This window comes from Saccostrea echinata, unplaced genomic scaffold (assembly GCF_033153115.1).
Source record: "Saccostrea echinata isolate AGI-Se365-2 ecotype Australia unplaced genomic scaffold, CSIRO_AGI_Sech_v1 ptg000054l, whole genome shotgun sequence".
In the NCBI taxonomy this organism is placed as follows: Eukaryota; Metazoa; Mollusca; class Bivalvia; order Ostreida; family Ostreidae; genus Saccostrea; species Saccostrea echinata.
Genome location: NW_026889803.1, coordinates 68,260,538 through 68,403,425, shown reverse-complemented (window position 1 = coordinate 68,403,425; position 142,888 = coordinate 68,260,538). Strand labels below are relative to the sequence as shown.

At 34.5% G+C, this 142,888-nt stretch overlaps 6 protein-coding genes and 1 long non-coding RNA gene across 11 annotated transcripts; 3 read left to right on the top strand and 4 right to left on the bottom strand.

The window, feature by feature from the left end:
• Positions 1-10,746: 10,746 nt before the first annotated feature.
• LOC133171575 (uncharacterized) lies at positions 10,747-29,387 on the top strand. 3 transcript variants are annotated; one of them, XR_009718819.1, is made up of 5 exons: positions 10,747-10,791; positions 17,277-17,382; positions 17,596-17,693; positions 25,057-25,129; positions 27,056-29,387. It is a non-coding gene; the product is annotated as an uncharacterized LOC133171575 (long non-coding RNA). The 3 variants fall into 3 exon arrangements; XR_009718820.1 differs by lacking the exon at positions 27,056-29,387 and adding an exon at positions 25,266-25,795; XR_009718818.1 differs by lacking the exon at positions 25,057-25,129.
• A 7,895-nt stretch (positions 29,388-37,282) lies between these two features.
• Positions 37,283-48,349, bottom strand: LOC133205857 (uncharacterized). 3 transcript variants are annotated; one of them, XM_061341742.1, is made up of 12 exons: positions 47,572-48,349; positions 47,173-47,374; positions 46,787-46,993; positions 46,393-46,437; positions 46,005-46,156; positions 45,081-45,267; positions 44,060-44,305; positions 43,631-43,854; positions 42,942-43,065; positions 39,991-40,173; positions 38,506-38,666; positions 37,283-37,809 (listed from the first exon to the last, which is right to left on the bottom strand). In XM_061341742.1, the coding sequence occupies exons 1-12, from the start codon at positions 48,316-48,318 to the stop codon at positions 37,645-37,647; spliced, it is 2,643 nt and encodes an 880-aa protein (XP_061197726.1). In that variant the 5' UTR covers positions 48,319-48,349; the 3' UTR covers positions 37,283-37,644. The 3 variants fall into 3 exon arrangements, with proteins under 3 accessions (XP_061197726.1, XP_061197728.1, XP_061197727.1); XM_061341744.1 differs by having other exon boundaries at positions 46,005-46,147; XM_061341743.1 differs by lacking the exon at positions 39,991-40,173 and adding an exon at positions 42,319-42,495 and having other exon boundaries at positions 37,284-37,809.
• A 10,282-nt stretch (positions 48,350-58,631) lies between these two features.
• Positions 58,632-63,238, top strand: LOC133205510 (DNA-directed RNA polymerase II subunit RPB11-a-like). The gene is made up of 4 exons (XM_061341339.1): positions 58,632-58,708; positions 59,028-59,117; positions 60,887-61,061; positions 62,504-63,238. Exons 1-4 carry the CDS (start codon positions 58,656-58,658, stop codon positions 62,540-62,542), a joined length of 357 nt encoding a protein of 118 aa, XP_061197323.1. The 5' UTR covers positions 58,632-58,655; the 3' UTR covers positions 62,543-63,238.
• An 18,241-nt stretch (positions 63,239-81,479) lies between these two features.
• LOC133206415 (uncharacterized) lies at positions 81,480-83,822 on the bottom strand. Its single transcript, XM_061342396.1, has 2 exons — positions 83,653-83,822; positions 81,480-82,296 (listed from the first exon to the last, which is right to left on the bottom strand). Exon 2 carries the CDS (start codon positions 82,294-82,296, stop codon positions 81,742-81,744), a length of 555 nt encoding a protein of 184 aa, XP_061198380.1. The 5' UTR covers positions 83,653-83,822; the 3' UTR covers positions 81,480-81,741.
• A 394-nt stretch (positions 83,823-84,216) lies between these two features.
• Positions 84,217-93,395, bottom strand: LOC133171573 (UPF0764 protein C16orf89 homolog). The gene is made up of 7 exons (XM_061306343.1): positions 93,190-93,395; positions 89,483-89,792; positions 89,242-89,353; positions 86,970-87,123; positions 86,630-86,888; positions 85,851-85,903; positions 84,217-84,297 (listed from the first exon to the last, which is right to left on the bottom strand). Exons 1-7 carry the CDS (start codon positions 93,365-93,367, stop codon positions 84,218-84,220), a joined length of 1,146 nt encoding a protein of 381 aa, XP_061162327.1. The 5' UTR covers positions 93,368-93,395; the 3' UTR covers position 84,217.
• A 3,898-nt stretch (positions 93,396-97,293) lies between these two features.
• Positions 97,294-142,133, bottom strand: LOC133171567 (transcription elongation factor SPT6-like). Its single transcript, XM_061306332.1, has 34 exons — positions 141,934-142,133; positions 140,113-140,303; positions 139,514-139,706; positions 139,166-139,250; positions 138,693-138,786; positions 137,441-137,527; positions 136,973-137,161; positions 136,511-136,612; positions 136,044-136,133; positions 135,714-135,853; positions 135,139-135,365; positions 134,814-134,943; positions 134,502-134,652; positions 133,729-133,824; positions 133,521-133,619; positions 132,821-132,964; positions 131,816-132,058; positions 130,936-131,148; positions 130,585-130,722; positions 130,038-130,333; positions 129,560-129,767; positions 129,127-129,274; positions 128,589-128,737; positions 128,245-128,385; positions 128,036-128,142; positions 127,558-127,646; positions 125,848-125,963; positions 116,752-116,874; positions 116,404-116,564; positions 116,003-116,193; positions 115,539-115,607; positions 115,034-115,200; positions 99,007-99,166; positions 97,294-98,007 (listed from the first exon to the last, which is right to left on the bottom strand). The coding sequence occupies exons 1-34, from the start codon at positions 142,115-142,117 to the stop codon at positions 97,778-97,780; spliced, it is 5,151 nt and encodes a 1,716-aa protein (XP_061162316.1). The 5' UTR covers positions 142,118-142,133; the 3' UTR covers positions 97,294-97,777.
• Positions 122,560-124,389, top strand: LOC133206342 (uncharacterized). Its single transcript, XM_061342296.1, has 2 exons — positions 122,560-122,642; positions 123,537-124,389. Exon 2 carries the CDS (start codon positions 123,541-123,543, stop codon positions 124,069-124,071), a length of 531 nt encoding a protein of 176 aa, XP_061198280.1. The 5' UTR covers positions 122,560-122,642; positions 123,537-123,540; the 3' UTR covers positions 124,072-124,389.
• Positions 142,134-142,888: the final 755 nt, after the last annotated feature.

Below are 142,888 nucleotides of genomic sequence, written 5' to 3'. Positions count from 1 at the left end.
TTCTTCTCTTCTCTCTTCTCTTCAATGGTTGAACTAATATTAATTAACAAATTTTGGTAGATAGCAAAGAAACAACATAGAACAAAGGGAACAAATTCATGGCCTTTAATTGGGCCAGAGGGTTGTAGCTAAAACCTTAAAAAAAATGAAAAATTAATGCAATCTTCAAAAGTATTAAGTCATGGATATCTAAAAGGCAAACCGTTTGTATGATTATAAAAACTAACGAGCCCTTTATTAAAATTGTAAAATTGAACTGGCTAAATTGGTCTTTGAAAATGCCTCGTATCTTTAAAATTATCTTCTTTACTCAAGGACATCTAGCAGGCAAACTGTTAGCATGGCTATTTTTAATATATATATATATATATATATATATATATATATATATATATATATATATATATATATATATATATATATATATATATATATATATATATATATATATATGAATTTCGTGGCCACTGGGTCATTAGCTTTAACCCTTGGTCATATGTTGAAGAAATATTATATATTTGAATATCTTCTCTACTCAAATTATTTTTATCATTTAAATAAACACTGAAAGTATATCACACCTCTGAAAATCTTCATTTGGTAATGGACATTAAGCAGGCAAATTATTTGCATGATTGTAATAAGCGTCTAACCCTTAACAAACTATACCTAATTCGTGTACCCCAATCCAGGAGTCAGGCCTAAGGTTAGGCATAAATTGATCATACATGTATAATAAAATTCATCATACAGCTTGTTTTCTTTATTACTATTTATAGAAGACAAGCTGTCTGATATAATAATAATGATTGTAAAGTCCTTAACAAATTGTAAAAATTTTGTCAGGAGTCGAAAGTTTCAGTTCCGGGTAGAGCCAAATGGCCATAGGTTGAGAAACTCCTGATAGAGGAGATCGATTGTCAAGGCCCATGGGCCTCCTCCTCTAAGTATGTAACCAGTCATTTAAGAGTGAACTTAAAAGTAATGAACACACTATTTCAGGAAAGAATACCAGTAAAATGGGCAGCTCCGGAATGTTTGATTTCATTGAAATCCGCCACAAGTAAAAGTGATGTATGGTCCTTTGGAGTTGTTTTGTGGGAAGTGTTTAGTTTGGGTACGTAAGAATTATAATCATATTTTAAAATCTCAACCTAGCGTATGACATGTTTGTGTCTAAATTAAGAAACCATACACCCCCCCCCCCTCCCCGCTTTTGAATCTTGAAATTTTGTACTTGACCTTGAAATCACCACAGTCTCTTTTAATTTTGCCGTTAAAACTTCAATATTCTAAGACATTTTATGCACATACAGGTATATTGATAGGAAAATTAATAACTTTGATCAAGACCTTTGACTTAATTGCCTTAAAATCCTCAGGTGTCTTTGTTTAATTTTTATTTCATGAAACTGTACTACTTTCAAATCAGAACAGTTAACTTCTTCATCACCTAAGTGTTAAATATATGTATCAATAATTGTAACTGTGTTCAATATATGTATCAATAATTGCAACTCTCTGGTTTTCAACTTTGTAAGTTATTGATAAATTTAATATCCGTTTTCAGTTAACTATTCTTTATGTAATTACTAAATAGGTTGTGTCTATAAATTAAATAGATAATTGTTTATAATAATTAAGTCAAATAAATACAGGTAATCCGAACTTCTTTTTTTTTTGCTTCCAAGATTTTTTCCAAAAATATGTAGTTATGATGAATTTTGTACTTCACAAATTTTTAAAGTAATTGCATCACATTGGCCTTATCAATAATCTTTACATCAGAATCTGGATCTGACCTTTGACCAAGTGACCCTCAAAATTAATTGATGTCTTTAACATCCTCTTTGAAGTAAAAGGCGTTGAATTCGTATGCTTTTTTGCACCACATTGAAGTATAATTGTCATAGCACTTATAAATCTCCTTGACTTTTAACCAAATGATCCCAAAATCTGTTGGTGACTTCATGTAAATAATACACAAAGTGTTGCATTTCATATGTTAGAAAGACAGACAGACAGGTCGACATTGTGATTACTGAAGAGCGTCTCGGTGAGGTTCTAATGGTTTGATTAATTTTTAATTCAAGGGAAACTCCGGTATGCGCAGTAGAGATGTACAAACTGAAGTCAGAAATGGCCATCGAATGAAGAGACCAGAGTTTGCAAATGATTTGTAAGTCCAGAACATTGTTATTTTTGAAAAAGCATGCCATTCTTAATGTACTAGTATCCATAATTATTTCTCTTTCTATTCCTTATAAAGTTCTTTTCTCTCCCTAATTATTCCTTTTTTCCATTTCTTATAACGTTGCTTTCTCTCCATAATTATTCCTCTTTCTATTTCTTATAACGTTGCTTTCTCTCCATAATTACTCCTCGTTCTATTTCTTATAACGTTGTTTTCTCTCCATAATTATTCCTCTTTCTATTCCTTATAACGTTGCTTTCTCTCCATAATTATTCCTCTTTCTATTCTTTATAACGTTGTTTTCTCTCCATAATTATTCCTCTTTCTATTCCTTATAACGTTGCTTTCTCTCCCTAATTATTCCTCTTTCTATTTCTTATAACGTTGTTTTCTCTCCATATTATTCCTCTTTCTTTTTCTTATAACGTTGTTTTCTCTCCATAATTATTCCTCTTTCTATTTCTTATAACGTTGTTTTATCTCCATGTAGCTTTTACGGAGTCATGACTAGATGCTGGAAAACAAAGCCGAAACACAGACCCAGTTTTAAGGATCTCTCCACGGAGATTGGGAATACCTTCAACGCTGCTCCGTCAGATGAATTCTACTAAGTACTACTCTAAACAATAAAATCAGTTATCTGTACATGTATATCGTCTCTGATGGTATTTCGATAAGTGTTTAAAATTTCAGTTCACCATATGTATGTAATCTGTAACCTTCAGCATTCTGTTAAAAACGTTGAGTGAACTTCTTGTGCATTAAATGACGAGATTTTATTTTCTCTGAAAAGTTCTATCATCTGTCGTGTACATTTGATAAATACATAATACATGTTCTAGAGAACATAATGTGTTTCGTATATAAGCGATGTAAATGTGAGAAACATTTTAAAGTTATGAAAATGAAATTATGAACAAACCTTCAGCATTCTATTGAGAACGTTGAGTTAACTTCTTAAATGACGAGATTTTATAGTCTCTGAAAAGTTCTATCATCTGTCGTGTCATTTGATAAATACATTACATATAAATAAAAATGGAAATAGTTTTCTTTTCTTTCTCGTCTAATGATAGTAATTGTCAGAGGTTGATTTGGTCTTGACTTCAATTTTTGTCTACTTTATTTTAAAATTAAATTCATTGTTCTGCCCAGTCAAGGTACTAGCAACACTTTTATAACTTTTGGTATTGACATTAACGACGATATAGATAGATAGAGAGATATTCTGATTTTGAAGTATTTAAATATATATCGTCCATAATATTGCGTAAATCAAACTCTTGCACTCCTTAATGTTGCCCCATTATAGGACAAATAACCTTTGAAGGAGAAACATGATTTTAAGGTCACCTGAGTCACTCAGGTGACCTATTGATATCTGTTTTTGTCTGTCGAGTGTTAACATTTGAACATTTTCAGCTTCCTCTCTGGAACCGTTGAACCAATTTCAACCGATTTAGGAATACTGCACATATATGGGGACAGGGGAACAAAAATGCAATCTTCAAAAAATCTTCCTCATTACTCCTGGACATCAGTCAAACTGTTGGCATGATTGTACATGTAATAAGCATTGAGCCCTCTACCAAACTGTGAAATTAATAGCCCGAGGGTCAGGAGTTCTGGATTTAAGATGGGGCTCTATTGACCATATAGTAAAAATGGATGAATTCTTTAAAAATCTTTCTGTCCCTTGGTTGTGCCTGGTTATGATGAGGAAGGATACTTCTTTCAAAATTGTGAAATTCGTAGCCCGTGGGTCAGGGGTTCTTGTTTTGGTAAGGCTCTATTATTTATTGAAACTGCATTATTATTATTATTATTTTTTAAAACCTCTTTTCTCTGCTACTGGATATTAAGCAAACAAACTAAGTGCATAGTTATAATGAGCAAAGGTTCCTCTTCCTAAATTCTCCGCTCCTGGGTATTTAGCAGATAAACTAAGTGCATGATTATGATAAGCAAGGGTGCCTTTATCAAATTTGTGAAATTCCTTGCCCCTGAGTTAGGAATTCTAGTGTTAGGGCGGGACTCTATTGATTATATGTTGAAATGCATTTTAAATTATTCTCTGCTCAGGGTTGTATTATACTCAGGTAACCGTTAAAGCCCTTGGGCTCTTTTTTTTAATTATGAAAAAGCAGAAAGTTCGGAAATTATAGAGAGGCTTTTATGACATTGTGTTCAGTACGTCTTAAGTCGTGTTCTTGAGGCAAAAAGTATAAAAAAATGATTATAAGCTAGTGCCTATTTATTACCAGTATGTGTCAATGTATTTATGCATTCAACAAAAACAAATAAAATACATGTATAGAATAAACAAGACCAAAAAAAAGATTGTAAAAAATTTAAATTCTGGCAAGGCAACGCTGGGTTTTAGATGGAGCGGAGTGTAAGAAACGCCTGTGTATCGATTACAAACCCGTGTTTTTGCTGTGTGCATGGTAGTAATCAACACAACTTTATATATATCCAATGTCACTTGACGTCATATTCGTGTAGAAATACAATTAAATGGGTGGATTCTATATAATCCAAATCAAAAATAAATATATTCTATATGAAAGAGGGTCTGTTGAAAACTATGCAGACTAAGCACGCTAACTCTTTTCCCGCCTACACATGCACATATCGAATTTTAAAAAACCCAAAAAATTTGTAAAAAGAAAAAAAAAAGAAGGAAAATTGTCCCAACGCAAACCTATCTCATGGTGGTGATGGTGGAATGGGTGGGGTGGGTCGAGGGGTGGACACTTCTCATGGACAAGCCTTTTCGCTTGCATTCATAGATATGATTCTTACCAATTTACGAGGGGTCCGTATACGCCTGACAAAATAAAAAAATACTATAATTAGAAAACTACAGTTTACTATACATGTTAACTATAGTTTACAATAGTATAATTTTTTATAGTAGCTGAATGTCTTTTTTTAATGAATTTTTATTGGGTTTTTTTCATTTTTTTTTTCAATTCTTACATGCAAATATTTGGTATTAAAAGGTAGTACAGATGTACTTGTATAACCTCCACCCCCACCCCCTCCGGATCCGCTACTGATTCTTATACCTGTGTCAATTTATTGATTTTAATTTAACCTCTTTTTGATAAGGGTATAAATTTTGTCGATGGAAACAAGGCATTTATAAAATGTCACCGAATTTTAAACTACTATAAGATATGGGTAAATAACCATTTAAAATTTTTCAATTTACATTTTAAAAAATGCTCAATCGATTTATTTGATCCTTTATATCAAAATGCGTCAGATGATCCTTTATAAGCATTCGGTCACAGAAAGTCGTTTTCTTCGGACAGTACACTATCATCTTAGTTCATTTTTATTCTATTCTTCTTTTCTCTTATGTTCGATTTTATACAAGGACTAATCTTTATACATTGTATATAATCTATAAATAAATAAATAAATAAATAAATAAATAATATATATATATATATATATATATATATATATATATATATATATATATATATATATATATATATATATATATATGACATATGGCTTTAGGAGACCAAGGAGGATATATTTTCTGGCTTAGGGAGACCACTGGATTAAGGCGACCTTTTTCGGTCTCCCTATTATTTTGACCTCATCAGTATTGCAAATGTCTTTTTATGGATAAACAAACAGTCTGCCATTAAATTTTATTAATCTTTAACTCTGTTATTTAACATTCAAAAGTTGTCTAATTTCTATCATCTTCCCTAAAAAAGAAAAGAATTTATAACCTACGTATAATTTCAAAGGATAATTTTTCTGCATTTTGGAGACCATGAAAAACATGCAATTAAACAAAAAATCTAGCATATATATTTTTTCCGCTTTTGATTTGTTCAAATGAGTGTTTCTTTAACTTAGTTTTCCATGTTTTATGTTAAAAGCCTAAAAAGGAAAAATATTGTAAATTTATGAACCATGTTTTGAATTCTTAGCAAGTGCTTTCCGTCATTTGTTCCGAATGCCATCGGAATGCCCCTTCAGTTTTCAGAAAATGACCTCTGAACACCATGGATGTTGAGAAATTTGGGTAAGTAACTAAAATGATACAGTAATAAGTTGTAATTAAGAATACACAAGACAAACATTCGTTTGTTTGTTTGTTTGTTTGTTTGTTTGTTTTTTTTTTGCCTAGTAATTTAGCTTTCAAGAGAAAAAGTATGATTTTAAATAATCGTTAGACTATAGTTCGGTATATAAAATCCTGAAGGAAATTCGAAATAAAGTTAAATGATAGGCCCCTATATTTTTTAATTCTTTTATGCAAGTCCACAAACAAATTAAATATTTAAAGATTAGGCCGAACGTTGAAAAAATAGTCTCGCAAGTTGACGCAGCTATTTCGAGCTTAAAAATTTAAATTAAACTTTCTGTAAACATCATGCAGGACATGATCATCATGATATAGTATAAATGAAACAGACCCTGTAAGAAAAAAATAGCTGTAATTTAATAATTGTTTATTAATATAATGTGATCCTCTGCTAATAGAATATATATGCTGTAAAAAAAAATCTGAATCAGGGTGAAGCAGATTTGATACAATACATGGCTGAAGGAACGGGGGGGGGGGGGGCAGGCCCCCTGTAATTTTGCTGAAATTTAGGTATACTATAGAAAACATTGCTCCTTTATGCTTGGGCCCCCTCAATAATAACCTCTGATGATCTATTTTTCTTTTGCTTTTGGGCCCCCTCAATAATAACCTCTGATAATGTATTTTTCTTTTGCTTATTAAAAAATTTTTGGTTTGTAGCCTCCCCCAACCTGAAACTGAAAAATGTTGTTTGGTTGTGCTCACCCCCCCCCCCCCCCCCTCCAACTAAATTACGTACGGGCCTATTCTCCATCCTTGAGGTTTTCTTTCACCAAAGAAAGACTAATTGGTAACAGTTCAGATATAGCAATATTTATGGAAGGGAATATTCTCGTTTAATTATGAAGATGTGACAGTAACTCAGTCAAAGCCACAGTGAGTGTAACATTTATTTAATATTATTGTTAATGTTTACAAATAGTGAAATACTGATACTGTGAAATTTTAATGGATATATAGAAAATATAAAAGTACAACCATTTATTGTAAATCACATACATGAAAAGCTTCTTTTTTTTCAAGCAATTGGAAATTCTTCATTTTTTCACGAAATTATTTTATTTCGTATGTATGATAATTTATTTCGTATTTTAATTCAGTCAACAAATCATTGTCGCAGCCTAGTTCCCTTCATTATTTTCAGCAGTTCAGTGACAGAGATAAAATGATCATTTGAGGTTTATACCCCCCCTCCCCACCAAATGAAACTGAAAAATGTTTGGTTTTGGTCCCCTTCAACTGAAATTGATTCCTACTTACCATGCTTACAGGCTTAACTATGAAGATGTGACAGGGAGTGTAATAACAATAATTGTTCAGACGGATACATATTAAGCTGATATGCGTATCAAATTTTAATGGATAGATAGAAATTAATAAACAATTACAACCATTTATTATAAACTACATAAAGATAATTTTTCAAGCAATTTGAAATTTTTCATTTTTTTATGATAATATTTTATTTCGTATCCATATGTTTATAGGTTTATTCGTATCAACAAATCTGTGTACGAGTTAATAACGCAGCCTGGTTCCCTGCATTTCAGTGACAGAGAACCAGAATAAGATTGTAGGGAAACAAGCCTTGTTACAAGGTTTGAGGTTTGTTTATTTTATATTTTAATTTACACTTTTTAAAAATTATTATTATTATGCAAAAATCTGTGTGCAGATGAATATTTACATTTTAATGTTATAAGTCGTTTTGTGGTGCATATTTGCGGTGACTGTCACACGTGTGTTTACCTGTTTACATTCACCTACTGACCTAGAGTCTTCAAAATGTACCTTCTGTAAACATGACTGTTGTAATGTTGTTTTTATGTTAGTTTACCGTATGTAACTTAACTGTTGTATAGATTTATAGCGATCACTGCAAGCTTTTAATATTTAGGTGAAGAGAAATTTCAGACTATCAGTATCAATCACAGGCACTTGTTTCATATACGGTGCACCCCTACTTATTTTTACCACAAGGTATCTAACTCAATTTCAGGCACCCCCGCTTCAAGTTCGTATTTTGTTCATGTATCATTATCAATCATTAACCTACTTTAAAATGACATCATTCGCTTCAAGAGACTTTTTTCTTGTCAAATAAATCGTTTCAGACGTCTCTGGTCGAGTCTCTTTATTGAAAGCACTCATTTATTCCATGAAAATTACCTCGATACATTTTAAGACTTTAGATGGGATACAACTTCCAGTTGGGGGTAGAATAAAACCAGAGACTTCCTAGTGTTCCATTCCGAGGTCTCTGGTTTTATCCTTCATTTATAACCCCAACCGCAAATTTGTATTGAAAATTACCTTGATACATTTTAAGACTTTAGATGGGATACAAATTTCATTTTTTTCACAGGTCACGAGGTTTCAACTTAAAAAATAAAAATTCTCACCGTTAAGATATGTTGGAAATTTTAGCTTGATGTGTTGATAATTTGCCAAATTATTATGTAATAAAGGGGACTTTATATGATCACCCGGTGCTGTCGCTTTAGTTCAGTCTTCACAACAATTCTTTTTCAGCACATGCCCTTCGGGCATGTAGACCTATCATTTTTACCCAGCCCATTCAAATTTGTACATGTCCTACTCAAAATTCTTACATTTACCAGTATTGTGCAACAAAAAAAACCCATTAGGTATAAAGGTTTTATATTAATTTTTTCAGCATCGTAAACCAACCATGGCCTGTGATTGCCATTTTCTAAAGCGTTTTTGTTCATAAATAACTTTTGAGTTGCATGCTGGTCATTTGTTGGCCGGTTTAGCTGAACTGAATTTCAGAAATGGGATCATGACTGTAGTGCCACAGTATGTGGCATTGATGAACATCTCGTAATTTAGCAAGCAACTTCAAGAAAACAAATAGGTTAAACTAAACACTTCAATGATTAGATTGACAATCATTTGACAGGTCGTATCGAGAATGTAGACAGGCAATCCATCGACATTACATATAGCAACGTTTAAGCGAATAATGGGGGAAGGACAGAATAAATGGCAAGTAAAGATCGTACAATGAAAGAAGATTCACATATGCCCTCTTCGGACATGTAATTTGGCAATTTTTTCATGCCCGGCTGCAAATTTAACAGGTCCCTGGCATTGGACTCCTGGGTTATTTGGAAGACTGTTAGTTTAGTTTCACGAGGTCCGACAACATTGATTCTCAATGTCTGCTCCCTCTACCCCATACACTTATCTTGATAAAATTATATAAATTATATTATGATATAAATTATATAAACCGGTCTTGTTTATATAATTTTACAATGTCATAAACAGCTGCTTAAGTGCATATAATATTGTAAATGGATTTATATTTAGGATTAGGGAAAGATCCTCACTTGATTATGGCAGCATATTTAGCTTGTAGGAGTTTATTATCTACCACACATGATCAATGTCACTTTTGGACGTGAATGACTTTTGACACCCTAACTTCAGTTCAAATCAACGTTAACTTTATGTGACGTCTCTCTGAATCTTTTTTGGCATGTAACTTGGGTAAAAACAATTAAGTACTCTTGATGCATTTGATTTCTCTTAGCCCGTTTAAACATTTCCAAGGTCTATACCAGTTTTTGCAGGGGCGAAACTATGTAGAAGTTGGAAAAGAAACCCATCCCCTTTTTGACGTATTTGGTTTTCGAGGGGTGAAAATTTTCAATATTACACTCAACTACATGCAATATTTATTATATTATACTGAATGTTTTATACAAATACAAATAATAGTGAACCTTGAGCGCATAAATCTGCGCAGTCACTATTTTTTGGAATATCACCCGTCGTCAAGCAATGTTGACTGTTGCGACACTGGGCGTGGCTTCATTATTCAGCGGATAATAGTGCTTTTTAACAAATGTTTCTTGACGAATCAGATTACTTCATCTAATATACCTGAAAGTACAATATTAATTAATTGTCATCATTTTCCTATATTAGCATTTTTACTGGTAATGGTTTTGAAATGATAGGAACATGCACTGTTCAAAAAGTCTTAAAATGTTGTTTTGGCTCAATTTCTTTGTTAGATTACTGTGTTGAACTAAGGCAGGTCAATTAAAGTAACATGATCCTATAGATTACATGTACATTTAGTTCTGTAAAGTAGACAAATTTATTGTTCTCACAAGTAGTTCTCAAACATTGATTTAAGTTGGTCTCCTGAAGGATGTAATAATGCAATTGGTCTGCTTAAGGTACAGTGTATAATATAGACATGCATATTTTATTTTGAATTTGTATTATGTCAATCATTAGAAATATATGGATCTTAATTAAAAAACATTGTTTTCATTAGAATTTAAGATATGTATAATAGGCATATATTCTTCATGCTTTTCCTTAGTTAAGTCCTTTTTTACAGGGTCTCTGCTAGAATCACGTGGACCCCAGTGTAACAAATCTATAGAAAAGGAGAAAATCTCAGCTCAAGGGTCAACATGTCTTTATTCCAAGAAAGGTAAATTGATAATTTTTTCTGCTAAAATACTCTTTTATAAATTATAATATCAATGCAAAAGAGTGAACAAACAATGTACCTAACAACATTTTGAAAATGAAAGTGCAATAACAGTTAATAATTATGATTAGTCGAATGAATGTTAATAATCCAATCAAAGTCCTTGTTGTATATCATTTTTGCTAGGGCTGTGTATTGAACAAAAAAAAAAGAAAGACATTTTTTAATGCGATATGCAATATATTGAATTCTTTAACAATTCTGTCAAAAAAGTCTTATAAATCATTATGCATGAATTTTATAAAAATAATAATTGTTTTTTACTCATTTTTAATTTTTTGTCTCACCGTCTTTAAAAATAACACTTCAAATTCAAACTTTTCTTGACTGTAAAATCAACATGTTAAGTAAAGTTGTCTATGTATTTTTAGGTCACCTGAGTAAACTCAGGTGACCTATTGCTATCCGTTTTTGTCTGTCGTCGTACGTCGGTCGTAAACTTTTGAACATTTTTAGCTTCTTCTCTGGAACCGCTCAACCAATTCCAACCAAATTTGGTATATAGCATCTATGGGTGAAGGAGAACGAAAATTTTGAATTTCATGGTCCCTGCCCCCCTGGGGCCTGAGGGGTGGGGCTAAAACCACCAAAAATAATGCAATCTTTAAAAATCTTCTTCTTTACTCCTGGACATCAAGCAGTCAAACTGTTGGCATCATTGTAATAAGCATGGAGCCCTCTACCAAAATTGTGAAATTCATGACCCCAGGGTCAGGGGTTCTGGCCCCAGGGTGGGGCTATATAGATCATATAGTGAAAGTGCATTATTTCTTTGAAAATCTTCTTCTCTGCTCCTAGGTATTAAATAAAGGAACTAAGTACATAATTATGATGAGCAAGAGTGCCTCTTCCAAAATTGTGAATTTCATGGCCCCAGGGTCAGGGGTTCTGGTGTTAGGGTGGGGCTCTATTGATTATATAGTGAAAAAGCATTATTTCTTTGAAAATCTTCTTCTTTGCTCCTGGGTATTAAATAAAGTAACTAAGTACATAGTTATGATGAGCAAAAGTGCCTTTTCAAAAATTGTGAATTTCATGGCCCCAGGGTCAGGGGTTCTGGTGTTAGGGCGGGGCTCTATAGATTATATAGTGAAAATGCATTAATTCTTTGAAAATCTTCTTCTTTGCTTCTGGATATTAAATAAAGTAACTAAGTAAATAGTTATGATGAGCAAGAGTACCTCTTCCAAAATTGTGAATTTCATGGCCCCAGGGTCAGGGGTTCTGGTGTTAGGGCGGGACTCTATCGACTATATGGTGAAAATGCATTAATTCTTTGAAAGTCTTTTCCTCTGCTCCTGGGCATTAAGGTGATAAACTAAGTACATAGTTATGAGGAGGAGGTGGGCCTCTTCCAGAATTGTGAAAGCCATGGCCCCTGGGACAGGGGTTCTGCTGTTAGGGCGGGGCTCTATTGATTATATAGTGAAAATGCTTTAATTCTTTGAAAATCTTCTTCTCTGCTCCTGGGTATTATTTAAACAAACTAAGTACATGGTTATGATGCATAAGGATGCCTTTTCAAAAATTGTGAATTTCTTGGCCCCAGGGTCAGGGGTTCTGGTGTTAGGGCGGGGCTCTATTGATTATATAGTGAAAATGCATTGATCCTTTGAAAATCTTCTTCTCTGCTACTGGAGATTATTTAAACAAACTAAGTGCATGGTTATGATGCATAAGGATGCCTTTTCAAAAATTGTGAATTTCATGGCCCAGGGTCAGGGGTTCTGGTGTTAGGGCGGGGCTCTATAGATTATATAGTGAAAATGCATTGATTCTTTGAAAATCTTCTTCTCTGCTACTGGAGATTATATAAACAAACTTAGTGCATGATTATGATAGACAAGGATGCCTCTTCCAAAATTTTTAAATATATGGCCTCAGTTTTGGGGGTTCTTGAGGGGGGGGTGGGCTCTATTGATTATATAGTGAAAAAACATTAATTCTATTAATTATTAATTAATCCTGTCTGCTCCTTAGTGTTGAGCTGATAAATAAATTGCTTAGCTATGTTGAAAATGGGAGCTTTGAACAGAATTTTTAAATCTTGTGGTCCTAGGGTCAGGGGTTCTGGCATAACGGGGGGGGGGGGGGGGGGGCTTTTGATAATATAGTGGAAAAGTGTTAATTCTTTGAAGTCCATAGTTATGATGATGAGGGTAACTCTTCCAAATTTGTAAATTTCTTGACCCTTGGTCTTGGGTTCTGCTGATAGGGTAAGGCTTTGTTGAATCTGTAGTGAAAATGCATTGTACCTGTGAAATTCTACTCTGCTTCTGGGCATATTGGAAGCAAACTGAGTAAAAGTTTAAATGATATGAGTAAGCGTATTTCTACCAGATTTTTAAACATCTGGACCATTGGTCTAAGCATTCTGGTTCTGGGCAGGGCTCTATTAATTTGTATTCTACTGAGAGAAAATATTCCCCTTTTCCATTCACCTTTGATAATTAATCACTCTAAATAATGTATTTGAAAGGTTAATAGAATAAGATAATTATGCAAGAATGTTTATCGTATAATTAAAAAAGTACTTTCTTAGTTTTAATATAGTTTTAATAAACAGGTAGACCTGTAAGTAATAGATAAATAAAAATGAGACAAAAATAACTTATCTTATTAAAAGTTCTTCAAGGACCATAAGAGAGGTCAATGCTAGAGGTCTTAATATGGGTTTATAAATAGTACAGAGTCACTAATAGTTTGTTAATAGTCTGCATAGTGTGAAGTGGGGGACAGATTAGAACTTAATTTATGAGTTGATACTGAATACTAGACTAATTATTTTGTTGATCCTGATCTTCCTACTTCTCTTGCTTTAGGGCAACAAAGCTTCAACTATCAGTGTATTTAACTTCTAAATTGTTGTATTATACTCAGGTGACTGTTAAGGCCCTTGGGCCTCTTGTTATGATTTTGTAATAATCATTAAGATGTGCTACCTCCTTCATGATTATGTCATTTTTGATCAGTTTTAATTCAAAACAGTTACCGGTAAATATAATCTTTGGTGATTGAAATTCCCAAGTTTTTCACAGAATTACATAAAAAAAAACGCCTGCCCAAAATGTATTGGAATTAAGTTATTTTTAGCTCACCTGAGCCAAAGGCTCAAGTGAGCTTTTCTGATCAAAATTTGTCCATTGTCTGTTGTCGTTGTCGTCTTTGTCGTTGTTGTTGTTGTTGTAAACTTTTCACATTTTCATCTTCTTCTCAAGAATCACTGGGCCAATTTCAACCAAACTTGCCACAAAGCATCCTTGGGTAAAGGGGATTCAAGTTTGTTCAAATGAAGGGCCACACCCTCTTTCAAGGGGAGATAATTAAGAATTAGTGAAAATTTAGTGGTATCTTTTAAAAATTTTCTTCTCAAGAACCACTGGGCTGTAAAAGTTGAAACTTAGGTGAGACCTTCATTACATAGTGTAGATTCAAGTTTGTTCAAATCATGACCCCCTGGGGTAGGGTGGAGCCACAATGGGGGATCAAAGTTTTACATAGGAATATGTAGAAAAAAAAATTGATATGGAATTATCCTCAGGTAGTGCAGATTCAAGTTTGTTCAAATCATGACCCCCAGGGGTAGGGTGGGGCCACAATGGGGGATCAAAGTTTTACATAGAAATATGTAGGACAAATCTTGAAATTGTTTTCAAGATGTTGTTAAAAACAACAAAGCCACAATTAGTCATAATTTATATGGAAGCATCCTCAGGTAGTGTAGATTCAAGTTTGTACAAAATCATGACCCCCGGGCAGGGGGGGGGGGCACAATGGGGGATCAAAATTTTACATAGGAATTTATAGAAAAAAAATCTTTAAAAACCTTTCTCTCAAGAACAACAAAGCCACAATTAGTCATATTGATATGGAATCATTCTCAGGTAGTGTAGATTAAATTTTATACAAATCATGACCCCCAGGGGTAGGGTGGGGCCACAATGGGGGATCAAAATTTTACATAGAAATATGTAGAAAAAAATCTTGAAAAATCTTCTTCTCAAGAACAACAAAGTCACAATTAGTCATACTGATGTGGATTCATCCTCAGGTAGTGAAGATTCAAGTTTGTATCAAATCATGACCCCTCGGGGTAGGGTGGGGCTACAAGGGGCGATCAAAGTTTTCCATAGGAATATACAGAAAAAAAAATTGAAAAATCTTCTTCTCAAGAACAGCAAAGCCTTGTTAAGTCATATTGATATGGAAGCATTCTCAGATAGTGTAGATTTAACTTTGTTCAAATCATGACCCCCACGGTTAGGGTGGTGCCACAATGTGGGATCAAAGTTTTACATAGGAATACATAGGAAAAAACTTCAAAAATCTTCTTCTCAAGAACAGCAAAGTCATGTTTTGTCATACTGATATGGAAGCTTCCTCAGGTAGTGTAGATTCAAGTTTTTTTCAAATCATGACCCCTGGGGGTAGGGTGGGGCCACAATGGGGGATCATAGTTTTACATAAGAACATAAGAACATAAGATAAAGATTATAAAGATTTACATAAGAAAAACTTGAAAAATCTTCTTCTCAGGAACAGCAAAGCCATGTTTTGTCATATTGATATGAAAGCATCTTCAGGTAGTGTAGATTCAAGTTTGTTCAAATCATAAACCCCAGGGGTAGGGTGGGGCCACAATGTGGGATCAAATTTTTACATAGGAATATATAGGAAAAAATCTTTTCATCAACAGAAAAGCCATGTTTAATCATATTGATATGGAAGCATCCTCAGGTAGTGTAGATTCAAGTTTGTTCAAATGATAAATGATGGGGGGGGGGGGGGGGTAGGGAGGGTCCACAATGGTGGATCAAATTTTTAACAAGGGAATATATAGGAAAAAAATCTTTAAAAATCTTCTGCTCAAGAACAGTAAAGCCATTTATTATATTGATATGGAAGCATCCTCAGGTAGTGCAAAATCCAAGCCCCCTCCCCTTTAAACTGAAGTGATTTGTGCTTTTTCCTAGCCAATGTGCTCAGGTGAGCGTTGTGGCCCATGGGCCTCTTGTTTTTGATACGATATATTCATTAATCTAGATATGTATCGATATACAGGTAAACTTCGGTATCTCGAACACCGGTATGTCGAATACCATGGATATCTCGAAGTGAATCAATGGTCCCGGCCGTTTTTATTATATTTATGATTTTAAAAAACCCTGGTATCTCGAACACAGAAATCTCGAATACCTCGCTTATCTCGAAGTAGATTTACGGTTCCAAGTGCTATAAACACATGCGTTATCTCAAAGTCCAACAAATTCTCGCTCCGCTGAATTCACACCTTAGTACACAATAATCCCATTATGCTAATTTTACGTTCTGTTGAACGTTTCCGTTAGGTCTAGCACAGGCTTCATGGGACCATTGCTGATAATCACACCTTATTAGTCCCAAGCTGTTGTTTTTGGTAGTTAAATTTAATTACGCAGGCCAGGTGATTTGCAGATTTTAATAAAATGCACTCTCAGAGATACTATGACATGATAATGAAACAGCAGCTTGGGGACGATTACTGTACTAGAAATTTAAATTATCGAAAATACATGCTTATACACATCAGTACATATCAAAGTAAACCCTGAACACATCAAAGTGATATTGAACTCAAGAAATTAAACAATTAAAGACATTATTTTGAGTATAAAAGTCAGTACCAAAAATCAAATCTTCAGTAAATATCATGTCCGATAAGGCAGTCTAACGAATGACCCGGTAGCCAACCAGGGGGGATAGTTAGATTATCTGACCGTGGTGTAAAAAGAAAACTTAAAGTTCATACAATCGAAACAAAGTTTGCTTTTGTTTATTCATATTGGCAATTTCAATAAATTATTGTAGAACGATAATTCCTGTTGTTACATTTAGGCATGTGAGTATATGTACATATCCTGTTAAAGTCTTTGTGTATCACATTATATCATGATATACTTCAGACAAATTAGTACACCCGTAGTTTTGAATACAATTCATACATTGATTTCATTTGCCACAATGGTCTCTTTAATATTGCAATAATGCATTTGGTCTTCCTAATGCATGTATAATGCAGGTACTGTATATACTCTATGTCCAGCTTATAGGTGAGTCATAAAAAGATTAGTATTTTGAAACCAGGTTAAAACATCAGAGCATTGATTTGAAATTGTCAATTGATTCTGGCAAAAAGTTGTACCGATTTATAAGCGGGTCAATAGCAAATCCCTCCAAAATAACCTCAAAAAATACAACTGACTTATAGGTGGACCACCTCATAGGCAAGTATATATATGGTATAGTTTTTGTTGAATTTTGCTAACAGCAAAACACTATGAATAATGAATTTTGGAAAAAAAAGATTATTAAGTTTAATGATGCATGTATGTAGTATAGAAATATTGTTCATATGCCTGTACATGGTACAAATATGCATTTTACAGAGTGTACATATGCCAGAATCATATGGACCGCAGACTGGCCCTGGTGATTCCGTTAAGAAAAAAAGAGGAAAAATCAGTGCTTGTGCTCATTGGTCATTGGACAAAGGTAAATAGATTTATTTCATGAAACTAAACATGTAAATTACTAGGATATTAAAATATCACAATTAAAATACATGTACTGATTTATATATATATGGATATCAGTTGGTCTCCTTGATGGAGTTAAATGCATTTGTTATCCCTTTTAAGTGGATCATTTAAATATTATGCAGTTTATTTAGAAGCTCTTTATTATCTGCACTGTTTACTTTTACAGGGTGTATGCCAGAATTTTTTCAAGAACAGTCTGAATCTGACATGGAAAAAATGAAGAAAAACAGCCTTCCTGTTTATAAATCTACATTCTGACAAAGGGTAATTTTGTTTAGTTCAATTAGAAGTGCACATTTAATTTCAGTTGCTTTCCTTAATGATATATTATAGCATTTTTATTCCCTTATGAACAATATGTATACTTGTAAAGCATGTATCACAAAATCTTCTGCAAACAAAGTTTTGGGTGTATAGTGTTTGTTGTTTAATGTCCCTCTTGAGAATTTTTCACTCATATAGAGACGCCACCACTTGTCGGTGGAGAGCTGCAAATTTTTGTCCTATACTCAGCACTTACAGCCATTGAGCATTGAGGGATCTTTATTGAGCCAGCACCTACTGTGACATGGGACCTCTGTTAATACCTCTGTCTCATTTGAAGAACGGGTCTCCACGTCCCACAGTGGGATTCAAACTCGCGATGTAAGGATCAGCTTCTTTCTCCGCGACTCTAGAGTAGACGCTCTAACCACTGCATCTGCTCTACTTTGGCAACTTTGGGTGTATATAAGCATAGGAATCATCATGTCCATCTGTCTGTTCATGTGTTTGGCCACTTTTATGATTAGTTTTTTTGTTCCAATTCTGGCTGAGATAAATTGATTTAAGTCATCTAGATACAAACAAATTAAGGGAAATTACTATGGTATTGGAATGAACATTTTGGAATACTGTCTAATTGTTCCATTGTAGTTGGTTTCTTTAATGTTGAAATAATGCATCTGGTCTTCCTAATGCATGGCATACACTGTATGCATGTGTAATGTTAAAGTTGGCTGAATGTAAAGCAGTTCTTGCGTTATGACAAAGGTAAATAGATTTAGTTCATGTAACTAAACATGTAAATTATTAGGGTATTAAAATCTCTGTTTTGAATACTGATTTACATGTGGAGAGTAGTTGGTCTCCTTAATGCAGTAATAATACATTTGGTCTCCCTTATGCATACTGTATATTATATAAATTTAATGACTGACATGTACGAGGGTTGATCCAAAAGTTCATGGAATTTCTTCATATTTTATTTATTTATTAGTGAAAGTGGTTGAATACTGATTTACATGTGGATAGTAGTTGGTCTCCTTAATGCAGTAATAATACATTTGGTCTCCCTTATGCATACTGTATATTATATAAATTTAATGACTGACATGTACGAGGGTTGATCCAAAAGTTCGTGGAATTTCTTCTAGTGTTGTACCGATAATCAGAAAACATCGATTGTTGACAAAAAAATGCTACCGATTCCGATGATCGATTATAGTTTTTCATAATCGATCATCGGAAACATACTTCTAATACAATACATTCCAGAATTATCCATTTCTGGTTTAAAATTTATTTCTTCTTAATGAAAGAAAATGGCATCTGCATCTGATACTAGCCAACTAGCATGAAGCAGAGGTGATTAAGAACCGAAGATGCATATATAGGGCCTAAAAAAAATTATTTTTGTTTCCTGTAATAACCCGACCGACTCATTCAATTTACCCCTGGGTGAATTTTTTTTCTGCCAAATCTGCGTTTGCTCTTTGGTTTGATCAATCAGCTGATTCTTTTTATTTAAAAAATATTAATTGTATCTTTTATTTGAGATATAAAATATGCAACCTAGTCAACATTTACCTTAAATATAGATTGATCAATTCCCCCCACAACTTTTTGAAGTTTGTTTTCTGCCACTAGGCAGCCATGTTGGGTGTCCACTGTAAATATTTTTAGGTCTAGAAAGTGTAAAAGAAGCAAAACAACAAAGAAAATAATATATTATGTATTTTATATATTCATGTTAAAGAAATAAATGAAATTATTGTAATAGTCTGCTTTTTGTATACAAAACTATGAAGAAATCCGATTATAATCGGTGAAATCGCATCAGAAGCAGTAACCTATTCCAACCGATGATCGATTATGAAAATTAACTGATGTCTCATCACTAATTTCTTCATATTTTTTTTTATTTATTAGTGAAAGCGGTTGAATACTGATTTACATGTGGAGAGTAGTTGGTCTCCTTAATGCAGTGATAATACAATTGGTCTCCCTTCTGCATACTGTATATTATATAAATTTAATGACTGACATGTATGAGGGTTGATCCAAATGCTCATGGAATTTCTTCATATTTTATTTTTTTATTAGTGAAAGTGGTTGAATACTGATTTACATATGGATAGTGGTTGGTCTCCTTAATGCAGTAATAATACATTTGGTCTCCCTTATGCATACTGTATATTATATAAATTTAATGACTGACATGTACGAGGATTGATCCGAAAGTTCACGGAATTTCTTCTTATTTTATTTATTTATTAGTGAAAGTGGTTGAAAATTACAAATAAGAATATAGACACTTGTTGAATTTTTTTAATAAAAAAATATTTTAAATATTAATGATAGTAACTCTATGGCAGTTGCCATAGCAAAGGATGTTTTAAAATGCAGGGGAGACATTTACTCGTTCATTATCATTTTAATTCTTAATACGTGATATAAGAAAAAACCTGCGCCAAGTGGCAAATAAAATGAGAATTTTGTCATTATTACGATTGCTTGACCACTAATATACCTGTATGTGAGAGTTTTACTGATTTAACTTGATATTTAGATTATTAGTTGATGATTTCTTGTTCATCTTTTAATTGTTACAGAACATCACATTTCAGTCAAGTTATAAGTTTCGTTAAAATCTTAGGAACACTCTGACTTAAAGGGGTATACTACTGATACAGGCTGGAGAAAAATGCATTTAGCAACTGATTTTCCAGTGGCGTGAGAAATTTAAGAACAATAGAACTTCCATGGAGGTTGATTAAAGGTGTGGCTGCTTTTGGAGGGTCTGTTTTTCTCGTAGACAAATTAAGCGTTGATGGATGTTGACCGCTGACGTACTGTGCTTGACTTTGCTACTGAAATTGGAACATCATATGGAAAGATGGGGAGTATTTTTGAAATATGAGTGTAATATAAAGATAAGTCGATTGGTGGATACCCAGGCTTTTCTTGAGAGAAAAAAGGAGAAAAAGGCAGAATATTCTGTAGAATTACTTAGTTGAATGAACATGAGGGTGAGATGCTCCTATAACATGACATGACATACTTAACTTGACGTTACGTCGAAGTCTCCCCCGGATTTTACAACTATCAGTGTTCAGAAAGCTCATGTGACCTTATTGGTAATTGGAACGTGGTGAAATTTTCCAGTATTGTTGCATAATGACTCTATATTATAAATATGCCTATTGTTTGCTTTCATCAAATCACAATAAAATTTTAGAAATAATTAAATTCGATGAACTTTTGGATCAACCCTCGTATTAGAAAAAAGATGGATCTAAGATTGAACAGGTTATAATTCACCTGAGTCATTTAAATTACTTATTGCTATCTGTTCTTGTTCAGTCATCATGTGTCAAGTATTGTCTGTAAACTATTGAACATTTTCAGCTTCTTTTCTGGAACCAGTTTCAACTAATTTCTTGGTTGAAGTACTGTATAGGGGATAATTTCAGGGGTTGTAATTTTCATGTTTTTCTCTCCTCTGACACGATCGCGGTTTGTTGAATTCGCGGAATCGGTATATAACTAAGGTTACATGTACCTCCCTTCAATGTCTATATCCATTTAATCCATAGCATAGCTAGAAGGCATTAATCAGCGTTATGTATTCACTTCACGAACAACAGGGTAGATTTATATATACATCAGCAAGTTCGATAGTTATTTAAATGAATTTTTAAAACCAAAATGTCGATAAAAACATGATAATGCAGGTAACAAATACACGTCGTAACATAGTTACGTACGGGTATTCAAAACCCATGACCCTAGTGTTTTGATTGATGAAACATGTAGCGTTGGCTATTAAAACAGTTTTTTTTTTTTTTTACAAATACAGGTTATTATCTGCTGGGTGATCTAAATTAATGTCAAGCGTGATAATTAAAATAATTGAATGACAGGTACGATTCGTAATTACTGAAATGACCATGCACTGCACGTATATTTACCTATCGTAGTCTATTCTCAAATTTCCAAATATAACGTAGGTTATTGAAAACTTATTCACTGTTTCTTGAATTCACGGATTTATTCACACCGTGAATATAGCGAATATTAACACCGCGAGTTACTTTCCCCCTATACAGTATACAGACTTAATATAGAAATGATTTTATCGACTTTCTCAATCTATCATGAATTTAAAAATGTAAATATAAGCATTTAATTGTAAATATTAAACATTTAGCATCTAAAAACCAGAGTTGGAAATTACTGACTGCCCGAGGCAGTCTGTTTTTCAGGTAGGCAGGGACAAACTTTAGATTAACCTCGGTGGTCGGGGTCATTTAAACAGGTAGTTCCTGTTTTCCTTTTTTTTTTCAGGGTATAGTAAGTCTATAGAAATTAAGTAAAATATAGTATATCAAAGGAACACTTCTAGTTAAAAATATGAGATGACCTATAGGACCAATATTGGTTTCAGTCTTTAGAAAAAGCTTACCGATATATGTTCCGGTCACTGACTTTAGGTCACATGTGTGTAGTTTCTTGTTTCTCATGTATTGCTTTAGTTCTACATTAATGGTAATCTAACAACCAAGCTTTATGATAAACGTGATGACTTTAACTTTTCAATCGTCAACTTCCCTTACTTATTCAGCAATATACCTTCATCACCTGCATACGGGGTTTATATCTCTCAGTTGATTCGATACGCAAGAGCATCCTCTATGTATGAACAATTTTTAAAAGGAGATAAGTTATTGACAAACAAATTGCTGAAACAAGAATATCAGCAGTCTTGTTTAAAGTCATCATTTTGTAAGTTCTATGGTCGATACAATGACCTTGTCAGCAAATACAATTTATCATTAAGTAAAATGCTGACTGACGTTTTTCATACTTATTGTTAGGCCATTATTTACACACTGAATTGTGTATGGATTTTTCTATTGTTTCCCAGTCGTGACAAGGAGCACACAGCGGGTGTGACTGGTCTGCAGGGGATGCTCACTCCTCCATGGCACCTGATCCCACCTCTGATGTTTTGGAGGTCTGTATTTGCTCTGCTCCTATTTTGTATTTTTTGATGCTTTTGAGCTTGAATACTGATTGTTATCTCGATATATTTCATTCTACTCAACTGTGTGTTCATGTGATCCTACCTCAGTATTTACAGAATGATACATCCTTTGTTTGAGGGTCATTCTTGATGTCTGACTGAGTAATGGCAATGGGACATAAAACCTTAATTGACCTTACCACATTCTTTTCTAATCTGAAAACCCTCATGCATTTTTAGCATAACATATCGCCAATGCACACATTTTTCCTGAGGAATGAACTGCATCTACTCTGCATAGAACAGTATCTCTCCCACTGGCACAACAGTACTATTACATGTCATTATGTTCTTGAAAGGCAAACACAGCAATTATTGCTCAGTATGATTTTTTTTCATGACACCTGCAGTATCGAGTAACACAAAGTGAATGATTCATGTCCTCGAACAAAGTGTGCTTACAATGAGGTTTAGTTCCGGTTGATTGCGTTTAGTTAAAGAGAATTTATGATCTGCATTTCCATAGATGTCTTTTATATCAACACCAAACATGCATTTAAGGAAGAAAATATATTAAGTAAAATGCAAAAGCCTGTATTAAAAAATCAAAGTGCAAGTGCACTTAAGCAATGCTTAATGGGCCCTTTTTCAGTGCCATATTACTTTAGAATGTATTACCAAATTGTTCTCTTTTGGTAATAGTTAAATACAAGTGAACATTTCTAATTAAAATCACATTAAAACATCACCTAAATCAGCATGGATTTGAAACAAATGAAGTTTTTTAAATGCCTATAGATACCCCAAATCCGGAAAAGTCGTACCGAACCTATTTTGAGTTTCATTTATTTAAATCAAGGGGAGGAGACATTTAAATCAGACACTTGAACAATCTGATGGTGGATCATTGACAGGCGCGTTTGCCGAATGATACTTCTTGTACTATTTTACCCGAGAAAAAAATAGAATGAAGTTGTATAGATACCTGTATCCATAGTGAACAAACTAAGAAATTTGCGTGCTTGCATTTGAAATAATACAATAAGTATTAACATTAGTTCCTTTAAATTTTAAAATGAAAAAAAGTGTATTTAGGTGGCTTTCAATACCAGTACCATTGTCTTGCATGAATGTTAAAAATGTTTGACACTTTTATTTATGATGACATTTTAACGACACTAAACTCTCCTAACCATCCCGTGTTCCTAAAACCAAATACATACAAACTTCTCTATGCAGCTTGACTTCGATATAATGATACAAAACGTGGTTATGTTTTACAGTGAGCATCTTTGAGGAATGTTTACCTGGGTAGAACTCACGTGACTACCAGTATTTTAAATAATTTATTCCACGGGTGGGTTCAACATAGGTCATACAGGTAAATAGCTCTTGCTTGTTATAGGAAAAACATTGAACTTTTCATACATTTTTAATATTTTAAGTACAAGCCTAATCATGTACAAATTTCCTACTTTCACACAAGTTTTATAAATGTATAATGCATTTTTTGTCAATCACACAAGTTTGTACAATGTTAGGCTGACAATAAACAAAAGCTTTGAAATGATTGACCGTCCTCGATTTACTATAGAAAATCACGAATGTCGGCTGACCCCTACCACATTGTATGGCTTTGCTCTTTGTGTATTCATGAATTTCAGCGATAAAATTTGTTGAATCTTATGGTTTAGATATCAATTAATGATCTGAGATGGAAAATTATGCTTAATTTAATTCTTCATTTTTTCACATTTTACCGGGGCCCATAAGTGCACTCGTTCTTTAGTGTTTATACAGGTAAAAAGTTTGAAAAAATAAAAATGTGCCAACAAATGGTTTCGAACCAGGACACTAAAAATGTTCATGGTGAGAGTCTGCGGTCTATCATTCTGGGCTATGCTGACTAAGAGGACATTTGTAATAAATATAAACCAGTATGATAGAAATAGGTTTTCACGTTTTTTGTAGGTTTTTTTCTATGAATTTCGACCCTAGGCACCTCTAAAAAAAAACCTTGTTTTAAATAATTGCTTACTAGATCAAAATCTATCAAAATTTCATAATTTAATTTAGGGGCAGGCAAAGGGTGATTATACTGCATCTATCGGGTACAATTTTCTTATCAGAAAATTGTAGAGATATGCAAGGTTAATTAATGACAACATTTATTTTTCCTTTTTGCCTAATACTTTTATGATTTTCACTAATAAATTGATTATTGAAAAAAAGCCTTTAATATGACTGCTGATTTTATCTCCATCTGTTAATTTTCAACACCTTTTCTCGTGATTATAGTAGATACAGAAAGATTATGATTTCTAACATTTACTGTTACAGATCATTTCCTTGAGATAGGTGGAACCAACAGTCAAATACAGACACTTTTAAGAAAAGTAAAAATCTGGCTCAGGTAAAAAAAAAAAATCATTTACAGTTTTAACAATTAGTAATTTTACCTTAATTAACTGGAAAAATCTTATTTGACGAAATACAGGTCAAGAATGAAGAGTTTAAAGCCTAGTAGGGATTTTGGTCAATCATTACAGGTAATCTGCAGTCCCTTTCGAGAATTTTACACTCATGGAGACGCCACCACTTGCCAGTGGAAAGCTGCAAATTCTGTCCTATACTCTGCACTCATGGCCATTGAGCAGTGAGGGGTCTTTTTCATGCCAGCACCTACTGTGACATGGGACCTTGGTTTATAAGGTCTCATCCGAAGGACTGGTCTCCATGTCCCACAGTGGGATTCAAACCTGCGACATAAGGATCAACTCCTTACTTCGCGACTCTAGAGCAGACGCTCTAACCATGGCGCCACGCTTGTGACTAGCTCAGTTTTAAAGAAATCATTCAAGATATTTTTTATCAAACTTAATATGCTGATACATATATAATTAGTAAGACCTATTCAACTATTTCAAAAACTTTTGACCTTTCCTGTGATCTTGACCTCACTTTCCTTCAATTTGCATTTTGCATGGTTTTAAAACCATTTAAAATATTGATATCTAAGGCTATGCATCTATACATAATTTGGTGAGAATTTATCATCTATATCCATTTTTTTTAGATTTCAATTTCAATTTTAGAGAAACTTTTCAAGATATTCTCATCAAACTTCATACACTAACACAAAATTTCATGTTGCATTACTATACACTCGGCGGGCATACATGTCCTATGGACATATTTCTAGTGTATTGCTATTTCTGTTGTTTGCTTACTTCCGGTCAGTAAGTGCCCCCTAGGGGCAAGCCCCAGTCCTGTTTTCTTTTCCAGGGTTGCAACAGTGCCCCCTAGAAAAACAAGTTGCACCATCCAATAAAATCGTATTTTGTGCTGCTTTATGCCAATGAAATTAAGGCTGGACAGCATATGTATTATATTCTGACCAATTTTCAAATAATTAGGATAGACTTACCACTTCAGCATTCCTTTCATCACTGAAGTGATATACATGGTCAAAAATTGACTGACTTTCATTTTTGTGTCAACTGCAGAGCAGAACGACACTTAGAGATCACTTTACCTGGTGTCTGTCTGTCCGTTTGTCACACCTTATATCTCCATAATTTTGAGAGGCAGGGTTTTGATAATTAGCATTTATATATGTTTTTGAGCTCATGATACTATACTTTGAAACTGTATGAAATTCAGTTACCACACAAACTTATATTTAAATACTATGAAAATACATTGGGATCAGTATTCCACAATGAATCGTGTTGACTGACAAAGTGACAATTAAAGTAAAGACAGTCTGAAATTCCTTTCCTCCGAGGATTGTTGGAAGCACCTACATGTGTATTAATAAAATGATAAATAGTTATTCCTCATAATTTCAATTAAATTATTCATTTGAGGACTGGGGAACTATATTTTCTTTGACTGCCAGTATCTATCCCAGTCTTTTAACTACTTTTGGATCTTTTTTTTCCTTGCAGGCAAATGCTTGAACCTCCATGCTAATATTAAATTAATAGCTGACCACTCTTAGATTTATTTACCTCTTTAATGACGATACCTAGCAGGTGACATATACATTCCTTGAAACACTCTAGTTCCTATTTGATTTTCACTAATATAAAGATTATTGAAAAAAGACTAAGGTGCTCTATAGTGATCAGTCTATTCATTCATCTGTCTGTCAAATACACATATCCCTTGTTCAGAATGCTGGTGACTCTAAATACTTCAAACTTTATATTTTTTAATTAGATACATGTAGCTGCTTTGGAACATATGAAAGGTCTATTACATTATCACTAGTTTTACTAGTTTTCTTCATGTAAGTTGAATATATTTTAAACTTTTAAATTTTTATTTTTTCCAGGTAAGAAAGAAATTCAGGAGTTCTTAAATTGCCCTTGGAGTTCTTGGATTGCATCAAACAGCTAAAAGACCTCAACAAAAACAGCGTCTTGAAAATAAAAATGAAAATATTCAGTGAAAAAAAAAATGATGAAAGAGCCACTAAAAAATCTTCAAGCCTTTGAGCTGAAATCTGGAAGTCAATCTGTGGACTTTACTAGTAAGTCATAATTACTAAGTCATCATTTGTGTATAATAAATACACTAAACTGTAAACACTTGTTAAAATGTGTATAATTTTTAGATATAATTTGTATCTCATAGACTTCAATAGTTTCATGTAATTTAAGTAATAATGAAAAATTCCTGTTGTCTAGCTAGATTAGAAACTATTATTGTCCAATTTTGGATATTGTGAAATAATTCATCTAGTATGCATACATGTGTGTACACTTACGTGTAAATTAATTGTTATAGCAAATTCAATCGATCATTAAGTTGAATGTTGACTAATGTTTTTCATCAAAATTGTTTACACTGAATTGTTTGTGGATTTTTCCATTTGCCCAATCATGTCATGGAGCACATGGCAGGAAATGCTTTCTCCTCCATTGCACCTGGTGTTTTTAGAGGTCTGTGTTTGCTCTGCTCTAATTATGTATTGTTTCAAATGAATGGACTTTAAAGCTTGATCACTGTTGGTAATCTTCATATTTCATATACTATTAGAGTACTTGAAGAAAACTGTAAAGATTTAACATACAGTATAATGCATGTATATTGCACTTTAAGTACAGTGTATGTGGTTAAGAAATGTTAAATCGTCTCATCGTGCATTGAATTTGTTGAAAATTAGAAAATGTGTTGAAATTTTTTTCGAAATAATGTTAGACTGCAGATTTTTTTAAATCATGCAAGTAAGAAATTGCTAAATATTTTTTAGATTTTCTGGACAGTCTAGATGAGTTCTTACTATATACCTAGCATTGTCATCCCAGTTAAAATTTAAGGAGCAAGGTTCATTCCTAAGCTCTACCTGGACAGACTTGCATGGATTAAAGCACATTAACAGATTTACTTCAGATGCTTGACCTGATCTACATTTTCCTCATGTGTTTTTTTGTTTTTGTTTGTTTGTTGTTTAACATCCCTCTCAAGAATTTTTCATCCATATGGAGATGCCACTACTTGCTGGTGGAGAACTGCAAAATTTGACCTATACTTTGCACTCGGGGCCTTGAGCAGTAAGGGATCTTTTTTGTGCCCACATCAACTGCTAGGCGGGACCTCGGTTTATATGGTCTAATCTGAAGGACTGGTCCCCACATCCCCAGTGGATTTGAACCTGAGACTTAAGGATTAAATCCTTACTTGCGACTCTAGATTACAAACTCTATCCTTTGCGCCACATGGGGGACTCCACAAGATTAAGTGTTTTGAGCAGTCCTATTCTCATGTAATTATAAACTCTATGTTGAACAAACCTGCAAAGATGATGTATGTACATGTAAATGTTTCAGGGTACCAATCCTTGATTTGACTTAGATTTTCTGGATTAATGACCAGTTTTTTAGAGAAGGTTCATTCAAAGTAACAATATACTCTTTGGTGATCAGTAAACATAGATGATGTATCCTGCTTCTGATGCTGGATGTAACATACATTTTCAGGGTTATTGAGCAGTTAAATCTAACCCAGACCAACTTGCATAGATTTTGGATCCAGATGATATACATTACCAAAGTGTTTGTTGAGTGAGACTTTGCCTTACTAGTAGATAACATTTATAGAAGTGAGCTTTGTATTCTTTGATTAGGTATGTTTTTTTTTTTTGCTCAGGATATATATACCATCAGTGCCAACTACCATACATTTTATATAATAGATGTAGCTGTTGTTCAACTGAATATGATAAAACTGTGGATGAAAATAATTTGATTTTTGTACCTTTGAATGTATTGAATTAATTTGTAAAAGCTGTTATGATACAATGTTTGATATTTTATAAAAGTTTTTAGCATATGCAATCAATAAATGTATCAACATTTCTATTTTATTATACTTTTTACCCTGCAAACTTCTTTAAAACAGAATAGTAATGATCCATTTAACTGATACTAGGTTAGTGTCACATTGTACTGGTATATCATGTATACTGAACTGTAAATAAGAAGCATCTAAATTGGTAAAATCACAGCATGAATCATTGGATTATGTAAGAAGTGCACTATCTTGTGCTTTGGTATGGTATTAATAATAAATGTTAAACTATCATTTTTTTTTTCAAATTAACAAAGGATATGCTTGAGTGACTGTATTTTGACTAGCAGTAAAAATAAAATGATTTTTAAGCATTTGAATTATTTTGATTCATGGTCTCTGCAAGTTTAATGATAGCAAATATGCATATTGAACATGGCATCCACATATTGCTATACTGGATGGGGCATGACTTTTACTGAATCTTAATCACAACCTTGAAATTTTATGTAGTACATGTACTCTTGGTTTCAACTGGTCAAATGTATTCTTAAATCAGAAAGAATTTAAACAAATATAGGCATAGGTCAGAACTTCATCAATTAGTTGGAAAAGCGAATGCACTCGGTGACTATATGGTTTAAAAGAAGCTGGGTATAAATAGTAGGAAAAGCTACTTGATGTCCACTGTGAACTTTCTGTCCTCAACAAAACAATATGGAGTATACTATACTTGGTCTAAAGAATAATCTGTGTCTGCATTCACTTTTAGGTTAAACTGTTTTGGGCGTTGAGAGTTTGTTTGTTGTTTAACGTCCCTCTGGAGAATTTTTCACTCATATGGAGATGCCAACACTTGCCGATGGAGAGCTGCAAATGACCTATGCTCGGCACTCAGGGCCAATGGGCAGTGAGGGATCTTTTTCATGCCAGCATCTACTGCGACACTGGACTTCTGTTTGTACGAAGGACCAGTCTCTACGTCCCACAGTGGGATTCAAACATGTGACAAAAGGATCAACTAACTCCACGACTCTAGAGCATAGGCTCTTTCCACTGCACCACGTGGGCGACAGCATTGAGAGTTAAATGTGGATATCAGAACAAGCTACTCTGGGCTTATACTCTCTATATATTGATTGATTGTATGTTGTTTAACATTCCTCTCAAGATTTTTTCACTCATATGGAGACACCACCACATGCCGGTGGAGATCTGCAAATTTTGTCCTATACTCGGCACTTACGGCCATTGAGCATCGAGGGATTTTTTTCGTGCCAGCACCTACTGCGACACAGGACCTCGATTTATACGGTCTCATCTGAAGGACCGGTCTCCCCATCCCACAGTGGGATTTGAACCTGCGACGTAAGGATCAACTCCTTACTTCGCTACTCTAGAGCAGATGCTCTAACCACTGCGCCACTGGGGCAACTACTCTCTATTTAAGTCACTTGTGCAATGACTTTAGTTTAATTCAAAGTTTTGTACTGATCATGTTGAGTCACATTAGCACAAATATCTTTCTGCTGACCTTGACTAATGACCATCCGCAACTATTCTGGTTGGAAACAATATGTTAATTAATGCATAATAAGTGAAATTACTATGAAAGAAAAATGGTCTACTTAAACCACAAGTTATATTTATAAAAAATATACACTGGTCTCCTTAAGTCATATGAGAGAAACATAAAATATTAAGGAGACCATTTTTTTCATATATTTTTAGGAGACATTTATTATGAAAAAATAAAGCAAGAGTCGACTAAATGGTGTTCTAGAGATCTTTGATCTGGTATTTCTTTTTAGAAAAAAGCAAATTTAAAAAATCTGTATATTGTCTCCTTAAGCCACATATAATGGTCTGGTCTCCCTAGTCCTTAAATCAGAGTTATATATATATATATATATATATATATATATATATATATATATATATATATATATTATCTAGATATCCCTTTCCATATAAGAAACTTTACCAATGACCAATCATGGTATGTAAATAGCAACAATATGCCCCTCCCCCTTTCCCCCTTTTATATCTCCAAAAGATGTCCTATCTACCACCCACCTTACAGATCTCTTTTATACAATTTTTGCTTGTGTTTGTTTGTTGTTGTTTTTGTCTTCTTTTTTTAAGTTAGCATAACATTATTAAGGAGGATTCGCCGGGGCAGTAAACTTAATAAAAAAAATTCGGCTTTTGTAAATGAAAATATACGCACCTTTGTGAGTTTTCGATATATTTAAAATTAATGTAAAACAGAATAAGAGAATAATATAGAATTCAGCAAGATGGCAATGGTACATGTGTAAAAACATAACCATTGATTTTTGTGTTCGTCAAAATGTTTTATCAAAACATTATACACGTAATAAGTTGGTAAATATAAATTCCAAATTTAAATGAAAAACTCAAATTTAAATCCACAGCGCTTTCGCCCCACGTGGGCCCATCAGTAGAATTGAAATTATTTTAAAAATACATAATTGGCATAATGATGAGTCCATATATATATATATATATATATATATATATATATATATATATATATATATATATATATATATATATATATATATATATATATAGTTTGTTAAGCCGTGTAGACACATGTATATATTAAACCTGGCCAAAGATTCAGTTTGTGTAGACAAAGAATAGGTTGAAGTGGGTAATATATCATGATACATGTATATTTGTGTAGACACAATATCAGTTTGTGTAAACAAAGTTTTAGAAAAAAAATTACCGGTAGGTCAGATATACATGTATAAATTCATGTAGTCAAAGAATAGGAAAAACTGGGCTATAAATATACATGTATATACAATTATACATGCATCAGCTTGTGTAGAAACTAAGTAAATCTGGGCCATTTATGTCAATTTGCGTAGACACATTTTAGGTAAATCTGGCTATAAATATCATTTCTTGTAGACACAATATAAGAAAACCAGGGCCAGATATCAGTTCACGTAGACACAGTATAAGTAAACCAGGACCAGATATCAGTTCATGTAGACACAGTATAAGTAAATCAGGACCAGATATCAGTTCATGTAGACACAGTATAAGTAAATCAGGCCAGATATCAGTTCATGTAGGCACAGTATAAGTAAACCAGGACCAGATATCAGTTCATGTAGACACAGTATAAGTAAACCAGGACCAGATATCAGTTCATGTAGGCACAGTATAAGTAAATCAGGGCCAGTTTTCTGTTCATGTAGACACAGTATAAGTAAACCAGGACCAGATATCAGTTCATGTAGGCACAGTATAAGTAAACCAGGACCAGATATCATTTCATGTAGACACAGTATAAGTAAACCAGGACCAGATATCAGTTTATGTAGACACAGTATAAGTAAACCAGGACCAGATATCAGTTCACGTAGACACAGTATAAGTAAATCAGGGCCAGTTTTCAGTTCATGTAGACACAGTATAAGTAAATCGGGCCAGATATCAGTTCATGTAGACACAGTATAAGTAAACCAGGACCAGATATCAGTTCATGTAGACCCAGTATAAGTAAATCAGGGCCAGATATCAGTTCATGTAGACACAGTATAAGTAAATCAGGGCCAGATATAATTTCATGTAGACACAGTATAAGTAAATCAGGGCCAGATATCAGTTCATGTAGACACAGTATAAGTAAATCAGGGCCAGATATAATTTCATGTAGACACAGTATAAGTTAACCAGGACCAGATATCAGTTCATGTAGACACAGTATAAGTAAATCAGACCAGATATCAGTTCACGTAGACCTAGTATAAGTAAATCAGGGTCAGATATCAGTTCATGTAGACACAGTATAAGTAAATCAGACCAGATATCAGTTCATGTAAACACAGTTTAAGTAAATCAGGCCAGATATCTATCAGTCTTATTTTCTGTGTGAAACTCATTATGTTTCAGTGTTCTCACAATTAACTTGAAACATCTTCTTTGACTCACTCTTGTATAAAGTTTTAAATTGCAATCCTTTATAAGAATATTGCAACTAAAGACACAGCCTTGTTCTATAGTTATCTTTATTATTTATTAACAAGCTGGAAAGTGTAAAGATGGATAACCAACAGTATATAGTGTGCATAATTCAGAGTTAACTAACAACATAAATATATAAATAGTACATAATAAACACTTATCTAAATAAATCTAGTAAGTTGATGTTCTTTAGGGCCAAGTCAAATAAAAAAAAATGAACACAGGTGCAAGACATTATGTGTCCATGCCTATAAGTGTGAAGTAGATAAATGATTCAAAAACAATTCAACTGTGCAAAGATGTACAAGATAAAATACCCAAACTTGAGTTAAAGCTGATGGTACGATGCCTAAGGGTCATAAGGATCAGGTGAGCTAAAAGGCCCATGAGCTATTACAATTGTGCAGTCAAGATACAAAAATATAACATCTTCACAGGCACTGAATGCTTAAAAATGTTTTCTTAGAAAAAAAAATTTCCTCTTGTCTAAAGAGTATATATATGTCTTTTTAAAACAAGGGGAATGTCAGGTTAAAGGGGCCTGGACATAGTTGCAATGCCGTTTTGTTTACAATTATAAATTACTTCTTTTATTACAAAAATAACTTAAGTTAACTGAATTGAACTTAAATGAATATTCAAAGAATTCAATGAGTCACATTCTTCATAAGATCAAGACATCTGTGTTTGTAAACAGGGCACGGGTTCTGCTATTGTTAATATTTACACTTTTCCGGGTGTGTTCAATTTATTCTGCACATATCAATGAGCACCAACTTACAATACTGGTGAGTTGGTTTTGATTTCTCGCATATCTACTCTGAATTTTCTGGATTATAGTTTTAATATTTTTCACCATAACAACAAATTTCTACTTTTTTTAAGTATTAAGAATGAAGTTTACTTTGTGAAAGTGCAAGATATGAGTTAATAAAACTGTCCCAAAATTTGTAGTTTTAATAATTTCCAGATAAAAGACGTTTCTAAACATGTTTTTTTTAAATACAGTATTCGGTGTGAAATGCTCTAGCAACATATAAGTCAATATATTAATCTGAAAATTGTTGAAAATTTTAACTTCAAATTTGTGTCCAAGCCCCTTTAAATGTTTAATGTCAGTTCTAATATTCTTCAGCAAACAATGTGATTAGATAAATACATGCTCTATTGTAAAAGGGAAATTAAAAAAAGTTTGTGTTGGGAGGAAAAATTTGATTTTTGGAAACATTACTTCAAACACAACCTGTTTCTATTGCCTTTGGTCATTGCTTTTTATTGATAAATATTTTGTCTGAAAAAGTCCATAAAAATTTGGTTTGTAAATACATTCTTTTTTTCTTTATAACTGTTTACTAACATCATCAATATATCACCCTTCATTAGTAAAGATTGACTTATGAAAGTCTCTTGCAGAAAATTCAAAATTACAAAAAAATTGATAACACATATTTGCTTTAACTTCCTATGCTTCAGTGTAAAAATATTAAAAAATCAAACATTACATACCAAATTTTCATACTTTTCATGTAGTACCTTTATTGTTTAATAAACAAGCTCTGTGTCCAATCAACAAAAGGAAAATGGTTCCAATGAGCTTAGCTTTTTTCCCTGTATTACACAGTTTTTATTTTTACCAAATAACACTGTATTTAACCACAAAGCAGCACTATAAACTCATTTTGAAGTGTATACAATTCTGTTTTCCATTGAACTTTTCAATGGTGCACTTTGATCAAGTTTGACTCAACATGGATCTTAGAAATTGCAAACTGAAGGCAGTATCCAAATATTGCAAGAAAAAAAAATTTAAAAAATACTTCTTAGACTTATACAGCAATGAAGGGATTGATACAATTCAATTCTAAATTATAACAAAAAAAAGAACAACCAGGACATGATTAACATAAAAAAAAACAAAAACAAATATAACCACACATATAACAATTTCAGTATCATGCAGGATACAATGTCTTTCAAGCATATACTGAACAGTTTTCTAACATTGATGGTATATACACTAGAATCTATGAATAGATAGATAGATAGAAGGTATAATGTTTTGTTTTTATGGCAAAACTTTCACACAACAAATTCCACTTGAAATCAATTATAACTTGAGATTCATGGGTGACAGACTTAGAAAGTGACCTTGGTACCTTTTATGTCAAGGTTATTAATATAACACCAAGGTCATTCTGCGGGCAACAATGGCTTTTGTTCTTATAGATCTGTGACTTGTCACAGTTGAATGGTTTTTATGTCCCAAGACAAAACAATTTTGGTGTAAATCTATTCTCCTGTCCATTTCTAAGAATCGCTAATTTGCAGGTGCCTTTTTGGGGACATTTCAATAATATTATAGTTCTGAATGAAAATTGAAAGCCATGAAAACTTTCTAAATAGAAATTAAAAAATTGTACTTTTAACATGTGGTTTAATTTGCAAGAGCATACAAACAATAATACAATTCTTTAATCTTAATGGATTTAAACAAATCTATGAATATGTAAATTATAGATAACAAAATGGGGTGTGTGAAAAAATTCCTCTTAGAATACTTTCAAACAGAACAAAACAATTTTTTCTCTATCTGCTTAATATATTTATGTCCTACAAACTAAAATAAAGCCTTAAATATTAACATGATTACAAAAATGAGAAAAAATTAAGGTTAAAAAAAAAGTAAATTGGAGCCACAGGTTTGCATTTTGTAGGGATGCTACAATGAAAACTACTGTTACAACACAGGCTTGCATTGTTGTTGGGTGCCATAACAGTGAGGTTGTACTATCAAAACTAGTATACACAAAGGAAGGATAAGGAAACTATAGCCAGTTTTTTTAAGTTCGTATTTTTGGGGGTTGGAGGGAGGTTGCAATTTTACTCAACAAAAGACAAATACATAATACAGTGATATGCATTGTTCATAATATATGAACAGACAAAATACACTGAACACATTCCAAAAAAAAAAAAAAATCAAAATAGAGGATGATATCACACTTCCGTATCAAGTGATATCTTTCATGTTATTGAATTGTTAAATTTAAAAAGTGTTACCATAGGAACCTTTCTTACAGCAATGGTAGCCTACATATCAGATCATGTGATATATTCAATCCCTTAAATTAACAAAAATCATTCATCCAATGATAAACATGAAAGTGTGCAATGTGGTGTCCACCTTTTTGTCATCAGAAAAAATTTAATGAATGTGTACAAAGTTAGGGGCAATAAGTTATAAAGTGGAAATGTAACAGTGATATGATATCACAGGATTTCAATTTCAGTGTAAATGATAAAAATAAACTGACCTTTCATTGCGACATAAATGTTTATATCACAGATACAAGTTACAACCCACCCATAAAAAATAAAATGTACAGTAAGAAATATACACACAATATTTGATATACATTGTAAATTAATTTACATCTAATACATCTACAGCTGACACATTGTACAACTATATATACCTACATATACTCTACTAACAACTATACAGCCATACACCTAATCTTAATTCTAAAAAAAAAAAGAAACACGTTACAGAATGTAAATAAACACAGTCTCCCTGTATTATTTCCACACTTTGAAATACTAGTATATATACATTCAAATTTGTCTACAAGTTTGACAACAGATTAAGTATTGAGACTTCTATTACAGCCAGTCATTAACAGTCAGCAAAACTGGAATGAAAATTTAACCAGATTCCTATACAGTCAAAGAAAAAATGAAACTTTGGAAACAGATTAAAAAAAATGCTTTGGTACACTGAATAGGATTTCTTCTGCTTTGTATAACTTCAAAGTAAGCAAGGAATTTGTAATAAATGAGTTCACTACAGAAAAGTTGAACTGTCTAATAACAATACACAAGAGATACACTATACAACAGCTTTTTGAGAGTTTGGAGCTGTAAAGGACAATAACTTAGTACATGACTTTATCTACTGTTCAACATCTGATTATAACTCTACTTCTGTGCAATACAGACATGTATATGTATATGACTATATTTTTCAGAATTCTTACATGATTGATCTCTATATTGTATTATAACTTCTAGTCTGTAAATACACACATTACATAATCATATTGCTAATAGATATACAAGATAAATGTACATTAAGAATTTCAGTTATACTTATAATATAATGATCTGATAATATAATATACTGATGATATAATATACTGATAATATAATATACTTACATAAGATACTAATTATATAATACTTCACTACTACAGATAAATAATAATCAGTTTTTACCAATTATTTACTCAAAACAAAATTCAAATTAAATTATTCTCCAGATGTAAAAAGTTTCTAGAAACAACATAAATAGAACAATGCAATTTTAATGACTATGACCGGTTATCAGATTAACAGATATATCATTATAACAAATACCACATTAGGTGCAATCCACTGCACTAGATTCTTGGATTTTTACCGAGAAAAAAACTTGTCTTTAAACAAGTGAGTTAACAAAACATTATGCATATTCAGTAGGTGACTTTTTCCCCCCAATCAATGTAATGCATATAATGCACAAAGGGTCACTTTTATCTTGTTTCCACATATTTGCATGGTTCTTCTGCACTAAGTAAACATGAATTAGTACAGGACTTGATCACGACCAAAATTCTTGATACAAGTGTCCACAATGCTCAGAACTGATGTAGCAGCGTCATTAATGATGGTTGTCAACTCATTTGGTGTCAAGTTTTGGATTTTGATGTCTCGATTGGTGTAGCCATGGCTCAAAATCCTTTGCATTGCCTGGAAAAAAAATTATTTAAAAAAAAACCTGACTGTGACATAAACCATCTTTCTACTGATCCTGTACCACTACAAAAGATCACTCGTGCATGACGTGTCAACAATGTTACACCTAAACTTCCCTACTCCTCCCTGATTAATTACTGTGCACTGCATGGGAAATTTTCCCCTTGTGTAACATTCACCCTAATGAATGAAAATGACTTTGCCCAGTTTTGAATTTGAAATAAAACATTTTGCTTCTTAAAAGTTATAATCATTTCGCAAAGTAGCCCAGTTTTTAAATTTCCAGGGTGAGGGCAAACCTGCCAAAAGTTAAATCTGAGGCTACAGCATAAAATACTCAAAGGTTGAATCATTAACATATCATTTGTCTTATCTCTGGAAATGTTAAAGGCAATAATAATGGAGAGAGGGAAACTTCAAATTTATTTGTGAAACACTAATTATTTATGATTCAGATAAGGAAAGTAAAGAAAATGTGAAAATAGTAAGTTAGGCCATGTATGAAATTTCAGGTAGTTTACTGGCTCATGACTTAGAAATTTGTTCAGGGCTCAGCATTTTTTCCCCCAGGAATTCTTAAGAAATACACTTCTTATTCTGTAAATGTACTCATAAGAGCCAACAAGTTTCAAGGTGAAGTTCCTATACTGCAACACTAGGCAGATGGGGAGGTGTTTGGAGATTAATTACCTCTTGCCCCAGGGAACAGATCTGAGATCCCTTTGAAGAACACTTGAAGCAGCTGAGAGCTTTATACACAACATTAGGAAACTGACAATTGTTGAAATAACCCAACAGATTAACATTCAGGTCCTGGAATGCCCCATCAGCCCCAAAGTGGATCAGATGTCCTACAAATGACAAAATTACAGATTTACAAATCACATACTGTGGATTAGATGTCCTACAAAAGACAAAATTACAGATTTACAAATCAAATACTGTATGGGACTGATATTATTGAACAAAGAAGAAATAATAATAATTTATAAAAGCTGGAAATACCTAAGCAAACTGTCCATAGCACTTGTTGTAATATACAGAACTTTTAATCTGTGTATACAATTGGGTAATTTTTTAAAAATCTAAATGTTCTATCTGATTGCATATTTCCAGAACAAAGATTCACTCAGAATAAATATCATACTCAACAGAATATTAGTATCTCACATCACTAAGGAGGCTCTAGGTTTTGTAGGTATCTCAGCCATTATATCTCAGCCATTAATTCAGAAATGCTTAAAAACAGCATGCATACCAGCTACATAATTACTATTACCATTCCATGGTTATGATCATTCATACCCACGTCACCTGTACATTTATCAAGAGTTACAGACACCTTGGCATGTTGCATGAAATGGGGTACATTGAAAGCATATCCCCAATGGGAAGTTGGGAGTTCTATGTCATCCATTCATATACAAAAATGAATGAACAATCAGTTTGTCTTTAGTGTATCAATAGAGGTAAATGTTGACTGTGGTAGTGATCCCACACTGAAATCTGAACAAATAGGTGTGTGTTTACTGTGGTGTTAACCCCATAATGACCTTTGTTTAAACAGACATGATAGAGGTACATGTTTGCCGAGATATTGCTCAATATGACTTCTGTATCAATATTGATGTGTTACTGTGGTGTTGACCCCATAGTGACCTTTGTATCAATAGAGGTGTGTGTTTACTGTGGTGTTGACCCCATACTGACTTTTGTATCAATAGAGGTGTGTGTTTACTGTGGTGGTGACCCCAGACTGTCTGACTGACCTTTTATCAATAGGGGTGTGTGTTTACTGTGGTGTTGACCCCATACTGACCTTTGTATCAATAGAAGTGTGTGTTTACTTGGTGTTGACCCCCAACTGACCTTTGTATCAATAGATGTGTGTGTTTACTGTGGTGTTGACCCCAGACAGACTTTTGTATCAATAGAGGTGTGTGTTTTCTGTGGTGTTGACCCCAGACTGACTTTTGTATCAATAGAGGTGTGTGTTTACTGTGGTGTTGACCCCAGACGGACTTTTGTATCAATAGAGGTGTGTGTTTACTGTGGTGTTGACCCCAGACTGACCTTTGTATCAATAGAAATGTGTGTTTACTGTAGTGTTGACCCCATACTGACCTTTGTATCAATAGAGGTACATGTGTACTTTAGTGTTGACCCCATACTGACCTTTGTAACCATAATGGACATCCTCTGCAAAACCAACTTTTGCAACAAACCAAAGGAACACATATTCTAACTGCATTTTCTGGAGACGACTGAATGCTTCGACTTCCCTAGTCATGCTGCTTAGTCGATGTATCTGTAACTGACCTTCGCGTATGACTCGTGGGACCGAGGTTGTCAGTATACCTATACATAGGGAATGAAGGTCATGCATTAGTCAATAAAGTCATGCATAAGGCCCATTGTTAGACATATCACCCTTGTTTTGTGCACTGATTTGCCCATGCTGTTAGACAATTTAATGTCCCTGTATTCTGTAATGCTCCATCATACTCTGAAAGCAAAAATCAACTTGAAAAGCAGAAATTTGAAGTCCAAAATCCAAAGCTTCCCCATGCTCTGAAAGATCACACAACCATTAATGAATTGTTCAGCCCCAAATAATAATTAAAAAGTCACAGTGTTTTATACTTGGATTTTTCTTTTACTTTCTAAATCATATGTGTTATGCCTTGATATTTCACTTATATACGTGTGGTTAAACACAGGGCCTGGGAAGGGGCTGCGCCATGCGCCATATGTGCATACTGTCGAAAAATAGAGCAATGAAATAATACAGCGCCATGCGGCGTGCCCCGCAAAATGCGGGTATCCATGTTTTATTACTTTGTAAGGTCATCGCAGTCCGCGCTATCTGTATTCTTCATCGAAGTTAGATGGAATCTGTGATGTATTATATAATAAAATTGGAACCATCATTCGGCATATTGACATCCACTGCCAAAGAAACAGTTTTTTTTTAATGTCGTTCTATTCGTAACTGTCAAATCGTTTTCGATGGTTGACCACAGCTTTACGAAAGTCACTCACATGGAAAATTTACCTTACAATGAAAAACCTTTTCAACGAAGTCCACTTATTTTAGCCTGTCACGTGATCTCTAAATCGGCATCTTTAAAAAAATGGTGCTTTTGGTTTAAATATAATTTTTCTAAATACTAGTTGGTTAGAATCTAGATGACGATTGACTGAAGTTCTTAGAAACGGAAAAATCATTTGCATTAGTCAATGTCATATGACTTGTCAATTCTTATCACATTTTTCTTTTTAATTTTCCTAAATTTTGTTGTCAGAGATATATGCATTATCCAATAGCATCATACTATGATTTATTTTAGAATGGCCCCAATATATTTCCCCTCCGCCCCTTAAATTTCAAAATGGCCCCATCATTTTATGAACAGTGGGGCCATTGGCCCCACCTGTTGCTTGACCTTCCCAGGCACTGTAAACATTACTCATATAAGAAGACATTGTTTGTCATGATATTTAAATCTTCTGTAAAAATTAAAGCACTGTGAAATTTCAAGCTATACAGAAATAAGCCATGCATATATACAGGTATATGTGAAGTAAATTCAGTTTTCTACATGCTACACCATACTGAGTCATCTACTCCCAGGAGCTACATTTTAAGTTCCAAAATTTTTTATAGACCCGTTTCCGAAATCTTGATTTTTACATCATAATCCAAATTAAAAGAACTTTACCTATGTGAAATTCCTCTGTACTTTAATCCCAATCATTACAATCATCATCATCTGGTCAGCATAGCCCCCCCCCCCCCCCCCTTCCTCTGATTCAAAACTTCCACACCGATCAAAATCAATGGGATTATAGTACAATAATTGTAAGTAAAATTAACATTTCCCTAGAGTCCACAAATTGGTCTACTGCAACTCATGGTAATTATATTTCCAGTCTATTAATTTCTAAAGGCATTGATTTCAGCAATTATGGTCATCAGTAAAACAAATATGATCTAAACATCAACTGAATACAGATATGAATATGTCAGTATAGAATATTTGATTGACATGCATGTTAAAATCAGAATAAGTGGTTCTTTGACTTCAGTCATCCCCATGCAGAACAAAGGTTTCACATGGACAGGACAATAGCCTAACCCTTGTTGACCATTAGCAGTTATTTGGGACATTAGCCTAACCCTTGTTGACTATTACCTGTTGTTTGGGACATTAAATTAACCCATGTTAACCATTAGCTATTGTTTGAGACATTAGTCTAACCCTTGTTGACTATTACCTTCTGTTTGAGACATTAGCCTAACCCTTGTTAACCATTAACTGTTGTTAGGGACATTAGCCTAACCCTTGTTAACCATACACTGTTGTTTGGAACATTAGCCAAACCCTTGTTGACCATGAGTCTATGGGACATTAGCCTAACCCTTGCTGACCATTAGGTGTTGTTTGAGACTTTAGCCTAACCCTTGTTTGACCATGTCTTTGTATCGGACATTAGTCTCACCTTTGTGACTGATTAACCTGCTTGGATCAGATTTGCTCAATGTCCTCAGAAACAGCTGCTCTAGCTGTAATTTTTCGGATTTGTTAAACATTGTCACTGAGTTGACAACATTTGTTTTGTTAACCAAGGTGAGGTTTTCTGGTTTTAAGTCAGGTGGGACAGGAATAGAGAGTAAACCTGTTGACAAGGAAAATAAATAATTACGTTACTTTGGTTACTGGCTCTGAAACAAATAAAGTTTTCTGATATTTCCTTCAGAAAGTGCATAAATGTTAAAGCTTGTAGTGAGCTCAATCTTCAATGGATTCCAGAGATTCACATCTCATCTTCATGAAAATCTGAAAAAAGGCTGTGTTTTTTTAAATCAATAACAAAACAACAATATAAATCAATACATCAAAAAAGATTGATAGCCAGCATACTTATCAATACAGATATAACATTGTTAACAAATCTCACACATAGCAAAATATATGTTACCAGAAATACTGAACACAGATATTGTGAACTTTTTATGATGGTCAGAGTAGAAACCTATCATGGGAAATACAAAGTAAAAATAATTGATAAACCCATTCCAGCTTTAGCCTTGTAGTAGACATAATGGAATAAAATGTCCTTACCTTTAATGTCATCCTTGTTTCCCAGCAGTGGTCCTAGAGTCTCAGTCCAAACCTTGTCTCCTTCAACATCAGCAACATCCCCCACTGTCAGGGACCACACGACTGTAGGGGGAGTCTGATATATCTACAAAACAGAATCAGATGTTGTCAGGGAACCACAAAACTGTAAGGGGAGTCTGGTATATCTACAAAACAGAATCAAATGTTGTCAGGAACCACACGACTGTAGGGGGAGTCTGGTATATCTACAAAACAGAATCAAATGTTGTCAGAAACCACACAACTGTAGGGGGGGGGGGGGGTCTGATATATCTACAAAACAGAATCAAATGTTGCCAGGGAACCACACAACTGTAGGGGGAGTCTGGTATATCTACAAAACAGAATCAAATGTTGTCAGGAACCACACGACTGTAGGAGGAGTCTGGTATATCTAGAAAACTGTACAAATACAAACACTATAAACTTTGTAAATACATTTGTACCCTGCTCTAGCTGCAGGCACATTTGTTTTTTTGGAAATGGGGATAGGAGGAGGAAAAGTTTATTCTGGTAAATTTCTTCTCATTTTGAAGTTTAAAAAAGATATCAATACATCACACTAATCTCATAAGGTGGCATATCAAATATGAACCTGAGAAGTATCCTCAAGGTTAAAAAAAAAAAAATACATGTATTTTGGTGCCTACCCCCAGGATTCTGTCTAGGTGGTACTGTAAAAGATGAGCAATGTGGTATTGTGAGGGTCCCTTCTCATACAGAAAAACTGCCTTCCTCATTGTATTCTCCAGATTTGCGAGTTCAACCTCAAACCGTCCTCCGACAGTTGAAGACAGAGAAAACTTGTCTAGCCCTGCATGCTTAACGATGCGAGACATCTTTACTTTCAGTTTCCAGTTGTCTTCTGATATACCTACTCAAAAGATGCTAAAATGCAATAATTTTGTCAACTGTAAACTACAAATGTCTAAAAAAAGCCATAAATTAAATTCATGAGCAATATCAGTTGATAATTGCTTGTAATGTCAAAATGCATTATTAAGAAGCTTCAGAAACTCACAATAGGAATCCTAACAATAAAGTATATTAAATACATAATACAGAAGCTGCTGTTTTACCTTTGAGTCCTAAATGAGTCATTAATCGCCTCTCTCTCGTGATCCTGGCTTCGGAGTTTGTGTTCCACGTTCTCACGCGACATTCAGCCACAGAGGTTTCAGATGATGGAGTTGTCTTCTTGGGTACAAAGTTCTGTGGAAGATTCTGCCCAGCACTCCCTGAGCCCGTCCTGATAAAAAGTGTGGCTCCAACATTGGGTTGAGGTTTACCTGTCCCAGAATTCTTGGCTACCATCGTCATCAAAGCTGAAGTTCAAACAGAGTTTTTTTCCAGCTCGCAATATTTCAGTTAAGACAATCTTTTTTTTTCCTTAAATACAAACATGAGCAACTTTTAAATATTATATGCAACAAAAATTTTGTCTCGGAAATGCACCGTTTACTAACATCAGAAGCTTACTTAAAAACAGATGTTTTTCATAGTTTTCTATCAATCTCTCTGTAAGATTTGACTTTATGCAGCAGATTTTGTATGTTGAATGCAAAAATTTCAGGGATTTCACATAAAACCAATTTATTCATTGTTTTCACATGCATGCGATAAAATTTAATTCTGAAATGAGGACACTATGGACAAACAAAAGTCTATAATATTTCCTTCATTACTTTTGTCTGTCAAACCTTGATGTTTGTGTGTGCATACTAGTAGTTTGGTATCTAGTCATTGTAATTTAAATGCCTCAGAACTGTATGTTGTATAGGATCAATATTAAAAGCATTTTTATAAATAAATTTTTAAAACAGAAATTGAAGAAAATCCAAAAATCAGGAGATTCATCATTTAAATTGTATTTAGGGAATCAAATATTGTAAAAATGTCAAACAAATCAGGAGAGTAGGCAGGTCTGTTTATGTACAATTATATAAGGTTACTGAAATGTACAGTTTAAAAAAATACTGAAATGTACAATAATATAAATTATTGAAATGTACAATTATACAATTACTGAAATCTATGATTACTATATTAAAATTACTTGAAGCAGAATTTTAGATTGATCTCTCTTCACATAAGACTTACAATCTCCATCTGGATTGGATGTAAATAGAACAAAAGCCTTGCATTGGGGGTCATTGTTGCAGTAATTCTTGGCCTCGGTCAGACTATGAACGGTGAGGACACACCCCCACATGACTCGTGATGATTGACATGTGTAATCGTACTGTCCCGGGAAATTAGACTGCTCGATTCGCCTGTAATCTCCACTCTGTAAAACACAGTATCAAATAACAAAAATTACAGTACCAATTAAATACACAGACACACTGATCCTCAATTACATACAGTAACACACAAATACACAGATACAATGATGTGGCTTAATTGCTACCACATTTTCTTGCCCTTGGAAAATATTTAAAGTACTTTTCTAGTCCTCTTACTTTTAACAAACAATTCCTCTAATGCATCAGTTAAAATTCAACAGAACAAAATTTGCTTTCATGTGAATTAGAGACCTAAGGGCCATTGATGGTCACCTGAGAAGCAGTTTCTGAAGCTATTAACTTTACAGTCATCTGTTTAGCATGAGTTTCTATTCCCAGTTTTACCCCTTCACACATTTGTTTAGCATGAGTTTCTATTCCCAGTTTTACCCCTTCCACACATCTGTTTAGCATGAGATTCTACTCCCAGTTTTACCCCTTTCACACATCTGTTTAGCATGAGATTCTATTCCCAGTTTTACCCCTTTCACACATCTGTTTAGCATGTGTTTCTATTCTCAGTTTTACCCCTTTCACACATCTGTTTAGCTTGAGTTTCTATTCCCAGTTTTACCCTTTCACACATCTGTTTAGCATGAGTTTCTATTCCCAGTTTTACCCCTTCACACATCTGTTTAGCATGAGATTCTATTCCCAGTTTTACCCCTTCACACATCTGTTTAGCATGAGATTCTATTCCCAGTTTTACCCCTTTTTACACATTTCTTTGTAGACTTACACTCGTGTACTTCTTCTCTGGTAGCACACGATATGAGTTGATTTCCTCCTGGCGATGTTGATCTTCATTTCTTGACACAATTCTTTGTTGTACCATCTCAACTTTAGCATGACCTTGACCCTGTCTGGAATCTTGACCTACTCCTGGATGACCTTAAAAATTAATCAAATCATGGATTTTGATGGAATGATTTTTTTTAATTGTGCATACAAAGTTTTTGTTGTTGTTGTTAAAACAAAATTTATTTTTTGAGATCCATCAAAGATTAATTTTCTGTGGAATTTCCTTTCAAAAAATGGGAATTTTTTCCAAAATGATAATAAAAGAGTAAAGCATAATTAGGACTATCAGAGAGAACATTATACAAAAAAACCTTTCCAGAACTAACCAAAATTATCTTGGAAGTTGTTTTGTGGGCCTTGAACACCAGAATCTGAAAATACACTATTATTTCTCAAATTGTTACACTTAACATAGCACTCACATTAAGATGATAATGGATGTGTTTCAATATAACTTTACTTGATGTTTAAGTTCACATACATCACTCAAAGCACCAGTAGTAGTCTGCATCCCAAGATGCAATATCTATTATTATACTCATACAATATACATCACAAACAGAATCTGAATTCTTTGTAAGTAGGAAAGGGCAAAAATAACACAAACAAAATTAACGATGTATTCAGTATTTTAAATTACTTATGGAAATTATTAGGTTATGTTTGACATTGAGAAAATTATTCATTGTAAGAAATATATTAAACACACTGACAGCTGACCTGTTTCTGATTGCATGCCTTTCAGTTTCCTGATGATCTGATTGGCTGTTATATTTAGTAGGAGAATATTCTGTTTTAGTTCATTAATTCCACGAGATATCTGTGGGGGAGGATTACTTAACAGCTGATGGAACAGCGAGGCCCCCACCCTCTGTAGATTGTTTTTGGCATTCCAATCCTTACACCTCCCATTCTCACAGGCCATGTCTACAAATACGGAAACCAGAAACATATCAATAATGAAAAAAAATCTAAAGAAAATACAAAACATAGGTAATCAGAGATTACAGAGCTCACCTCAACAAATATTCAAATTAAACATACAACCTCTAAGACTTAATAGACTAGTATCTATCATATAAAAGTTTAGGATGAGAATTTCGTACTTGCTAGTGATGCTGTTGGGATTTTGCAATCTGCTTCAGACTGACAGGTCTTCTCCTCTAAGCTGACATCGTCTAGGTCCACCAGTTTAAGATGGTTCCCTTTTGCCGTCACAAAATCGTCCATCTTTATCCCCAGTAGCTCTACACTCCCCAGTGGGCTTTCTTCTAAATACTTCAATAGTTCACCCAACTCAATGGCATACTGTATAAAAAAAATACTTTATAGCTTCTGATATTTTATATTCGTCCCTTTTATCTCCAATCAATTGTTTTTACAATGTACTAGAATTCCAGACATCATATTCTTTGAACACATTTATGTAAACATTTATGAAAATATCTAGATCTTTAGACTAATTTGCTTCTCTTAAAAAAAGAAAAACAAGACAAACATCTCACCTTTAAGCGCGTTTCCCACTGGGTGTAGGACAAAATGCCGGGGGTGATGGGGGTCCCCGCCTCCAGTACCAGCAATAAACCTTTCTTCTTGATATCATAGTTTATACTATCTCCACGGATACAGAAACCAAGGAAATTTACGATGCCTGGATGTTTAAGGACGGATAGCAGGATTATCTCCCTCATAAGGTGATAGTTCCCCATATTATGACATTTATCTGCATCATAAACTTTCTTCATACATTTGATCTTAGTCTCCTGGTCATTCCCCTGACTCTTTATCACAACCTCAGTATTGTGTGGATGGAGTATTGCACGATCGACATACTTTTTCGCACCCACTTTGATCGCTTGTGAGATTCTGAGGTTATCCACGTCTTTACATGTCAGTCCACTCTCGTAACCTAAATCAGACAACTGGATCTTAATGTTGTAGGCCATTTCATCAGCGTCTTGAGCCGTGCCCCAGTTGTCTGGATATAAATCAGAGAGGAGTCGCCTTAATCGGACAGTCTTATCCTCCTCCATCAAAGGCACTTCATTGAATAAGTTCTGCTGTTTTGGGTGTACAGGCTGTTTGACTTTTTGCCGCATCTCGACAACATTAGGTCCTTGTCTGTCCACGCTATCTTTGATACTAGATTTCTTATCATCATTCATCTGATTATAGGTTAAAATCACGCCAGCGATGGTAAAAAGAAACAGGAAGGCAGTCCAGCCCGAGCGGTACCGCAGTCTACACCTCATGGTCAGGTCTATAATTAGGTCATACTGGACAAATCAACAGGTCACTGCAAAAAACATAAATATGAAAATAACAGCTCATTCTAACCAATGTGTCTGCAACTGATACATACTGCAGTTAATTTTTCAAACTTAGAAAATGATATATATAGGGATATAAATCATTCCCGAGATGAAAAATACAAGTGAGTAAAAGTGATACATATATCAACAATTTTATGCATAGCACCTGATCCCACCTCTAAATTTTGAGGTCTGTGTTTGCTCTGCTGCAAATTTGTATCATTTCATTGGACTTTTGAGATTGAATACTGTTCGTTATCTTCATAATTCATGCAGAGATATGGTGTTTAGAATCAGACTTTTATGCATAGATAACAAATGAATGGCTTCCTTTTTTCAGATTAATACTATAAACAGTGTTATTTTTTTACTACATTTTCTTTTTTTGCCCTAATACACTAAGTATGTCACTTGCAAATTATTTTTGCCCCATTATGAATTTGTCCTGGCACAGTTGCATAAAATATATCTCTGTCTTCTTTGAAATTGCTCTAATTTAATGAAATAAAAAAATTCATCTAATGAATTACTTGTCTTTGTCTTCCATTCTTGTGGAAAAAAATCTGCTGAAGTAGTGATACACAATTTATTTTGCGTAAGCCATTTTATTTTGACATGAACCACAGAATATTTAATTAATCACATAATTGTTTTTCTAAACTGTTCTAAATGCAAAAAAAAACCAATAGTGAGGTCAAAGTCATAGGGAAGGTCAAGGTCAGATAATTTTGACACAGTTGAATAGCTCTCATCAATTTGTATCATCATGATCTTTGTATAAAGTTTGATAAAATTATCCTTAACCAGTTTTGCGAAACTAAAATAAATACAAAATGAGAAATAGTGGAGTCAGAGTCATAGGGAAGGTCAAGGTTAGAATATTGCTGTCACAGTTTCCTGAAATAACCAAAAATTGCCATCCAAATTGTGCGGTTCGGTTTGGTTCCATTTTCTCTGATTTCAGTTCGGGTATGGTTTATATATTAGAATCTGTTTTATGAAAAAATCGCATCAAAATCAAAAGAGTGTTGACGATAACAATAATAAATAAACATCACAGCTGAAATGTACTTCATCCATGACAAAATGCTTCTCACAAAAGGATGGGATGATTATCAAAACGAGCAAGAGTGGTCATGTGAGCAAGAGTGGTCATGTTGTCCGGCCTAGTACATGTAGTCCTATACACTGATGTTAATAATAATAATAATAACTAGATGCGTTTCTTGTTGCTAGGGAAACAAATGATCTTCCGACCGAACTTTTCTCCAGATCGCTGTGCTACCTCACTTCATTTAATACTTTATTGAAGGTATTTTTTGTTTGCGTTTATGTAACACAGTCTTTCAACATAGATCATGATTATTAAAGGATTTCTGTAGAATCTCTGTTAAAAAAAGCTTTAAAAAATAAGCAAAAACTATCACACATGTCTTCACAGAGAAAAATATCATTTACAACTGAAAAAAGAGAGAAACAATCTCCCGCCCCAGCAGGATTCGAACCGCAACAATACGAGAAAGTTTGGATCGGTCATATCTTTGCAATAAATGCGGTCATATGAAAGATATGGAGATAACGAACAGTATTCAAGCTCAAAAGTCCATTAAACAATACAAAATAGGAGCAGAGCAAACACGGACCTCCAAACATCAGAGGTGGGATCAGGTGCCATGGAGGAGTGAGCATCCCCTGCCGACCGGTCACTTCCGCCGTGTGCTCCTTGTCATGATCGGGAAATCACGGGAAAATCCGTCGACAATTCAGTGTGTAAATAATGGCCTCACAATTAGTATGAAAAACGTCAGTCAGCATTTGACTCAATGATAAATTGTATTTGCTGACAAGGTCATTGTATCGACCATAGAACTTACGAAATGATGACTTTAAACGAGACAGCTGATATTCTTGTTTCATCAACTTATTTGTCAATAATTTACCTCGTTTTAGAAATTGTACATACGTAGAGCATGCTCTTGCGTATCGAATCAACTGAGAGATATATACCCCGTATGCAGGTGATGAAGGTATATTGCTGCATAAGTAAGGGAAGTTGACGATTGAAAAGTTAAAGTCATCACGTTTATCATAAAGCTTGGTTGTTAGATTACCATTAACATCTTTTTCAAGTAAAATATCCAAATATGAAACAGATGTTTCAGACTCTGTGGTATCTTTTATCTCAAGTTCACCAGGATATATCGTATCGACATAAGAATGGAAATAGCCATTGTTAATTGACAATACGTCGTCGATATATCTAAATGTCGAGTTGAAGACCACAGCAAGTGTTTTCTTCTTTTCTCGTACAAGATTTTGGACAAATTCTGCTTCATATGAATACAAAAAAAGGTCTGCTAATAACGGGGCGCAATTGGTACCCATGGGCATTCCAATAGATTGTTGGAAGACCTGGTCTCCAAAAACCACATAGATATTGTCAATCAGAAACTCAAGCATCTTTTTAATGTCAACTTCAGAGTACTTGTGTGTACAATCAGAATGTTTTTTAACAAAATAATTTTGCAAATGACCAATGACAAGGTAAGTATATTTACGAGTTCCATTTTTATTGAAAAAGCAGCTGTCAATGATATCAAAAAGCCTGGACTTTAATTTATCGTGGGGAATGGTTGTGTATAAAGTTGAAAAGTCGTAAGTTTTAAAGCTGTTGATTTTGGTAAAATCTTGTGATTTCAAATTTTCCAAAAGTTCCTTGGAATTTTTAAGTATCCACATCTGATTTACACCACTTCTCGAATATATTGTTGCACAGTACTCTTGAAGTTTCTCTTTCACCATTGTTAATATCTTAGTGAGTAGTAAAGATAGAGGCTTGGTTGAACATATACTGGAACCCGCTATGTATCTTTGTTTGTAAGGATTTTTATGAAGTTTCGGAATCCAATATAAATATGGTAATTCGAATTCATTTTGGTTGTTTGGAATATTAAAAATATTCAAAACTGACATATGATTTTGAAGAAGTTCTTCCTTAGAAAGGGAACTATGAGTATAAGTTGGATTACTACTTGTAGAATTAAATCCAAGTTCCTCTAAAATACATTTAATATAATGAGTCTTACAAACAAAGACAATGTTGTTACCTGCTTTGTCAGCAGGGACCAGTACGTACTGATCATGTAATCTATCTTTGTATTACATATCTTTGCAACAAATGCATCAATCAAAATGATAAAAACAGACTTGGAACTCTTAGAAGACTCTCTATTAACCCTGTAAATCCCAGAGAAAAATATTGAAAAACAAAAAAGTTACAAATTTAACATTTTTGAATTCACTTCCGTTTGCGACCGGAAGTACGAACGACGGAAAATAATGGTCGATCAACATATCTACATTTGATGTTCTATCACCTCAGCAAGTTTCATATTCATATCTTATCATATATATCGAAAGACCTTAATAATAACAAGTAAACTAATTGTTCAGAGAACAATTAGAGGCCTTTCCACCTTTTTAAGTGTTTTCGTGTCGTTTAGGCCGAAAAAAAGAAAAATGCCAAAAAAGCAAAAAAAAAAAAAAAAAAAAAAAAAAAAAAAAAAAAAAAAAAAAAAGAAAAAAGAAATCCTCCTCCACCTGGGATCGAACTCAAAACCCTTGGTTTGAAAGGCAGGTGTTCTAACCACTGCGCTACACATTCAGATAAAATTGAGTAAGTTAATTGTTTAAGACTATGGAATAAATACAAGAGTATTTTTAGAATCGGTAGGGGAAGAAAGAAGTTCCGTAAAAGGAAATAGTTCCTGAACTTGCAAGCAGTATATAAAATAACAAGGGACGGGTGTGCGTGAGAAAAAGTTAACACTGTTCCCTTGTTCCCTAATGAAAATGTATTAATGGACTGTAGCCCGATTCATCGATATTGTGAGCATGCTGAATTTTTTGAAAATAGCTTTGTTGTAAGCTGAAAAGATCGGGTTCGGATTTTAACATTTCTGACTGAATATCCTGAAATAAATATGAAACATTTAAATAAGCATTTCTTTGGGTTAAATTAAATATGTGTAGCACAAATTAAACTCCCAACATGCATTTTTAGAAGGGAAACACGACAATGAAAGCGAGAATTGTTTTTAATATACCGAAAATCGCTATTTCTGGAAACTGATTAATTCTAAATAAAAATCAAATAAATTCCAAATGTAAAAGAAAGAGAGAATGCTTGGTATTAAAATGTCGTATCATATCAGGAAAATCGAATGCTACTAACGACATCTGAAGAAATAGCCGATAAAAGGTTTAGATCATTTCTTCGTCCACCTGCACTTTAATTTCAAACACAACAGAACATGTAGTTCTTGCCGTGAAACTTCATGACTTCTATAAACTTATAAGACTCACCGTAAAACTCTCAAGAAAGTTTCTCTGAGGTCTATGCTACATATGTACCAAATATGTTGTCGATCCGAGGTCTGGTTTGAATTTTACAGAAATATTCTACGTTGTTGTTGATGTGATTTTTTTTTAAGAAGGGGGGGGATGAATTATTTATCTTATGCCTCTCATAAACTAAGAATTGTAACTACTTTCACATCTTTAAGCCTGATTGTGACCTTTGGGTCAAGATCAAAGGTCAAGGTCATTTCAAAAAAAAAAAAAAAACAAAAAAAACAAAAAAAACAAAACAAAACAAAACAAAACAAAACAAAACAAGGAAATCTTTACTTTCTATGTTTTTACCCGATACTGGAGCTGGATGCATGTCCTTACTTTTCATTTGACCCAATGTCAAGGCCAAAGGTCAAGGTCAAAGTTCAAGGTCATTTGGTGAATTGCTATATTTTACAAATATATAAGGAATTTCTTATGTTTTTAAATGACTTTGACCTTGACCTATATTTCAAGGTCAAAGTCAAACATGCCGATGCAGTTGGTCCCATGTCTCTAGGATACACCGTTTTAAAAAAAGCTCATTAAATGTAAGCAGCATAAACTTTCAGGGGCAGTAACTCATACAAGGGACCAAAGAATGCTTTTGCAATGATAGAATGAAGAGAGTATTAAATGAGTCGAAGACACTGCTGAAGGCTTGGAATCTCTACGTTTTACGGTTTCGGAGGAGTAGCGATAACAAGGTTTTATTGCAAAAGGGGTGACAACTTTTGAATGGGTCAAGCTTTGGGGACAAGAATGAAATCCTTAAAATAGTTTTAGAAGGACATATTATAGATGCAAAGATATTCAGTATATGTCGGAAGGTTTTCTACAGAATCTCTGACAAAAAAGCTTTTAAAAATCAGCAAAAACTACCATACATGTTTTTAAAGAGAGAGAAGTCATTAGCAACTGAAAAAAAGAGAAAAACAAAGAAAAAAAAATTAACTACCTCCAGCAGGATTCGAACCCCAGACAGTGGGACAAAGTTTGGATCGGTCATATCTTTGCAATAAATGCACGCATCAAAATATTGAATACATATTTAGGATTTTTGTAAAACACTCTATAAACCCTGTAAATCCTAAAGAAAAATATTGAAAAACAAAAAAGTTGAAAAATTGGACTTTTTGAATTCACTTCCGTTTGCGACCGGAAGTGGCGACGACGAAAAATAAAGGTCGTTCCCCATATTGGAATTTGATGTTCTATTTATTCATTGAGTTTCAATTTCATATCTTTAGCCGTTGTCGAGAAAAATTCTGGACAAAATGCCATTTAAAAAATACAAATTTCCCCAAAAATCGCGAACGGAAGTGAATTTTGAAAAAATGAAAAACACGTCTGGAGATATTTACATGATGCATCTTCCGCGAAAAAATCTCTGAAATCTGCTCACTCACAGCTGAGATATCGCCATAACTATGAAAAAAAGAATAATAATAATAATAATAATAGAAAACAGACGGAAAACAATAAGGTCTTCCAAAGGAAGTCGGAAGACCTTAATAATAATAATAATACTTTATTTAAAGAAGGTAACCCGATTAGTGCAAGCACTATTCTTCCCCGGGGCCTTCTGTAGACAAAAATCAATATACATACATATATATACAAATACACACAATAAATAATTATGAATTATTGCGACATTCTTTTACATATTTTTTAACTTTGTGCTTGAAAGCATTGAGTGTTGGAGACATTTTTATATATACAGGTAAATCATTCCACAACATAGCACCAGAGTATTGGAAGGAATTTTCAAAGAGTTTACATTTATGAGCTGGTACACACAGGTCTAAGTTGGATTCAGATCGAAGATTGTATCGATTATTACACTGGAAATCAAACATACTATTTAAATAAGTAAGGTTAGAGTTAAACAGTGATTTATATAACAAAACATATTTATTTACAGTAAGTTGCTCATACACTGTGAACCAATCAAGTTTCTCAAAGAGAGGTTGTGAGGGCGCATCAGGGGGAGCATCTAAAATATACCTTGCAGCACGTTTTTGAAGCTTATGAACTCGGTCAAGATTTGAGTGAGATGTATTACCCCACACCAATATGTATCAATATACGAGATTGATAAAAATAACTTGAAATAGTTAAAATGAAATTGTGCTTATGCAAAATAAGGATTAGTGAGATCAAGGTCACAAGGAAGGTCAGGGTCAAAACATTTTGGTGCAGTTCAATAGCTCCTACCAATATGTATCAGTATATGAACTTGAGTTAAATTATCTTGAATAGTTACTGTCAAATTGAGCTACAGACAGAATAAATATTATTGACGTCAAGGTCACAGGGAAGGTCAAGGTCAGAAAATCATGACATAGTTGAATATCTCCCACCAATATGTATCAGTGCATGAATCAGTGAGTGAATGTTTAATACAAAGCCTGATTAATGATTAGAATTAATAAAGCTAGTTTTTTTTAGTGTTCAAATTCTGTGAAAACAATTCCCACTGAAGCTCCTGTCTTGCAAGAATATAGCAATAAAGCCTTTTATTTATATCCCGTATGTCATTTCTTTTTTGAAAATTAAACCATAATTAATTTTTTTTATTTTTGAATTTGACGAGGGGGCGCTGGGTGAACCCCTTCAATCTGTCACTGCTGAATATTACTCAGACATGGTCTATGCGAAATACAATTTTATTTTGGTCATTTTTCCTGCAAATAAAACTGTTTTTCATTCAGCAGTAAGCCTTTGTTCACTGAGATATTGCCTTCACTGGCATCTGCTACCTAGTTATTTAATGCCATGCCATGTATTTACCATGTTTACAAACGTTACTTCTGTTATCAAGTGTGTCTCCAGGGGTGGTCATGAAGTACAGAAATGATTTGCTGAGCTAAGCAAGTACTTATACTTTTGGATGCTTGTAAATTGATTTTTGGGCACCTTGAATTTGTATTCATGTTATAAGGGAACATCTAAAAAACAATTTGAGGTACTTTTGCATGCAATGCTGTGGCTCAAAGTAGGGCATTGAATGCAATTCAATATTTACACACCCCTCCCTTGTCTCATCTGGGGAACGACTTTACTTTAAAGGTCCCCAGAAAAACACGCTAAAATATATAAGCTACTTCAATATATATGAGATCACGTGAGCGATCAAAAAAAAATAAAAAGTACGAGGTTTTTGGCCTCTTTGACCACAAAATCGAATTCTGAGGTTAAAAGTTAAGCTTAAAACCTTGTTTTTAAACCTCTTCTCTGAAAAAAAAATGAAAAATAGTTTTTTCATTGAAAAATTGACAAAAAATAATATTATCAACGAAGCGTGTGCGGCGCATGCTTAGTGTCATTTCTTTCATACTTAGCCTTTTTTTTTTTCATGTAAACAAACCAACAAGATGCTGTTGAAGCTGGAATAAGATCTTGCAAAAAATAAAGAAGCAACTGAATTTCTTAATTTATCTAAAAGAATGAGTCACTAGCTCTCTCTAGGATGGTATGCAAGGACTAACCCAAATCTCCCGGGCATATGCTAGACTAACCCTAAACAGTCAACTGATGTGCGAGGACTAACCCTAATCTCTTGGATGGATGCAAGACTAACCCTAATCAGTCAAATACAGTGAAGTCGCCAATTACGGGTCACGTCAGGCTGTTTCGTTAATATTTTGCAAAGTTGTTCGATTTATATTTTATGCAACAAATGTATTGAAAGTACAAATAGTGAGTCATACAAGAGTCTTTTTATTATTAAAGTAGGTAAGTTGGAACAATATTTACAGCCGTATTTCAACAAGGCCTAGTTTCCCCACTTTCGAATCATTTTCCCCATTTCCGGGTCATGTGATTTCATGGACTTGTAATATGAAGGGATCGTTTCGGAACACGATTTTTATGATGTGGAAGCACAAAAGAATTCATGTAGCTCAGAAAAAAAATAAACAATCACAGAAAATAACAGTTTTAATTATTAACAAACAAAAAAAAAAGAGAGAAAAAAAACTATTGCAATATGTAGTTAAATAAATCAATAATAAAAAAATGACTATACATCATACATCTGTTAGAATCAATATGAAAAAAAGGACTGAGAATATCGTTTAATCTCAGTGTCCTCTGGAATGTTCAGTATTTTTTTTTTTAATTTCAGAGAGTTCAGTATTAAAAATCTTTTATTTTGTAAAATGTGTAATTTACAAGGATTTAATTACTATAACATCCACCAACTCTTCACAAACTCATTTTGAGCGACAGGCGTGGCGTGAGGATGTGTATTGGAGGGACTTGGAACCGGTTGTCCAGTGGTATTAGCTGAAATCTCTCACATATTACAGAAATATTACGAAAAAATGATTTTTCTGGACCTTAAATACAGCCTCGGATAACAATGAAGATTCAGAATAAAAAAAATATTTTAAAATTATACAATTTAAGTTAAAAAAAATGTATTTGCAAGGTAAACTCTATTTTATTTTTTAAGACATATTTTCCAGGTAGAATTCCTTCAAATCTCAAGGTAAATACATAGTTGCCACAAGGTTTTGTACATTGAGTTTTGACATGTTCCATTAAATGAGATTATGTGAACCGCAATTGGAGAAACTGCTATTAATTATTAAGCAGTGTAATTTTATTTGAGCAGTGATCATTATGATTGATTTCTGAGTTATAACTGAATGCATGTGCCATACTTTCGAGCTACTATTGTTTATCTAGAACTCTTATATCAGCCATGCTGCAGCGAACAAAAACGAAAGTAGCCTGTCAACGAAGCACAAACATCCCTATCTTCAATGCACGCGTTTCATAATTTCGTTTGTCGGATGCTCTCTTAAAGTTGATTTTCAAAATTTTGCTATTGATTACAGACAGAAAGACCAATTCTTCATGACCAGTGTATTTATTAAGATTTTTGCACTTTAATTTTAACAATATGGCATAAAATACACACGAGTGACACAGAATTGGAGACGACCCGGAATTGGAGACTCCACTGTACTTGTGCAAAGACTAACCCTAATCTCTCAGGTGGATGCAAGACTAACCCTAACTAGTCAAGTGGTGTGCAAGACTAACCCTTATCAGTTGAGTAAAGTAAATGTTACGTCATAGTGCAGCAAGCGCACAGATCTTGCGAACCTGGGAACCAGTAAAGTAAAATCTACCCTCATCTGGAGCTTAAGAGTAAACAACGGTTCACTTCTAGTACTTGGAATTGGTTGCATAAAATATTTAGCAGTTATATTACATGTAAATGATCTGATAAGATACGAGAATGAGTTGAAAAGTATGATTAATCAATTAAAGCTCACATAAATGTTATAAACCTTCAAAATGTGATAAATTCTGAGTCGTAAAAAACATATATCACCTGCAAATAATACATGCTGACTCTTGTACATCACTCTCCCCTTACCATTTTCCTAACAAAACTGTGGGAACAGGTCTTGCAAAAAACAATTAAATGTGGAATGACAAATTTTACATAAAATGATTCGTCTGAAAATTAATTTCATAAATATGAATCAGATAAAAAAATGGATTACGATTAAAAGTATATTCAACAATATTTCTGGTAAATGTCAGCATTAAACAATGCCAAATCCAAGAAGATAAGAAAATGCTTCTTAGCACGAATTTTCTAAGTGCGACATGCGTTTCGTATCCGGTTTTAAGGGTTACTTGATTAAGAGGACTGATGCACTGTCAAAATATATAAGAATATTTAATTGTCCGCTTCATTTACGATGAAACATAAAATTCTTAAATCATAAATAATGTAATAGAAAATTAATGTAATTTTCTAAAAATTAATTCCATATTTCTCATTTTCCAAACATTATCTAATAAAGATAAGCGAATATTGAGGAAACCGAGTACTCCAGAAAGAGATAGAATCGAAGATGAATGCACCACCAACATTTGAATCGTTTCTTTTATTTGATGGAGAAAAAAAGTGGGTACTTTTTTGACAATACATTATTTTGTTATTTCGTTCTTTTAATACCACTATGAATGACAACTAAAACTGAATACGAAATATTGTATCTGTTAAAATTAACAAAAATGTTTGTGGCAAAATTAACCATTGCTGAAATATTGTCATGATGATGTCAGATGATGGTTATATATGAACTATTTCAGTAATCAAAGTGATATTTAAAATAATCTGGACAGAGTAAGGGGTTATGATGACTTAAAGGACTTGTAACTACTTTACATGATTTAATGCCCCCTTTTGAAAAGTTTATTAATCAGTAGTCGATCATTTGTAGAATAACAATTGAGAAGGATACCAAAGTTCCCAATGCCGCCATATTTACTGTCAATAAGGAGGATCACACGTTAGGGAACATGATCACAGCGTAAGTAACAATTTACTGTTAATACAGAACATGATTACAGCGTAAGTATCAATTTACTGTCGATAGAGAACATCATATGATCACAGCGTAAGTATCAATTTACGGTCAATAGAGAACATGATCACAGCATAAGTGTCAATTTACTGTCAATAAGAACATGATCACAGCGTAAGTATCAATTTACTCTTGATAGAGAACATGATCACAGTGTAAGTATCAATTTACTGTCAATAGAGAACATGATCACAGCGTAAGTATCAATTAACTGTCAATAGAGAACATGATCACAGCGTTAGTATCAATTTGCTGTCAATACGGAACATGATCACAGCGTAAGTATCAATTTACTGTCAATACGGAACATGATCACAGCTTCTTCAAACCGCACAAGGCATTTGGAACGTCTAGCCTGTAATGTCACATGAGTCATATGTTAGTTGCATTACCATTTATAATAAAGACTAAAAAATGCAAATTTTAACAAAGAACATTTAATCTACTATATTTATCTGCAATATCCATTAAATCAAGGTGAGTTTATTTTCTGGTGAACTTTTGTTAGCAGCATTTGAGTTGTATTGTGGGTCTCAATTTAACTGCAGAAAAAATCATTTGGATCAATGTGCAAAGTCCGAATTTTCTCTTTGCTCAATCATTGCTTTAAGAGCTCACAGTGACAAGGGGCGCTTTGCGCCGCTGGCTGTGCTCGCCATCAGGAAATGTGGACAGTACAGTAATATGTGTAATGGAAAGACTATTAACTCGAGCACAGTTGTATTTATTAAAGTAGATAACATTAAATACCTCTATGTATGTACTTCATGCATAGATCCTAGATCTTCATGATCAATGGTACATTAAATGGTTTAAGGTCGGGTGCACTCTGTCTTGACTTTGATGTCATGACGTCGTATGTCAGTTGTATTTCCAGAGAGAAATGTAAAGAGAAGCAAGTTTTTAACAAAAGACACTAATTAAAATATCAAAATGAGAATGAGTGTGTATACAAATATTCATCAGAGAAATCACATACATGTATTTTGTAATAAATTATTCTTAAAAAGGATATCAAGGCCTGTTTATTTACACAGATTATCCATATTAAACACAAAATTAGGCACCAAAGTCATGTTTTTAGATTGTTTCTTAATATCTGTTTTCATTTGTAAATATTTAATGGAAAATTTTCTGAGCAAGGTTTATATGCAGGGGTAAATCTTAGGTATTTGTACTACATGTACCGATTTAAGGTAATTTCACCAGAGAGGAAATTCCCCTTGAAAAAAACCTTTTTGTCTTTTAGTTTTACCAAGTAAAAAAAGCTGTAATTGATACCACGCAGGTTAAATATGCAATTTTGACTATTTAACATCAAATTTGTTTAAGAATGAGCGAATTAATGTAGTATGAAACATCATATTGCACAAAGAAGATTCCTAATTTCTCCAAAAAGGATACTTTCCCTCAAAAGCTTGATTAATCTTTGATATGTCTTCAATGGGAGCATAAAGCAAGCAAAGATACTTCACTTAAGTGTTCAAAAGATACTGATACACTCTATATGAGCACAAAATGACAACTGAAAAATTTTGGAGTGAATCAAAAATCTGCTTTTAGTCAGATTGCAGATGCTCATATGACAAATTGCTTTTAACTTTAGAAGTACTGGTACGTATTTTTCCTTCACTTGCCATTTGCAATTGATTTAAAGAATTGATACTTTTAATGAAATTAAAGTAAACATGAAAAAAAAACATCTGTGTTTGCAGACAGCTTAGGAAGGATCCACAGGTTTTGTTTGCTGGCTACAAAAATCCACATCCCTTGGAGCACAAGTTTGTCCTGAGGGTACAGACCACGGCTGACTACAGTCCACAGGAGGCTATCACCCACGCCATAACCGATCTCATCTCAGAGTTCTCTCTGTTAGAGGAGAGATTTAAGGTAGATTGTCACAGATCATAAATGATCTCAAATCCAAGTTTTCTCTGTTAGAGGAGAGATTTAAGATAGAATGTTACTGATTGTAATGGATCCCATTGATGAGTTCTGTCTGTTAGAGGAGAGATTTAAGGTAGATTCAGAGCTCCAGATACTTTTTCAGCCCAAAGTGTATTGACTCCCTGATTTTCAAATCAATGCAGATTTTGATATTCAGCACAATGATTTAATAGGTTTTTTTTAAATATATTAATGTTTTGACATCTATTGTAATTTTGAGCTTGTTATCCAAATAAAAGTATTTTTAAAAAGGAAAGAAAAAAACTACAAAGGACAGTTCCTGTATTTATTTAAATATTTTTTTAAGAATGCCAACAAGATTTTTGATAACCTGAGAAACATTTTTTCTTTGACATGGAAGATCATACAGTAGGTAAAGTAACCATAGGCACATATAATTTTTTCTCTAATTAAGATGATATCGTAGGAAGAGTAAACCGAGAAAAAAAAGAACGAGAGAAATCAGAAATTGTCAATGAACCCATCTTAAAAAATATTATGTACAAACCGTGTGTAACCGTCCTACTAAACAGAGAACTATAGAGAACTCTAGAGAATCTAGGAAAACTCGTTAAATACAAATACATATTATGCGTAATGTCTCTGTACAGCAGTTTATTTAATTGGTCTTGAATTAAAAACAGAGCTCGTTTTTTTTCGATATGGTTTGAATATGGTCTTCACTGCTTTTTTACACAATATGTACACTTTGATATATTGCAGTATAAACTTTTTTTCTCCGGCTAGGACTCTTTCTTTTCCTCCAACTATCCATTGTTTTCTAGGTAACATTGTTTTCTATTACTTATGTATTACATTTGTTACAGAACAATGTCGTCTCACATAGACGACACAAGCTTTTGTGTGCTTAAAAGTAACTATGCCTAGTGCGTAATCTTTCTACGAGACTACGAGAAATCGATTTTAATCTAAATCATTGAATTCTTTCTCCCGAACTGGAAATAGTCGTCGCCATAACTAGCATTTTCCTGGTTATTAAAACGCTTTTAAATTATTATTTCATTTTGAAAAAAAAACAAACACTGAGCTAACCTCAATCCATATCATTAGCTAAGTTGTACTTGTATTATTCAATCCATCGTACGCAGTACTTTCGGAGTGTAATGCTTATTTACGATTACTAATGCGTAACTGTACATCGAGTTTTAATTTTCAATGCGTATTTTGTAAAATTCAATGCGTATTTCTTCAAATACGCACCTTATCTGGAGCTCTGTAGATTGTTACTGATCATAACCGATCTCATCTCAGAGTTTTCTCTCTTAGAGGAGAGATTTAAGGTAGATTGGCACTGTGCATAACTGATGTCAATCTGACTTTTGTTTCTGAGATAATGTTTGTTTGTTTTTTTTTTATTTCAATAGGAGGCTGTCCGTGAGAAACAGGAGGGAGATCTGATATAGAGAAATTCAACAATCTGGCTTCATTAAAGAAAACAAAAAACTTCAAAGACAATGTGTTCAGAAACAGGGCATGAAAAGTTTTCATGAAAAGATTGGCCTTTTTATGAAAATTTACAACATTAGCAGGATATGGAGGAGAAACTTTGTAGGAGATTATATGGAGTTAAGGAACTTCATTGATTATCTGTGAGCATCTCTCAGAGGGTGTGTTTGTTCTGTGTTGAAGAGTGACCATGTGACAGAAAGTATGTAGTATTGTAAGACTGAGAGTTGATTAGTGAATGTGAAGATTTGGAATGATTGATGTTTAATGTGCCCGTGTTGTCATTTTTAAATTAAGAGAACTCTGATACTCCATTGATTAAGCAATCACCTCACATTAAGTGAGACACCACTGATTGTGTCATATTTAGTGAATGATAGGAGGATTTTTATTGTATATAAGGATTTTGTTATAAATCTGTGTTTATAGAATTACTGACATTCAGTGTAACTTTATCACCAGTTTATACATGTATATAAGGAATGAGAAATTGTTTTTTGAAAATGATGAGTTAGAGATAAAACTTTATAAAAATAAAAATTGAACTGCTTTGATTTGATATGCTGGCATTAATGAAGAAATGAAGTCCCAAAAAAATATTTCAAAGAATGGTGGTTTCTATTATGACCATAAAAATAAAAAGTTGAACTACATCTTAAAGAAATAATTTTGTTCTTCCAGAAAAGGGAATGTTTGTTTAGTATTTAGAGCATCTACATGTACAACATCTAAGTGTATACTGAGCTCAAAATAATTGATGGCCCACTGGTCGGGGGCCAGTGAATTTTTGATCTGAGCTAGTACATTGTAGAGGTCATGTGCCCTTCAGGTCATTTTTTTATGCATAAACAAAATCTATTCATGGTCAGGCTAGTTAACGCTACAGGGTTGTGCATCCAAGTTCTGTCATTTCATGTTTAAGTTGTACTATTAAGTAACAAAGTATAAACAAAATATTACTATTAACATTACGGTCTGGGGTCAGTCTTTTTAAATTCTACTGGTCCTGTGCATGGGACAGTGAAAGTAAAAATTTAAGGTGATAGCCCAAGTGACCAGTGAAAAAAAATTATTACTTCTAGCCCTGGTATTGCTGTATTGTCTAATGAGATAACCATTCTTGGATGTATATTAACACTAGAAGAAATGTGTAATTTTTTTTTAAATTATATAGATATATTAATTAAGACTATCAAAATAGAAAATGTATTTCTGTCTCTATGTCATGTGGTATCACATTTCACACATAACACGCGTGGCCTGCTCTCACTTTCAGTACTTTGATTTTAAACAAGTCATGGCAGTTGCATTGGTAGAGCGTTTGCATGGAGGTGTTTTTAGCTCACCTGAGCCGAAGGCTCAGTCTGTCTGTCCGTCTGTAAACTTTTAACATTTTCGACTTCTTCTCAAGAACCACTAGCCAATTTCAACCAAACTTGCCACAAAGTATCCTTGGGTGAAGGGGATTCAAGTTTGTTCAAATGAAGGGCCACGCCCTCTTTCAGGGGGAGATAATAAAGAATTAGTGAAAAATAGCATCTTTTAAAAATCTTCTTCTCAAGAACCACAGGGCCAGGAAAGATGAAACTCATGTGGAAGCATCCTCAGGTAGTGTAGATTCAAATTTGCTCAAATTATGACCCCCGGGGGTAGGGCAGGGTCACAATGGAGGATCAAAGTTTTACATAGAAATATATAGGAAAAATCCTTAAAAATTTTCTTCTTAAGAACAGCAAAGCCATGATTAGTCATTTTGATATGGAAGCATCCTCAGGTAGTGTAGATTCAAGTTTGTTAAAATGATGACCCCCGGGGATAGGGTGGGGCCACAATGGGGAATCGAAAATTTAACATAGGAACATATAGGAAAATATCTTCTTCTTAAGAACTGAAAATCATGTTTAGTTATTTTGATATGGAAGCATCCTCAGGTAGTGTAGATTAAAGTTTATTCAAATGATGACCCTTGGGATAGAGAGGAGCTTCAATGGGGGATCAAATTTTTACAAACGAATATATATGGGAAATTTTGTTTTTATTTTTCTCAAGTACAACAAAGCCATTTGTTATATTGACATGGAAGCATCATCAATCATCAGGTATAGTTTAAAATTCAACCCCCCCCCCCCCCCCCCAATACTGAACTGATTTGTGCTTTTGCCTAGCCAATGTGCTCAGGTGAGCGATGTGGCCTGTGTCTCTTAGAAAGACCTTTTATACAAACGGAGATTGTTTGGAGACAAATGGGCAACTAAGGTCAAACGATACTTTCCTCAAAAGTATATCTTTTCCCAAGAATTTGTTATTGAAATATTGCTATTTTAAGAAGTTTCCAAAAATTGGGGTACATTACCAAGCATTTGTATAAGATTCCAGAGGATCAGTGGTATTTCCTATATAATTCTATAAGGAAATCTGTTGATATTACGAATTTCTCGTGCATACATATTTTTCAGACATTTTGAAAACATTTTAGAAATTATAAGATATTAATTATTACATTGTACATGTATTAAAAAATGTTTTTGGTATATTACGAAGATATATATATATATATATATATATATATATATATATATATATATATATATATATATATATATATATATATATAAATCTTCGAGGATCGTGTGGACTGACCTTAAAACGTGTCCGATCTCTTGGTAATCTACGAAATCTTAGAAATCTGTTTTTATGTAAATGTTTAGGGATTTCATAATGTGCTCGTGAAAAAAAATAGAGAACATTGCCGAGGAACACTCCCGGATCTCACAATAGTCTCCAAGATCTCTCAATGATCTCTAAAACAGACGTTGATATTCATAAGATCTTCGATGCAGTCTCCAATAATCATGGTCCCTCTGCGATGATCTCAGACATCTCTACATTCATTTTGAGTTCATTGAAAGATCAATGAGAGATCCAAATGTAACAGAGACGTTTTTGTGCCTCCGAATGGATTTGAACCCGGAACCTTTGGCATGGTCATTGCTCTATCGATCTAGCTGAGGGGTTAACCCACTAACCCAAGCTAGCAAAATGCCGTGTATCTTTCACTGTCACATTGTACTCTTCCAGAAAATCAGATGTCCTCATCTCTTTTGGGATGCTAAAACACTAGACTGAAGCTAGCAGCCAATAACAGCAGCCAATAAGCCCGTAGAAGCTAGCAGCCAATAAGGAAATTCATCAAAGGACTGAGAGTACTCTGACGCAATACTGTTTAATGCCTCATTTTCGACAATTTATAATTAATAATTAGATAAGTAATGCAACACTTAATTATTTAATAATTCAAACACTTGGAGGCAGTTAAGCTCACCTGCATAAGGAAAATTATGCGGTTTCAAAACAAACAAACAAACAAACAAAAAAAAGAGAGAAAATGTCACCATCTTTGACCGCTTAAGAACAAACCAACATTGGAAATAAGTTAAGTACTTCCGGGAGAGTCCCTTTTAAGCTCTTTTACGGGTCTCAGGAACATGATGGTGCCAAAAGGCTAACCTGAAATTTGCTTACTCCTAATATTTACATTGATAAGGGTTTGAAGGTAATTTAATCTATTTTAACTTATTATCCTTGAAATGTGCTTCGAACAATTACTGGCACAAAGTAAAGGGTCCACAGGACTATTATATACAGCCATGAAAATTAGGCTGAAGTGGTACCACCAAGTGGTGCCAAGGGTGGGTTACATATTTCAAGCAGCTATCATACCTCTTATCTTATAAGTGTGGTGTGCTTTAAATCATTACTGTGGCAAGATAGATTTCTAGAAATATCATTTCCCGCAATCGGTATGAGGCTGTAGTGGCACCACCAAGTTGGGAACATATTTCAAACTTTCATTTTTCAACCATCATTGACCACTAGAACAAACTAACACTAAACTGGAAAAAAGTTAAGGGCCTTAGGGAGTATCCTTGTCAACTTTTTGACAGGTTTCAATGACTAGAAAAGGCCAGTTAGGTAACCTGAACTTTGTTGTATTTCACTCTGTATATTGATATATGGATTAAAAGTCAGATGTTATTCCCCTTATCTTTGAAGTGTGCTTCAAATCATTACTGGGGCAAGGTAGAGGGCTCCTAGGACTATCATTTCTCGCTATCAGAATGGGGCTGTAGTGGTACCACCAAGTGTTGCCATGGGTGGGGGACGTATTTCAAGCATTCATTTTGAAAGCATCTTTGGCTACTAGAACAAAGTAACACTAGTGAAAGGTTAAGGACCTTAGAGAGAACCACTTGCCTGTTTTTGAAGGGTCCCTGGGAAAGGAAGGGGCCAGTTAGCTAACCTGAACTTTGTTGTTTTTCTCTTTGTGTTTTAATATACTGGTTAAAGGTCAGCTATTATACCCCTTATCTTTGAAGTGTGCTTCAAATCATTACTGGGGCAAGGTAGAGGGCCCCTAGGACTATCATTTCCCGCTATCAGAATGGGGTTGTATTGGTACCACCAAGTGGTGCCATGGGTGGGGGACGTATTTCAAGCATTCATTTTGAAAGCATCTTTGGCTACTAGAACAAAGTAACACTAGTGAAAGGTTAAGGACCTTAGAGAGAACTACTTGCCTGTTTTTGAAGGGTCCCGGGAAAGAAAAAGGGTCAGTAAGCTAAGCTGCACTTTGTTGTTTTTCTCTTTGTGTTTTAATGTACTGGTTAAAGGTCAGCTATTATACCCCTTATCTTTGAAGTGTGCTTCAAATCATTACTGGGGCAAGGTAGAGGGCCCCTAGGACTATCATTTCCCGCTATCAGAATGGGGTTGTAGTGGTACCACCAAGTGGTGCCATGGGCGGGGGACGTATTTCAAGCATTCATTTTGAAAGCATCTTTGGCTACTAGAACAAAGTAAAACAAGTGAAAGGTTAAAGACCTTAAGGAGAACCACTCACTTGGTTTTTGAAGGGTCCCTGGTAAAGGAAGGGGCCAGTTAGCTAACCTGAACTTGGTTGTTTTTCACTTTGTTTTAATATACGGATAAAGGTCAGCTATTATACCCCTTATCTTTGAAGTGTGCTTCAAATCATTACTGGGGCAAGGTAGAGGGCCCCTAGGACTATCATTTCCCGCTATCAGAATGGGGTTGTATTGGTACCACCAAGTGGTGCCATGGGTGGGGGACGTATTTCAAGCATTCATTTTGAAAGCATCTTTGGCTACTAGAACAAAGTAACACTAGTGAAAGGTTAAGGACCTTAGAGAGAACCACTTGCCTATTTTTGAAGGGTCCATTGGAAAGGAAGGGGCCAGTTAGCTAACCTGAACTTTGTTGTTTTTACACTTCAAAGGTAAGGGAGGTAGTAGTCTTTTTTTAACTTCATCTCACAATGCAATGTAAAAAAAGTTTGGTTTCGTCTACTGGCCCCTTCCAGGGCCAGAGAGCCGGAGATCCCTCAAAAAGTTGACAAGATATACTAAATAAGAATACCTACCCATAGCAGTGCTATTTTAAATGTTATCCAAAGATGACAAAGAAAAAAATGCTAACAATTTGGTCCCAAACCTTAACGTTAACACTACTTAATGGTACCCCTTCAACCCAAATGTGACAGTGGGAAACGAAAGCCCTATTTTGCCTCAGTCATGGTTGAATGCACTATTCAAAGGCAAGGTTGATAATAGCTGATATTCAACTCTTTCAAACAATAGAGTGTCCTTGGGTAGAGTTTATGCAGTGACCTTGAATCAATTTTCTAGATGAAAGATCAACGTCAGAAAATAGCTTTGCATAAGAAAAATTTGTTCAGAGTATGTCTTCTCTCCCCTTGGCCTTACCTGGCTCAAACTTTACTCATAGAGTACCCATGGACGGAGGGTGTTCAATGCCATTTTTTTCAAACAAATGTCAAGGTAAAGAAAACCTCATTGTGTATAATCCTTGTTCAGAGCATATTTTCTCCCCGCTTGGCTCTTTTGAGCTCATACTTTATACATAGAGTCCTGTTGGTTAGAGGGTTTGCGGTGACATTGAATCAATTTTCTAGATGAAAGGTGAAGGTCAGAAAATCTCTTTGCATCAACATATACTTGTCTAGAGCAAACGTTCTTTCTGATTTTAATAGATGAAAGGTCAAAGTAAACTCTTTTTGTACAATCCTTGTCCAGGGTTTATTTTTTCTCCAGTTTGCCCTACCTGGATCAAACATTTATTTTCTAGGATGGTGGTCAAGTTTATAGAAAACCTCTGCAAATAAATTTCTTGATCATTTTTCGTTCCATCCATGTCACAAAGAAAACTACAACTGAGTTCAAGGCTTAAATCCATGACAAAATACATGACTATTTTCATATTTTAGTATGCAAAAATGAACCAAATTATGTTCGAAAATTACTCACATAGACCCTCACCAGACTTGTGCAGACGGGTAAACGGGTAAACAGGGTATAATTACCATATGGGCCTGTACAAATTTGGACTAGGCAGCAATTAATCATCATTATTCTAATCAAAATAACAAGAAACACACTAGATGTGTGATAAAATATATAGAGAAACAATGAGTTAATTTCTATGTAAAACGTTATATTTTTATGTTATTAAACCATTTCCTTGCGTCGATTTGGTCCCTCCCTTCAACAAGAATCAAATCTCATGGCACTTTGAAAAAGTTTGCTAACATAAACATATCCTATGAATGCAAAATTTTGGGAACAGCTTTATATTGAGTATTTTGTTAAGCAAGTGTTGCCCCCCTGCCCCCCCCCCCACCACCACCAGCCTTTATCTTTAGTTCATTTGATCTGACGGATCAAATAAGCTTTCAATTCTGATTAAAAACTCTGTTGTTGTTGTTGTCTTTGGCGTAAAATTTTTACAATATTATCTTCTCAAGAACTGCTGGACCAGTTTAAACAAAATCGCCTAAAAGTTTCCTTGGGTAAAGGGGATTTCAGTTTGTTCAAATAAGGGTAAAGCTCATTTTAAGGAGATATAAGATGACTGAAAATTTCAAAAGTCTTATTCTCAATAACCACTGAGTCAGAAGAGTTTAATTTATTTGAAAGCTTCATAACTGTAGATTTAATTTGTCCACACATGACCCTCAGGGATAGAGTGGGCCATAATAGGCAATTAAAGTTTTACATTGGAACGTATAAGAAATAAAAACTTTTCAAGACCCACTTGGCAAGAGCAATGGAAACTTATTGTGATAGCTTCATTACATAGTGTGGAATCAAAATTGTTCTTACAAAGCACTACTCCTCCTACCGTTTTATCTAATTTGAATGAGACTGTACAAGTAGATTATACTAAGATACATAATTCTGTTTATCTTCTTTAAAGAGATTTAGTTGAACAGTGTTGTCATGGTTAGTAAGGTAGATACAGTCAAACCTCATTATCTCAAACTATATGGGACCACTATTAAAGTCTGACATATCCGATGAATCGAGATAACCTTGAATTTATACATGTTCTAGGTGGATTCATGAATCCCTATTTGACCCCCAGGGTGAAAATGAAAATTCCGAAACATTATTGCACATCTACAGGACACCACCAACCATCTTCCATAAGATGATTAGGCTACTGTGTACAGGAGGCCCAGGGGCCACATCGCTCACCTGAGCACTGTGGCTAGGAAAAAAGCAAAAATCAGTTTAGTATTGAAAAGCTTAAATGCATAAGTGGTCCCAACCTACCCCTGAAAGGGAGTGGGGGTATGATTTGAACAAAATAAGATCTACACTAACTCAGGATGCTTACATAATTTTTTGACTAACTGTTACTTTTTTCTCTACAAGTTTGAACTTTTATTGTGGCCCCACCCTACCCCTGGAGGTTATGATTTGAACAAACTTGAATCTACACCACCTGAGGATGCTTCCATATAAATATGACCAATCATAGCTTGCTGTTCTTGAGAAGAAGACTTTTGAAGATTTTTCCTATATACACCTATGTTAAACTTTGATCGTCCATTGTGGCCCCATCCTACCCCTGGGGGTCATGATTTGAACAAACTTGAATCTACACCACCTGAGGATGCTTCCATATAAATATGACCAATCATAGCTTGCTGTTCTTGAGAAGAAGATTTTTGAAGATTTTTCCTATATATTCCTATGTAAAAATTTGATTGTCCATTGTGGCCCCACCCTACCCCCGGGGGTCATCATTTGGACAAACTTGAATCTACACTATCTGACAATAATTCCACATGAGTTTCATCTTTCCTGGCCCATTGGTTCTTGAGAAGAAGATTTTTCAATAATGCCATTTATTTTCTGCTATTTTGTAATTATCTCTCTAATTATCCCTTCATTTGAACAAACTTGAATCCCCTTTACCCAAGGATACTTTGTGCCAAGTTTGATTGAAATTGGCCAAGTACTTCTGGAGAAGATGAAAATGTGAAAAGTTTACGACAACGTCAACGACACGACGACAGACAACGGATAAATTTCGATCAGAAGAGCTAAAAATGTAAGAGGGGTTCTGGGAACCAGGGTTTTTTTTTGCATAAAAACGTCATTTTTCGACCCCATATGACCCTAAGGGTGAAAATGAAAATTCCAAAACCTTATTGCACAGCTACGGGACACCATCAACCATCTTCCATAAGATGATGAGGCTACTGTGTAAAATGTAAGAGGAGTTCTAGGAACCAGGATTTTTTTGCATTTTTGACCTCCATTTAATTTGACTCAATGATAGGTTGTATGTGCTGACAAGGTCATTATATCGACCGAAAAACTTGAGAAAAGATGACTTCAAATGACACTGTTGATACCCTTGTTTCGTCAACTTGTTTGTCAATAGCTTGCCTCGCTTTAAAAATTGTTCATACGTAGAGCATGCTCTTGCGTATCGGATCAACTGAGAGACATAAACAACATATGCAGGTGATAAGGGTAAAATTGAAAATTTCAAAGCCTTATTGCAAACCTACAGGACACCGCCTATCATATTCCAAAAGACTGATTGGTTACTGCTTAAAATATAAGAGGAGTTTGAGGAAGAAGAAAATGTGACAGACGGACGGAATAGGGTAACAACATTTCAAGAAAACTTTACAGGGCCTGGATATCGAATATCTGAAACATAATCCTCCATTGTGTTCATGTTCTTCTTCACCCTATAACTATAGTCCTGCTAGACACGTTATTACTGGTGACGTAAATATAGTTAATAATGAGGACCTTAGATCATTAATTTTAAAAGGTCCTAAATATAGGGAACCCAGACCCTTCAACTGGCGTCGGAATTTCTTAAATATTATGGATTCTGTAGAGGATTACGCCAGGCGATGGGCCAGATATGAAAAAGAAGACCTTGACACTTTGTCAGAATGGATTAAATGTATCAGGTGTATGTTAAAATCGCGCATTAAAAGATTGAGAACCATATGAGAACCATCTATCCTTCTGTATTCAATAATCCAGAAGTGAAAAAAGAAATAGATTATATGATCAGTACGTACTGGTCCCTGGTGACAACTCAGGTAACAACATTGTCTTTGTTTGTAAGCCTCATTATATTAAATGTATTTTAGAGGAACTTGGATTTAATTCTACAAGTGGTAATCCAAATTATACTCATAGTTCCCTCTCTAAAGAAGAAGTTCTTCAAAATCATATATGTCACTTTTGAATATTTTTAATATTGCAAACAACCATAATGAATTTGAATTACCATATCTATATTGGATTCCGAAACTTCATAAAAATCCTTACAAACAAAGATACATAACGGGTTCCAGTAAATGTTCTACCAAGCCTCTTTCTTAACTCCTCACTAAGATATTAACAGTATAGTGAAGGAGAAACTTCAAGAGTACTGTGCAACAACATATTCGAGAAGTGATGTAAATCAGATGTGGATACTAAAAAATTCTAAGGAACTTTATGAAAATTTGAAATCACAAGAATTTACCAAAATCATCAGCTTAAAAACTTACGACTTTTGAACTTTATACACAATCATTCCCCACGATAAATTAAGCTGTATGCTTTCGAATATAAGTCAATGATTGAGACAATGTATTTTGTCAAAGAGAATTAATATTCTCTATGTTGCGAGCTTACAGCTATTAGCTCGTCTTATTTTGTTGTACAAGATGGAATTCCAATGGGTACCAATTGCGCCCCGTTATAAGCAGACGTTTTTTTATATTCATATGAAGCAGAATTTGTCCAAAATCGTATACATGAAAAGAAGAGAACACTTATGGAGGGTAATCGTGTTAAAAAATCCAGACTTGTAAGTTTGTAAATCCAAAATTTTAATCGTATCAGTTTCATAGTCTACATATGTAAGTAGGTAATTCCGACATCCTAGCATGTAGTTCCGAACATACAACTGTGTTGACTTTGAGTTTATACTATGAACGTGTGTATTTTTGATGTTGTAAACTTTGTTTTCCGGAATTTATATGTCCGCGCCCTGAATAAAACACAAAGACAATTGACAATTCTACAGATGTAAAGTCTACATGATTGTCGATTGTCGTACAATTTATCATTGAGTCAAATACTGACTGACGTTTTTCATAGTTAGGCCATTATTTACACACTGAATTGTCGACGGATTTTTCCGTTATTTCCCGATCATGACAAGGAGCACACGGCGGGTGTGACCGGTCGGCAGGGGATGCTCACTCCTCCATGGCACCTGATCCCACCTCTGATGTTTTGGAGGTCCGTGTTTGCTCTGCTTCTAATTTGTAATGTTTAATGGACTTTTGAGTTTGAATACTGTTCGTTATCTCCATATATTTCATTTAGAAAGTGCGGGTATAAAAAATGAATTTTATTTAGTATCGATTGTTTCCTAGTGTACAGTCTCATAAATCCAATATGGAAGTGCAAATTATAGAGATTTTAAATGTCATAAGATTTGATCAAATTCGCTGTGCAAATGCTACAATATTTTGTGTGACTACCAAGCGCTGATACAACAGCATGACAATGCCTCAGAGAACTCCGAATAAGAGTTCTAATCATTTGCAATGGGATCTTGCTCAGTTCTTCACAGAGAGCATTTTCCAATTCCTGTACATTTGTTGGAGGCACATCAGTCGTACACATCGCTGAAGGACATCCCAAGTTTGTTCTACTGGATTTAAGTGTGGCAAACATGAAGGTCATTGCATTTGTTCAATTGTTTCATTAGAAATATATTGTTCAACAACTCGAGCCCTGTTTGGTATTGCGTTATTATCCATGAGATCAAAATCTTGACCAATACTAGTAGCAGCTGTATAAGGACAAACAATGTTGTGAAAAATCTCATCCTGTATATAAGACCAGTTAACGGACCATTCCGAATGAAATACTGTTTCGTAATCTATCGGAACATAACCCACACCAAACCATGACAGAAAGCGGTTATGCTTAGCCACACAATAGCTATGGTACTGTTAATTAGTCCCCTACCGGTGAAACCGGAGGGGACTATAGATTTCCTCTGAGTCTGTCCGTCCGTCTGTCTGTCTAGCTGTCTGTCCGTCTGTCCCTCTGTCTGTCTGTCAGTCTGTCCCACTTGGTTTTCCGCACTTTTTTCCTAATCGCTTGCAGATATTGAGCTGATTTTTGGTATGTGAGTGTATATTGATGAGTTACAGATCATGTTTGCATTTCGTTCCGCTTCATTGATTTTTGACGGAAATACTGCCTTTTCAATTTTTAAGGGTTTTCCGCAATTTTCTTCTAAACGCTTTCAGATATTGATCTGATTTTTGGTATATGACTTGACCTTGATGAGTTATAGATCAAGTTTGCATTTCCTCCCGCTTCCTTGATTTTTGCCGGAATTATGGCATTTTCAATTCTTAACGGGAACCAGATTACATGTACACTTGCCGGTAGGGGACTAGTATTGCTAATGAAATACTCTTAGAATGCTTGTTCTTTTGGCGCCGCACACAGAGACGACCATCATGGAAGCCCACACAAAACTTGGATTCATCTGTGAACAGAATCGGTCTCGTTATTGCCAATGTTCATGGTTATTGCTAACTCAAGACAAGCATCGCGAGGTATTACAGTCAAACATGGACGGATATGCTGTCTTGTAAACATGCAAATTTGCTGCAGGTATCCTATTTCTTAACGTCTGAGTGGTTTTTTGCAACCCATGAACATTCCTATACTTCCTATTCAAGATTTCGGCAGACATGAACCGATGCGTTTTGGCAAGAGCAAATTTCACACTGTCGTACTTTTTGGCCTGTCACTAAAGTCTTTGTTGCAACCCCTCCCCCCCCCCCCCCCCCCTCCTGTGTTCTGGGACCTTTCCCTTTACCTCCTTGATACGCTTTGACTGACGTTAAACTGTCGAACCAGTTGACGTTGAGCATACCCAATTGCAACATGCCTTTGGCACAACCGTTGTGTACATCCATATGTCGCCTCTGCGGCATGTTATCATTAATTAAGGTCAGCAATTGTCAAATTTCAAAGTCTAAAGTAATTTTTAGCTCACCTGAACTGAAAGTTCAAGTGAGCTTTTCGGATCACCAGTTCTCCGTCGTCCGTCCGTCTGTCCGTCCGTCCGTCTGTAAACTTTTCACATTTCCAATTTCTTCTCAAGAACCACTGGGCCAGTTTTAGCCAAACTTGGTACAAAGCATCCTTTGGTGAGGGGGAGTTTAAATTGTTAATATGAAGGACCAAGTCCCCTTCAAAGGGGGGATTATCAAGTAAAGACAAAACTTGGGTGGGGTGATTAAAGAATCTTCTTCTCAAGAACCACTGGGCCAGAAAAGCTGAAAGTTATATGGAAGCATTCTGGGGTAGTGTAAATTCTAAATTGTTCAAATCATGACCCCCGGGGGTAGGGCTTTGCCACAATAGGGAATCCAAGTTTTACATTGAAATATGTAGAAAAAATCTTTAAAAATCTTCTCAAAAACCACTGGGCCAGAAAAGTGAAACTTATGTGGAAGCATCCTGGGGTAGTGTATATTCTAATTGTTCAAATCATGACCCCTGGGGGTAGGGCGGGGCCACAATAAGTACTACAAGGGGTGGGGGGATCAGGTAAAAAACAGCAAGGTCAAAGTTACTCAGGTGAGCGTTGTGGCCCATGGGCCTCTTATTGAAAATTATAGTCTTACACAAAATTTCTTTACCTTGACCTTTGACACTGTTTCTCATTTTGGGAGGGGGATATTGTAAATGTAAACTCGGTAATCGAACTTCTAGAATGTGCGACAGCCACATAAATATTATTCTTAAAACAAAACTCTTGTATAAAAAAAAATTAAGACTTAATTCCATGACCCTTTGCTTTTTTGTTGAGTATAAATTATCTTTTTTTATTTTTATTGATCAATTACAGTATTTACAGTGATTAATTATCATAACTGAATAAACAAAAGAAACTAACTTCTCTCTGTTTACTCATAAGATCAATGGTACCCTGCTCAGAACCAGAACACTTGATCCATTTGACCAGTTTCAGAATATTGGAAAGGTCACCCTTCCTTGTTTCTTTTCTTAACCATGCACTTAATTTGTCAGCTTAATACACAGGGACAGAGAAGAAGATTTTCAAAGAATTGAAGCAATTTCACTATACATGTATGACCATTAAAGCCCCACCCTAACAAAATGACCATGACCAAGAGGCCTTAATTCAAAATTTTGGAAGAGGCACACTTGCTTATCATTTCTGTGTATTTAGTTTGTCTCCTAAATATACAGCTGAGAGAAGAAGACTTTAAAGAATATTACTTTACCTATATGATCTACATGTATAAAGCCCAACTCTTACATCAAAACTCCAAATCTAAGGACCATGAATTTCACAGTTTGCTTTTGAGGTATCATTGCTTATTGGAATTCATAAAATAAGCAAGCATTTAACGAATAAGTTGATCATACAAGGATATAAAGAATCTCGTTTATACACAATATTTTGCAAATTCTATGGTTGAAACAATGGCCATGATTGCTACTACAATCTCTCGTTAAGTCCATTACTTTTACACTGAATTGTCCACTGAATTCTCCAGTTTCCCAATAATGACAAAGAACAAACAACGGATTTGAACGGACAACAGGGAACGCTCACTCATTTAAGGTACCTGGTCCCTCCTCTGTTTTCAGAGGTCCTTGTGGCTCTGCTAACAATTTTGTATTGTTTGCTTTGACTGTTCGTAATTCTCATATCTTATAAATGCTAAAAGTCTGACTGCTTGATGTCTAGGAGTAAATAAGACTTTTAAAAGTTACATTAAATTTGATAGTTTGAACCCCACCCCTCAGGTTCCAACAAATTTGATATCGATATCGACAATATAACATCGATATTGTAATGCTATCGATCCTGATCATTACTATGGAATTGGAAATACTGGATAAATATTAAACTTAGTTTTATTTCGACACCGTTGATATCGACAATATCATCGATATCGATACAGATCTGTACAGTTTATTTCCAAATTGAGGAAGAAACATATTTATAGAACGTCGCAAGTATGAGGTCGATGTGCATTCATTATTTGGCATAAGTATCTAAATGAATAAGGATGACAAATAAAGGGCAAGGGGTTGTTTTTTCAGGAGGTTGGGGTTAAGGTAAGGTTTTGGGTAAGGGTGAACGTTGGTAAAAATATTATGGTTTGCGGAATCATAATTCAATATCGGTACGATTTCGACATTAGGGCAAACTTAATAATCAGAAAGAACGTACTCATAACTGTAGCATAAAGAAATGCATCCACAAGAATGATGTCGAAAATGATTTGATATCCATACGATATCGTCGATATCGATAGCAAGTACAATCTTACTAAATTTAAAGTATTTAAACAAAGACATACATACACAATGGCAAGGACAGCAGTTTGAAATGCTTGAGCAAACAATCGACATCGAAATGATATCGACGATATCGACACTACAGGAGGAACTTCAGAAAATGATAGCATTCAGGTAACATAACATTGAGGGAGGTCACCAACATCCATTGAATAATCATGATTGAATATCAATGCGATATCGTGGATACGTACAGTAAGAAAAGCTTTGTAAATATTGAATATTGTAACATACGAACAAGAAAAAAGAAATATTGTAGCAAACTATGAAAAAATAATCTGTCGATTTTGTAACTACATCTTGTCTTGGACATAACTCGGCTCCAAAGAGCCGGGAACATGAAATTCACAACTTTCCTCTCCTTTTATCACACATGCTATATACCAAAATTGATTAAAATTTATATAAAGGTCACATAGAAAAAGCTGAATATGTTTAAATATAACATACGACGGACGACAAATGACAACAAACGAAACATACATAGTCACCTGAGTAAATGAACAACCTCATCTCCAAATGTAATGTTAAAATGTGACATGGTTCGGAAAAGATAATTGCCTCAAAGACTCTCTTAAAACATAACAAGGCGCACTTCCTATGATCCTTTTCCTTTGCCTGTGTTGGTTTGTTACATTATTCAAAGATGGCGGAGAAAAAAAAACGCTTGAAACAACCCACTTGGTGGAACCCCTACAGTTCCAACTTAAAAGCGAAAATGATAAGCCCCCCCCCCTCCCCATTCTGCCACAAAAGTACTTTCATGTACACTTCAAAGATAAGGGGATAATAGACGAATCTTAAATTTTCTTGAAAAATGAACAAGAAAAAAAATAAAGTCTCTATCAGAAAATTGGCAATGTCCAGTCTTAAAGACTCTCCAAAAACTGAAAAGGAATACTTCCTATGATCCCTTATCCTTCCCTTGTGTTGGTTTGTTATGGTGTTCAAATATTGCGAAAAATAAATACTTCAAAAAGGGATTTCAACCAAAGCACAACTAGGTGGTTCCCATAAAGTCTTATTCTGAGATCGGCAAATGATAGCCCGATACGCCACCTACTATGCCCTACTAACGGTATGATGCATATCCACCTCCAAAGAAAGGCTTATAATAACTGCTCTTTATCCGTGTTTCAATATTCAATGTAAATAAACGACAAAGTTGAACTGGCCCCCATCAGGACCGAGAGAACCCGATAAATTTTTTCTACCTCAACCAGTATTAGTTTCTTCCATGGACCTAAGGTGATTTGAAAATGAAAGTTTAAAATACGTCCCCTCACCAATGGCACCACTTGGTGGTACCACTACAGCCCCATTCTGATAGCGGGAAATGATAGTCCTAGGGGCCCTCTACCTTGCCCCAGTAATGATTTGAAGCACACTTCAAAGATAAGGGGTATAATAGCTGACCTTTAACCTGTGTATTAAAACACAAAGTGAAAAACAACAAAGTTCAGGTTAGCTAACTGGCCCCTTCCTTTCTCAGGGACCCTTCAAAAACCAGGAAAGTGGTTCTCCCTAAGGTCCTTAACCTTTCACTAGTGTTACTTTGTTCTAGTAGCCAAAGATGCTTTCAAAATGAATGCTTGAAATACGTCCCCCACCTATGGCACCATTTGTTGGTACCACTACAGCCCCATTCTGATAGCGGGCAATGATAATCCTAGGGGCCCTCTACCTTGCCCCAGTAATGATTTGAAGCACTCTTCAAAGATAAGGGGTATAATAGCTGACCTTTTTCCGTATATTAAAACATAAAGTGAAAAACAACAAAATTCAGGTTAGCTAACTGGCCCCTTCCTTTCCCAGGGACCCTTCAAAAACCAGGCAATTGGTTCTCTCTTAGGTTCTTAACCTTTCACTAGTGTTACTTTGTTCTAGTAGCCAAAGATGCTTTCAAAATGAATGCTTGAAATACGTCCCCCACCCATGGCACCACTTGGTGGTACCACTACAGCCCCATTCTGATAGCGGGAAATGATAGTCCTAGGGGCCCTCTACCTTGCCCCAGTAATGATTTGAAGCACACTTCAAAGATAAGGGGTATAATAGCTGATCTTTAACCTGTGTATTAAAACACAAAGTGAAAAACAACAAAGTTCAGGTTAGCTAACTGGTCCCTTCCTTTCTCAGGGACCCTTCAAAAACCAGGAAAGTGGTATCTCTTAGGTCCTTAACCTTTCACTAGTGTTACTTTGTACTAGTAGCCAAAGATGCTTTCAAAATGAATGCTTGAAATACGTCCCCCACCCATGGCACCACTTGGTGGTACCACTACAGCCCCATTCTGATAGCGGGAAATGATAGTCCTAGGGGCCCTCTACCTTGCCCCAGTAATGATCTGAAGCACACTTCAAAGATAAAGGGTATAATAGCTGACCTTTAACCTGTATATTAAATCACAAAGTGAAAAACAACAAAATTCAGGTAAGCTTACTGACCCTTTTTCTTCCCCGGGACCCTTCAAAAACCAGGCAAGTAGTTCTCTCTAAGGTCCTTAACCTTTCACTAGTTTTACTTTGTTCTAGTAGCCAGAGATGCTTTCAAATTGAATGTTTGAAATACGTTCCCACCCATGGCACCACTTGGTGGTACCACTACAGTCCCATTCTGATAGCGGGAAATGATAGTCCTAGGAGCCCTTTACCTTGTCCCAGTAATGATTTAAAGCACACTTCAAAGATAAGGGGTATAACATCTGATTTTTAATCCATATATCAATAGACAAAGTGAAAAACAACAAAGTTCAGGTCACCTAACTGGCCTTTTCTAGTCATTGAAATCTGTCAAAAAGTTGACAAGGGATACTCCCTAATTAAAGGCCCTTAACTTTTTTCCAGTTTAGTGTTAGTTTGTTCTAGTGGTCAATGATGGTTGAAAAATGAAAGCTTGAAATATGTTCCCCACCGTTGGCACCACTTGGTGGTGCCACTACAACCTCATACCGATTGCGGGAGATGATAGTCTAGAAATCTTCTATCTTGCCACAGTAATAACTTATAAGATAAGAGGTATAATAGCTGCTTGAAATATGTAACCCGCCCTTGGCACCACTTGGTGGTACCACTTTAGCCTAATTTTCATGGCCGTATATAATAGCCCTGTGGACCCTTTACTTTGTGCCAGTAATTGTTCGAAGCACACTTCAAGGATCATAACTTAAAATAGATTAAATTACTTACAAACCCTTATCAATGTAAATATTAGGAGTAATTTCAGGTTAGCCTTTTGGCACCATCATATTCCTGAGACCCGTAAAAGAGCTTAAAAGGGATTCTCCCGGAAGTACTTAACCTATTTCAATGTTGGTTTGTTCTTAAGCGGTCAAAGATGATGACCTTTTCTTTTTTTTTGTTTTGTTTTGAAACCGCATAATTTTCCTTATGCAGGTGAGCTTAACTGCCTCCAAGTGTTTGAATTATTGAATAATTAAGTGTTGCATTAATTATCTAATTAAAATTATAAATTGTCGAAAATGAGGCATTTTAAAACAGTATTGCGTCAGAGTACTCTCAGTCCTTTGATGAATTTCCTTATTGGCTGCTAGCTTCTACGGGCTTAATGGCTGCTGTTATTGGCTGCTAGCTTCAGTCTAGTTGCTAAAACCTGTGGGGCGATGTTCTGGAATCAATCATTTTCACATACCAGAGACTACCCAGGCAGGTCCCAACTTGGGCGCCACATGTAACAGAGACATTTTTGTGCCTCCGAATGGAATTGAATCGTGACGTTTGGCATGCCAGTCCAGTGCTCTAAAGATTGAGTTATAAAGGAACTATAGAACTATAAAGTACTAGCCCAAGCTAGTACTAAGTAGGATGCCACATCTCGTTATGAAATCTTTTTTGGCGATCCTTTGGTGTTATTTGAAAGGCTACTGGCCTTTTTGCGATCGCCGAGAGACTGTTTTAGATAGAGAAAACTTAAGAAAACCTCAGAAATATCCAACTTACTGTAATGTTTGCCTAAGTATATGTTGGCAAAGGATTCCAAGAGCAATTGTATTTATTCTGCATGAAAAATAAAATTTCGGAAGTATTTGAAATTATGTTAAAACGTCTTTTCTGGAAATATATATATAGTACGTAATAGTTTGTCTAAAAACTGATAGAGAAAACAATTTATTGCATTAACATGATATATATACAAAAACACAATTGACTAGTGTTGCCACTCAATTTTTTGTTGTTATCCTAAAATCAAAGAGAACTAACAAGTTGAAAACAGGTAGATATGGTGACAATAGTCACCGTGAATGTGATAGCCCTGTATTAAATAACATCGATATTAGAATGTCCACTTGTTGAAGGGTCGCGACTCAGTTACAATAACATGGTAAATAAAGTCAACAAACAAATAAATAAATATATTCAGTGTCCTTGATTTTCCTGGAGAAGGCAGAGGAGTATTCCAACAGAACACCCAAGGACGATAATTTGTGCCAGGAACTTAGAGAGCGAGACGAAATAGTCCGTGGAGCGATGAGGTCTGTCGGAAATCTTACAGCAGTAAACACACTGAGCCAGGGCACGGACAGCCACCTCTAGGACCGCCCAGCCGGCCTTTACGAACTGGATCCAGTGAACCACACGTTTAGAATTAGCGGCGATCGCCAGCGCCACCGCAATCTGAGGTACATCCTCCACCCACGTAGATATCATGGAAACTGTGTCCGCCATCAAACAAGATTTTTCTTTCCTGAACAGTTCTACAGCAAGATTAATGACCTCAAACACAAAGGTCAAGGTCCCCAGCACAGCCACCCCAAATATTACCCAGTGGAGATAGGCGTGGTTTTTGATGTAAGATTCACTGCTGTCCTTGACCTGTGTGTAGAACAACCAATCACAGAAAAGGTCAACTGTTTCTAAGATAAACACCACGAGCAGCACCGCCCAGCGACCACATGATGCCATCTCGGCCATCTCGGTTTTCTGTAGAATTTTAAAAGACAGAATTATGAGTTATAATTTGACAAGTTTAAATCACCCGTAGTTACACAATAATAACATCCATTGAATATGTTCTCCTTTTACCTTCTAAAACCGGATTGCCTTAATTAACAATAAACTGGTTATTTTAAAGCGGGCTCTTCCATCAATATAAGGACCATAAATACAATTCTTTACGTACTTTCACACACTTTATATATATCTTTATAATTTATTGAGATATACATATAAACGATATTAAACACCTTTCTTTAAGGAATAAACTGTCGCAATCATAGCAGAAAAATGTTTATAGTGGGATATTACATGTATTTTTTTTTTTTTTTTTTTTTTTGCAATGTCTCAAACTTTATCCTCACATATTTAAAGAAAACATTTTTATTGTTTAATAACTATTAACTCCTTTGCACTGTTTCCAAGAATTCGTTGCATAAATCTATCCAATTTACGAAAATTACATGAGATAATTATTTTGAAAATCGTAAAAGTTATCATTATCGGGTAACAAGGTAAATACATTAAATGTATAAACTTTGAATACTTTATGATTATAAGCATTATTATTTTTTTTTTACAGGGAAGCTGTTCGGTTTACAATATCCTCTTGGTAGGTGAAGTTACTAGTATCTGAGACATGGAATCCTTTTTTACTTCAGGTAAATATACCAGCATTTTTTTTAACGTAGAAGGGACTCACTTTTCCGAAGGGACGTGGATCTAATTTTTTTCAGAACTGAGAGAGAGAGAGAGAGAACCACTGAGGCTGTGAAATGATGTCATATGTAGGTAGAGTCCTCAGTACTAAGTACTATGGACAAGTTCGATACTTAATTCTATATCAGTTTACACTATGTATATAATAATTTATTAGAGCTATTAAAATCGATCGTGTTTCTGTATGTTCAACTTCAAAATATACACATATTCATGTACATATTATATAATCGATGCAATGAAAACTGTGACAGATGCTACGGATATAATTACAATGTATATTTAAGCACCTACATGTATACAGTGTGATGATTGATCTTTTTTTCTCATTTGAAGATGAATTTATGATCGCTTTATTTTCTTTAATGACTATTTCAGCTTTTAGTCATCAATTTGTCATACTAATTTATTTTACATACTATACATTTTGTTCCAGTGAGTTTGATCTTAACATTGTTCTGTATGATTTTGTATATTTTTAACCGCGATATGGAATGATCAATATTCATTTAAACTTTCAAACTTCATGTCTCCAGAAAACATCATGGGAGGATTTTCTTCATAATTTCTTACATTGAAAAAATATGTACAGTAGAAAGTTAATTAAATTCTTACCTTAATTATTATTATTTAACACACGTGTAATACCTGGTCCATGTATATTGTATGACGGATAACATTGCACTATATAACAGATAACGGGGCATCTAACTACACAAGGTGTCAAATAAATGTAATAATGACCTGATAACAAGATCAATGGGATGAACAAACGCACAGTTCATGGGTGTGATTTAAAATCGGTAAAAAGAAAAATTAAAATGCCAAAACAAGTGAGTCAAGATCAAGTGAGAGTTTTAGCGCAGATCAAAGTTATCTCCACTTGACACAGTTTTAAGAGCACTGAACCTGAAAATAAATGACAGTCGATCTGCGCTATAACGGTTAGGGGTTCAAATCCTCTGTGGATGAATTGATTAAAACAATATACGTTTGATTAATAATTCTGAATACTTAGGTTGAATTAAATTTGTTAACTTGGAAATAAAAAAGAATTTCGTCATGTTTATTTGTCAATGACTGCCAAGGAGTCATGCAAGTAAAACTAAAGAGCACCATAAAAACGCCAATAGACAGAACGCAGGACGAATTTATTCTCATTTCTGAGTTTAATAAAATATTACATATGTAGAATGAGGTAATTCAGGTACGTGGCGTAAACTCCAAATCCAAGTCCGGAGGTGTGAGCAAGACAGTCATCTAAAATAGAAAACAAGCACGGGTCAAAACAAAAAGCTTAATGTGAGCGAAACAGTCAGCTGAAAGAGGAACACAAGCACGAGTCATAATAAAAAGCTCAAATGTGAGCGAGACAGTCTTCTGAAAGAGGAATACAAGCACTTGTCAAAACAAAAGAGTTCAAATATGGGCGACGCTGTCATCTGAAAGATCGGGAAACAAGCACGGGTCAAAACACAAAGAGCTCAACTGTGAGCGAAACGTCAACTGAAAACACACACACACATCAAATTTGAGCAAGACCGTCCTCTTAAAAAAGAAACAGTTCAAAACAAAGAGTTCAAATATGAGAGACACAGTCACCAAAACAGAAAACAGGCCCAGATAAAAAAAAAGAACTCAAATGTAAGCGAAACACTCATCTGAAAGGGAAAAAAAAGCAAGCACAGGTCAAAACAAAGAGCTGAAATTTGAGAGAGACAGTCATCTAAAAAAAAAAGGGGGGGGGGAAGTAGGGGTCAAAACAAAACCGCTCAAATGTGAGCGGGACAGTCACCTGAAAGAAAAACAAGCAGGGGTCAAAACAAAACCGCTCAAAATGTGAGCGAGACAGTCATCGAAAAAAAAAATTAAAACAAGCACGAGTCAAAACAAAAGAGTTCAAATGTGAGCGACACAGTCATCTCATTGATCTGAAAGAAAACAAGCACGGGTTAAAACAAAAGAGCTCAAATATGAGCGACACAGTCATCAGAAAGAAGAAAACAAGCACGAGTCAAAAGAAAACACCTCAAATATGAGCGACACAATCATCTAAAACTGGAAAACAAGCACGAGTCAAAACAAAGAGTTCAAATGTGAGCGACTCAGTCATCTGAAAGAAAAAAAAAAAAACAACAAACAAACGGATCAAAACAAAGAGCTCAGTTTCCTACCGATCCATTTTTAAGTAAAAATGTAGCTTATTTAAGGTTCGCGATCTTTATGATCACTTATATGGAATTTTGCTTTAACGCTAATGACCCCCCCCCCCCCCAAAAAAAAAAAAAGAATTGAAACACAATTCCAACGTACATATTTTGCAGGGCAAAATTTCACACATCTGGCCTTTTAATTTGACAAATTTATAAAGAAATAATAGTCATTGAGTTGTCTCTCTTGCCAGAAGGTATATATGAACCTTATCTCCCACTCTTCATGTTGAATCTAACTTTTTTTCCAATTATGTTACGCATTTACTTGAGCTTAGAAAAATGTTACGCTATGCAACTAAATGCATGAACATGTACTATATACATGAAGTAAAGTATATGTAGTAAGCAGAAATTAAATGAAACAATGTTGACTAAATTAAACAAGGGTCAAAAGATGCAGCCTTTTTATTATGAATGGGTGAACAAATGAACATATAGACAAGCTGATAAGAAGATATACATGTCAAATCAACCCCTTATTTATGGATCTGTATATAAATAACATAATTTCAACTCTCAAGCCATGGGTTTCGTATTAGAAACCAAAACATAAAACAAACAAACAAACAAAAAAGCTCACAAATGAAGAAAAGTCTTTACCTTTCATTCCCTTTTCCCTCATTAGTTTTCTCATTGTGGAGCCTGAGGTTGACCTGTTAAAATTTTCAAATTAATGATCACTTTGTCCAATATTTATTTATTACGATTATTCAAGACTTTTTATTTCATTTTATTAGTTGTCAGACATTTATACAGCATATCTGTATATTGAACAAGTATATTTTTATGATATGTGTGTATACATAAAAATGTGTATCGTTTACATGTAAAATGTGAATACTCTTTTGCTTGTTTGGGTGCATTTTATTAATTGTTTGACAACCTTTTTTACATCGTATTTGTACATTTAAAAAAAATTGTGAGAACATTTTCATTTGTTATATTATCTTTTTCTGTGTGCATGAACGCATTTTTATATTGTATAAATTGAATCAATTGATAATAGGAGTACTTTTTCCCTAAAATATGTGCGGGTTCATTTCTAGTTTTAAAAGTACGATTGTTATAGATGTATATTTATATGGTATATATATTTTCGCAATTCCTGAGTGCATTTTTATGGAATACATTTTCCCAATATATGAGAGAGTGTATTCAAATATCAAATATTTTTTTTTAATAATCACGTGAGCATTCCTTGCTAGATCACAAACTGACATTATTGCAATCTGACGAAAGAATTCAATTTTCTCTCTATTAAGAAAATATTGTAAGTAGTGTGTTTCAAAGTAATGGACGAAATCTAAATATGCCCCAAAACACTCCATTATGAGTCCCGCGAGATGAACTGATATGTAGGTAGAGAGTAGATATCTTACTCCGCCTTAAGTTCCTCTGCCTCCTCTTTTTCGTACGTCTCTTTTGATTCTTGTTCCGCCTGTAATTTGGCTTTTTCATAAGTCGCCTTGGAAACATTTAGGTTCTTATACACATCATTCACCATTTGGTCGGTCAATTGCTCAAGGTCGTCCAAGGTCATTCTGAAGCAGCCGACACGTGCATCTAACCAGCGCAGAACCATTTTCATCCAATCCTCTCGCATAAAACTCTCATATCCCAACGGTCCACACAGAACAGCTGCTCAAGAACAAAGCATGAATGCATTTCAACACCATTCTCTATACACCTATTTTATGTACAGGAATAAAAAAAACTCACTTTGTTCCAGAAAGAGATCTCTGTTTATTGATTTCACGTTCCCGTTCTTAACCAAATTTTGCGCCTCTTTGTAGATTTTTTTGCACATGCGCGTCTGCACATCTCTGACCTTGTGTCCGTGTAAATCCTTCTCTACCTGCTTTAGACACCCTACCTGTAGGTAAAAATATTAATCGGACTGTAAGGAGGCTGTGACGTGATTGTACTCCGTCAAACGGAACTGTGACAAATTTTCTATATTTCTCATCAGATGAGCGTAAGCACATCTTGGCTAGCCAAGGGTGACGACCCATTCCTCTCCCGATCCTCTTCAATCTAAGAGCAAAGTATATACACCCTTGGCTAGCGAAGATGGCCTCGGCATTAAAAAACGTTATTAAATTTCACTGTATACAATACAACATGGGATATAGGACAAATCTGCATTACATTTGGATATTTTACTAGAGAAAGATATTAATGACAAACTAACAACATAAACTTATTGATAAACATGATGTTTTCAACTTTTCTATCGCCAGCTTCCCTTATTTATGCTGCAATATACCATTATCACCCGCATATAAGGTTTACGCCTTCCAGTTGATTCAAAACGCAAGAGCATGTTCTTTGTACAAACAATTTCTAAAACGAGAGAGACTACTAACAAATAAGTTGTTGATGCAAGGGTATCTAAAATCTTGTAACATCTCGCTAATTCTATGATCGATGCAATGACCTTTTTTGCAAATATAATTTGTCGTTAGGTCAAATGTTGACTGACCTCTTTCAGACAAAATGTTTACACGATCGTAACAAAGGGTACACGGCGGTTGTGACCAGTCAGAGGATATTTACTCCTCCATGGCACCTGATCTCACCACTAATGTTGTCAGAGGTCTGTGTTTGCTCTGCTCATAATTTGTATTGTTTCAATGGGCTTTTGATCATGAATACTGTTTGTTATCTTAAAATTTCATAAACATTTTCTTCCACCTCTGGGTTGGGGTTCTCTCTTCCAGCAACTGACAATCCATATTGTCGGTGAATATGGTCTATTAAATTATTAATGTGTTTTGTACAAGCGATGATATTTGAATTTGTTAAATCGAATTGCAACAATTGTAAACTTTCTCAATTCAATCCACTCATTTTAAAATCGTTTTTCTGTGTTAAATTTGTTAAAATTTGGTTTATTGTGGGGGGTGGGGGTGGGGTGGTTAAGGACATTGGCAAGGTTCCTGGTTATAGTATAGAATTTTTCAAGAACTCTTGAGTAGTTTTTATTGTACTAAACAGGCTATATTCTGGATTGTTTTACCTACCAAGCCAGTCTTCTTTTTAGATTCTGTCAAATCAGTGTTTTTGCAATTCTCAATGCATTTCCTATGCATGGCCGTAGGAACCGGGGGGACCAAAAATTTTTGGTAGTGCCCCCTCAACTGTCAACTGAAAAATGTTTGGCTGTGCCCCCCCCCCCCAAACTGAAATTGCTTCCTACGGGCCTGCTATGTAAAATGTTGATAAAAGGGACCTACATAATTTTTCACCATAATATTTCTCCAAAACCCACTTATTTTACATAGTTTTTGTATTATATACATTATTGTATCTTCATTTCCTATGACTTCTAGATATTTTGGCTGAAAATGTATATATAGAAACAAGACATGTGTTTTTTCCTCCGAGGTACTAATTTTCTAACTGATTTATTTTCTCTACACAAGCCCCTGTGGTCTACCTTTCAGCATATGTCACATCTTTTCCCTTCCCAGCATACTGAGCATAACTATGGTAAATGACGACCTGTTGGCTACTTTGTCCCCTGAATACAATTTACAACGAAGCCATTACTACGTTTCTTTCTTGCTGTATTGATGATACTACCCGTTGAAAGAAGTACACGTGCTTTTGTTTACCTCTGTAAACATACGCTTTATTGGTTTTCACCGCTTAGAGAATTCTACACGGGAGATCACTCTCAATCACTATTTCATAAGTGAAAAAACCATGTATTAAACCTTTTTTCTCCGGAAAACCTTGACTTACCAATGTCCTTAAGACCCAGTCGCTACGTGTTCACACTGGCAAGCTTTGTGATGAGGGTATTATCACAAGTCCTCCGTACTTTCAATTTCAAAATGTCCTTTCTTTGGGGAACGAGTAATTTAATATATATATATATATATATATATATATATATATATATATATATATATATATATATATATATATATATATATATATATATATATATATATACTCTTCGCCAATGTAAATTGTATTGACTTACGTGCTCAATGACGATGAAATAGAGTAACTGGTGCGTGATGGCGTATTTTGATGTATTTTCTGATGTCATGAACTTCCAGCATTCTGGGGTCATGGTACAACGAGGGAGACTGCTACAAATACAAAACACCCGAAATACTAGTAACCTTGCTGCCTCCCCCCCCCCCATTTCAAAATTTCTAAGTCAAGAACTAATTTGTTTTTCTAACTCCCGGATAGCTGGATAGTTTAACGTTGCTCACTTGTTAAACGTTCCCATCACCCTGGCGTAACAAGCGTCTCCGTAATCCTCGTCATAGGAGGAGTTCGTCCCGAGGGTGACGGATGTCAGATCTGTGTCGTCAAACTCCATTGGTTGATAAGGGAGTATCCACGCCTTGCTGATGGTCTGGAGGAATCGCTGATAATAGGCGGGGTCGGACTCTTTCACATAGGGGAGGGCTTTATCTGAAGTTTCTCCGATTTTGGACTCTATGGACTTGAGTTTGGACAGATACTGACCAGAACATGCAGGTGTTTTATAACACTGTTCCACTGCCTCCATCATCTGACCTAAAAATAAACACTTGTCTGGTCAAACCCCCTGTCTTTGATTTATAATGTTTTAGCTGGGTAATTCCTTTGTATAGTCATAATATCCGTGGATATTGCATATATACAGAATCTATTTTTATATAATTTAATTTTGGTTGTAGCGCGTCATTTGATTGGATAAAAAAATTAGAATAAATTGTATAACCTGGGTTGCCTACGTCACAATGACTTACGTCAAAAACGTATCAATCCGCTTGACGTTACATTTAAAATACGTACAATTTGAAGGCATTTTTGAAGGAAAAATTGTCATATTTTTTACATTTAAGGATAGAAAATTAAATTATAAGGAATGAATTTAATAGCTACCCAAGTTATACTGGTATAACCTGGGTTGTAACATGCAGTTTACGCTTTTTTTATAAACCGCTTCGCGGTTTATAAAGCGTAAGGCCATCATTAAAAATATCTTTGTTTCCCCTAACCCGACCCAAAAATCTCAAGTTGGGTAGGTAGGTAGGCAAATAATTTTTTTTGACAGCAGCTTTGAAAATACATTCTTAATATGAAATGGAATTATACCTTTATAAATAAGTTAAGTACAAAAGAAAGCAATTTGTAAACAGCTAGAATACCATACAAATGCCGGTAAGACTAACATTTAAGGTAAATTAATTCACGACTATTATTCAGTCGAAGTTGTGAAATATTTCATACCAGAGTAAATTTGTTGAAATTGAATACATCTGTTTAAAAGATTCTCGGGTACACAAAGACCGGACATCCGAGTATTTTTTTCATACCTACATGTACTATCAGCTTCCAGTGCTTATACATGCAATGTACTTTTTCAAGGGCTTCGAATTGTGCAGTGGTTCTAGAGCATTAATTTCGTTTTGGAGTCTCGAAGTAAGGAGCTATTTCTAAGTTGCAGGTTCAAATCCCAATGCGGAACATTGAGACCGGTTCTTCGAATGAGACCATAAAAACTTAGGTCCAGTGTCGCAGTAGATATATACTGGCACGAAAAAGATCTCTCACTACTCAATAGCCTAAAGTGCCGCATACAAGTCTAAATTTGGAGCCCTTCACCAGACAAATGTTTATATAAATGTTGTTATCCCAATGATTATCAAAGGAAATCAAATCAAAGAAACAACCAATCTTCAAGGGCCTTATTAAAGAAAAATACACGGACGTCTCAGGAAGCTTGTATCATAATTTCAAATCTATTTGGAAAAAGTATGTTGACTATAATTAATTGAGACAATCCAATTCTAAAAAATGATAAAATGTCATAAACAATGTCAAAGTCATGAAGTTCAACCCATGAATAAAAGGCATGAAGAAAGGACGTTTGAATTCTATTCATTAGGATGAAATTTGCACAATTATTTACAACTTTTATGGTCCCATATACATGTAGTAAACATATGAATATTGATGAACTGTTTATAAGATCAAAACTCAAATTGAATAAAATGTAGTGAAATTGATTGGTTTGTTCACACGGTGGGCCCCCTGTCTGCTCATGAGGGGTATCATGAGGAGGGCCTATATGGGCCTAAGCACTTAATTTTAAGACAGTTTGGTAAATACAACCGAAACACGCTTAATAGGTCAGGTCATTGTATATTTTATTTTATAAAAATAAATGTTTCAAAGAGTGTAGGATTCTTATATGCTAAAGGCATAAGGTTGAGATACGTCGTCTTTACTTTCAAAACATGACCTAACCCTCCGTAACCGAGACATGTTGTGGGCGTCATTTTGTTTCCAACAAACACTTGAAAATCATAGAACAAAATCAGTCGTTCTGATAAAAACGGATTTTGATGGAATTCTATTTTATAGAAGTTGATAAACATAAAAAAAAATATTGGAATAATCTTATGGAAAAAACTTTCCAGTCGGCGCATTTTAATTGGGTCGGTCGCGTTAGGGGAAACAAAGGTATATTTTATTTTGGCCTAAACTGCCCCAAACCAGGTTATACCAGTATAACTTGGGTAGCTATTAAATTCATTCCTTAATTAACCTTATCTACCAGCAGTTTTTTAATAAAAAAAAATCGGGGGCATAAAGTTTTCGGTCTCTTCGTCCGTCTGTCTGTTAATCTGTGTGTCTTCAAAACCTTGAACCTTGGCCATAACTTTTGAATAGTTGGTGCGAGAACTTTCATATTTTATATGTGTATTCTATGCGATGAGTCCTTTCTTTTGGTACCAATATAATTTGACCCCTTGGCCTTGGAGTTTGACCTACTATTGCAAAACTCTAACCTTGGCCATTACTTTTGAGTGGTTGGTGCTAGGGCTTTTGTTTTTCACATGTGTATTCCAAGTGACCAAACCTTTCTTTGAGTACCAATATTTTTGACATTTTGACCTTGGAGTTTGACCTACTTTTGAAATAACTTTAACCTTGGCCATATATACCTTTTGGTGGTTGGTGCTAGTGCTTTCAAATATCAGGTGTATTCCTTGCGACAAGGTCTTTCCTTGGGTAGCAACAATTTAGACCTCCTGACCTTAACCTTTGAGTTTGACCTCTATTTGTAAAAACCTAACCTTGCATTTGAACGGTTGGTGCTAGAGCTTTCATATTTCACTTATCCTTTTGTGACAAGACCTTTCCATTGGTACCAATATTATTGACCTAATTACCTTCACCTTGGAATATGACCTACTTCTGAACAACATTAACCTTGGTCATATCTTTTGAATGGTTGGTGCTAGGGCTTTCATACTTCACATATGTATTCCTTGTGACAAGACCTTTCTTTGAGTACCAACATTTGACATTTTGACCTTGACCTTGGAGTTTGACATACATTTGAAAAACTTCATCCTTGGCCTAACGAACACATTCTTTGTTAAGCTTTGAGATAATTAATACACAGTTGGATACCTATATCTGGTAATTAATACACAGTTGAATACCTTTATCTGGTAGAGTTTGCAGATTCATTTGAGTTTCATGAGATTTCGACCATTTTCATATAATACTGGGTCTGATTTATATAGAATTTTACCTGAGTATTCTTAATTTGTATAATGAAAAAAACCCCCTAAAACATGTATCAATATATGTAGCATGATTTTCTTAGCTTTGAAGAAATAAGTCATATTATATGGCATTTAGAAACTGTTTCTTACTACAGAAAGTAAACATTTCTAAGAGCTATATCATTATCATCGCTTAATATAAGACATTAAAAAAAACCCGCGTTCGACGATATATTTTACACTAGTAAAGAAGGTTTCGGTGCTATAAAAAACTGTTGGTCTAAAATATTATTAAAATTTCTGGTGTTTTTCATAATACGCTGTCTTTCAATGAGGACCTGAAAACAAAATACCTTTTGCTTAGATCCGCGCATGGTCAACTTTAACGTGAAAATTCCAAAACGCACCTTGAGCCATACGCAGACCGAATAATCCGTCCACATTAATATCGCTGTAGTCAGAACTGAAGAAGGCGATTTGTCTCTCCACGTTATACAGAACTTTTCCGAACAGACCGTCATAAGGGTCCGCCAAAAAACCCGTGGCCCCAAACACACAAAGGGCGACAACTAAAGTCTTGATCATGGTGACAGTATGGCGTTCTGCGTGGTTGGTAGCGGGATTGAGGTTCTGTTATCAGTGCGTTATCTTGTCGATAGCAGAGACACATTATTAAAGCTACCAACTGAAAAATAAATGTATTTAGACTTTGATAGGTTTTTCCCTGCTTTCTCTAAGGCATGTTCCAAGCGCACTATTTCAAGGGTTTTGTGTTTATCGCGATATTGACGACAGAATGGAAAGAAATAGTGGAAAAAAGCTATACCCTTGATTCTGAAATTTTCATTTTGACTGTTTTTGTTTAGTTTTTGAAAATTAAAAAAAAAAGTTTAAAAGGTGTTATAAAAATGAAAGTATTTCTTTTGAATGTGCATTATAAATGAAATGTTATCACTATATTTTTGGAAGAAAAAACTTACTTCAGGCACATAGTAATAGGATGGGAGGGGGGGGGGCTATACATGTAATAGTAATAGGATGGGAGGGGGAGCCCTATACATGACCCCCCCTTTTCTCAGTGTTTAATTTTTTGTCCTTACATTTTTATTTAGTGTGGAAATTTTCATTGAAATGACAGGCCTCACTCGGAACTCCTCGGGCCTTTCACAGAAAGTTTTTTTTTCCAAGTTGGACCCCCCCCCCCCTGGATTTTTCGATTTTCCCCTATTTTGGCTTGTTATTTTTTCCCCTTTTTTCTTGCTGCCCCAATCTCTTTGAAAAACGATGTTACATGTCGTGTACTTTTGCGAAAGCAGACATCTTTAATTATATCTAATATTTCAGAGGTCTTTCTTTTTGGATAAAATATTAGGTTATTTTGAAAGTGATGTCTTTTCGGTAAATCGATATATCTTTTAGTTAGAGGGGCATCTCTTTTGACATAGACATCTATCTCCATCATGGAAATGTATCTCTTTAAGAAAGAAAACGTCTTTGCGATATAAAGGAATACATGTATGTTATAACGACGCAAAATGTTATAAACTACGATTATAACATTTTGTGTTGTTACATTTTGCGCTGATCTTGACACAGAATTAATAACGCAAAATGTAAATATTACAGTTTATTACATTTTGCGTCGTTGTTGCACTGTGTTGACATCTACTAGTAATTTTAAAACACTTCACACCAAGATATTTCTCTTCGTAAAAAGAATACTTAAATTCAAGATTTCTCTTCTTACATAAGGAGGTAAAATATTAAAGAGCAGAACAGCTTGCCATACATACGATATAGCAAGTTTAATGAACTTTTGTTGCTTTTAAAGCCATGACTTGTGTGTTACTATGGTAACGCGTTTTTAATCGGTACTTACATCTTGTATCGATCAAGGATTCACACTGTCAACAGAAATTTATCAATTTGTTAATCATGGGAACACTATTAATAAAAAAAAAAAAAAAAAACAAAAAAAAACATGTGGGACTGAGTATCTTCATGTAATGTACCAGCATATCAAGTTTTACTGATTTCGAACCAAAAATGTAGAAGAGGCATTTGAAAGAAACTAAAAAAAAAAAAATCGAATTTTAGTAAGCATGACAACACTTTTGAATAAAATGTACCCCCCCCCCCCAAAAAAAATGAAAGAAAAAGTGAGCAAGCTCACATACCCCACGCTCCCCAAAAACTCGACAATGCAACACGTAATGAATGGCACAGTGCATTTTAAAAATTCAGTATAATTCAAAAAGGGGCATTACTTGCAAAAAATCATCACATCAAAACTTCTTGCATATAAGGACATTCAAATCTTTGTATGTTACAAATTAATTGGGCTGAAGTTTCTGGATAAATAATGGAATCAAAATTTTTTGGTAATATACAAATCTATACATTATGCCTGAAATACCTTCAAAGTTTGAGGAAGTTCAGTGCAGGAGTTATGCTGACAAACTGTTATTTAAATTCCTCAGTGATTTCGATTTGTTAATGAGTGTAAGTCCATGTCCAACACATGACATTTTACACATTTAAAGCAATACGAGCTGCAACTTTGATGTCAGAGGTTTTTGTTGCAAAATTGTAATTACTATTTCAATGACAGAAAAAAAGAATGTTTATGAACTTCTGTTGTTCATATTTGCGATGGAAGAACTATTTATAAGCTTTGATTGAAGCAAAATTACATTATTGTCGTCCTGTACAATATTGATTTCTTCTATAATACTATATATTTGATTGTACAGAATCCTTTGTTCTGAAACTATTTGATACTTTATTTCTGTCTAATTGATCACAAAGGTTTAAATTACATACAAATTTATCATAATAACACATTTTATCAGCAAAATAAAATTCTCAAAAATGCAGCTCATATTGCTTTAAATAATTGAAGGAAACAAAATTATGATGTAGTCATATGAATTTGTTTATATGCTGTTCTTATGAAATTATTAAAGGCAAAGCACCAATTTGAGGGGAGGGGGTTGGTGGTGGGGTGGGGGGTGAGAACTATCCAAGATTTTGTGTGTGTTAGTGTTTTAAATCATTAATATTTTGATCTCAAAATCAATAGGGGTCTTTAAAGGTCATAAAATATATCACTTAAAATTTCATTACAAAAGCTGACTACAGTGGATTTCCTTATTACCTAGCTCAAAAGTTTCTTCAATAATAGGCAAAACTCTTAAGGCAAAAATAAAGGAATCAGAATTTCCTGGCAATATGCTGCTGTAGCCCTACACACTGTGTACTAAATATCTGCAAAGTTTAACCAAATTCTGTGCAGCGATTTAAGAGGAGTTACACTATCAAACTGTTCATCTCTATATTCAAGATATGGCCAAAAATCTAAGTTGAAAAGTGCCGAAATTCCCAGAAAAATAATGGAATCGGAATTTCCTGGTAATATGCACATCTACACACTGTGTACTAAGTATCTGCAAAATTTTATGAAATACTGTGCAGCAGTTTAAGAGGAGTTGCACTGACAAACTGTTCATCTCTATATTCAAGATATGGCCAAAAATCTAAGTTGAAAAGTGCCGAAATTCCCAGAAAAAAATAAAGGAATCGGAATTTCCTGGTAATACGCACAAAGTTTGACGAAATTCTGTGCAGCGGTTTATGAGGAGTTGCGCTGACAAAAAAAACAGGACTGACTGACTGAGTGACGGACGGGTCAGAAACATTATACCTCACGCAACTTGTTGCGTGGGGTATTAAAAAAACTTTACACAGAACTATATACCTCGGTCAGTCTACATTTATTCGGACCAAAATTGTAAAAAGAATACAGGTATCAAGTCTTGAAAAATACAGAACAAATTCTATTTTCAGTAACCAATGCAACACCGTTCATCAAAATTTAAAACTGTGAAAACAATTATCTATGGGTGTATACCCAAGTTTTAATGACAAAAAATATAGAAGTAGTTATTTGAAAAACTGTTTAAGAAAAAAGGCTACATATGCAGACATATGATGGAGACTTAACAATCGTAACATTCTAAGGAAACATTTTTCGAAAGTCTGTAATGTAAAGATAGGTCTTCAGGTAGATGAAATAAGTATAAAAAATGTATAGGGAAACTGAGTGCATGTGAAAAACAGAATCATAATTAAAGTATTCCTACCTAATTTAATTTTTAAGAGCCGTGCATACTTGCTAGAAGGCAGTGAATTCTCTGCAACTGTAGGGAAATTACTATTCCAACTATTCTTAATCTAAGGATAATTTAGGGCTACAGCAGCATCTTTTATCAATTGTTTTAACAAAACAACACTTTTGTGAATCAATATTAAAACATTTTTTAATTTTGATTTGCTTGACTTCCACATCATTTAAGTATAATATAAAAATGTTGACTTAAGGTTAAAATGTTTCATGATCCAGGGGCCAGGATTTTAACTTCATGTACATGTAAGTCCTCCTAAACTCGAGTTAAATGATGACCGTGAAAAAACATCTTATATAACCTACAGTACACATGTACAACAAAGCCTTACATTTTATCAAAGGTATTTATTGATCTCTTGCAGAAGTAATACACATTTTTTTCATAAAATGGATATTTTGTACAAAATAATAATAGCGAGCCATAAGTTTTAATCTACTCCTGCTCTTATTAGCACATAAACAGCCAATCAGGTATGGATTAAAACCCGAGGCAATGATTGACACACAATTGACTCCAGAACATTAAGATCTGTTACACATATTTCTACAGTTCTCTCGCAAGAAAATACAAAATTATGGTAAAACTGTCACCAGTCAATGATTTTAGAGATCCTGCTTTCCTTTATGACAGAGCAGTGAGCGTCACTGGAGCTGACTATCCTCCTCAGCGTCAACCATGACAATGACTCATCAGTAAAGGCCTCTCACATAAAAAAAGAGTGAAGATGGACTCAACTGTTGATGATTTTCTTAATAAAAAAGTTTTTCTATGTGCAGATTTTACTTATGTACATTTTTCCAATAACAGATCATCGCTCGTCAAACAGAGGTGTGGAATCTCCTGCTGTGTACCCCTCATGTCTGGGGCTCGGCCTGGGGGATGGTCTCACCCCTCGGGGACTCTGTCCGTGCCTCGGGGTGCCAGGTTTGGTGGAGCCGGACCGCTTGGCCCACATCTGGGCTGCTTTGGCCCAGTCCATGCCTGCTGTGCTGGGGCCAGCTCTAGGCGTCTGTCCTTGATGCTGAGGGGTGGTGGAACCTGGCAGGTATAAACAGGTACATAAACATTTGATACAACAAGTCGTTTACTTGATATAATGAAAAACATTTCAAAATAATACAAATAAACTTGGAATTACAAGGATATGTAATAAATAAAATGTACTTTTCCTATTCAGTAAATTTTTCATTTACATTTAGATGCATATATTACACTTAAGGTATTTCCATACTCGCGAATTTATGGGTTCAAAATAGAAAAACTGCATTTATTTTCACTGAATGTAGTTTAAATTGATTAATAATCACCAAAAATGTATATGTTGCCATATTTTTTAAGACGTAAGACATAAATAAACAAGAAGTATATGTGAGCATAAAAAAATCGTACATTTTAGTAAACAGTATTTTAAAAATTACGTAAAAACTGGTTCAATACATAATTCTGATGCTGAAAGTTCCAAAATAGTTGTTATTTTATAAATATGTTTGAATTGTGAATATCAGCGAAACCATTTTACATTAGAAGTACAAGTTAGAAAATGCCTGAATAAAGATACATCAGCAGGAGTTACTGCCCTTAGCAACATTTTTTAAGGATTAAATAATTGATTAAATAAAGAAAATATTCAAATTTTTAACTCTTTTACTTTACAATATTTTTCATTACACCCATTGAAAAACATTCTTTCAAAAAAAAATTTTTCTATTGGGTATAAATTTAAATTAATAACAGTTTTTGCTAAAACCTATGACATCACAGGAGGGTGGAATTTCCTTAAGAACCCAAGAATATCCCAATATTATATTTACAACAATCTGAGAAAATAGTTTGTAAAGCAGGACAAATGTTGGTACAAAAACAAAGCAACCCAAAATATTTCTAGCTAAATCACAAAATTCAAATGATGAACATGCAAAATTTTCAAACTTTTAGAGGAACATTATTTTTTGCTACAACACTTGATTAAACCTTTACAGGTTTTAAGGTACCCTACTTTTGGAAACCTGTTGAGAGCTAGTGTAAAAGACAACTTACCAATTCTAGGAGTAGCTTTGGGTGTTGCCCCAGGCCATGCTGGGGTGGTTGCTGCCCGGGGTGTCGGCCGGTAGGAGGGGGTCTGGGCTGGCTGGTTAGCAGGCGTTGTCATGGGATGAGATGGGGTCATCATTGGGGTCATCATAGGGGTTCCCATTGGCTACAACATAATTACAGGAACATAGTTACAGGGGTTACTGTACATACGAGGGTTGGACTATTCCAATCTTCGATATACTATCTTCAAGAAATTTAAAATGAACACATTATCATATGTAAAAATATTTATTTTGTTTAAGTGTGAAGTTTCATTCCATGTGATTTAGTAGAATTCATGTTATTTAATTTTAAAATCAACACGTTTTGTAACCATGGAGCGAACTCAACAACACTGTAACGTCAAAAACATACCGACATGAGGTTCTCAAAATTCTATCCCTATACATTTCACACAGTATTGTCCAATACCAGTGCACTCATTGAAAACATTTCTCTATCACTTGAAATCCATTTTGCTAACAATTGTCCCAGTAGCCATTATTATGTTCCCCAAACGAAGTTTGGGAACATATTGTTTTTACTCTGTTTCTTATTAGGGTCTTCCGTCTTCAGCGGAAGACCCTTCTATTATTCTTAGGTTTCTTTTTTACCTTTATTATTATTATTATTATTATTATTATTCTTTTTTCTCCTTACAAAATTTGTGCAGACGATTTCTCGGAGATGGCTCGTTCGATTTTATTCAAATTTTCAAGGTAGATGCGTTGACATCTGAAGTTAATTCCGGCAAGTCCGTTAAGGGATATTTACTTCCGGTCGCGAGTTATCGCCCTTTTATTAAAATTCAGAGGACCTCCTTGTCTGCGATGGAACTCAAAAACGGCTTAAGCTAGAGGGCTGAAATTTTCAGTGATGATAGAGGACATGTTGCCATTTTGCACCTGGGTTTAGATATTTTCCGGAAGTGCCTAGTATGGAGGCTCGGTAGGGATCGAAATTTAGGACACGAATCTTGAGTGAATTTTTGAGACATTTTGTATCATATCTTTTAAAGTATAATTATTTTGTTAATACATATTGAACAATATTTTTGCAAAATGACAAGATCTTTCATGTGATATCAAGAAAAAAAGGCTGACTCATCATATGAGGGGCCGAGAGGGGCCAAAAGTCTTAAATCAATAACTCTTAAACAAGCAATATTTTTGTATGCATTATTGAAACAAAAATGTTCATCTTTACAATCTGCAACCATATATTTTAAAATTTTTATCAAATATTACGTAATTAGGGGCCATAAGGGACCAGAATGCTTAATCTTTGACGATTTATATCTCGAAAAGGGGAAACATTTTAAAAAGCATTATTGAACAAAAGTTGTTTAGAATGATGTTCTCAACAATGTGCATCCTTTTAATTTTTCCTTAACAGCCCCTATAAGGACTTAAAGGGGCGGCCCCTTAATATTACAAGTCTACATATCTCGAAAACGAAACGAAACTTCTGAACAGTTGTTGAACAAAAAGTCTTTAGATTTACAAGACCTTTCATGTGATATCAAGAAAAAGGGGCTGACCCCTCAAATTAGGGGCTCAGAGGGGCCAAAAGTCTTTTACCTTTAACACTTTAACGTTAAATAATTCGATATTAATTATTGAAGCAAAAACGTTCATCTTCACAATCTGCAACCATATATTATAAAATTTCATCAAATATTACGTAATTAGGGGCCATAAGGGGCCAGAATGCTTAATCTTTGACGATTTATAACTCCAAAAGGGGAAACATTTTGAAAAGCATTATTGAACAAAACTTGTTTAAAATGATGTTCTCAACAATGTGCATCCCTCTAATTTTTCCTAAACAGCCCCTATAAGGACTTAAAGGGACGGCCCCTAAAATTTTCAAGTCTACATATCTTGAAAACGAAACGAAACTTCTGAACAGTTGTTGAACAAAAAGTCTTCAGAATTACAAGACCTTTTATGTGATATCAAGAAGAAGGGGCTGACCCCTCAAATTAGGGGCTCAGAGGGGCCAAAAGTCTTTCACCTATAACTTTTTAACGTTAAATACTTTGATATTAATTATTGAAGCAAAAATGTTCATCTTCACAATTTGCAACTATATATCTTAAAATTTTCTTCAAATATTACGTTATTAGGGGCCATAAGCGATTTATATCTCGAAAAGGGGAAACATTTTGAAAAGCAATATTGAACAAAAGTTGTTTAGAATGATGCTCTAGGGGCTCAGAGGTGCCAAAAGTCTTTTATCTGTAACTCTTTAACAGTAATGTTCATCTTCACGATCTGCTACTATATATATTTTCAAATCTTCATCAAGTATTACGTTACGTTTTTAGGTGCCATAAGAGGGGACAAAAACCTTTTATTTATTACTCTTTAATGATTAAAATTTTGCTAAACATAACTGAAGCAAATTGTACGTTTTGACTTTTTATATATTTATGAACGAAAATCTTAGTTAAATTCGTATCTCATCTTATCAAAAATCGGACGGAAGACCCACTCGTTGCTCGCAACGAGATCGCATCTAGTTATTATTATTATTATTATTATTAAGGTCTTCCGTCTCCACGGAAGACCTTATAGTGATTCTATTGTTTCTTATTATTATTATTAAGGTCTTCCGTCTCCACGGAAGACCTTATAGTGATTCTATTGTTTCTTATTATTATTAAGGTCTTCTGTCTCCAACGGAAGACCTTCTTGTTTTCGTTCGGTTTCTTTTTCCCTATTATCATTATTATTATTATTATTCTTACCGATTTTGTGCACGCAAGTTCTCGGTAACGTCTTGGCCGATTTTCATGAAACTTTCAGATCTGATAGGTATTGATCTGAACCTTATTGGAAATTTTTTTCGTTGATGACGTCACTTTCCATCTCGAGATATTTAGGATTTTCTGATTTTCAGAGGGTCGGCTTGTCCTGGAAACTCCTCCGAAACGACTTAAGATATTGAGTCAAGATTTTCAGTGAAGGTAGGGGAAGGTTTGTAGATTTGCAGGCAGGTGTCCAAATCTCTCTAGCGCAAAAGGCGCCGAAGCTCGGTAGGGCTCAAAACATGTCTCAGAAACATCTCACAAAATTTTACACCTTTTCTTTCATATCTTCATACATGTTAAGAATTTGTTAAAACATATAGAAGAAAAGTTGTGCAGAATGATACGACCTTTCATTTGATATCAAGAAAATGGGGCTGACCCCTCAAATTAGGGGCTGAGAGGGGCCAAAAGTCTTTCACATATAACTCTTTAACGATCAATAATTTGTAATACATTACTGAAGCAAAGATGCTTATCTTAACGATTTACAACAATATATGATAAGATTCTGATCATATGTTACGTAATAAGGGGTCACAAGGGGCCAGAATGCTAAATCTTTGACGCTTTATATCTCGAAAAGGGGGAATATTTTGATAAGCAATACTGAACAAAAGATGGTCAGAATAATGTTCTAAACAATATGCACCCTTCAATTTTTGTCAAACGGCCCCATTAAGGACTTGGAGGGGTGGCCCCTAAATATTTCCATTCAGCATATCTCCATAACGAAAAGAAATCTCTGAATAGTTGTTGAACAAAAAGTCTTCAAAATCACAAGACCTTTCATTTGATATCAAGAAAAGGGGGCTGACCCCTCAAATTAGGGGCTCAGAGGGGCCAAAAGACTTCAACCTATAACTCTTTAACGATCAATAATTTGTAATACATTACTGAAGTAAATATGCTTATCTTAACGATTTATGACAATATATGATAAGATTCTGATCATATGTTACGTAATAAGGGGTCACAAGGGGCCAGAATGCTAAATCTTTGACGCTTTATATCTCGAAAAGGGGGAATATTTTGAAAAGCAATACTGAACAAAAGATGGTCAGAATAATGTTCTAAACAATATGCACCCTTTCAATTTTTGTCAAACGGCCCCATTAAGGACTTGGAGGGGTGGCCCCTAAATATTTCCATTCAGCATATCTCCATAACGAAAAGAAATCTCTGAATAGTTGTTGAACAAAAAGTCTTCAAAATCACAAGACCTTTCAATTGATATCAAGAAAAAGGGGCTGACCCCTCAAATTAGGGGCTCAGAGGGGCCAAAAGACTTCAACCTATAACTCTTTAACGATCAATAATTTGTAATATATTACTGAAGCAAAGATGCTTATCTTAACGATTTACAACAATATACGATAAGATTTTGATCATATGTTACGTAATAAGGGGTCACAATGGGCCAGAATACTAAATCTTTGACGCTTTATATCTCGAAAAGGGGGAATATTTTGAAAAGCAATACTGAACAAAATATGGTCAGAATAATGTTCTAAACAATATGCACCCTTTCAATTTCTGTCAAACGGCCCCATTAAGGACTTGGAGGGGTGGCCCCTAAATATTTCCATTCAGCATATTTCCACAACGGAAAGAAATCTCTGAATAGTTGTTGAACAAAACGTTTTCAAAATCACAAGACCTTTCAATTGATATCAAGAAAAAGGGGCTGCCCCTCAAACTAGGGGTTCAGAGGGGCCAAAAGCAATTCATCGATAGCTCTTTGATAATGTATATTAAATCAAAGGATTGAAATCTAATTAGGGAAGTCTATATATATTATTATCTTTCAACAAAGATCATAGTCAAAATCATATCTCATCTTATCGAAAAATCGGACGGAAGACCTACTCGTTGCTCGCAACGAGATCTCATCTAGTTATTATTATTATTCTTTTTTTTTTAGACAAAATTTTGTGCACGCGATTTCTCGAAAACTATTCAATGAATTTCCTTGAAATTTTCAGGGATAAAAGGTGTTTATATGAATTTTATATAAAATTCCGTTTTTTGGTAAATTCGGTTCCAGTGCCAAGTTATGGACAATTTTCTGATTTTAAAATGAAATTTTGTCCTTGAGTGTTCTCAAGAATGGCTTAAGATATTAACTGGAGACTTGTTAGAGATGATAGAACATGATTTCTAGATTGGAGAGGGCACCTTTTCGTTCGTCGTCGGCACTTCCGGTCGCCTACGGAAGTGATCAAAGAAATCGTTAAATTTCAACTTTCCTTTTTTAAATCAATTCTTACATCACATTATTGCATCTCTTTTGTAGTTCTGAAATATGTTGGTCCCACCGGAAACAGAAACGTCAACTTCCGGTTATAAGAGAAAAACTACATAATTTGAGTATTTTTCTTTCCCATTAATATCTTTTGTAGATAAAGTATTTGGAATGATTTTAAAATATGTTATTCAGACAGCAAATGTCTAGAGTAACCTTAAATATCTTTCAAAAATTCACTTCCGGTCGCATGTTTTTCTGTCCTAAAAATGAGAAGTTTTCTGAGCAAGATCTCTGAAACGGTAAGAGATTAAGACACCAGACTTATATGAGCAACAGACCTTAAGATGTAGCCATAACCACTTGGGTTCAGAGCGTCAGCCGTCACTTCCGGTCGTCACAGGAAGTGATCAAAGAAATCGAAAATTTCAACTTTTCTTTTTTTATTTAAAAAATGCATCACTTTATTGCATCGTTTTCGCAGATTCGAAAGATGTTGGTCCCACCGGAAAGAAAAACGACAACTTCCGGTTATAAGAGAAAAACTACAAAATTTGAGTATTTTACTTTCCTATAAATATTCTTTATAGATAACGTATTGGAAATGAATTTTAAATATGTTATTCAGACTGCAAAGGTCTAGAGTAACCTCTAATATCTTTCAAAAACTCACTTCCGGTTGCGTGTTTTTCTGTCCTCAAAATGAAAAATTGTCTGAGCGAGATCTCAAAAAACAGGTAAAAGATTAAAACACCAAATTTTTATGAGTAGCAGACCTTGAGGAGTAGGCAAAACCATTTTGGTTAAACGCGTCTGCCGTAACTTCCGGTCGTCACAGGAAGTGATCAAAGAAATAAAAAAATTTAAGTTTTCTTTTTTAAATTAAAGTTTGCATCACTTAATTGCATCTCTTTCGCTGTTTTGAAATATGTTAGATTCCACCGGAAACAAAAACGTCAACTTCCGGTTTTAGGTGATAAACTACGTTATTTTGATATTTAACTTTCTCAGAAATATTGCTTATCGATAAAGTACTTGAAATGATTTTATTCATTTTGTAGATACTGCAAATGTCTAGAGAAACGTCAGAGATTTTTTTTTATAAAATCACTTCCGGTCGCCTGTTTACCTGTCCTCAGAATTAGAATTTGTTCTCATAATATTGCTCGGCAACAGTAAACGACTGAAGTCTAAAACTTTCAGAACTGATAGTCAGTCATCAGTTTATTTGAATCGCCAGGAAATCATATCGCCGTTACTTCCGGTCGTGACAGGAAATGATGAAAAAAAAGTGAATGGTTATTGGTTAGCACGTTTGATTTTCACGCTGACAACCAGGGTTAAATCTCCAGAGTGTCTGAATTTCTTTTGTCACCTTTTCAGCTTCAATTTACGTTTTCATTTTCAGAATCGGACGGAAGACCTCTCATTGCTCGCAATGAGTTTCTAGTTAAGGTCTTCCGTCTTCACGGAAGACCTTATAGTGATTCTACTGTTTCTTATTATTATTATTATTATTATTATTATTATTTTTCATTTTTATTTTTCTGACCTTTTCAAATCGCGATATCTCAAAAACTACTCAATCATTTTCAGCCAAATTTTCAGGAATGATGTGTTATCTCATGCCATTTTGAAATATTGAAAAAGTTTGGAAAAATTCACTTCCGGTCAGGAATTATTACGATTTTTCACTTTTTCCACTAAAAATCTAGTCCGTGAATGTTCTCGGAAACTGTTAAAGGAAGAAGTCTGAAACTTTCAGGTATGATAGAAGGTGATTTGTAGATGTGTGATGGAAACATTTCGTGTGTCGTCGCCACTTCCGGTCGTCACAGGAAGTGATTTAAAAAGGGTAGTTTTTTGAACTTTTTTGTTTTTCATTATTTTTTTATGATATTTATAGGTTAAATAAAGAATCTTATCAGAATGCTAAATATGTAATTTATTCAAAAATGGATTAACCCGTACTCTAGATATTTATTGCTTGCTACTTTGATACGATGGTCTTTGATAGCGTAATGGTAAGCATGTTGAATTTTCACGCAGGCAACTCGTATTCAATCCCCAGAATGTCCAAATTTTTTCACACTATTGTTTGGGCTCAAATGTAATATTTTATTTATATTTAAAGGGGGGGGGGGGGGCTATGTCGTTCAACATCAGAGCAATGGTGTTTGACTTCACAATGGCACTGTGTCTTTTTACTCCTTCATAAAGAGTTTGCAGTTAAATTTTGCACTATTCAATCCCCAAAATTCCGATTTTTTTCACACTGTTGATTGGGCTCAAATGTAATATTTTATCTTTAAAGGAGGGGGGGGGGGGGGGGGCTATGTCGTTCAACGTCAGAGCAATGGTGTTTGACTTCACAATGGTACTGTGTCTTTTTACTCCTTCATAAAGAGTTTGCAGTTGAATTTTGCACTAATTAATGTGCATATGTGTGTGATATGACAAAATAAGGTAAAAATGTTAATGTAGCTAGGTACCTATGAAATTGAATCACAAATCGGAGATTTGTCAAATTAAATTTTGAAAGTAGAATTTATTATTTTCTCATCTTGATTGAATAAAAATAGCAATTTCAAATGAGAGGGAACTTCAATGACATTTAGTTTAGAGCAAGATCCGTCATAATTAAGAGCTCAAAGCGACTTAGCGGATAAAGGTATGGTTAATTAATGGTATACAGTATTAACACAATGAATCACATAAAAATCTGTATACTTGAAACAGTATGTGAAAAAATATGCTTTCACGTAAAGTGTCAATCATTTTGTTATGCGTGTGTGGTGCTGACTCGGGGGGGAGGGGGGGGGGGTAATCTGAAATGCATGAAATCGGGTCTTAAATTAAAAAAAATATTTAACATAATTTTATATTTTGTACAATTAAGTGTGAGAATCTCAAAGTTTAAAAAAATTCACACAAATATGTTTTGGAACATAGGTCCTCCCCCCCTCCTTAAAATGATATCTCGTATTTTTTTCATTCCAGTTTTGCAATATTTTCAAAATATAAACGTTTAATTATATTTTATGTATGATTGATTGATTGATTATATGTTGATTTAAGTCCCATTCGAGAATTTTTCACTCATATAGAGACGTAACCACCGGTGAAGGGCTTCAAATTTAGACTTTTACTCGGCACTCAGGGCCATTGAGCAGTGAGGGATCTTTATCGTGCCAACACCTGCCGTGACACGGGGCCTCGTTTTTAAGGTCTCATACAAAATATCCGCAACTTTCATTTCAAAGTGCCGAGCGCATGGCGAAGGAACTATTTTTTGTATGAAGGTGTGACAGGAAATGCACAACATAACATGTTGTTTAAAGAGGAATCAACATCTATGAAGACAGAGAAGGGACGGAAGACCTTCTTGTTGCCATGGCAACAAGGTTTCTAGTTAAGGTCTTCCGTCTTCACGGAAGACCTTATAGTGATTCTACTGTTTCTTATTATTATTATTATTATTATTATTATTATTATTATTATTATTTTTTAGACAAATTTTGTGCACGGAATATCTCGAGAACTATTCAGTGGATTTTCTTCAAACTTTCAGAGATAATGCGCTATAAAATGCCATTGTTACATTTGAAAGAGTTTTGGAGAAATTTGCTTCCGGTTCCAAGTTATGGACATTTTTCTGATTTTAAAATGAAATTTTATCCACGCGAGATCTAAAGAACGGCTAAAGATATGAACTGGAGACTTGTTGGAGAGCATAGAACATGACTTCTAGATATGCGGGTTTGCCTTTTCGTGCATCGTGAGTATTTCCGGTCGCTACCGGAAGCGAATTTAAAAAGTCAATTTTTTCAACTTTTACGTTTTTCAATATTTTTTTTTAATTTTAATAGAGGTAATAGAGATTCTTATCGTAATGCTTAATATATAATTTGTTTTTAAAATTGTCCACCAGAAGATATTTTAAAAATAGATTTTTTAGACAAATCTTGTGCACGCAATATCTCGAGAACTATTCAATGGTTTTTCATCAAACTTTCAGGGATAATGCGCTATAAAATGCCATTGTTACATTTGAAAGAATTTTGGAGAAAATCATTTCCGGTTCCAAGTTATGGACATTTTTCTGATTTTGAAATGAAATTTTATCCACGCGAGATCTAAAGAACAGCTAAAGATATGGACTGGAGACTTGTTGGAGAGCATAGAACATGACTTCTAGATATGCGGGTTTGCCTTTTCGTGCGTCGTGAGTACTTCCGGTCGCTACCGGAAGCGAATTAAAAAAGTCAATTTTTCAACTTTTACGTTTTTCAATATTTTTCTTTGATATTAGTGGGGTAATATTTCTTTATAGATGCTAGTTACTGAACATAATAGGTATCGGATTCCTTGAGCGTCATATGGCGAAACGTGTTTTGTTGCAAAACATTCTAGTCTTTTCATTAATGTGTTACTAATTGGAATAATCCACTTTGGGGGTAAAGAGAAATATAAAATGTGTAAGGAAACTTAGCGCTGCCTTTATGTTATTTGCCTGTATACGATATGTTATATATACAGTGTGATAAATATACATTCTTAGGCTTGAAATTCAGGCTATAGCAACATATATTTTTTTAAATTTCATTGAAGCTATCACGTACACTTATTCAATTGAAGACACATTCCAAACAAAAGGCGCGAAGATTTACTCGTGACCTTTGGCGCGAAATACTGATCTTGACCCGCCTTTCACAAATGGTCTGATGCAGTAGTGTAGAAGTACAAAAAAAGATTACGCGGACATGTCTGTATTTGGAATTGCATAGAATAGAAAGTTGAATGCATAAAGAATAAAGGAAGTAAACACAATAGTTTTTTTTTTTAATTTTGATCAGTAACAGATTATTTTCTCCGCTATCAGTTATTCTTAAAACTCAAGTAACAAATCCGATGTAAATCTACTAGTACTTGCACAAAATTTAGCTGGCTAGTTTTCATCCTATAATTCCGCACTATAAGAAAAAAAATTAACCTGCCTGACACTCGTTACTTCAGGGAATGAGTGCAAGGTAAACATCGATGATGGCTGGTACATTGCGCTAATGTAGTGGTTTCAATATTAAAGAACAAGGTTCAATTAGGGTCTTTTTTGGCCCTGTGAATTTCAGAAAAATTGAAACTGCTTGGTTTTAGTTGACAATGCATTAAATATCATTTAAACCTTTGATGACTGCGTATCTATCAAAAAGACGTAATTTTCTGGCTAGCCAATGCATTATGACGTCATGAAATGCGCCATTTTCCTCATATCCTGAAAAATTCTAAAAAACAGCCAATTTTTAAAGCTATTTTTCGATATTTAATATAGAGCGTAACCTCTGATCTTAAATATGCAACTATTAACTGATAGAACTATTTCTGAGGATTAGAAAACCTGTTTTATTTTTTTTTAGATCAGAGGGTGCGCTCATATTATTTCTCTTCTGTGAAAGTACTCAAATATACTAGTTTTCCTTAAAATTCAATAACATTGCAATTCCATGAAGCCTGTTTTCCAGAACCTTTGCTTTAAGGAGAAAATTTTTAATAGGTTATGAAAGCACTAAGTCTCTACTTTATCTTGATGTTTAAAATGGAACATAAAGTGTTAGTCAATAAATTGGTATATCTACAGGTCCATTTTATGCATAAAGTGAACCTAGCTCTTTTCAGGCAGCCGATCTTGGTTTAATCCCGACTATATCTGAATTTTTTGCATTTTTCGTTTTTATTTATCTAGAGTAACCTTAACTCATTCAGCCCCAATGCCGACTACACTCGGGCTATTTATCGTACTGTTATTGGCCGATCCCGACCACGCTCGGGTTGTTTACGATGTTCTCAATGGCCGATGCCGACTGTGATCGGTCCCAACATAGGGTTAAGAAAAGGCCTCTGATTGGCTAAATAATAGGGATTTGGTGCAGAACTGCTGTAATATATCCAATCAGAAAGGTTGTTAGAAGTCTTTGTCAACTTTTACCTAATAAATATTCATAAATAAGGAGACAAAGGAAAACGAAAGTATAGAGTTTCATTGAAGCGTGGTTTTACAAACACAATGGCGGATTACTTTAGTTCTAGCGATGATGATGAAGAATTTCTGGGATTTACAGTGGAAGAAATAACTGAAGCTGAAGAAAGGAATGTAAGAAAGCAGCTTGAAATAGCTAATATTGATTCTGACATCAGTATATCCGATATATCGGACAGTGACTCGGATATAGACTCTGAATCTGAAGCGTCAAGCGATGACGACCAGCCTCTGGCCGAGATTGCGAGATGGTCAATACACCTCAGACCTATCAACGTAAAAAACTTCTCAGGACCAAATCCAGGACCATTAACATTGATGGACACAACAAGAAAAGAAATTGATTTCTTTCATTTATTATTCACAGAGGACATTTACCAAACAATTGCTGAACAAACAAATGCTTACGCAGAGAGGGCACGGATACTGAACCCAAACAGAGCATGGTACCCTACCAATGCTGAGGAAATAAAAGCGTATTTGGGAGCAGCAATTGTTATGGGAGTCCTTCCTGCACCAGCCCAAGACATGTACTGGTATAAGGACAAACTTTTCCATCCATCATGTCTAGAGGGAAAGTTCAGCAGGACAAGGTTTGAAAATATACAGAGGTATTTTCATGTTGCCGACACAACCACAAATCTGGGACGAGGAAATCCAGGACATGATAAATTGGCCCACGTTAGACCAATAATGGAAAAACTACGAGAGAATTTCCTTAGAGAATATAAACCGCATAGGGAAGTGTCAGTTGATGAGGCGATGATTGGTTATTCAGGAAGACTTGGCTTCAAACAATACGTCCCCCTGAAACCAACTAAGAGGGGTATCAAAGTATGGGTTAGAGCTGACCCCCACAATGGTTATGTAAATGACTTTCAGGTCTACACTGGCCGAATAAACAATGCACCTGAAAAGGACCTGGGTTCACGTGTTGTTCTGGACTTGATCAGACCAATAATGAATAAAGGACATCATGTGTACTGCGACAGTTTTTTTACTTCGCCAGACTTATTCCTTGAGCTGTTGCGGGAAGATACCTATGCGTGTGGAACTGTCAGGGCCAATAGGAAGGGACTACCCAAAGACATTGGACAGATCAAACTAAAGGAACAAGGAAAAAGTATAACTAAGCAGAAAGGAAGTATGAGAGTCACTGTTTGGAGGGACAAGAAAAACATTACCATCCTACAAACAAATAGTGATGGTGAAGCAACCTCGGTAGGGCGCAAACAGAAGGATGGAAACACCACAGATGTACCATGTCCAGAGTCCATAAAACTGTACAATCAGTACATGAATGGAGTAGACCATGCTGACCAACTAAGGTCTACATACAATACAGCAAGAAAAGCTCTCAAGTGGTGGAAGTACTTGTTCTTCTTCCTGTTTGATGTGTCAGTTGTCAACTCCTACCTGCTCATGAGAGAATCAACTAATCATGAAATCAAGACAAAGGGGAACAAGACTAGACAAAGGACTCAGATGGAGTTTAGAATGCAGCTAGCCCATCAAATGCTTGGTGGATTCACTTCCAAAAGAAAAAGGCAGGGTGAGGTCCAAGCACCAGCAGAAATAACTCAAACTCACTGGCCGACCATTATGCCAAAAAAGAAAACATGCAAGCAGTGTGCAACCAAAAAAATTAGATCCGAACCCACCTCTGGCTGTGACAAATGCAATGTGAACTTGTGTTTAAAATGTTTTAAGCCCTATCACTTGGAAAAGTTTCCAGAACTTTCATAAATTTGTGACAATAAGTGGTTTCAAACACAAACTTTTTTTTTCATGGACTATTATCAGTAAAAGTATTTGTTACTTTGTGAAAAAAAATACACCAATGAATTCTAAATTTTGTTTTCTTTGTTGTGTGAAAATTTCATGGATGTAAGTGGGATAATAACTGAGATATAAAGGTAAATACAAAGCATATGCATGTTTACATCAAGCGCTAAGCATCCTCCTGAAATCTCTCTGGGGCACATGCTGATAACAGATGCTGAGGCACAGTGTAGATAAGAGTGGCTGGGGCTGAATGAGTTAAATATCTTTCAAAATTTCACTTTTGGTCGCGTGTTTTTCTGTCCTCAAAATGAGAAATTGTCTGAGCGACATCTCAAAAATAGGTAAAAGATTAAAACACCAAATTTTTATGAGTAACAGACCTTGAGGAGTAGGCAAAACCATTTTGGATAAACGCGTCAGTCTAAACTTCCGGTCGTCACAGGAAGTCATCAAAGAAATAAAAAAATTTAACTTTTCTTTTTAAAATTAAAGTTTGCATTAATTTATTGTATCTCTTTCGCTGTTTTAAAACTTCAACTTCCGTTTTAGGTGATAAACTAAGTTATTTTGATATTTAACTTTTGTCATAAATATTGCTTATCGATAAAGTACTTGAAATGTTTTTTATGCATTTTGTAGATACTGCAAATGTCTACAGAAACGTCAGAGATTTTTTTTTTTAATAAAATTCACTTCCAGTCGCTTGTTTACCTGTCCTCAAAATTAGAATTTGTTTTCACAATATTGCTCGGCAACAGTAAACGATTGAAGTCTGAAACTTTCAGGACTGATAGTCAGTCATCAGTTTTCTTAATCGCGAGAAAATCTCGTATCGCTGTTACTTCCGGTCGTGACAGGAAGTGATGCAAAAAAGTGAATGGTTAATAGTTAGCTCGTTGGATTTTCAGGCTGACGACCAGGGTTAAATCTCCAGAGTGTCTGAATTTCTTTTATCACCTTTTCAGCTTGAATTTACGTTTTTATTCTCAAAATCGGACGGAAGACCTCTCATTGCTCGCAATGAGTTTCTAGTTATTATTATTATTCTTTTTTTCTACTTTCTTCTCCGGTACTTTTTTGTCCGGGAGTGTTCTCATAGAACCACTCATCCGATTGACATGAAACCTTTTTAGGGTTAATAGGCATGTTGTGTAGGTGTTCGGAACGAAGGTCATTTTGCGCGCACATGCATGCACGTGCGCGCGCGTGCAATGAGTGAAATGACTGATATACTTGATAAAGCCGTAACTTTTATATTTCTTGATGAATTGCATTGAAACTCAAAATATAAAGATATATTAGTAATCTAGACAAGTTGACATGGTCAAATTAGCATGAACTCACGCGCATGCACGTGCGCTCTCCTCTGATTGGCTGATACAAAAATCTCAATAATTTCCTTGTTTTTTGACGAAATACTTTGAAATTTAAAATATAAGTATATATTATAAGGTGCTACAACATGTTACATAGGAAATCTCTTGAAACCACGCGCAGGCAGGTGTGCTGCAATCTGATTGGCTGAGACTTTAAATGTCTATAACTCACTTGGTTTTCAACAAAACAGGATGAAATTTACGACATGGATATGCTCATAGGGCTCCTACATTATGATACTATCAAAATTGAATGCAAGATCATGCATGCGCGTATGCTGAATTCTGATTGGCTAATACTTAAAGGGTTACATCTCTCTTATTTTTCAATGAAATTCTTTAATATTTAACACAAATGTATGTATTGTGAGACACTATAAGAAAATTAATGTGAAAAATGTAGAAAACATGTGCAAGCACATGCGCTGAAATTTGATTGGCTAATACCCATATGGCTATATCGGAGTAGTTTTCCAATGAAATACCCTTATAAATAAAGTGTCCATCTATATTACAAAAGTATTGTCTAATTTATTGAAGCTTGTAGGGAATGGGGCATCATAAGGAATTGGGGAGCCGTTTGGGGAACATCTGTAACGGTTCCCGTTACAATTAGCACTAGTTTTGTTTGTCAATGTTATATTTTTTCACTGCATAAGTTAAGTGTGCTTTCTCAAGATCAGCATCTGTGAAGCGCCAAACTCTTAGCATGACGTTACAAACTTTTCAATGTTTTTGAGAAGATTTTTTACAGATAATCCGTTTTTTCAGAGATCACCATCGTCTAAGCAGAGTAGTCTATCATTCAAATACCGCTTTTACCATGTACACACACATGCATGGCTCGCTTTTAACATATTTCCTACTTCCTCCGGCATTTTCAGAGTCTTTTACTGGAGTTTTCCAGAATACAGCACAGAATTGCATGGTTAACTCTTGATCCGTGACGTTCTACGACGTCATCTTTTTTGGCTTTTTCAATGAGGACTACCTATCTTCTGAAACTGATTTCTTTTCAACAAAGCAAAATATTAAGTCATAATTTGGAGTCACAAGAGATGAAATAATTCTTAATTTGGATGTGTAGAATTTTTCTGACTTTGTGTCATTTTACAGAAGATATGACTTCAGATGTTATTTAGTGTCTTGATTGTAATTACGAAATTTTGACCTGCTCCGTGATCCGATTTTCCCATTTAGAAAAATTTTTTATGAACATCATTTTAATTTACTGTTGAAATATTTCTTCCAAATTTGGATACAACATGACGTTACGTAAAAAAGTTATGACGGTAGTCCACAAACTTTCCGAACAACCCTCGTATATATACCGATACTCATACTTCAATATTTTGATACTTCAGTATTTTCCCCATACAGTATAATACAGTAAAACATAATAAGTGAACCTTATTGAATAGCTAACATCATCAATATCTAATTGCCTGAATTAATTATTTTCCAATTTTGATATAAATATATATTAGTTCAAGCACGATTTTGAAATTTTCAACATTTGTTTTTATCGTGTTTTACTGTTAATTTTACAATCTCCTGAGATGAAAGCATTAAGGTCAGATAAGGGCTATTGTGTGAATTCATGATAAAGCCTATTGTGTGAATTTGTGGACATCTAAACAAACTTAACCACTGGTTTTCATAACTTGAGGAACAGACAATCTTAATTCAGTTATATTTTAATTTAGATATTAAATGACAAAATTCTTTAAAAAACCTACCACATTAAAGTTGTTAAAGTTTCCAGCGACTTGTGGGGTGGCTCCAGGAGTGACCCCGGGGGTCATTCTTGCTACGCGGGGTGTGGCACTTGCAACCTGGGCCAGTGTGTTGTAGATGTTGCTTGGCAACCCTGCAGCAGCTCTCTGGATTGTTGCTGCATCCACACCTGAGAAATAGAGTAACCAGGTATTTACAAGGTTAAACATTCCTCTGTTTACTCATAGAAAATTTTATTTTAATGACAACACTTTATTTTAGAGAAATGTAAATTATAATTGAAATGCAAACAATTTCAGCATACCCTGCAATACAAAATTTTACAGAATCTAATATCTTTGTAACTTAAGAATTCTAACTGGAATAATAGTCATTTAGTCTCGTCTATTGGAGGAGCCTTATATTAGATCTTATTCCACTGCCAATACTGTTAATTTTTTTTATTCTCTGTATAAAATTCAAAAGAATGTCTACTTATACTTTAGTCATTTTAACATGTTGACTCACCTTGAAGATTGATGCTGGGTGTGGCAAAGTTTGATCCTGGTACAGGGGTACGTGCACTGGCTGGGGTACCTGTCAAAATACAACATTCCAGATATTAGAGAACTTTCCCAATAAGGTCACCTGTGAACAATCTGGAAATGCATACAATTCTAAGTAGCATAAAACCTAAAACACTGATGGGAAAACTTTCCACTGTAAACAGCATGGGAGCTGAAAATGACTTTTAATGGGACACCCTTGAGATGTACAATTCAAATCAGGTCCCTGAGATGTACATGTACAATATCTATCTATAGAGTAAATGAGATACATATACAAATTAAAAACAGAACAGAGTCACTGAAATGGTCAGTATTCCCTTGGAATTGGGTACTTGAAGTGAAACATGTACAAAATCTATCTAAAATGTAGTTCCTCAGATGTACAATAGCTTTTGGGATGTGGTGCCATAAATGAAATAGTACCTGGTATTGGATCCCGGAAATGTTCTTTGAACCAGCGCATCAGTGAATTAAGAGAGTGGAAATTCTGTTGTCGATAACGGAGCCCATCTGGGGTGATAGAGATGTACTCGTGCCGTGCCTTTATACGAGGCATGTAGGACAGAAGGATTTTCCCAGGGTACTGCTTTGTCAGAGATAGGAAGTACGGAATTCTAAAATAAGTGGTGGTTCAAAATTCATTATGGTGTAATAAAGATTATATACCTTATCAAGGATGATTAGTTGTTTTGAAAGCCTGAATAATATTTTGATATTAAAAATTCGGGAAAATTTTTCCTACTTTGAATTCAGACTTTGAATCATTGGTGAAGTCTAGAAAATTCACTTAATTTGCCTACAGAAATCATTGTTGGTGTCTGTACCTTGATGGCCCTTTCTTCTTCTCTTCCAGAAGACATTTTTCGAGTATGTCACGTTTTGAGTTATCCATGTCCTTGTAATACTTAAAGTTCATCACGTCCCGAGCAAATGCTGCCATTGGCTGAATATGGCGAGCGATGATTTCATCCAAGTCTTCAAATTCCTAGAATTTATAACATCAGAGTCATTAAAATAAAATTTAATAATCAAACATACAGTGGTCAATTTGTTAAATCTTAAGCATCCATTGTGCTTATTCTGATGCATTAAGTATCAAAATAAATTGATAATAAGACCAACACATAGGTGTTAAGGCCCATAACTTATTTATATCTGTACTGAAATAGTACCTCATTTCCTATGAACAGGGAACTCCCCAAACTAAAGGCATTTTCTTTCCCCTCCTCTCGCACATCGATGTGCTGCATGATTCCGTCTGCCACCTTCCACGTCACGGTCAGGTGATCCGACCCCTGGAAATGGAGGAGGAAAATTTAGGGAAAATTTATCTGAACAGAAGAAAGTAGCATGACATAAAAAGGCAGCCACTCTAGTACAGGTAACAGTGATCAGTATTGAGATTAACCTGATCATATGTAAAGTTGAAAGTGATATTAACTCAGCAAGACATGTCTCTCTTTCAGTTTTCCTACATTCACAGGAATTTCAGATCAGATAGGAAAGAATGAATTTTAATGACTTTTATAAATCAAATCATTTTGTGACATTGAAATTCAGCTAAGCTCTGTAATTGTTGTAAATTCTGAAGACTTTAGGACAGGATCTAAAGCTCATTCCAAATGGACAGTACTACGAAATATATATATATATATAAAGTCTGGTTATATATATCACATTGATTTCAACTAACAATTTTTATGCATTCTCATGATATCCCTAGAAGGGGTGAAATTGCTAGAGTGCTATTTCTGAGATTTACAGTAAAACATACTTAAAACAAACACTTCTCACAAATTCACACTTAGACTGAAATGATTTCATTCAACAGTTTTAAAAATTATCTAAATTAAAGGATATAACAAATTATGTGTATAACAAAGTTAAATTGTTTATCCCTTGTACTTTGCTAAATCCCTGTTTTACTGTATTTATTGCAGCCTGTTGTACATGCACACACAGAGTCGGGGTAGAGGCATATACATGTATCTCCTACACAACAGAACAACAAAAACATCTTCAGTCTTTGTTCAGATAAAATATACAATGAACAGACTATGAACTTTTATTTACATAAATACATGCATATAACATTCAACTCTTTTAAAACAGATATGCAGTGTTGTGTTTTGTCTTGTTGCTTTTCAAATTGCTCAGATTTACACTTACATATAGAAGGCATTGAGCCATTTTATTAAGTTTATACAGAATTGAAAAAAAACTAGACTTTAGTACATTTATGTTCATATAAAAGCAAATTATTGTAAAAATATAAATAACCTTAAAGTTGGTGATAAACCTTTTCCTACAGCTCTATTCTACTCATAGTCTGAATTAAGGTGACTGAAATATTGCATTTTATTGATTTCATTTTATGTCTATAATGGACCAATAATCATTTTCTTTCACAAAAGATTGAAAAGATTCCGAGGCTTTATTTGCATCATCCAATACGTACCTGCTCAAAACAACACAGATTTTTTGAAAATATCAAATCGAACATGAATAAAAAATAAATCTCTTTTTTTAAAACAGGAATTTCCAATCTATTTATATTTCTACTGTAACATGCAGTTTTTCGATATCAGTTCACATTGGATTTTCCAACAATTATTTATTTATTGAAAAACATGCAGACTTTCCAAATTCCTGACCTCTTTCAAAGAATATAACTTTATAAATAGAAGCTTTCCTTCATCACTCAAGTTTTCTCTTGATATTTAATGGCTGATTTTTTTGCACATGACAAGTCTCTATAAATAACAGTCCCTTTAAATACGAGTCCTGGCATTTAATTTATCCAAAGATTCTAAACCAGTGGTAAACTTATTACCCTGTGCTGTTAAACCTTACTGGTAAGTATCATTGATTGTATTCACTCCTTTATTGTGGAGGGGTTTTGGGTTTGTTGGGAGAACAATTTTATATCGTTAAAAGTAAAATCATAAAATTTTCAGACAAAAGTAACTATACATCATCATTATAAACACCCACCCACTTTAGTAATTTTTCTTCTTCTTTACTTAAAGTTAAATTTTTTTCAACAGAATAAATTTATTAAAAATCAATAAAAGAATGTTCTCAGCTTTTTTTTTTCAACAAATGTTCATGAAGAAGATAAAAAAAAATTATTTCTATTATGAAAAGAAAGAAAATTCTAATTCATTAATTTTAAACTCTATTCTTAATATTCTCATTCTTTGATATAAACATAATGCAGAAATCAATGCTTCCTCAATGCCTCAAAAAGAAGCATTACTTATATTACATTAGATTATACAACAATAAAATAAAAACACAGGTGAATTTTTAGAGCTGACATTTCTGTCATTTCCTTTTACAGGACATACAAGCGGAGAGATGTCGTGTTCTAGGAAATTTGGTCTTGTGTTGATTTTTGTCATACTAGAAATACCCGATCTGTGTCTGGACTGGAATTTCTACATTGAGTCATCGCAATCAGAAAGCTCCTTCTTCAAAGACTATCCAGGTGTTCTGTGGAGCATTCTAGCTTTCTCCATTGTTGGGACAATCTTTTTCATCTTGGAGCTTGTAAACTTGTATAGAGAAGTATTCTGTGACAAACCTTGCGTGTACCTGGATATGGCATCAATGATGTCCACTTGGCTTGAGGACGTCTCTCAAATTGTTCTGGCCACAATTGTTGCCGTGCACATGTCAGAAGTTATAACCCTGGTCCAGTATGCCAAGGCCGGCTTCTCGATTTTTGAGGTTGCTGTCAGAATTATAATGACCATTGTGTATATTCACAGAAAGAAAAATCTACGAGAGATGAAAAGGCAGGTTGGGATCAGTGGCTTCAGTTTAGCGGGGGCCATCATCATCCTGGGATGTGCTATTTTTATTTTGGTGGAACTACATAATGACAATTACAGTCTATACAGTTAGAAATTTATTTGATGAGAATGTTAAAGTTAAAATTGGGGGAGGGAGGGGGAGCCAGCAATATGTTCTTCTTGAGTTGTACTTTTATTATGTATTATTACTTATTCTGTGACTCATTGCAAACTTTGCAATTTGAAAATTGTAAATAAAAGTTTAAGTTAAAACATACTGCATACTTGTTATTCTTTATATACAGTCAAACCTAGTTATCTTGAACTTGATGGGACCGAGGAAAAACTTTGAGATATCCGAGGGTTCGAGATATTGAGGGTAAAAAAATTAAAAAATATGTTGTAAGGACTTCCCAATCACTTCGACATATCCATGGTATTCCAGATATCAGTGTTCAAGGTACAGAAGTTCAACCATACTTTCTGAACACTTTTTATTACAAGCATATGATTGTTATATTGGATCTTTTTTTAAATTTCATTTTTATTTTATTTTATTCATTTTTCTGCTTAATGTTAATTGAAGGAATTTGATCAAGAAGGGGTCATTTTACTTATACACTGTTTCTCATCTAAAAAGTAACACAGTACGGTAAATAAGAGTCTCTTAATAAACTACAGTGCTACCTCGGTATATTGCCCCCCGTTATATTGCCACCCCCGCTTATTGCCAATAAATCTCCAAGAACGGATTTCCCCCTGTGTTAATACACCCGTTATATTGCCACCCCCGCTTATTGCCATCCGCCACTGTGTTTGAGAAACAAATAGTCAAATTATCTAAGGTAAACCCTCGATAACAATGCCAATTACCTAGCACGTGTCGGTGAATTAGACATCATAGCGGACGGTGCTTTGACAGTGGTTTCGGTGAAGCGTGACTGGCTGGACATGGAATTCAGGTAAATTAAAGATAATTGTTGAATAAAACTCAAATTAAACATAAGTCTTTGGTGTTGTTTTTAAAAAGATAGCAGTGTTATTTCAATTAATAATGGAAACACCAGGCAAGAGGAAACGCACAACTTTAGATTACGAAAAAAACAAATAATTGTGCAATATTCTAAGTTGCACCCAAAATCGAGCCAGCAGGAATGTAAAAAGACGGACAGTTGGTGAGATTCTGACAAAGTCAAGTCAATTTGAAAATGTCGACTGTGAAGGTACACCCCCGAGAAAACGTCATAGAAGTGCTCATTATGCTGATATGGAATCAGCTTTATTTATGTGGTTTTCTAATGCGAGGGCACAAAACATACCAATTTCTGAAGAAATACTAAAAACTAAGGCTAAACAATTCGGAACAGGAATGTGTATTACTGGATTTTCTTATTCAAACGGTTGGCTATCGAGGTTCAAGATGCGTCATGGGATTTCCTCACAAATAATTTCTGGGGAAAGTGCTGGTGTTGACCCTCAATTAATTTCAGATGGTAGACAAAAAGCTGCAAGTGTTATTAAAAATTATGAATTAAAAAATGTGTTCAACATTGACGAAACTGGTTTATTTTATCGTCTCCTTCCGGATAGATCATTAACGACTGCAGATGCGACAAAAGGTGTGAAAAAAATTAAAGATAGAATAACTATCGCGCTTTGCTGCAATGCCGATGGCAGTGAAAAATTAAAACCATTTGTTATTGGAAAGGCTGGAAATCCTCGTTGTTTTAAAAATTTCAATGTTGGACTTTACTGTGACTATGTACATATTAAAAAGGCTTGGATGACATCAGTAATTTTTTCCGATTGGCTTCAAAAATTCAACAGTAAAATGAGACGACAAAATCGCGAAGTCTTGCTTATAATGGATAATGCACCCAGTCATATTATCCCAGCCCTTTCAAATGTGAAAATTCATTTTCTTCCTCCAACAACAACCAGTCACCTACAACCGCTTGATTCAGGGATTATACAGAGTTTTAAAAAACATTACAGAAAACAACAGTTGTCTCACTTGATAAAGTGTATCGATCGACGGGAAACACCGTCCCTATTTTTAGACTCTGCTATTCGATACGTGAAAATTGCTTGGGATTCCGTAACCAGTGAGACTATTATTAATTGTTGGACACATAGTGGGTTGATCAAGAAACCTGAAGGAATAACAGAATCTGACGACAGTACTCAGGGTACTAGCGAACTTGAAAATATGTTACAACGGGTTCAGGAGGATTTAGAAATGGACCCAGACATGAGACTTACTATTCGACAATTCATCGATTCAGATCGTGACGCCAACCCGACCGAAGTTTTAACTGACTCTGAAATTTTGGAGACATTAAAGAAACCTACTTCCGAATCAGAATCTGACGACAGTGACACTGAACCTAAAAATATTTATATACCGTCAATGTCAGAAGCTAAAACTGGTATCGACAACGTTCTTAAGTTCTTGGAGCATGACGAGAGAACGACAGAACAAGAAATTAATAAGTATTTGAGTATTCAGACATATTTATTTCAATTGAGTCAAAACTCTAGCAAACAAAAAACAATTAGTTACTTTTTCAAAAAGAAATGAAAGTCACGTTCTGTTCTTTTGTAAACACACGTAACATAAACAAAATGTCACAAAATAAATTGTGTATATATATTGATTTTGTTTTGATAGTCTACAGTTGTAATTTTTGGAAGAACTCGATATATTGCCACCCTCGCTTTAATGCCAAAATCTGTCTTGGACAAAAGTTGGCAATATATCGAGGTAGCACTGTATGCTTATAAATATTATGTGTACGGTATTTAAGATTATAATGTAAAGATTTTGACAGATTTTGTTTACACAGACAAAAACCAAGTTTGTATTAAAATATACAATAACACTGTAGAGAAAAAGAAAATTATTTGTGGAATAAGGATTTTTTAAATCAAAATCTGAATGAATATAACTAATAATTATCAAGATCAAGTGTGTATATAAATAACTTCACAGATTACACACACCTGTAATTTACACCTGAAGGTTACACTTGAGTGAACATGACACTTGTGATATTATTTTTAAATCAGTGACTTCTAGGTGGCATGGTGTTTTGGGTTGATTTTATGATTTCTTCGAGTGTTTAGGAGTTCTAGGAGAGTGTGTTTTTACAGAATCAGATATGACAAGATAAACAGAAATCTCTACAGAGCCTGGATCTCAGTTTATAACACTTCTACATCATCTTAATATTCCAACACTGAGCTAACACAGAGAAATATACCCAGTAAGTATCTATAAACCTAAGCATTTTATCAACATGTTGCTAATTTTAATCCGCTGCAATTGGCAATGTCTTGTTGCATTACTAATAACAAATTCTACTGCCCTTCTTGGTAAATTATCTATTCACGTTTTCATAATCAACTCCTGGTATAAAATGATTGAGCATTCCACAATACAGGTGTGTTCACTAAATCATATTGCTAACCATCTATAATCCAGCACACCACTATACAATCTTTTTTCAGTGTACTTTGAGTGTTAATACACTGGAGGATAGATAAATGTGACAGATTTTACTTTGAGTGTTACACTGGAGTACAGATAAATGTGACAGATTTTTACTGATTCTTAAATCTCTAGCCAAACACTGACCTACTTTTTGCCTACTCTATCATGACTTTAGAACTTAAAATTTTTTTTTTTTTAAATTGCATTCCATCTTATACGGCGTAACTTATAACTTGTATGGGCAGGTAATATAATCTAGGCCTTGTAGTATTTTTCATTATACCGAGTTAATCTGCCTCTGTGCTCCTAACTAACAATTAGTTAATTACCTGAATAAACAATGTGTGTTTGTGAAACACTGATGCTCTCTAATGGCAGCATTTTGCAAAAGAAGCTCTGACTGTAAGGTCAAGGTCATGAGGTAAAAGATGTTGGTACCTAAAGAAAGGTCACAAGGAGTATAAAGTACATTAAGATACTCATATTCCTATCATACATTTACTTAGACACTAACACTAAAAGACTAGCTCAGTCATAGAGGGGCTGGCAATTTGCTCATATTTAGCTTTTGACATAATGTGCAAAAAATATTTTTTTTTTTTGGTGAGGTTAAAAATGGACTGCTATTGTACATCCACATCAATATCTGTTGTATTTTGTTTTTCAGGAAAATGGCTAACTGCAGACAGTTTACCCTAATGACTCTTGTCTTCCTCATTGAAGCCATAGACCTTGCGTTTGACTGGATCTTTTATACCAAACTCCATCAGACGGAAGATGAATATGTCACACAAAATCTCCACCTTCCCTGGCTCAGCCTGGGGTTTTGTGTTCTAGGAACACTTGTTTTTGTCTTCGAGATGATCAACCTCTGGTTTGAAGTCTATACAGAACGTGGCCCCTGTCTCTATGTAGACACAGTCTCCATGGTAACCACTTGGGTTGAAGATGTGCCCCAGATCTCCTTGGCTCTGGTGATAGCTGTACATCAACACAGCCTCATACACTGGGTACAGTTTGTTAAGGCCGCCTGGGCTTTAGTGGAGCTGATTTTCCGTGGGGTAGGACAGTGTCTATACTGCTCTGTAATCTCTGAGAGACACAATAAGTCTGTCAATCACTGTATAGCCGTGTTTAAGTTCCTGGCTCAGTTTGTTATTCTAGGCTGCTCTGTAGCTATATATGTACACCTCCTCAAGTGATCTAGGCTATTCTATATTTATATATAAATCAGGAATTCTGATGCCTTCTTCTTGATCATGGCGATCTTTTATGTTGTGTACCTCAGAATGAGTTCCTCTAAATTTGATAACGACTGGGAGACAAATGTGCATGCAGCAATGATTGTGATGTAACAAAAATTACTGTTCTGCTGAATTTGTATTTGTTGAAGAACTTTGTTGAAGTATTTGTTGAATTTGTATTTGTTGAAGAACTTTCTTAAACACCTACTTATTTAATAAACCAGTTAGTGACTTTTGATTCTGGACTTCTCATGACTAAATAGACCCGGTCAGGTGTTTGTTTACTTTAGCATCAGTCAACTGATACCTGATCAAGTCCATATAGTCATGACACAGCATCCTTAAATGTCATACATATACCTTGTGATGCGATGTAACTGTTTAATAGCTACTATGTATGTATACACATCCTGTGCAGTTAGCTACAGGGCTCAACATTACACTGTAACTAAAATATCCACTTGTCCATTTGACAAGTTGCCGACAAATGTTACTTGTCCAAATTCATTGTTAATGTGTCTAACTCTGAACAGATATAAAGAAATTTGTCTTGATCACCCTCATCAATTTTAAAACGGTATCCAGAGAAATCTGAACCCCAAGGATTGCAACTTTTGCGATTTTCAGAAAATGACAGTGGTTAATGAATTATGTAGGATTAAGGGAAAAAAAATCTTATTCACAACATTCCATAAAGATAAAAGAGTCACTTGTTCGATCGGACAAGTGTGTCTGGAGGTTGACTTATCCCATCACAAAATGTACTGGTTACAGACAATCAGACAAACATTGATGTTGAAGCCTGAACTAGGGCTAAGGCTTTCCATAGCCATTTACATGTATCTAGTATCTTGTTAATATTTTATTTATCTAATGGTAGTCAAAAAGTTTGTCAAGCTATCAGTATAATCATTTGTTGGTACTGAGTCATCTAGAAATTAAACATGAAAATGTGTCAGATTTGATGCTGCCACATTGAGAGAATTGGTTATTGTTCTTGCTCTTGTTCTTATATTTCCCATAATCCTCATTTCTTACAAAAACCAAAAGGAATCATTGGCTCCAAGGGTAAACAATTTATCACAGTAAATCAGTGAGATTGAATATAATGAATGATGAGAAAGACTTTATCTTTATTTAGTAATGATACTGATTATTTACTACGAATTCATAGAAGAAAATAAGGGGAGTAATTAAGACAAATTCATCTCTTCATAATACAAACAAGCCCAAAGTTACACAAAGCAATTTACCATATCACATTCCTTCTTTCTAATCAGATATATTTCAGAGTACAATCCAAGGTAATCCAAGATTATGAAGCTCACCTTAACAAATCTTATTTATACTTAAGGCAAATCTCACACCAAATTTTTTTTTTTCTAGTTAGTGTGCATCCCGAGATGCAAAGTTGATTTAGGAAAATTTTTTTACCAAGATTTACTTGTTAGCTTGATAGTTGATAACTATAAAAATAAAAGATTATAAATTCAAATAAGTTTTTTGATTAGATAATACTTTCAATGCATTCTTTATTTATCAAAAGAGCAAAGTCAGGCCATTAAAGGATAAATTGTGCTGAAATTACTAGGGTATCAATGCTATAAGGCCTGAACACAATACAATACCAACATTAAAATATCCTGTTATACTCAGTAATAGACGTAAAGTTCAGACATTGCTGCCGTTCATCTTGTTGAAATCTTACACAAAAAGAAAAAAGATAACTCTTACCTTACTACTGGGTCTGATGATTGCCTCCCCTTGATCCATGTTTTCTAGAAGTTTTTCACATTCTCTGTACCCCACATTGTGGAAGGAGGGGTGAGCTATGACCCTCTTTACGTACGCTGTCAAAAAAAGAAAATAATTCAGTCCACATTGTGGAAGGAGGGGTGAGCTATGACCCTCTTAACATACGCTGTCAAAAAAAAAGAAAATAGTTCAGTCATTACTTGGGTGATATGTTTTATCCGAACATTATTACAGACTATGTGCATCACGAAAATAAAAACGCATGGTGAATAAATGCACAGAAGGGAAAGGAAGACCGTGTCTGGTATAAAATCACTGAAGCAGAAAAGGGTTACTTGGCCAAAAAAATTAATTAAAAAGATTATCTGCGTGTGTAAACTTTGCAGTGTGCAAAAAGTGGATCTTTTCACATACCAAAATAGACATTGAAACCTTTTTATTGACTGTAAAATGATTAAATTCTAAATATATTTTGACATGAAAAATGTGTGTATATAAACTGACTCTTGACATTTACCAAACTTTTTCATAGTTTAAAAATAAAGGATTGACTTTAAATTATCATCATTGTAAAGATGAGACTGTGCTGAAAATAAAAATACTTGGTTTTATATACTTTTACCCAATAATTTTAGAGTAATAAGAATAAATATAAAGCACTGTGATTTTTTTCTTTATTTCTGAAAATGCCTGAGTAAATGGGGTTATCACTGATGCTAGACTGCTGTGGTGATACGGCTGCAGCAGTGGCTTACTACAGGAGTATACAGTAATGCCTTATCTTAAAAGCTCTGAGGGGGAAAGAGTTAAATGATATAAATTCATAAATAGAACTTGTGACTATTGTTGAAAAATTTACTATCATTCTCTTTTAAATAAAATTGTGCTTAAATTATATCAAAATAAACAATAGTTTCTATAAATACATGGCGACTTTATCTGGGACTCGGGTATGAACTTGGTTAACCAGAGTTACAAAAGTCATGAACAAGCATGGCATCGACCAAACTGACGCAACTTGAACTTTGACTCTTACTAGAGTTTAACCCACATGGCAGGTAGGATTTGTACTCTTTCAAGATGGCGGAAAAAGACCAAGGATAGGATTCTTTGTATTAAAAATTGTGCATCTTAATGTTATTTTAGTTTGGATGATTCTCTGCAATTGCTGAATGATTTTTATCGAATAATGAGGTAACGCTATATGTTAATAATGGACTAAAATGACGCTCACAGTTTAAAACCCTGGTATAGACACAGTTGTCATGATTTATACATAGACCTTAAGCAAATACAAGTCTGATAGTGATATATGACAGGAGTTGGAAGTTTTATCAGTTTTTCAGTTAAAGTCTATAAAATTTGCTCAGTTGAATAAAAGAGCTCTGTCAAATAAAACATACAGATTTTTATAAAGTTTTCACTATGCATTTTGTAAACATTGTCCATTACATATTGAAAATAAATTTGGGTACATACTCTTACTGTTCACTTGATTTTATGCAGATGAGGGGTTCCTTTGGTTATATTTACAATTATGACATAATAGGGGTATGACCCTAGTTCCAGATGAAGTTGCCCACAGAGTATGACTTACTCTGTCTGGCTTTGTGTTTGTTATCTATAAATAGTAACATGACCTACTCTGTCTGGCTTTTTGTGTTATCTTTAAATAGTGACATGACCTACTCTGTCTGGCTTTGTGTTTGACTTTTTCTTCCTCCTTCTCTCTATCCTTGTCTTCCTGTTCTTGGTCGTAATACAGATCCTTAGGCGGTCTACAGGAGAAACATAGTAAATCCGTAACTCAAACAATCAAAATCATTCACATAACACCAGCTCATTTACATGTAACTCATATGCTTCATTTATGTACATGTATCAACAAGATCAGATTTACAGAGAATGTAATAAAGTAGCTGTGAAATTTTATGTCAGTGGGTACAGTCAAATCTACCCTTCTTTGCTGCATCACATGGAGTATTAACTCTTTCGTACACTTAGTGGATAGCAAGTTTTTATTTCAGAAAGATTCATAAATTATAGTACACGTAACATCTTCCTACCTTGTAGACACTGGCAAGACAGACAAGTTCACTACCAGATACGCATCTGTTTATGACTGAGATAGATTCTATTTTTACAAAGTAAGTCTGAGCATGCTCACCGCCAGTGGTTATCTGTGTCCATCAGATCTGATGATTTACTTGTCAAGTCCACCTGAAATCGGTCTATGTCGATCTTGGTGATCCGACAGTGAATAGTCATTCCAGGCTACAAGATATCGAATAAAATATCAACCTACAAATCAAAAAGATCCCTAAAGGGCTCTACACATAACAAAAATAATTCTACAGTGACCTTGACCTGACCTACCTTGACCCTTTCCTCGGGACTCTTGATATGCTTATCACTGATGTTTTTCGTATGTAAGAATCCATTGACTCCATTATCCAGAATGACCTTCACCCCTACAGCTGATCCAGGACAGCTGCCAGCATCAAAATGACTCCACACCTGTGCAGGTAATTCAATAAGGTCAAATATAATGTAATCTAGTTCAAATTCCAGTCCAAATTAATAAGGTTAACCTGTCATCAAGATCAATATTTCTTTCAAGAATAATTAAGAAAGAGAAAAAAATGTTACGTCATCTTTTCTACCCTTATGTTTAAAGTAAGACAAAAAATTATTATAAAATTGTTAGGAAAATAGCAAACCTCGCTAAGCTCTGGAAAGTCACTACGATTACAGAACGGACACTGCCAGAGTCCAGTCTCGTCGTTCCGCACAGGATTGGCCTGATCCAATTGTTCACCTCTCGGACGACGATGAGCAATACCGATCACCTTACCAAGCACCAGTTTACCTGTTAGGCAAAAAAAAAAGTAAGCAATCAATTGTCAAATTACAAACATGATCATCATGTTAAATACAAAACCCAAAGATTCTGTTGTCTTCTGCGGCCAAACAGCTTACAATGATTATCACAATTAAAATCAATTAATAGCTAATTGTAAAATTAAATTGGTTATCTTACACACTGAAAGCAGAATACATGTGTATTCAAACAGCCATAGTAACTAGCATTCTGAGAGTATTGCATAAGCAATACTAGTTCCCTACCGGTAAGTGTAATCTGGTTCCCCTTAAAAAGGCCATAATTCCTCCAAAAATCTTGAAAGAAGCACAACAAAATGCAAACTTGAAAATATAACAAAGGACAGAAACAATGTCTCTTGTTAATAGAACACATACCGACATAGAAAGTCTCTGGTGTTTCTTTGGTAATCATGTTAAATCTCTCCTCATTAAGCGGGGATCTGTAGGGGGTTCGGAGATCTTTATAGCGATGATTCAGTTCTGCTCTGATGTCATACAATGTGATGTGCTTATCTCCATAGCCCTGTAAAAGTTTAAAATCTAATCATTCAAATTAATACTATTCATGTTTTTCCCATAATAATATTAATGAAAAAATTCTAAGACCATATCTGTAAATAATTCAAAGTCATATTAATACCTGTAATATATTTGAAAAACTTTCAAAATTTATCATATACATGAATATTTAAAAATTAAACCTAGAAGGTCAGTCACTAAGAATTTTATTGAAATTTGAAAAATAATCATATTTTAAAAAACATATCATGGTCTGTAATGACTGATTCCTCCTTTTCTGACAGTTTACCTGTCTCTCCAGTTCCTCAGCGAAGGCATCTAAATCGAGGTCTCTCAGTCTCTCGGGACTCTCCAGAATTTCCTCCAGGGCTCCTGCGGGATTAGCATCCTCTGCTGTATCGTCATATTCCAGGGCATCCACTGCCATCTTACGAGCCCACTCATAGGTCTCAGGATGAACTCGAGAACCATCCAGTACCTCAACATAGGAGTCCGTGCTGTATCAAAGAAAGCCATAAGAATCAAATGTGATTCAACAAAGTAGTTAAATCAACCATTGTTAATCAACTTTTTGTAATTACATTATCTGATGCCAAAACACCTTAAAACATTAATTTACACATTTGAGTTTATAATAAATATATTTTCACTATATTCAACAATGAAACATTTTACAAAACTGTTGCAGATCAACAGTACATGTGCACTGTTTTTTTTGCCACTTAAAAATCAAGATAATTTCTCATTTCCTTGCTTATTAATCTCACCTGTCCATGAGACTGTATGTATCAATCTTAATAAATCCAGCACAATTTATGAACACTTTAGGACCCATGTGACACAAAGTTACAAGCTGAGTTCTGTTTTCAAGCCGAATGTTATTTTGTTTGAGGATTTTCAGTAAATGTGTCCCCTTCCTGGGCCCCAGGCCACACACAAACTGTACGAGGGGTGCTGTGTGGGAGTGTGCCAGGGCCCGATTAATGTCCACACCCACTTCATTTACACGATTCACAAACTCCAGGGTCAGGGCATTCAGTAAAACGTCCTTAGGAATCTGATCCTGTAACAAAAAATATGAAATTATGAATACGGTGTCTATCAGAACATCCTAAGGAATCTGATCGTGTAACAAAAAAATATAAACATGGTGTCTGTCAAAAATTTCATCTCATTATATTCATGTATGAATTTCATTTGCAAGTGGAATTTTTAAAACATTCTGTGTACAAGTTGCAACTATCTTGAAATAGTAGTAAAATCAAAATTTAAAACTGAATTGGATAATTAAGACATTTCTTGCCCTAGACTAACCTGGAAGGGATGATACTTGAGACAAAGAATATCTTCATCAGGATTACAGAGCTGAGCGAACTCAATCAGAGGATCTTGTAACCGGCGAGCGATAGAGATCGCATGACGAAGAACAACAGGGTATTCACGGAAGTCACTCTGTATCAAAATAAATTTAATTACAAGCTGGAATCTACATGTACATGTATATAAAACAAATGTATCACAGACTCTTTACGTCTTGCATAATCCAAATATGAATTTGACATCAATATTATTTTCTACCCTATAGCACAAATATAAAACCAGCATTCTCTTTAGTAGGAATATAGTTTTGTGCACAAATGTGACTATTACACAAGGTTACATTACCTGTCCTTTGTTGGAGTTTTCGTAAACCATGGCGACCTCATTGTCCACTAACTCCACATTGATGGCCGGCATCTCCGCCTCCTCCGTCAATTCCTGGATAATCCGCTGGATATCCTCAATTATCCGCAGAGCATCCTTAGATTCTGCAGTCACAGCCACAACATGGGGCTTCTTGGTCGATATAAACTCCTTCAGTTTGGCAAGGTCACTTTCCTAAAGTCAATCCAAGTTAAATTCAAAGCTCTCATCTAACTCTGACATTTGTATAAATACAGTCGTTTGACCAGTTCCGAAATTTGATCAGTTCCGAATAATTAATAATTTAGGAGCTGATAATTAATAAATTCAAAAGTGTAAACATAAATTCATACATACGGTATGAAAGCTTATCTATGAGTGTTAGGAATTATGTGAAGTTTTGTGATTTTTTGCCGTCAGTTTGTATTCACTATCGTACTTGAAACAGGTGATATACTTTTACAATGCAACAAATCTGAATCACTGCGACAGGTTTGTCTGCAGAAAAACGTCTGTAAAGACGTCAATTTTTCACATAAAACAACATTTCAACTATCAAAAGTCAGTTTCATATGTATTTAAACAAATACCAAAAGCTTGCCAAAATAAATAATTAGACCAACTTGCTATAATAAAATTTTTTTTGAAAGGCTGAACTTCTATGAAACAACATTTAATTCCGCAAGTCATTGAACTACATTGAGAAACAAATTAGATTTTGAAATAATGTCGTCATATATTTATAGCACCGCCTAATCGGTTCCCTATCCGCAACTCGTCAAACGACTGTACTGGTATCAAAATCGACTTTAATAATGCATATCAAAATGATCTAAAAAATCTACTGAACATAACCGCGCACCTTTCCCTTGCGATCCACCTCTCTGAAGGCATTTTTCTTCATACACAGGTACTCCAGTCGGAGGAAATCAGTCACCTGACCCTCAGGATCAATCAGTACCCCAAAGGAGGCCGTATCCCGATCTGTGGAGTACCCAATCCCCAGAACACGCAGTCCCTCATCCTCATAATTATTGTCTTCCAGTTGTTGGTCAGCCTGATATGGAGCGACCTTCAGCCAGTTATAAAGCTTTCTGCAGCAAGCCTATATCAATAGAAAATGTTTTAAAGGATGTCAAAATCTGGATAAAGCATACATGTTCATCAATGAACATGAACTACAACCTACATCACTCATCACTCTGGGCTCTTTACAAGTTCTTAATCCTGGCTTAAAATGAATTCCAAAACAAGATGTGTCTGTATGCCCCTGTATGGCAGCTCATGGACAAGGTTGAAATTTTTCAAAGGTAGGTTAAACTCAAAGGTTCAAGGTTAAGAGATCAAAAATGTTGGTACCTAGAGAAAAGTCTTGTCCCCACATGTGAAATATGAAAGCTATAGAACCAACCATTCTGAAGTTATGGGCAAGGCTGAAGTTTTTTTCAAAAGTAAATCGAACTTTAAGGCCATGAGGTAAAAAATGTTGGTACCCATAGAAAGGTCTTTTGACAAGAAATACATGCCAAAATTTGAAAGCCCTAGCACCATTCATTCAGAGGTTCTTGAAAAATGTTATAGTTTTTCAAAAGTAGGTCAAATTCTAAGGTCAAGGTCATAAGGTAAAAAATGTTGGCACCCAAAGAAAGTTCTTACCACAACAAAAACACAATCATGTGAAATATAAATGCCTTAGCACCAACTGTTCAGAAGTTATTTGCTGACAAACAGAGAGATGGACACACCATAAAAAATATACCTCCAGATCTTTGAACCTGTCTCACTAAAAGAACTTAAAACGTTGGTAATTAGTAACTTTCCCTGGCAGTAAATCTAACTTAATAATGAGGTCATCAAGTTAAGTCACCTTGACAATGCCATCCTTGGCCTCAGCTAAAAGTTTGGTTCGCAGTTCTTTTTCCATCTGAGGATACAAAAGTTTAGTGAGGGCTCGCTCCAGAGCCTGGGTTCTCTGTAAGTTCCATTGCTGGACAAGATGGCTAAACTCATCCTGTAATACAAATACAAACAAGGTACAATGAGATGCGTATGATTTAACAAAACATGTGGGCCTCTCTCACATGTACAAGTCAAATACATACAATCTTCTGACTCCTGTGCAAAATCTGCACAATCCATATTGTATAATAAATATTCACACAAAACTGCACAGCACAGAAATATACTATAATTCATGCCCAAGATCTTCTAAACGCAATTAAACAATAAAATGCTTTCTTGGTTTGTTAATGCAAGAGTTAATGGTTGCAAATATTGTAGAAAAAATACATGTACTTAACACTCGTAAGCATAAGAATATGTATTTTTTTCTGCAATGGTTGCAACCATTAATCCCACATTAAAAGGATTATTGTATTATTAATCTGTACGTCTTTGTATGTTTCACTGATGGAGGAGGCTTAGGAAATCTTACATATAGGTGTCCTTGAAAAACTGGTTCTAACTAGTTTAGCATTAATGAGCTGATTAAGGGAAGTAATTTTCATAAGAAATAAATGAGAAAATATTCAGTGGATGTATATACTTTGTATATGCCTATAACTAACCCTGTAATAAAGCTGTCTGATTTCTTCAAAGTATGTCTGTGTATTCTCAGATTCTTCATCAATGCTGAAGGTCATGGTCAACAGGCGGTCCTCTTCTGCCTACAATCACCATGGAAACATGTCCAGGATTAATGATTCTTGCAGATACATGTATGCTTAAGGAATTCAACTCTTGGTCACATAATACTTTTCTTTGACAATTGCTTACCAAAGTTAACTTGAGATACTGTTCATCCTTGAGATCACGTACAGGTTTGTTTTTGAGATACTTCATACTGTAGCATGCATGCGACTCATCTATTTCCTGCATCGAAAAGTAAAATGTTAAAATATGTTTGATTTTTGATGAGATTTTGGACTGATGCACTACGACATCATACTTGATTTTCTCTCAGAACTTCTATTTAGTTGTACATATCTTTTGTTTTTGACATACAGTAGTTATTCATTACATATAATGGAGATTTTAGATGCCAGAACTAATCAGAATTAATTAGTATAATAGAAGTGCTATCTGATGATGCAATGTACATAAATAAAAAAAAAAAACCTATTTAAACATGTGCTGTAGATTTTTTTCTACAGCAGAAATGTTTTATCTCACAATTTTAGATTTTATTTACAGATACACATACATGTATAAATATCAAACAAGTAGCAGCAGTTCCATTAATGGTACGTAAACCATTTTATAAATTTATTTCTAGATTTATGTACAATATTTAGAAAATACAAATATTGTGTGGTTGAGAAACACAACGCCTTTTCAGTGTATTTGATCTTTGTATATGTCTTGGATCTACAAAAGCCTTGAATGTGATAACAACACATAATACATGCACAGCATTTACCTCAGATTCACAGATAGGGTTAGAGATTTAACTAATTTACCACTTAAACCTCAGAGTCATAACAATCCTGTGTACACGGTGGAAGAAGAATATATCCTTGTAATGTTGAGTGACATTGTCAATATTTTACCTTCATTCCTTTCTTTGTTGGTCTCACTGTGATCTTGGCCCTCTCATAGTAAGCCTGTCTAACGACCTGTCGGACTGTAGGATCATGGGAAATCTGCATAGCAACCATGTGACGTGCCCCTAGCAACACTTCCTCTTCAGTAGGAAATTGCCTGTGAGGGTAAAAGATTGAAAAAAATCAATTAATGTCATGAAAACACAATTTTATCAAAGATTCAAACCTACAATGAACTATGGATTAAGAAATGTTAAATAAGATGAATGTATATGATTCACTGTGACCTGCCTCTCCTCCAGAGTGATTGGTACCTACCCGCAGATTTTTTCACGTGCCAGCTCTAACGGTTCTATGGGATACTGCTCGACATCATGTCTCTGATAATTATCTCGTAAATTCTCACCAAACTGTTCAGGGGTCAATCCAAACTTTTCAGCAATATCATCTGCAGAAGAAAAGGACTTGCATCAACTAATCCAGGGTAACATAAAGCTGATTATTCCAACAATAATTAAAAAGATAACAAGATTTTGGTTTTTTATAGTGGAAAAAAATTTATTGTTTTCATGACTCAACCTAGTTGTATCCAATTACAATAATTTGACCTAGTTGTATAATTGACCTTAGTTGTATAACTGACCTATTTTCTTTTCCTGACAGATGTTGTAGCCAGTTTTTCTGGTGGCATGTTTGATGGTATCTGTCTGTTCGATGTCTGGTTCTGGCTCCGCCTCCCCGTCTTCTCTCTCCCCCTCAGACTTTTTCTTCGTCTGAGCCATCTTCATTTTGGGTATGTCCATGCCGTAATACAGAAGGAAGTGTTGATAGACGTCTTTGAGCTCCTCCATAGTCTGGACATTTCTAACTCTACAAGAGAATCAAAACAGAAGCTGACTTAAAATCTTGCCATTAGAGAAATGATACATGTACGTATCTGAGGAGTGATCTGACCAATATATTGCTATAAATTGTGCCATTTTCTTTGGTTAGTAGCTAACATAATTATGAGACTGAATCTTCTCACAATTAGTTAAGTCTAGTGCAATTCTTACTCCATCCCTGACATCATGAGGCTCTGCCTGTGTAAATCTCATTTTCGATATTAGATACAGTTTAGACTAGTAACTCCTTGACACCCACGCTAACCTGTCTAAAACTTAATGTGGACATTTAATAGACTTTTTTTCCCAGTAACTCATCTATACCTACACTAACCTGTCTAAATCTTCGTCTGTTAATGGTCGTATATTGGACTCCAGCACTTTATCAGGGTCTGAGTTTGTGTCAAACTGATAATTCTGCATTTTCTCAAACAACTTGATCAAGTTCTGCTTCCTTGTTCTCAGCTGAGTCCACTGATTTGATAAATTTTGATAAATTTGATAAACAGCTGATTCAATATCTATATGTTAATGATTCTGTACTTTAAATTTGGTAAACTGTGTTACGGTGTAAAACCGATTCAATGCATATGATAGTACTTAATATTTGATTTAAGTTTGCTGATCTTTGTTTTGATGCATTATTTTGTAATATTTGTGTTACCTTTTCATCCCACTGCCAAACTTTCCATAGGTCATTTATATTAAGGTCTGACTCAACATACTCTTTTCTGTAGAAAGCAATGAAAGGGACCTACAAAAAAAAACACAACAGATCTTCACATGGTAAAAAAATAATCAAAAGGGAACTAAGAAAAACAACCAAGAAAACTTAATTACACAATTTAAGACTTGTTTCTATATGTAAATGTACATACTGCATAAACAATTGTACATTTTATTCAAGAGTTGAAAAATTACAACAGTGTCGTTCAAAGAATTTCATGTGTAGGTTTGCCTTGCTAGTCAATGTCTGTTTGTAAATGAAAATGATTTTATAATAAGAGTTAAATCTACAAATTCCCATTTATATGTATAATGAAATATCATGTTACAGATGTTAAACTCTTAGATTGTGTTGTAATTATTGTTTTCATGGGAACACACACAAGAATATATTAAATGGCCAACCTCTAGATGCTGATTCCTCATGAAGTCGATGGCCTTCTTGATTTTATTAATCATACTTGGTCCCCGACGATTGTACGTTCCTGACTCTTGTTCCAGTAAGTTCTATAATTAACACAATTACATGCACATGTACTTCAGCAACAAACACAGAGTACAATTTTCCACTGATGTAACTAACTTTAGCATAATTTTTTTTACAGTTAACTACAGTGCAAATTTAATTTAGATTATGATAAGGTTAACATGATTTGAACAAATCTTTAAATCAAAAAAATATTGTAAATTACTTTTTTATGTGCAAGAATTTTACACATTATAACAATCTGGGTGTAAAGATTGCCTATTTAAATCTAAACCACTCCTAAAATTCCTTAATCTCCACATCGTTTGTTAATTTCTTAGTGTAGAGATGGCCATTTAAATACATATATGTACACCCCTAAAATTCTTTGATCCTCTCACCTGTTGTGACACACTGGGTGTGGAGAATGCCTGTTTATAGATCCATTCTGATTCCTCCTCCACTTCTCCCTCCTCTGTTGGTTTGACTGGGACCTGTCGCAGCTGAAATCGCTCAGGCATGTCTGTCACCCGAATCTCATTATCCTGGTCAGTGAAGAACCCTCGCTCAATTTCTGATGGTTCAAAAGCCTAAAGAAAACAAGTGAATCACAATTGTTTTGTGTACCGATGGTTAATTTTTCATTACAACAATCACTTGTGTGTATTTGAAATAAGAGGCTATAAATGTGTGACCTTTCAAATGATCTTTCTTTCTTTTGTAATGTTTTACCGGTATTTATCTCTCAGACCCATTTTCACCAGCCAAAGTTAATGATCTGCTCCTCTGTGTCTCCTCACTTTTGGCTAGTGAAGACAGTACAGTCCATGGTTGGTGTATATTGAAAATGAGACCCTATAATGCCTTACCTCATATATAGTTTTTTTCTGGCTCTTTTTCTTGCTTCCTTTTTTTGGTCTCTGTCTCCCTTCTTCTTCTTCACCTTCTTCAATGTACTAAAAAAAAATTCAAACAGTAAACATAAATAAACAACTGTGTTATTATGCTTTACATAAATAAACAAATGTGTTATCATGTTGTATGTAAAGTACATACACGTAAATGACCTCCTATTTTAAGCTGTATATAAACAATCAATATGTTGTATATAAATAAACAAGAATGCTACTATGCTGTACGTAAACATAATGCTGAATGATACACAAAACTCCATGATACTGTAGAATTTGTGTGTGTATGTGTGTTTGGGGGGGGGGGGGGGGGTAATTTTCCTGGAATACTAAAAATTCACAAGCCCTAGGGCCCTAATTTCCTTGAAAAATGTCTGTTTGTGAGAGATAATGCTTGTATACATGTATTAATATCAAAATTTGTAAGTTCTGGGTAATTGGTTACCACAAATTCACAAAGAGAGAAATTGAACCCCAACAAAATATAACAAGAAAACATTGATGTAATCATCAATTGTCGCCCGGGAAATAAATAAAGTAAACAATGGAAATGAGTCTTGATCATCAAACCGCTTCGATATGTGTGAAAAAGGCATGCGTCTAAATGATTGAGACGATAGTCGAGAATATTTTGAAAACTTATAGTCGGATGAAAATCGAACAAAAACTATACCCTTTTAAACTTTATCAATTCCTCAAGTAAATGTTGGCTGCATAAAATATAATTTGAAACCAGACACATGCATCACCTATTTTCAAAAATGTCTTTCACCTTAAGAATATAAAACACGAGCTGTGTAAAGTACGTTTTTATGCTATAAGTGAAATTCGATGTTCTAAAAAAAGGGACCTGTCGTTTTTTCGATAGTAAATGATAAGCAACTTTATATATTAAATATGAAGTCTGTATATATTTTTACAGATTCACTTTATGGAAGTAAATATATTGTGTATCTCGTAATTTATAAAGGGAAAGAACATTCTGATTAACAATCTTTTTAATGTTTAGAAAACCTTCAATTCTGAATAACTTCTCCCACCTCAATCCCCATATACCAACACTTAAACTTATATGTATAGAGCAGCCCGGTCCTCCGGGCTGCAATGAGTCCATAGTATTGTACACAGATACACAAAAATGATGTCATACAGTATAAAAAACGGATCAAAATTATTGTCTAAGATTGACTCTGATTTCTGAACAACTTACATCATCATCATCTTCAAATTCGTCTTCCTCTCCATAACCAAACTCATCAAAATCAAAGTCCACCCCAAAGATGTCCTGGGCCTCTTGTAATGCACTATGATATAAACAATAAATCTGTAGAATAATTTCAATGTTTTTTTTTTGTTTTTACTATTTTTAACATGTTTTCCTTTCAAAATCAGATGACCCTCACCTGAACTCTTCTATCCAAAGATACTTAGTTGAAAAGTGATTCCTCTTATTTTACATTTATATAAGACTTCTTTAACTTCCTGTACGTTTGTAATAATTTTGTTGCATCCTATTGGCAGTTTCATGGTGAGTATATTTGAAAGAAGGTAAGACAAAATGAAATATTAGTGCTGTGGATGACAGACAACAGAAACACTGGGATGGGTGGGAGAGGGGGATTTAGTGGAAGCCGTGATAATTGATACAATGTGAATAATGTGGAAGATGACAGGACAACTTACGAGTCAGAGTGAATTATATGTTTCTTTTTCTTCAGTCTGTTCTTAATTGGTTCCCCATTTTCATCAACAATGAAATTATCCATGTCTAAAAAAAAAAAAATAGTTTTCGCAAATATCCTCTCAGAGTTGGCAAAAGTGAATTTATTTTAATCATGTCTTTAATATTTGACTCTTCTCTTTCATTGCATTCTAAATACTGTATCTGAAACTTAAAATGTTTCTAAAATTATTACATACATGTAATTATCTACAAATTACACTGTAACACATTAATTGAATAATTTACACTGTAATGCATTAATATACGTGTAACTTAGACTGTAAAGCATTAATATATGTGTAATATACCGTCTTCATCCTCTTCTTCATCCACATCCAGGCTGTCAAACTCATTAGCGACTCTCTCCCGTGGGGCCTCAGAATCATCAGCCTCTCCATCAAACAGTTCGTCGGCCAGTGCATCCCTCTCTCGCTCCTCGTTCATTTCCTCTTTATCAGAATCCTCCTCGTCTGACACCATGCGGATTCTCTTCAACTTTGGCTTAAAAAAATACAGAAAAAAAAACACTGATTAGTATCACAGTGTTTCATATCACTTTGGTACAAAGCTCAACAATCTTAGTAATTTAGCTTTATCAGGGTTAGGGTTAGCAGAAAACAGAATAGTCACTTGTTAAATTCAGTGTTTTACATCACTTTGGTACAAAGGCAGCTAAACAATATCAATATTTTGGCTCTATCAATTCTACAGAGATTATATTCTAAATGTATTTGTCTTTCCGTATCATTTAAAACTGACAAGCACACACTCTTTCTCTCTTCACTTCCTTCTTTTTATTTAAAAGCTATTTTAAGACTGGATGGAAAAGATACAATACAGCATGTGTACCTTAAACAGTAAAGGTGTTAGATGCTTTGTCCTCAACACTGTTATTTCTGACACTCACCTTTCTCTTGACCTTAACCCCCAAATTTTCCTCAATAAGGTCGTAATCTTCATCCTCTAGCTGATCGTCCGACTCGGAGTCCTCGTGTTTTCGTTTCCCGGACTCACTCCCCGACTCATCACCCTCCTCTTCTTCTTCTTCATCGTCCTCGTCTTTGATGAAGCCCTCCATTTCTTTTCTTATCTGTTCCTCTATACATAGAAAAAAAAGTTCATATGTTGAACCTTTCACATATCTAATTGATGGACAACTAAAAAAAAACAAAAAAACACTTGAGATCACTTAGGAAAATTTCATTTTATTAAACTCTACTTCATTACGTTGAAGGACCTTTATTTTTTTCTATCTATATATTTTGTACCTGTAACTAAGTGAAAAATTACTTCTGTAATAATGGCAAATGGCACCATTATAAAATGTTTAAAAGAGGGTGGGTCAAAGAAACAGTAATGATGTGTGTTATTAAACAAGTAACTGACAGGAAAAAAACCCAGAGTTTTACCCATGTAATATAGGATGTGTTGAAAAAGAGGAATAATGATAAAATAAACTATATTTAATGGCAAAGTATGTAACAAATGCACATGTAGAAAGAAAATGTCTGCTTTAACTACAAGATGATAAAAAGTAAAATCAATCAAATTTTATCTTAAACTGGAGGAGATATCTCCTTCTGCACTCCTGTAGTAACATAATCTTTGTAAATTTCTCTCATATCTTGGTGAAGCTACACCACTGACGCTTATAAGAGTGTGTTCCAGTGTTTTCCCTAAAAACACGCTACCAACCAAATTGACCGCTTCAATTAATAAAAATACCGCTTTGAAATAATAAAAAAAAATCAAAATTTCAGTGTTGTAATGTCCACAGAGATTTATCATAAACTTCAACCCAAAGCCTGTTACAACTGACCCTAACCCTATACTTTGAAATAAAGGGAAAACACTGGTGTTCATTAAGGGTGCAACTATAAATCGTTTGACGGTATATCGCGGTTTATTTTTCCACGGTTCAATTCACGATACGCTAAACTGATATCACGGTTCGGTTCAATCAGTCCAGAATTATCCGTTTTATTTCCTTTTTTTACTATTTCAAAATGACTTCCGCGCAAAACATGATGTCGCCGTTAACACATTTACAGCAGTTAAACTCATCTCCAGCATCTTACAGACCTCAGATTTAACACGGAGAAGGACTTAATGTGATTATAAGTTATAGGTGTTAAGACAAATGATAAACCCTTTAGATCTGAACGTATTCTTTGGTAATACACGATATTTCATCACGGTGTGTATTTCGATGAAAATTCGCTGTCTTGTTGACTAAATCGTATTAACAAGAGAAATATGACAACTGGTTTTCTACGTAAATAAAAGGAATAAAAAAATGAATGTCTTCCTTTTTCATTCCAATTTAAAAGGAAGATTATTAGGAAAGGTCCCCGTAGTTCCCTGTAAATGTTCATTATTGGTTTAGAATGTTGTCACAACTCAAAGATCTACCTAACAATCCAATTCAAGTTAACAAAATTTATCTTAATTATTAAATTAAAAAAAAATTAACATTTTGTATAAGCCTGTCAAGTTTAAAAAAATAAATGATGACAAACTTGAAAGACCTTTAACCTTGTCATGTATCGTGATATGTATCGTATCATGAACTGAATACCGTGATACGTATCGTATTGTGAGGTTAGTGTATCGTTGCAACCCTAGTGTTCATTAGGGTAAGCCAATTATTACCATATAGTCAACTGATGAACTGTATGGTAAACAAGGAACGGCAAACTATTAAGCTTGACTACAACAGAAATAATACCATCTTCTTCTTCTTCCTCCTCATCCTCTTCGCTGTCAGAGATGATTTGTCGGCTTTTCTTTTTCGATTTTTTCTTCGACTTTGATTTCGTTCCTGAATCACTCCCTGACCCTGAGGCATCTGATCTTACTTCGTCATCAGAGTTGACGTCAGATTCCTCGGCCTGGTCCTCCATGAAATCCATGATTGAGGACCTTTGTCTAAAACGTAAATTAGAAAATAACCTTCTGGTCATTCTCTCCGTGTTCTAACTGAATTCAGTATGTGGTATAAATACAGATATATGTGGCATAAATACAGCTGTATTATTAAACTTTCTGCCACTTACTTCTTAAAAATACACGGATGTTTAGCACTTTTGTAATTATATTCTACCAAATTCTGACGTTTATTAACAATAATATGATTGAGGTTCGAAAAAACAAGACTTCATTTTCTCATCCTGAATATTCATCATTTCTTTCAATTTAAATAGCATCATCAAACCTCAATCTAAGATTTCATTATAATGAAGCAATAACATAAAATTACCACTTTACTCCACTAGAAAACAAGCGTTTTTTTTAAAAAGCACGCAAAATAGTCTTCCTACAACTTTCTTTCAATATTGCAGTCTTGCAGAGTTTATTTACTAAATTCTCATTGGACAATATTAACGGGTGCGTCGATTTACCCAAATGGAACCAAATGGACCCAAATGGAACCCAAATGGAAATGCAAATGGACCCAAATGGAAATCAAATGGACCCAAATGGAATATTAAACATATATTATTGTATTTTCAAGTAGTTACTTATTTAAAATGATGAAAATAATGAACTTGCAAATGGAGAATATTAATTATTCATTTCTATTATTGTATTTAAAAAAAAACGAATTAATCTTTATTTCTATTTGTAATAACTTTTGCATATCATTGTATACAAAACTGAAGTATTTCATATTAAAGTTTATA

Coding starts and splice junctions, on each gene's coding strand:
- LOC133206342 (XM_061342296.1), top strand. CDS start 123,541: ATGGCTAACTGCAGACAGTTTACCCTAATGACTCTTGTCTTCCTCATT.
- LOC133171573 (XM_061306343.1), bottom strand. CDS start 93,367: ATGATCAAGACTTTAGTTGTCGCCCTTTGTGTGTTTGGGGCCACGGGT. Junction 89,354..89,482: donor GTGATGGGAACGTTTAACAA/GTGAGCAACGTT, acceptor TTGTATTTGTAG/CAGTCTCCCTCGTTGTACCA. Junction 85,904..86,629: donor GCAGAGGAACTTAAGGCGGA/GTAAGATATCTA, acceptor AAATTTTAACAG/GTCAACCTCAGGCTCCACAA.
- LOC133205857 (XM_061341742.1), bottom strand. CDS start 48,318: ATGAGGTGTAGACTGCGGTACCGCTCGGGCTGGACTGCCTTCCTGTTT. Junction 47,375..47,571: donor AGTGGGAAACGCGCTTAAAG/GTGAGATGTTTG, acceptor TTTTTTATACAG/TATGCCATTGAGTTGGGTGA. Junction 38,667..39,990: donor TGTCCATTATGGTTACAAAG/GTCAGTATGGGG, acceptor TGTCATTTGTAG/GACATCTGATCCACTTTGGG.
- LOC133205510 (XM_061341339.1), top strand. CDS start 58,656: ATGAATGCACCACCAACATTTGAATCGTTTCTTTTATTTGATGGAGAA. Junction 58,709..59,027: donor TTATTTGATGGAGAAAAAAA/GTGGGTACTTTT, acceptor GATCATTTGTAG/AATAACAATTGAGAAGGATA. Junction 61,062..62,503: donor TGTTAGAGGAGAGATTTAAG/GTAGATTGTCAC, acceptor TTATTTCAATAG/GAGGCTGTCCGTGAGAAACA.
- LOC133171567 (XM_061306332.1), bottom strand. CDS start 142,117: ATGGATTTCATGGAGGACCAGGCCGAGGAATCTGACGTCAACTCTGAT. Junction 132,965..133,520: donor TCAGACAGCTTTATTACAGG/GTTAGTTATAGG, acceptor TTTGTATTACAG/GATGAGTTTAGCCATCTTGT. Junction 125,964..127,557: donor CAAACACAAAGCCAGACAGA/GTAGGTCATGTC, acceptor TTTTTTTGACAG/CGTACGTAAAGAGGGTCATA.
- LOC133206415 (XM_061342396.1), bottom strand. CDS start 82,296: ATGGCCGAGATGGCATCATGTGGTCGCTGGGCGGTGCTGCTCGTGGTG.